Source organism: Electrona antarctica (assembly GCF_951216825.1).
Source record: "Electrona antarctica genome assembly, chromosome: 16".
Taxonomy (NCBI): domain Eukaryota; kingdom Metazoa; phylum Chordata; class Actinopteri; order Myctophiformes; family Myctophidae; genus Electrona; species Electrona antarctica.
In genome coordinates, this window is record NC_136797.1 from 29,271,909 (window position 1) to 29,416,087 (window position 144,179).

Here is a 144,179-nt window from a genome sequence, read left to right on the forward strand (position 1 = left end):
CTCTCTCTCTCCCTCTTTCGTGTCCGTCTTCAGTGTCTTCACTGTAACTATCAATAAAGGCACAAAAGCCAAAAAAAAATCTTTAAAAAAATAAATAATAATAATAATCAAAAGCTTTCATATAGCCTAATTGTAGTAGAATAAAAGTACAATATTTTCTTCTGAAATTTAGTAGGGTAGACGTAAAGGGTATTGAACATTGTAAATACTGAAGAAAGTTTAAAGAAAAATTGTAGGCTACTTACAGTACTTGAGTACATGTACTATAGTTACTTTCCATCACTATACTATTACTACTACTTTTTTCCCCCTGGTGACTATAGCAGACTAGGGGAAAAGGTACAGAACTATTGAATTTAAACCACCTTCACAATAATGCTTTGTCTCTGACACAGCCTACAGCACCAACACAAAACAGAGTGCTCTGTCCTGTCTACCCTGCTCTACGGTTCTGAATGTTGGAGAACGACGGAAAATGATCTGCACAAACTGTCAACCTTGAACCGTCCACACCAAAAGCCTACGGAAAATACAACGAATATTCTGGCCCAAAATCATCACCAAACCAACACCTTCTTGACCTGTGCAAACAGGAAAACATGGATGGATACCATCCTTATGACAAGACGGTGGAAATGGATTGGGCATGTAATCCGTATGAGAGAGCAGCACAACATCACCCAAACTGCCCTTCAAAGCAAAGCAAAGCAAAGTTACTATATTTACCCAGGGTAACTGGACTAAGCATCAGATACTTGTTTACAGCCAGGCCCTGCTCATAGAACATTTCATGGTAGTGGTTCAATGCCTTGCTCAAGGGCACTTCAGCGGTGGTAATTTTAACGTGCCGGTCCGGGGATACGAACTGGCGACCTTCCGGTATCAAGACCGCTCCGCAAACCGTTCGGCCACCGCTGCCACTAGACACCAGAGGGCAAGCATAAAAGAGGCCGACCCAAGAACAGTAGGACAGTGGAGGGAGAGTTGAAGACCCTCCATCACACCTGGGTGGGGATCTATAAAGACGCTTGCTGCCCTACATGCCAGCCGGCATAAAGGGCAGTAAGTAAGTCTGACACAGCCTAAGACTATATGATTCTAGCCTCTGCTACTGTAGCTCTGTGGTATGGGACAACACATTGAAAGAAGACAATTAACACTATCGTATACATAAATGGCAGTTGTAATTGTTGTCAGTGCCAGTGGTGGGGAAAAGTAGACCTATACTCACATGTTTTACTTAAGTAAAAGTATCAATTCTGCAATGTAGAAATACTCTGTCACAGGTAAAAGTCCGGAATTAAAAATGTACTTAAAAGCAGTAAAGCAACATTGGCATCAAAATGTATTTAAAGTACCAAAAGTAGAAGGTACACATTAATGCAGAATTCCCCATTTCACAAGTTTCCAAATGTATAAAAAAAAAAATCTTTCGAAAATAGCAGATTGGCTATTTTCAAATGGCCAACATACAGGGCTGAAGTGGTTAATGTTTTTTTAATTGTAGTGGAGTGGAGTACAACATTTGCCTCTGAAATGTAGTGGAGAAGAAGTTGGAAATACTCAGTAAAGTACAAGTACCTCAAAGTTGTACTTATAGTACTTTACACCACTGGATGTTGTGAACGACGGTAAGCCAATAGGACATCTGCATGAGAAATTGTAAACAGATATGCATGGTGCACAAACATCTAGCATGTCTAGGATGTATTTATGTTATAGGCCGCTATGGAGCACGTGCTGGCAACAAACATTAGCAAACTGGCAAAGTAGCACACAGCATTTGTTGTGTGTCAAACAACTATAAAACGAAATAAATTATAGTCCTACCTTATACGACTAATAGAAGCTTCCAGACGTTTTCTCTCCTGCATGTTCGGGGGAAGTTCAATTTTGTTCAGTCTTCCCTGTTTAATTGAAAGTTTGAAACTGACTTGCATCACTCCCTTTGTAAACAAAAGTGTTTAGGCCTACTCTAACATCACGTCACCAGGCTTTCCACCACCTCGGAGGAAAACACAGGTACTCCTACTCGTCTCAGAGTTGAGGAACGTTGGAGTTTGGAGAGCAGCCTCTACTCTACGTGTTTCAGGTAGGTGCTTGCACAGCGACAACGTTGTCGCACATTGGCCAAAAGACCCAACAAAACTGACCATTTCTTTGTTGGAAAAACATAACAAAACTGGCGATGATAAACAATAAGCTATACGGAAATGGATGGATATGCCTCTGTAGGTCTACTATTGTCGGCAGACTCGGCACATTTTATTTTGACAGTAATGGCCAGGACCAAAATAGTGACGCCACTTTATTCTACTAATAACATTTTTGTTTTGTTTTAATGCATAAATTATAAACAAATCTCCCCGCTTTTTCCTACCGCTCCTCTGGCGCCCTCTGGTGGCCGTCCTGGTGACCAGCAGTCTGCACTCTGCAGTCTGCAGCCCCCATCAGACAGCTTCGTGAAGCTGACGGTGACCACTCAGGTTGTGGGCGGGGTCTATGGTCTGGACCCAGGCTAGGTAATGCATGCTTTAAGTTTTGACATCCCCATCATGCAAATATGGAATAAACACTGAATGCAAATGATCTGCCAACGTAGCTGCAAGGATTACAGTCAGCCAGCCAGCCACTATGGTCAGCCAGTCAGTCAGCCAGCCAGCCAGCCAGCCAGTCAGTCAGTCAGCCACTATGGTCTCTCAGATGCACTTATATTAGCCAGGTGTTAATTATAACAGATACTAATACTGTAACACTAGAGAAAAACAAGCCCAAATTTGCGTATAATAATAAGCATACTTGGCAACACTGCTCTGGTTCCATTTGGACACTCTTCAGAGTTATAATTAAAAGAACTCTGAGGGTTTTACTCTGAGTCAGGGGTGGGCAACTTTGACGATGGAGAGGGCCACTATATTTCCACACTCACTCCAGAGGGCCACATTGCATATTACTGTTGTAGCAAAAACAGCTGATCTACAAGATCAAAACATGTCGCACTGTGACATGTTTTGAGCTTGTAGATCAGCTATTTTTGCTATATTATTTGAATTGAAATCCTGAATAATGTTTTTGCCATTTTGGAATCCTGAAAAGTATTTCATTTCATTTCAAATGCCTTTAATTATAGTTATGTTAACTTTATGAACTGAATACAAATTCATTGGACATAAACAAAGACAATAACATTTTAATACTAGTCATTAAGCTACTAAATCTAGACTGAAGTAATTAAAGTGGGTCATGTTTGCATGTTTGGAATTGTAACAGGTGAAATCAATAATGTATCAGTATTCCGATATTAACCTGCGGGCCGCATTAAGTGATGGTGGGGGCCGCATGTGGCCCCCAGGCCGCCAGTTGCCCATGTATGATGTTGGATAATCAGCCTCCGTGGAGCATCATCACTATGGTGACAGTATCTCCAGGGAGTTGGTTGTGGGTTTGTTAGAGCAGGGAGTTTTTTTTTCTCCTCAGTTCTCCTGCAACTGCCTCACTGCGACTTCAATGAACGAAGACGATAACTCACACGGTACTGCTTTTTTCCACTTTTTAAACTGTGTAATTGTATTTTTATGAAGAAAAAAATTGAATGTCCGCACACGATATACTGTATGTCTGCTCCCCGTCCTCTTTATTTCAACCTAACAATTTTGTTAGGTTGAAATAAAGAGGATAGGGAGCAGACATGTAGCCTATCGTGTGCGGACATTCCATTTTGTTCTTCATTTGATAATTGTTTGGGTCCAGCACCGTATTTAAAAACTGTGGGGATGTGCATACCTTATTCCTTTTTTACTATATGTTTTTAGCCACTTGAACCCAACATTAATCAAAAACTTTAGCTCTGCAAGCAAAGGATTGTGGGTTTTTGCTATTTTGGAGCTTTGATGTTATGGGAGAAAAGGAGTGGAACTAGTATAGAGCACTGAGTGTGTGTGTGTGTGTGTGTGTGTGTGTGTGTGTGTGTGTGTGTGTGTGTGTGTGTGTGTGTGTGTGTGTGTGTGTGTGTGTGTGTGTGTGTGTGTGTGTGTGTGTGTGTGTGTGTGTGTGTGTGTGTGTGTGTGTGTGTGTGTGTGTGTGTGTGTGTGTGTGTGTGTGTGTGTGTGTGTGTGTGTGATTTGCGCGCAGCACAGACGACGCGATGGCGCGCTGCAGATGCAACGGCCGGCTGCTGTGCATGTGCCTCCTGCCGTGCATGATGACCTTCCACCTGTTCATCTACGTCATGGTGTCCGTGTTCGTCACCGTCTCCTACACGCCTCCGCCGATAGTCGTCCACTACGTCGCCCCGGGGGCGTCGGCAAACACGAGCGCCTTGGCCTCGCACCCGCTCGGGCCCTTCTGGAACCTGCGCCTGGAAGAGGGCGCGCTGTGGAACCGCCTGCAGCACGCCTGGGACCGGCAGAACAACCCCATCCTGCGCAGAGGAGGGAAAATGAGTGGAGCGACGGGGGCGAGGAAAAACTGCACCTCGTTCGTGCGCCTGGCCGACACCCCGGACGACTTGCTGCGCGACTTACCCGAGCAGATGCGGGCGTTCATCTGGTCGATGCATCGGCGCGAGTACCCCCTGCTGATCGACCGGCCCGGGACGTGCGGCGCGAACAACGCCAGCGTCGGCCCGGACACCCCCCCCATGCTCCTGATGGCGATCAAATCCCAGGTGGGGAACTTTGAGAACCGGCAGGCCATTCGCGAGACGTGGGGGCGTAGCGGTCTGGTCAGAGGCGAGGCGGCGGGCGGGAAAGGCGGGCTGGTGCGCACCGTCTTTCTGCTCGGGAGGCAGGACGCCGCGACGGGCCCCCACCCCGACCTGGGGAGCCTGCTGGAGCTGGAGAGCCAGCAGCACGAGGACATCCTCCAGTGGGACTTCATGGACACCTTTTTCAACCTGACGCTGAAGGACCTGCTCGTGTGGCGCTGGGTGCAGACAAGCTGCCCCGGGGCTCTCTTCGTCTTCAAGGGCGACGACGACGTGTTCGTCCGGACGGGCGCCCTCCTGGACTACCTGCACGGGCGGTGGGAGGAGCATAGCGCCGTGAGGAACGGGTCCGACGACGACGTGCCGATGGAGCTGATTGTTGGCGACGTCATCAGCAACGCCAGGCCCAACCGTGAGCCCGCCGCCAAATACTACATCCCGGAGAGCTTCTACAAGGGGGTCTACCCGCCGTACGCCGGCGGGGGCGGCGTGGTGTACTCGGGCTCACTTGTCGCGCGTCTGAGAGAGGTTTCAGAGAGAGTGCAACTTTTCCCCATCGACGATGTCTACCTGGGCATGTGCCTTCACAGACTGGGCCTGTCCCCGGTCCATCACCAGGGCTTTTTGACATTTGACCTCCCGGAGTCCGAGAGAGACAAGTCGTGTGCTTATAGATCTGTGCTGCTGGTTCACAAACGCAGCCCCAAGGAGATGCTGACGTTGTGGAAGCAGCTGCAGACTCCACCTCCTCCGTGTTGAGGGGACTTGTTCCACAGCCAATTATTTTTAAATTGAAGTTGATGATCAAATAAACTATATTGTTGTTGTCACGTAGGAGTTTACAGTGCAGGTGAAAGACAGTTTTACATGTTTTTCTTTTAATACCAATTACCTGGTACAACTACATTCATGGTATTGTCTTTCAATATAAAGGTGCACATCAACTCATAAGCCACATTTGGCTCTGAAGACCTCACACTATAAATATAATGAATACATTCTGTGCAATACATACATATTTATATTTTGTGACTGAACATTACTTTGAGTTTCATCTTCAGAACTGAATGAAATGCAGCAGTTACAATTAGTTAAGAAAATGCAGTCATGACACATAAGTCATCATCATCATCAAGATCTACAGTACAGAGTACACAGTAAACTCCAAATGTTAATTTAACTGTGAAGAGCAATAGAGCATACAAATGGAGCCCAATTTGGTTACATTTGTACAGTCTTTTGAGTTAAATTAACACAAAGCATTTTACATTTAAGAAGGTATCGGCACTAACATTTGATTAAAAGCAAACCAGGCTGTTATTAACTGCAGAGATGCATTGTGACACTTTCTGCTAATTAATTTAATTATATTTAGCATAATAAATTGGATTGCAGTAATCCACTTTTAAAGCTTTTATTACCTGCTGTAAAATGAATTGCCCAGCTTGGGACATTAGTTTAGCTACAAATGGAAATGTCTCTTCTAGGCTACTTTTCTATTTCTATGCTGTGAATTTGTGAAATGTAATTATGTACAGTAAGCATAATAAACTAGTGATGAGATTCATGTGTTATTGAGGTGATCAAGTCAATACAAAATAGCCACTATTGAGCATTACTGTTTGATATGCATAAACCTTTTCTCCCCAGATAGAATTGATCTGACCTTTTATTAGTCATATAAAGTAGGTTAACCCCTACAGTGGTTCTCCAACCTTTTCAAATCAAAGACCCTTAAATTGATGTGTATCCTATTTGTCTGCGGTCCCATTTGAAAATGTTTTGTGGCAGGAACCCCCAGAAGAGAAGAATTATTCAAAAATGAAATCAAACATTTTCAATATTCTTTCAAAAATGTTTTAAAAAAAGAAAAAATACAACTTAGGCCTGACTCACACCTTCACAACAGATAGATGTATAGCTGATGTATGAGGGGGTGGGGGGGCAGTCGAAACACAGCCGAAAGCCGTACAACACAAATGTTGTGTCAAACCGTGTGACTTCCATTGAAAATGCATTGGGGCAAGATGTAAACAAACCCTTTCTTTACATCTAGCATGCATCAATGTTGTATGCTAGATCGAAAGGTGTGAGTCAGGCCTTAAGCTTGCACATCTGATTGTGATGCTATATTAACACATTGCTTGCAACCCAGAGAAGTAATTACTCATTAGCCCTCCTCCTTTTTCCCTTTATACCAAATCTCATTGCTGAAAATATCAGATGGATGCAATATAGGTTTTACTAAGGTGCATGACAGATGCAGTAATGCAGACACATGCAAAAACACACTCACTATCTCTCCCTCCCGTGAAGTTTGTTATACATTCCTGCTGAGCAACATTCTTAACAATTTCTCAAAATTAATTTGTTTGTGTTTGTTTGAACCCTAGGCCTACTGCTGGTTTTATATATCCTACCAGGACCTTTCATATACTGCTGGTTTTATCTCCTATAGTTTTATCTCCTATAGGAGATAAAATAATACCAGGTCCTACTGCTGTTTTTTATCTCCTACCAGGACCTTGGTATTGAAGTTATGGATTGCACCTTTCTTTCAAGACATTATGTCCTCGTTGTCATAGCCTATTGTGCGATAAAATAAATAATAAAACAAGCCTATTTTAGGCCTATCATGTTTAACAGAAAACTAAACCAACCACAGCTCATCCCTTAATAAAAAACACTTTGGCGACATGCTGCTGGATCTGAACAATATCAGGGTGAAAAACAACATGTTTACTTTAAACCTAAACATAGGCTATTTGTTTAATGATCATGTAAACGTAAAGGTATCAGCTAGGGCTCTGACTGTTGTCAAAGCCCTGGGGACTTTGGATGTGTGATATGATATGAAAATATGATATGAAAACTGTGCATGGGTCAACAATGGTCTTTAATTCAACTGAAAAATGTATCAGGTCTGTTGACCATTTATTTATTCAAAATAAAATAAAATGAATTTAAAATCATTTTGTATTGTAATTTTAATTTATATTACAGGCTTTGTTTTAGAGAGCAGAACGTTTAAAGTAGGTATCAAGTACTGAACAGATACAAATCTAGCTGGATACCAGGATACGAAACATTAGCATCATAAAGCCCCATCGAAACTTCAGTGTCTCTCTCTCTCTCACACACACACACACACACACACACACACACACACACAGCTGGGACAGATGAAACAGACTTGCGTGAGACACACCTTTCTTATTCTGAACAGGCAGGCATTTAGAAGGCGAGGCCCCGCCCCCTTCCAGGTTTCAGTCAGAACTTGTTTAACAACACAGCTGAAGGCAATATCTGTCACACTCCATCCAGAGTTCCAGACAGAGTGAGTGAACACTGCCTGGCTGACACACACGTCTCTACAGCAGACCCGGTCACAAACCCGAGCAAAAAGGGAAGAAAAACATGCCGAGACGCACTGCTCAGGAGTGGATCCGCCTCTCGGCGCGCACGCCGGGCATCTTCATCTTCGGGATGGTGATGGCTCCGTGCGGATGGATCCTGGACCTGACCGCCACGGTGGCCCCGAACTGGAGGACCCTCCACGACATACCCGGCGAGCCGGTCGACCTAGTCCTCCAGCAGGGCATCTATGACATCTGCAGGTCGTTCGACACCAACAGGGAGATCAAGTGCGGCCAGACGGACACCACATACTTCAACAACCAGATCATGGAGATCGCGCAGGGCATGATGATCGCGTCGCTGATCGTCACGCTGATCGGCCTGGCCGTGGCCATCCCCGGGATCCGCTGCTGGAAGACCACGCCGAATTGGACGGTGGCCGGCCTGGGTGGGCTGCTGATCTTCTGCTCCGGCGTGCTGACCCTCATCCCCATCGCCTGGTACACGCACGTCTTGAAGGAACTCGAGACCGACACCAACAGCGCCGCGACCATCAAGGTGGGCTTCTGCATCATCCTGGGCTACATCGGGGGCATCATGGAGCTCCTGGGCGGCTTCGTGATGTTCATCGGCATCTGCCGCTGCTGCGGCGGGAAGAACCGCGGCGAGAGGCCCCTGGACGAGGTCATGGCGGGAGGAGGCAGGACCCAGTTCAGTCACCAGAAGCCGCCGCCGCGCATGGACGTACCGCCGAGTCTGAGCCGCAGCAGGAGCAGCGCCAGCAGCGTGCCCTACTCCATGGACGATGATGTGTCCTTTCCCCGGGCCAAGAGCCCCGCGGTCCGGTCAGTGAACACCTCATCTCCGCCGCCGTACTCGTACGGCGGCGGAGCCGGAGACATCGATCTGTGAGACTGAACTATAGCCTACTTAATAATCACGTGAATTGGACCTGAGTAACTGAGTTGCAACTGTACGCTACTTGGACCGATTTTTCTTAACTAAAAATAGCAGATTTATCATCTGCAAGCTCACAACGGAAGGCAACTTGTGATCTTAGTTGTAGATCTGCTATTTTTCAGTTCCCCCCCACAATATGGATGCGTTGTTGGGTTTCAATTATGGCCCCCAGGGGGTGCAACAGTCAGGTAGCTGCTACATCATTCAGGGCATAGACTAAAGTATTTTGGTGAAATGATTTTGGGATAAGAAAGCGAACAATTAACCCATGTTAGTTAAACATGGTATTTAACATGTAGCCTACCATGCCTGGTATATGGATGTTAAATTGACGTCCAGTGGTGGAAAAAGTATGTTTATTTGTTTTATTTTTTACAGCAGTAGTAAGTGGAATACTGTTACAAGTATAGGCTAAAGTAGTCTTGTCGCCTGAGTGAAAAATGCAGAATGTCCAATTCCCATGAATTAGTCATTAATGGCATATGCATGCATTAATAACTTTATTGTTACAGTTGGCAATGGTGGGACTGGTTTTCATTAGGCCTACTTTATGTGCTGCTGGGTAGCTTAATCATCATAATGTATCCATTCAATGTATGTTTTGTATTAACAATCTTAATCTGAAAAGTAACTAAAGTTGTAAAATAATTAGGCTACACTGGAGTAAAAGAAAATAGTAGCCTTTAACCTCTATATAAAAATGGAGATAGTTGAGTAATAGTAGCCTACCTCCAACTTACACTTAAACAGTAGCTATATCTAATGTGTGACAATTGTCATTTTGCTATGGCATTGTGCATAATTTATACTCTATCAGGACACTGTCATAGGCTAATTCAGGTTGTACTGTTCTTTTAAACATGACAAATACTGTACTTCTTCTCTCCAATTACAATCTCCTGCCAATTACACTAATTATCCTGACAGATTAGCTGCTGTCTGCACCTTCTCTTTGGGTTAATTTAGTTTTAAGGCGTTTCGGTGGAATTTGACATTTAAATATGTTAAGTCGATCAGAAGTTGATCAAGTTGATCAAGTGTAATGCTTAATTGGGTCGTCCACTCACAGTTAACAGCCTTTGTATTGAGTTTGTGCTTGAAATGTACTGTAATTCTGCAAACTGTTAATAAATTCTTCAATCAATCAATCAATCAATCAATCATGTTTTGCAGAAATACTGAGCGGTGATTTGAAGGAAAGACTATTGTAAATAATTGTGGAGAATTATTTATAGGACAACTTTGTTTTTTTCAACCAAGGTTCATGTTTTAGGGTAAAGTAAAAGATCAGTGTTCTTATTTTAGCTATTTTGACAGGGGGGCAGGGCCATTCGAACAAGTGGCTAAATGTCAGTTTGTCACCTCCCCCTTCACATTCAATAGATCCTGTGATCTTTTGTGGCCAGATGTAATTTCCTGGGGTCTAGTAGGACTATAGTAAGTAATAATAAAGAAATCACAGTAAAAAGGTGTAAAAAACAAAACAAACATGAACCTTGGTTTAAAAAAAAGTTGTCATTTAACCTTTTAATTTAACCCTCAAACATGACATCTTTGAGGGTTCCTGTGTGTGGCCTTAAATCCTTTGTCTTTTTTTGGCAGTGTGCACTGGTTAACCGATAAACTGTTTTTGCATTTTATTTGTTTAGATGTTATCATTTTTACATTTTGTTTTTAATTTGTATGTTTTATGGGGATGCACTTTACACCCTGCGCCTGGAAGAGGGCGCGCTGTGGAACCGCCTGCAGCACGCCTGGGACCAGCAGAACAACCCCATCCTGCGCAGAGGAGGGAAAATGAGTGGAGCGACGGCGGCGAGGAAAAACTGCACCTCGTTCGTGCGCCTGGCCGACACCCCGGACGACTTGCTGCGCGACTTACCCTAGCAGATGCGGGCGTTCATCTGGTCGATGCATCGGCGCGAGTACCCCCTGCTGATCGACCGGCCCGGGACGTGCGGCGCGAACAACGCCAGCGTCGGCCCGGACACCCCCCCCATGCTCCTGATGGCGATCAAATCCCAGGTGGGGAACTTTGAGAACCGGCAGGCCATTCGCGAGACGTGGGGGCGTAGCGGTCTGGTCAGAGGCGAGGCGGCGGGCGGGAAAGGCGGGCTGGTGCGCATCGTCTTTCTGCTCGGGAGGCAGGACGCCGCGACGGGCCCCCACCCCGACCTGGGGAGCCTGCTGGAGCTGGAGAGCCAGCAGCACGAGGACATCCTCCAGTGGGACTTCATGGACACCTTTTTCAATCTGACGCTGAAGGACCTGCTCGTGTGGCACTGGGTGCAGACAAGCTGCCCCGGGGCTCTCTTCGTCTTCAAGGGCGACGACGACGTGTTCGTCCGGACGGGCGCCCTCCTGGACTACCTGCACTGGCGGTGGGAGGAGCATAGCGGCGTGAGGAACGGGTCCGACGACGACGCGCCGATGGAGCTGATTGTTGGCGACGTCATCAGCAACGCCAGGCCCAACCGTGAGCCCGCCGCCAAATACTACATCCCGGAGAGCTTCTACAAGGGGGTCTACCCGCCATACGCCGGCGGGGGCGGCGTGGTGTACTCGGGCTCACTTGTCGCGCGTCTGAGAGAGGTTTCAGAGAGAGTGCAACTTTTCCCCATCGACGATGTCTACCTGGGCATGTGCCTTCACAGACTGGGCCTGTCCCCGGTCCATCACCAGGGCTTTTTGACATTTGACCTCCCGGAGTCCGAGAGAGACAAGTCGTGTGCTTATAGATCTGTGCTGCTGGTTCACAAACGCAGCCCCAAGGAGATGCTGAGTGCTGACCTTGTGGAAGCAGCTGCAGACTCCACCTCCTCCGTGTTGAGGGGACTTGTTCCACAGCCAATTATTTTTAAATTGAAGTTGATGATCAAATAAACTATATTGTTGTTGTCACGTAGGAGTTTACAGTGCAGGTGAAAGACAGTTTTACATGTTTTTCTTTTAATACCAATTACCTGGTACAACTACATTCATGGTATTGTCTTTCAATATAAAGGTGCACATCAACTCATAAGCCACATTTGGCTCTGAAGACCTCACACTATAAATATAATGAATATATTCTGTGCAATACATACATATTTATATTTTGTGACTGAACATTACTTTGAGTTTCATCTTCAGAACTGAATGAAATGCATCAGTTACAATTAGTTAAGAAAATGCAGTCATGACACATAAGTCATCATCATCATCAAGATCTACAGTACAGAGTACACAGTAAACTCCAAATGTTAATTTAACTGTGAAGAGCAATAGAGCATACAAATGGAGCCCAATTTGGTTACATTTGTACAGTATTTTGAGTTAAATTAACACAAAGCATTTTACATTTAAGAAGGTATCGGCACTAACATTTGATTAAAAGCAAACCAGGCTGTTATTAACTGCAGAGATGCATTGTGACACTTTCTGCTAATTAATTTAATTATATTTAGCATAATAAATTGGATTGCAGTAATCCACTTTTAAAGCTTTTATTACCTGCTGTAAAATGAATTGCCCAGCTTGGGACATTAGTTTAGCTACAAATGGAAATGTCTCTTCTAGGCTACTTTTCTATTTCTATGCTGTGAATTTGTGAAATGTAATTATGTACAGTAAGCATAATAAACTAGTGATGAGATTCATGTGTTATTGAGGTGATCAAGTCAATAAAAGATAGCCACTATTGAGCATTACTGTTTGATATGCATAAAACTTTTCTCCCCAGATAGAATTGATCTGACCTTTTATTAGTCATATAAAGTAGGTTAACCCATTCTTTGTTAGGTTTTATTATAAAAATGATTGACTCATTCAATATTTGTATTGTAATTAGCAGCCTGTGAGAAGAGAAAGCTATGGTGGTTTTCACTTTCTGGCACTTGGTGATCAGCCTTGGGAAATAATGAAGTGATCATGTGCCCCAAAAGGTTGCCCACCGTGTGTTAATGTTAATCAAAGAACTCAAATAGACGTAATCTTAAACCGCAAGTAAATAAGGTTGTGTTTTATATAGCCTACATTTGAATGATAACTAAATGATAAGAGAAAATGAATGTAACTTCTGTCTCAACTGGTGTAAAACACCTGATGCCACCACTACTGATTCCACGGTTGCCACCATTGATGATGAAGATAGAAGTTTGTGCCTTTAACGAATGTAAACGTTATTTTTGATATGAACAATAAGGAAGTGTGTGTATTCATTGAAATCTGGATTACAGAATATTACATATAAAATGTGTATGGTCAGTCTAATAAAAAGATAAACATTAACCCATTCTGGGCGGGAACCCCTTTTGGTGTTAGCATTTATGTTGTGCTTTAGCTATTGAAAAATAGCAGATCTACAAGCTCATAGCGCGCCACCGAGTGGCGCGCTACGAGCTTGTAGGTCTGCTGTTTTTGAAAAATCGAAGAACGACTGACATAGAAGACATTTTTAGAATCTGATCTCAGGTCGAAATCGTGCACCAGTCACCTGTGGTGCAGCAGGAAATAATCACTGAAGGTATAAGGTCTACTCTAGACAGCAGTAAGGCTGTTAAGCCCCTAGGTGGAAGCATAGATCAGTCAACAGTGTATCCCTGTGATGACATCGATTAGTCTATTACTGCCACAGGGGGGGAAAAGATATTAGTCTGGCCATGGCAGGCTAGAGAATAATAGAGATAGATTGGCTAAAGAACAGCATTATTTGAATTATAGTGATTGTTGATTTCAATTATAACCATCCACTTGAGTTCCAACCTATACACAGACATTGTACAAACACACACACACTACACAATGAGAAGTGAAATGGTGTGATGATGACCTAACAGCTGATTATGACATTTTATGTATTTGTTTTAATCTGGTTTCAGTGCAATCCTCAGTGTTTAAGGACCACTTCACCACTTTTCAACCTATGTTCATATAATTGGTCTTCACTAATAATCATGATAAAATGCCACAATTTTTTTCTACTCCGTCTGTCATAGGAGGGCTGTGGGCAGTTCAGAAACCCGTCCACCAGTGACATCATCGATGGGGAATCCAAGCTAATAGAAACTGCAGGCTTTCTAGTCCTGAAAAGTTGCAATGCAAAAATAGAAGCCATCGTTCTCATACGATAATACAAATCTAAACATTTTTGTAAATTAAACTTGTTTAAAAAAAACTGCCTAACGATGATGTCACTGGTGGACAGGTTTCTAAACTGCCCACAGCCCTCCTATGAGACACAGACTGAGTAGAAAAGAATTGTGCCATTTTATCATGATTATTAGTGAGGACATATTATATGAAGATAGGTTGAAAAGTGCTGAAGTGGTCCTTTAATGTAACCCTGAGAGTGAATGAATCTATCTCAGGCTTATAACACTGCAGATTGGACAGTGTAAAGGTGTGTTAAGGACTGCTGTCTGGTTTGTCTACATTCCAGTTCTCTGCTCTGTGTGAACTCCCGCTCAATGACTATACTTCACAAACATCTAATTGTAACCAGTTAACCCCAGCATGTAGTATGTAACCCCAGCCCCAGGGCTATGTAGTGCTACAGTGGTTCTCCAACCTTTTCAAATCAAAGACCCTTAAATTGATGTGTATTCTATTTGTCTGCGGTCCCATTTGAAAATGTTTTGTGGCAGGAACCCCCAGAAGAGAAGAATTATTCAAAAATGAAATCAAACATTTTCAATATTCTTTCAAAAATGTTTTAAAAAAAGAAAAAATACAACTTAGGCCTGACTCACACCTTCACAACAGATTGATGTATAGCTGATGCATGAGACTTATTGACTGATGCAAGCTCACAATGCATTTCCAATAGGAGTCACATGGTTTGACACAACATTTGTGTTGTATGAGGGGGTGGGGGGCAGTCGAAACACAGCCGAAAGCCGTACATCACAAATGTTGTGTCAAACCATGTGACTTCCATTGAAAATGCATTGGGGCAAGATGTAAACAAACCCTTTCTTTACATCTAGCATGCATCAATGTTGTATGCTAGATCGAAAGGTGTGAGTCAGGCCTTAAGCTTGCACATCTGATTGTGATGCTATATTAACACATTGCTTGCAACCCAGAGAAGTAATTACTCATTAGCCCTCCTCCTTTTTCCCTTTAGACCAAATCTCATTGCTGAAAATATCAGATCCACAAGCATTTGCCCCAAGGATGCAATATAGGTTTTACTAAGGTGCATGACAGATGCAGTAATGCAGACACATGCAAAAACACACTCACTATCTCTCCCTCCCGTGAAGTTTGTTATACATTCCTGCTGAGCAACATTCTTAACAATTTCTCAAAATTAATTTGTTTGTGTTTGTTTGAACCCTAGGCCTACTGCTGGTTTTATATATCCTACCAGGACCTTTCATATACTGCTGGTTTTATCTCCTATAGTTTTATCTCCTATAGGAGATACGATAATACCAGGTCCTGGTATAATTATACCAGGACCTGTAGTAGGCCCTACTGCTGTTTTTTATCTCCTACCAGGACCTTGGTATTGAAGTTATGGATTGCACCTTTCTTTAAAGACAGTTCAAAACTTGAAGACATTATGTCCTCGTTGTCAGCCTATTGTGCGATAAAATAAATAATAAAACAAGCCTATTTTAGGCCTATCATGTTTAACAGAAAACTAAACCAACCACAGCTCATCCCTTAATAAAAAACACTTTGGCGACATGCTGCTGGATCTGAACAATATCAGGGTGAAAAACAGCAACATGTTTACTTTAAACCTAAACGTATCAGCTAGGGCTCTGACTGTTGTCAAAGCCCTGGGGACTTTGGATGTGTGATATGATATGAAAATATGATATGAAAACTGTGCATGGGTCAACAATGGCCTTTAATTCAACTGAAAAATGTATCAGGTCTGTTGACCATTTATTTATTCAAATCTAGCTATTTCCACCAGGATACGAAACATTAGCGTCATAAAGCCCCATCGAAACTTCAGTGTCTCTCTCTCACTCACTCACTCACTCACTCACACACACACACACACACACACACACACACACACACAGCTGGGACAGATGAAACAGAGTGTGAGACACACCTTTCTTGTTCTGAACAGACGCAGGCATTTAGAAGGCGAGGCCCCGCCCCCTTCCAGGTTTCAGTCAGAACTTGTTTAACAACACAGCTGAACTTAAGGCAATCTGTCAAACTCCATCTAGAGTTCCAGACAGAGTGAGTGAACACTGCCTGGCTGACACACACGTCTCTACAGCAGACCCGGTCACAAACCCGAGCAAAAAGGGAAGAAAAAAACATGCCGAGACGCACTGCTCAGGAGTGGATCCGCCTCTCGGCGCGCACGCCGGGCATCTTCATCTTCGGGATGGTGATGGCTCCGTGCGGATGGATCCTGGACCTGACCGCCACGGTGGCCCCGAACTGGAGGACCCTCCACGACATACCCGGCGAGCCGGTCGACCTAGTCCTCCAGCAGGGCATCTATGACATCTGCAGGTCGTTCGACACCAACAGGGAGATCAAGTGCGGCCAGACGGACACCACATACTTCAACAACCAGATCATGGAGATCGCGCAGGGCATGATGATCGCGTCGCTGATCGTCACGCTGATCGGCCTGGCCGTGGCCATCCCCGGGATCCGCTGCTGGAAGACCACGCCGAACTGGACGGTGGCCGGCCTGGGTGGGCTGCTGATCTTCTGCTCCGGCGTGCTGACCCTCATCCCCATCGCCTGGTACACGCACGTCTTGAAGGAACTCGAGACCGACACCAACAGCGCCGCGACCATCAAGGTGGGCTTCTGCATCATCCTGGGCTACATCGGGGGCATCATGGAGCTCCTGGGCGGCTTCGTGATGTTCATCGGCATCTGCCGCTGCTGCGGCGGGAAGAACCGCGGCGAGAGGCCCCTGGACGAGGTCATGGCGGGAGGAGGCAGGACCCAGTTCAGTCACCAGAAGCCGCCGCCGCGCATGGACGTACCGCCGAGTCTGAGCCGCAGCAGGAGCAGCGCCAGCAGCGTGCCCTACTCCAAAGACTCCATGGACGATGATGTGTCCTTTCCCCGGGCCAAGAGCCCCGCGGTCCGGTCAGTGAACACCTCGTACTCGTATGGCGGCGGAGACGTCGATCTGTGAGACTGAACTATATCCTACTTAATAATCACGTGAATTGGACCTGAGTAACTGAGTTGCAACGCTACTTGGACCGATTTTTCTTAACTAAAAATAGCAGATTTATCATCTGCAAGCTCACAACGGAAGGCAACTTGTGATCTTAGTTGTAGATCTGCTATTTTTCAGTTTCCACAATATGGATGCGTTGTTGGGTTTCAATTATGGCCCCCAGGGGGGGTGCAACAGTCAGGTAGCTGCTACATCATTCAGGCCATAGACTAAAGTATTTTGGTGAAATGATTTTGGGATAAGAAAGCGAACAATTAACCCATGTTAGTTAAACATGGTATTTAACATGTAGCCTACCATGCCTGGTATATGGATGTTAAATTGACGTCCAGTGGTTGAAAAAGTATGTTTATTTGTTTTATTTTTTACAGCAGTAGTAAGTGGAATACTGTTACAAGTATAGGCTAAAGTAGTCTTGTCGCCTGAGTGAAAAATGCAGAATGTCCAATTCCCATGAATTAGTCATTAATGGCATATGCATGCATTAATAACTTTATTGTTACAGTTGGCAATGGTGGGACTGGTTTTCATTAGGCCTACTTTATGTGCTGCTGGGTAGCTTAATCATCATAATGTATCCATTCAATGTATGTTTTGTATTAACAATCTTAATCTGAAAAGTAACTAAAGTTGTAAAATAATTAGGCTACACTGGAGTAAAAGAAAATAGTAGCCTTTTAACCTCTATATAAAAATGGAGATAGTTGAGTAATAGTAGCCTACCTCCAACTTACACTTAAACAGTAGCTATATCTAATGTGTGACAATTGTCATTTTGCTATGGCATTGTGCATAATTTATACTCTATCAGGACACTGTCATAGGCTAATTCAGGTTTTACTGTTCTTTTAAACATGACAAATACTGTACTTCTTCTCTCCAATTACAATCTCCTGCCAATTACACTAATTATCCTGACAGATTAGCTGCTGTCTGCACCTTCTCTTTGGGTTAATTTAGTTTTAAGGCGTTTCGGTGGAATTTGACATTTAAATATGTTAAGTCGATCAGAAGTTGATCAAGTTGATCATGTTTTGCAGAAATACTGAGCGGTGATTTGAAGGAAAGACTATTGTAAATAATTGTGGAGAATTTTGCATTTTTTGCATTTATAGGACAACTTTGTTTTTTTCAACCAAGGTTCATGCTTTAGGGTAAAGTAAAAGATCAGTGTTCTTATTTTAGCTATTTTGACAGGGGGGCAGGGCCATTCGAACAAGTGGCTAAATGTCAGTTTGTCACCTCCCCCTTCACATTCAATAGATCCTGTGATCTATCTAGGACTATAGTAAGTAATAATAAAGAAATCGCAGTAAAAAGGTGTAAAAAACAAAACAAAAAACATATTTAGCCACTTGTTCGAATGCCCCCTGCCCCCGAAAGAAAGCATCAAATGAAAAGAACAGTAACACTCATCTTTAACTTTCTCTAAAAGTTAAAGAAACCTAGAACATGAACCTTGGTTTAAAAAAAAGTTGTCATTTAACCTTTTAATTTAACCCTCAAACATGACATCTTTGAGGGTTCCTGTGTGTGGCCTTAAATCTTTTGTCTTTTTTTGGCAGTGTGCACTGGTTAACCGATAAACTGTTTTTGCATTTTATTTGTTTAGATGTTATCATTTTTACATTTTTTTTTAATTTGTATGTTTTATGGGGATGCACTTTACACCCATGGTGATCTTTTGGTGAGAAGAGCAGCATATTGTATGAAATGAAGTGTATGAAATTAAGTGCTGTTTATTAAATGTGAACTGTATTTATGATGAATGACCTTCTGACTGAGTTAATGTCTTGTCATGTGCAGTGTGCGTTAAAGCTTTATTTATGTGCTGGTGTTGCTTGCCAAAAAATAACTGATCTAACAGGCTATAAGTAATAACACATTGCATGACGACACATTGTTGGATAATTTAAATCAAATAAACTTAACAGATAGGCTATCACATTTAAGAGATAAACACTTCCGCACCAAATATGAGTGTAAAACTCATAGTTGGAAGTCCATGATGAGAGTAATTAAAAGAGTAGGTATTATAACTAACAACAACATTCATGGAAATACAAGTTTAGTTAGTGGTATGTTTGTTTAATGTTAAGGAATAAGAGATAAGAGTGTTGTTAATTTACAGTTAATTTAATTTGTGATTTTACTGTACAGGTTGCGCCGGTACCGAGGCTACTGTACAGGTGATATTGTACCAGGATTGTGGAGATTGATGGCATGAAGGACTGTCCAAGTCACTTTGTTGTGTGCCAGGGGGGTCAGTCTGTGGCTGAACATGTTCACCTCCAGTCTGTCCAGTTTAACTCAGAGCTATAGGCTTCCTCTCCATCTTAATCAGTTGGTTGACATCCCCTGTACTGTCGACAACATCCAGTAAGATCCACTTTTACACTTCGGTTTAAGTGTAACCTTTTATTTCAATGACAGAGATTAATTAAATTAACTTAGTGGTTAAATTCAAACAATGAATGATTTCAGCAGGGTTTAAAAAACAAAACAAAAAGGAAACAGTAGGTGCACAGGCAGTATCAGGCTGTAAACAAACGGGGTGCATATTTAAACATCAGGCATTACATTACAGTACATTTCCCAAAAGGAAATGCATATGTTTAATTCAGCCTGACCAGAAGCAGGAATATTGGGGGGTGGTATCAAAAGCAGGGGCATGGATCCCACCCCCCATCAAAATCCAACCCTGGAAGACAGTGTTGCGACAGTTCTAACAATAGAACGTACAGTAGTACAGGTTGACAGTGGCACTACTGCGTGCAAATATTTTTGCCCTCTCAGGAATACACACTATGTAGTCCAACCAGTTGGAGGGGTTGGTCTGTTTCGCTCCGCCTTGTTCAACAATTTCACCTTCTCTATTTGCTCAGGCTCATTGTCTCTAACAGAACGTTGTTGTTAAAGGAACCACTGTCCACCGCTGGTCCTCAATAACACCTTTAGTGCACAATAAAACCTGCTCTAGTCTGTATTCATTTAAAGAGTACAAATGACCCTATAAGGCAGCAGTAAAACATCAGGGCCCACTTGAAAATCTTGATAGCATTCACGCCCCACCCAACCATCTGACCACTTAACTGTTAAGTGGTCAGATGGGTCGGCCATTTTCCAAGCATGTATATTCAAATATTTTGTGTTCCACCTTGGATCAATGGAACTAAGTGTAGCAGATCGTGGCTCACAACCTCAGCCTGATGGTCCAAAAGTCTAAAACTTATCCCAAGCTATAGGGAATTTCCTTTGGCTTAGTGGTTAAAATGTTGGCTTTCCACATGGGAGACCCGGGTTTGAATCTTGGGTGTTACATATACTTACATATACAGCCTCCTGAGGAAATAAAGGCGCTGGTGGGCCTTTTTTTTGGCTTTTTCTGCCTTTATTGATAGGATGAAAGTAGTCTGAAAGGAAATGGGGAGAGAGATGGGGGGAAAGACACGCGGCAAAGGCCGTCGGGATCGGGAGTCATTCATTCATTCATTCAAACCTTTATTTATTCTCGAAAGACATTGAGGTCACCCTCATTTGCAGTGTCGTCGAGATACAACATCATACAACATTTCAAGGCAATAAACCAAAACAGAACAGAACAGCAACATTTCCTCATCGCGTGACGTAGCACGCATGTTTAAAAACAGTTGCAGACACTTGGGGGTAAGTCTGTGTAGCCCCCAGCCAAGACCCAGCCCGCAACAGCCCTGCCAATCGGGCTCAGCACTATTGGCATGACAGGTTGCGCGTTGATCTGGCGTGGGAAGCCCGGGTTCAATCCCCGTCTGCAATGAGTCGAACCCGCGGCACGCCGTCAGACTGGCTCAGCAGCCTTTTTTAAGATATTAGAGGTGTACTGTTAGTCATGTCCTCAGAAATGTGAAAATGACATCCTGTTTGTAAACAGGATGTACTTTTAGACCACCCCCCCCCAAAAAAAAAAAATCAATCAATCAATCAATCAATCAATCAATCATTTAACATGTATTCATTCAAATGTTTTCATCACCATTCTTTGTATCTCCACTGGCCCGAAGCTTCTTGACAGAAGTCTGGTCTCCCGCACACGAGAAGATCCGGATTGCAGTTTATATACGGTTTAGCCTGGTGCTTGTTGTATCAGTTACATTTCTTCTCATATATCAGACACGAGCCAGAGGTTAGCCCACATATGTTTGTTTACAGTATACTCGCTCTCTCTCTCTGCCTCCGTATAAACCATCTCCTCATTGAATTGTGGACATGCCGCACACACACACACACACACACACACACACACACACACACACACACACACACACACACACACACACACACACACACACACACACACACACACACACATACACACACACACACACACACAATTGTATCATTATTCCAAATTATAATCAAAGAAATTCCATTAATTTAAAACAAGCAGTGTTTTAAATTCTCATCGTGACGCATTGTGAGCTTGTAGATCTGCTATTTTCACTAGTTTGGGTCCTGTGGAGACATCAAACTTATCTTTTGGATCTCGAGATAAAAGTTTGGGAGCCATTGTCCTAGCTGGTGATGATCTATGGCTCATTTGACCAAATGGAAATAATGACCTTTATAAATACTTCGCCAAGTACAAAACAAGAACAATGTCAGTGTAACCACAAAATGGAACTGGAAACTGGACAAATAAAATGTAAAATAATCACATTTCTGTCATACATGAGAGTAATATCCATGTAAATGTCTCTGTATAGTGATCATGTCACGCATGTTGCAATAAATATGAGCTACAGGTATAATTGGCCTCCTTTTGTGGTGACGTAGGGCGTAGGCTACTGCAGTGCACAGACACACCTAGATTTAAAAAATAAAGAGCACGGGTAAGACAAGTTTGTAAAGTTAAATGAAATTATTTTTATGTTGTCTTGTGATTCTCCATAGTAACATTGACAGATGCAGAATATAAATACAATGTATGCAGTATGAAAAAGATACACGCCACTATAGCATAATTATACAAAATAACAACATAGCTGACAAACAGGCGTGTTCATCTGCATTCTCCCAATTGCCTCTACAACAGTACAACCGTACAGGAATGTCAAAATGAAGGTGAACCAGTTCTGAACGGGCCACAGTCACTCTGGTAAAAAGTAGGCCAGGCCTTCAAAATGGTCATGTTTTTGTGTCACCGGAATAGAAACCATTTCTGACATGCTAGCGGAAATCAGTTCAGAGCAGCACATATGGTCATGTGTATGTGTCACCGGAATAGAAACCATTTCTGACATGCTAGCGGAAACCAGTTCAGAGCAGCACATGCTATTCTGAAGCCCAGCTGTAGATGTAAATTATGGGTTAAGTGACCTGTAGCTAGCCAACATTATTTCTAAATAAAAAAGGCGATAACCTATTCCGTCCACCATGGCTTGCTAACTTGGATGGTGGGGCCTGCCAAGTGCCAACACATGAAGGCTCATTCATAGTCTGGAGTTTCGGTGGTGAGGTGACCACCGAACATGACGTCACGAGCCGCGGTGAAGAGCAAACCACCGCCACCGCCCCAGCCCTTCTCTCTGTTTTTACTCACCACCACTCAACGTTATTTCAGCTCCGGTGGTCACCTCACCACCGGAGCGGTGGTCACCTCACCACCGAAAATCCAGACTATGTATGAGCCTTTAGGCGCCGCAGGCACCCGCTAGCTTTTTTTTTTCTTTCTTTTTTTTTAAAGATATTTTTTTGCGGCTTACGCCTTTTATTGGTTTTTGAAGGGACAGACAGTAGGCTGACAGGAAACGGGAGAGAGATGGGGGAAGACATGCAGTAAAGGCCGTGTCGGGCTCGGGAGTCGAACCCGCGGCACACTGCGACTGGATTACCAGTCGGGTGCCCAGACGGTTACGCCACCGCCTGGGCCAAGCACCCGCTAGCTTAACGGCTCCCTTGGGCACACCTCAATCGCCTCAAGGCCTCGCTGTAGGCACACCTGTCCTTGCTGATTTGCATATGGTTGGCGTCAGAATAGCTTGCCGTACACGTGTTTGGAATGTGTGACTTAGTAATCAGTGCCGTGACAACATTTCCATGGTCAGACTGGCACTGAAGAACTTGGGGGTTAATATTGAAAACAAATCTGCCAGGGTTTTGGTGACAGTTTGACAGTTTCTGATTTTCTCTTAGATGTCTTTGTCAAGATGTCATCACTGTCTGTCTACAGTCATCATCATGACTCTTCACAGAGAGACGGAGGGAGAGCGCACACACGTGGACACAGATAAGAGTCAACCAATTATTATACAAAAATATGTTTACCGTCGCTCGCTCGCACGCACGCACGCACGCACGCACGCACGCACGCACGCACGCACGCACGCACGCACGCACACACACACACACACACACACACACACACACACACACACACACACACACACACACACACACACACACACACACTTTGTAAGGGAAACAAGTCCCCAGGATTTTTTTGTGTTAGCCTTTTAGCTTTAATGTCTGACTGCACCACATGCTGTTTACATTTCTGACTACGTGTCAATCAATCAATCAATCAATCAATCAATCAATCAATTAGATCAACCATTAGATCAAGGATTATTCTGTAATTCATCCACACAAGTGGTAATACTGTGGTATCTAGATAAAATGACGTAGTCAATACAGTAAATTCCTCTGTTAATCTATCCATTTGTAACTCAGAAAGTGTACACATTTTTACCTTACAAATGTAACTGCAGTAAATGGACACTGGGGATTTCGACAATTCTATTCTGTCACTCGTACTGTACATTCCATGTATGCCAATGCATTACAGCCGTTCTCCTTACAGACCTAAATTAACAGAGTTTGACTGCGGGAGGCTAATATATAGGTAACATTTATTACAGGCTATAATACAGCTTATCCACAGTCAGACAAGCAACAGTAATTCAGTCAATGGTGTGTCAAAGACTCCCAATTCAGAAAAAGGCTATAAACACAGTGTTAGCAAAGCTTGCCTGATAAACTGGAAGCCACAGGCATAAAACAAAACAAATCTGCAGTATGCTTTAGAAGTTGCAGGTAGACATTTCAATCTGTATGTCCGTTGTCTACCTCTCCTGACAGAGAGAGGTAATTGCAACAAAAAACAATAATGTGCATCATTATGGTGACAAATCTGGTGCACCATCTGCTTCAAATAACTTTCAAACCTTGTCCACTAGGTGTCCTACTTCAGTGGTTCTCAACCTGTGGGTCAGGACGTCCAGGGGGGTCCCCACAGGATATTTTAGGGGGTCCCCAGATGACGGTAAAGTGACAATATAAGGACCTTTTTAATACATACTAAAAATGAAAATTGAAAAAAGACCATCACTGCATCAAAAGTTGACAAAGTACACTATTAAAACTGGTCAAACATTGGCCAAACAAATAATGAGAGGCTAGAATTGTGAAAATAGCTGATCTACAAGCTCACAACACTCAGATCTGCAATTTTCACAATATTTATCAGTGGGAACCATAGACTGTACAGTGGGCACTGAGTCAAATGCCTCAGCTCCTACAATATCCTACCCGACAGGCCGACACCAGGGTGTATATTTCTCAATAAGTTGGAAGACGACCTCCTACAATGGCACATGTACAGAGTCATGACATAACTGTAACTCTGTTCAAATGGAACCAAATGGACCCATTACCAGTCTAATAAATCTAGGCCTACTGCTTTGAAAACCAATCCTATATCCTTAAAAAAAATACACAGTACCTCACGTATTAGGAGGGCAGTCTGGCAGTTACCAGAAAAAAGAACGGTCGTTTTCGATGAATCTAACTGGTTAAAATAGAGTTTGTATAGGAAGGGGGCGGGGCAGCTAAAATGAATATCAATACTGAATGGAGCAACTTAATAACTGTCTGGGGTGTTCACTGTTCACATAGGCCTAAGTAGATGATGAAATGAACAAAAGGTTTTTTGAAAGTGAAATATCACTCAAATGTGCATGCCCCCACAGCCTATATAGTACAACAAGGTCTCTACAGGCGCTTTCTTGACCCAGAAATGGCTTACAATCCGAGTAAATGTGTCTGCGTGCCCACCCAGCTGGGGGGCCCTCAAAGATAAATGGCCCAGGGGAATCTGTGAGTCTTATTCCGTCCCGGTCTCCAATCTGTCTATGCGAGACTATACTATACAAGTTGCTTCATTAACTATGATTTCAACTTTGTACACAGATATAGACTGTTACAATTTGTCGCTGTCAGGCAGAAACCTTGTATGTCCAAAACCATTACTTTTCAGAAAATGGATCCAATGTATAGTCATTCAGTCACAAGCTCTTGTTAATACTTCTTATTTGGTTAAATATTTATAAAATCCACAGACACACTTATTTCAACCAGGCGTGATGGTGTCTCTCTTTTGAGCACGTCATTATAGGCAAAAATTGTCAAATAGTTTAAAATGTATACAATAGTAGGCTACAGACGCGCAAGCTAACAGCACAACACTGTCATATAACATAGTATAAAATAGGGATTGAATGGTTAAAAGATGAAAAATAGCATTTATTTATAACACATAAAAAGATTAAACATATATCATACAAGGTTTCTTCCTGACAGTGACGCATTACTAGTTGATCCACAAAGCAAATGGGAATCTATTGCAAGGAGACTGCCGGTCTGTCTTGTCTGTCTGTCTGTCTGTCTGTCTGTCTGTCTGTCAAGTGTCAAGCACTCCGCAAATATATAGGTTTTGAAGAGGCTCAATGAATGAACACGATCATTATGAGTACGTAAGCTACCAGGACATTGCATAAACTATGGCAATTGATCATAATGACATGGCAGCCATGTTGCTGTCGCTCTGAGTCAGGGTGCAGTTGATGATGAATATGTCAACAATGTCTCTAGGATGTCACTGGTTGAGCTGGTCAGGGAGCCAATGAGCTGCAGTCTAGTGAATAGATGAGCATGGAACCAATCGGATAGCAGGTTGGATCTTCTTTAGCTCTATCAGATTACACAGATACTATATAAAGAAAAGTTCCTCTGATGAAATCCAATGTCTTTACAACACTTCATACTTGTTCCTGTTGATGAGGAAATTACCCTCAAAGGTCATTGGCATCCACAGACCTGCAGGAGAGGAGAGGGGGAGGAAGGAGAGGATCAGTATGATGAGTTCATAGTCTATCCTTCACAGCCTTATATTTTCTTTATTAATTCTGTCCAATTTGGACTAAGTTGAGTCTCTCTCTAGTATATTGAAAGACAATGTAGGAAAAAAAAACTCTTTAGACTGACCGATTCATAATGTTTCAGACAATGATATACAATCAGTGCACATGCTGCCTGCACTAGGTTTATATTCTAAAATGATTATGTATGAGTGGTTACAGTGGACGTGATAAAAGCACCATTCGGTTTCGTTCACACACAGGGGTCATCAATGTGTCCATACACAGACAAATGTGTCCGTGGGAAAGACGTGGCCTTGTCTGAGGCAAATAGATTTTTTTACATAACATTATAATGTTGTCATACTGAAGAAAACCTGAGACCGACACTCAGTAATTGGGTCTTATGATCAAAATATGTTATACGTATGTATGTCAGACACCGATTTGCTATGACACTATGTAGTATGGCACATCAGGAGTCCACCAGGACAGTGGTTTTATTTTCAAGGAACCCCATAACTCTGACTACAAATGGAACCAAATGGACCCTGGCCTGCAGGTCCATTTGTGGACCCTTCAGGCAGTGCAGGTCCATTTGTTGTACAGACCTGTAAGGTAATTTAAGACTATGGGCTATATCTTGCGCCACCCCTTAACCCTTATCCCTAAATTTATTTGCCATTTTTTACTATTTTAAAAAACCTTTTAAAATAGTTCAAATAGCTGATCTACAAGCTCACAACGTGTAGATGTAGATCGGCTAGTCGAACTAGATCGAACTAGATCGAATGTTACTCACAAAGTGTGGGTAACATGTTAAACTCTTTTCACTTTGTCAAAATCACTTGAGTTGAAAATGTCTCAGAGCTCAATGGAAGAGAAGGGAGACCACCACAGCACATATTGTATATTGTATTTATACCGGTACTTTAAATAACATTGTATTCATCATTCAATAACATTTTATTCATCATTCAACTGTTGTCAGTCATTGTCGTCTTTGTCAGTGTGTTTCAGTTTGACACTTGCCTTGACATGGATCCATGTTACAGGACCACAGTGTAGCCATGTCTCAATGCTGCAATTTCGCTCCTGTTAAGAAACAAACACACAAAATGTATTTCTTCTGTGTGAGTCAGTCAGCAGAATGGTTCAATGCTTATACAAGCAGGGAGCTCACCACTAAACAGTGTGCAGAAAGATAGTTCCCCTCCAGTGCATTTTAATTATTTGCATGTCACATGATCGCTGTGTATAGGCAAGTGGTTAAACGCCAGTGGTTAAATGCTAAATATCAGCCACTAGATGTCACACACCACTCCACCTCTGCTGCATACATAAGGTTCCCATTTCCCTGACTCACGCCTACTACTGAGAGGGAGCGGTGAGGGGCAGGTATCGGCAGTATGGGTGGAGGTGGGGGGTATAGGGGGTGGGGGTATCCCGGGTGCACTGTGGAGTTGTTTTTTGGAAAATTGGAGGTTGAGATGTACATCAAAATAAACTTAGTGTGCCAAAGTACCCAAAGCTTCCAATTGTCAAGCTTTAACAAAAATAGCAGATCTACAAGCTCATAATGCCCATATTGTAGATACAGTAACTTTTTTTTCGATTAGCCAAAGTATAGCACTTTTAATATACCTTTGAATCAAATCTGCAAAGTAACAAGTAACTAAAGTTGTCAAATGCTGTAGTGGAATAGAAATAACATAAATGGAAAGTAAAGTAAAAGTACCTCAAATTTGTAAGCACTGTACATTATTGTATAGTATTTGAGTAAATTATTTGCACCACTTTGACAGGCCAAGCATATAACCCCAGGTGCACTAATTGCTACAGTGCAGAGGGACATGGGGTTGATATTAATGGTCTTAACTGAAAATGTACATCACACAGCTTAGACATTAGATTAAATGAGATGGCAGACCCTTGTGAACATGATAAAAATAAATATATCTGTAGTGTATAAATTGTGGCCGCAGTGACTTTACAAACTCTCCCTTCTAGCAAACACCATTTGTGTGTATTGGAAAAAGCTGAAAAGACTGCATGTGCTTTGAAGTGGATATCTTCAAAAGTATAAAAGTGATCAAAAGGTAAACAGCAATGGAAGTCATAATATACTCAACCTTTGAAATTATAAATGGAGTCGGTAAGTTGAAGCATACTGAACATGACTGCAAACAAGTGAAAGAATAAAGGGATTCGACTTGAAATAGCAGACTTTATTTGGTGTTTAAAGTTAAATATTTCATGTTTTAAATTTGTTTTAGAAGTCAACATGAACAAGCATATGTGTCCACTCCACATTAAAGGGATATTTCACGAACTGTGAGTCATTTCATTGTCTACTCACTTTTGTGAGCACCCCGGACAGTTTCCAAGTTGCTTGAACCAGTACTTAGATTTCAAACTCCCTTTTAACTATAGTAGATTAATCAAAAACAACCGTCCTGTTCTGGTGACTCATACTCCCCTCCTAATACGTGAGGGGGCAGTTTTCTTTTTGTTTGAAGTATGAATGGATTTTATTTATAGACTAATCCACAGAGGGGTGCCATGGACGCGGCCATTACTGAGGTCAGTGATGTGTACCATTGGTGTTTTAACTAAGCATTATGTTATACTTTAGCTATTGAAAAATAGCAGATCTACAAGCTCTATGAACTTGTAGGTCTGCTTGTAGGTCTGCTACTTCTGTCCATGTTACCGACGATACTATTTAGCTCTGTTCTATTTTAGTGTTCTCAAGCTTTATAATTTCAAGGACCCCCGTAACTCTGAGTGTACAAATGGAAACGTAAGGGTCCATTTGGTTCCATTTGTACAATCTCAGAATCACACACCCGTACGGGGCCATTTGGAACCCACTCAAGGACAGACCCACTGGTGTAGCAGAGTGTTTCCAGTGAACCAACATGCACAATAGCAGCACCTTGACTCTGTTTGACCAGAATGGAACAGAACCTTAATTAGTATCATCGGTAACACCTGTGAAGGAAGTAGGGAAGGGGCCCGGAAGTAGGAGGAGTTATTCTGTGTGCATATAGCCCAACACTCAGGATCGTACAGTGTGAAATCAGTAACGGGCGTCTCTCACCTGCGTTTCTTCTTGTACTTCTGCCGTATCTTAGCGACGATGAAGGCCAGGAGCAGGGCTCCGATGATGAAGGCCACGACGCCCAGCGTCAGCGGTAAGCTGACGGCCTCGTTCACCGTGTCCTCGCAGTAGTGCCCTCTGTACCCCAGCACGCAGTCGCACACCATCTCACTGCCGCTCCCTAGGGCGCCCACGCACTTACCGCGCCCATTACACTGTGTCTCCCCACAAGTGGGCAAATCGTAGTCAATCCCTGGAGGGAGGGAGGTGTACATTGTAGGATGGATGGATGACAAGATGAGTGAAGATGAAGGATGGGTCAGAAGGATGAGAAGTGTATATCGATGCACTGGAGGATGGGTTGGATCTGGCCCTGAAAAAGTCATAAACCTCATATTACACACACAATCATGATCCCTGGCCTTCACTTGAGAATTGCAAAGATTACATGACACTTTTACCAAAATGTTTGGCAGTCAAGTCATCAACAGAAACAGTAGAAAAAGGAAAAACATTTCCATTTCAAGATTCATTCATTCACATTGTCACATGAATAAAAAATAATCCAATAACAACGGAAACGTGACTAGCCTGTTATTTATGACATACAGTATCTATGAGGTATGCTTCCAAATGTGGGCAAGGTATCATTCCAAGTCCAATCAGAGCCAGAATAGTACCTCTCAGTCCCGGCATAGTAGTTCCGGAGTGGTTCCAACGGATTGTGTGGCCCTGGTCTTTCCCTAGTGGGTCTGATCGAGGGTAGCTACTGGGACGTAAGTCGGGACTTGATCACCCCGGCTGGGTCACCCGAGTGAGGAGTATGATGTTTGCGAGACCCGAAACCCTGATGACCTTGGGATACATCACTGAGGATACGTCCCAGTTGCATCCATGCGATGTATTTTCGTGTGTGTGTGTGTGTGTGTGTGTGTGTGTGTGTGTGTGTGTGTGTGTGTTGTGGTGCTGATCTGTCCAGTAGTCAAGATTCGTTCCGGACACACAGAAGGAGCCTCTTATAGACGGCTAAACACCAGCAGAGCCAGGACAGTTCCTTTCCTGCACTCATGACCTTGTTGTGTTTGTGTGAGTTGTACCACACCAGAGCAACAGGCAGCGCTGCAACAGTGGAGCTCAAAACAAAGCATGGTAACACCTTACCAGTGTTGCTTAACACTTTCTACTTGAACCATATTATTCAGCACTCTGGAAAAAGAATATTTCTCTGGGCTCTGGCATACCGTACCAACAGGCAAGGCAAGACAGACAAGTGTGTCTGTCTTGCCTGGCAGCAAAAGTGCATTTTGAATGACATCAGTAATATTGAGGGAGCTGGCACACTGTCACAGGCAGGAAGCATTGCTCAATGACTGTGAAATGAGCATCAACAAGCTTTCAGTAATGTTACAACATGCTAGTGCACCCACCCACACTGCAGATGAAAATTGAGCTAGTCTTGGAAAAGGGTTTTCAAACTTCTCTGGGCGTCTGTTTGCTAAATAGTCCAGTAATAATGTAATTCGACCTCTAACTAATTGCAAAAAAACCAAACTCAACTGATTTTGCATCTTCAATATATCCTGAATAACAGAAAGAAAGTTGCCTGGAATTGTCTGAGGGGAAAGTGTTGAAAATGGCCTGTACAGTATGGCCACCATTGACATCCTATTATAAGGCAATATTTTCTAAATGTCCTTATGCTTTAAGTAGCATGTGACATATCAAACTAGGTTGTTGTCATGATGCTGAAGCCATTCCAAGCATTAGTTTTGCATAAAAACACTCATTGGGCTAAATTTGGCCATAGCAACTTGCCAAAATGTAATGAGGTCAGCACATTTGGGCAAGTTACTATGGCCAAATTTAGCCCAATGAGTGTTTTTATGCTAAACTAATGCTTGGAATGGATTCAGCATCATGAAAACCCCCTAGTTTGATATGTCACATGCTACTTAAAGCATAAGGACATTTAGAAAATATTACCTTATAATAGGATGTCAATGGTGGCCACACTGTACAAGCTATTTTCAACACTTTCCCCTCAGACAATTCCAGGCAACTTTTTTTCTGTTATTCAGGATATATTGAAGATGCAAAATCAGCTGAGTTCGGTTTTTTTGCAATTAGTTAGAGGTTGATCCTGTATTTTCAATAGATTTCCTGTACTAAAAGGTAGACCTACTTGAAACTGTTCAACAACCACAGTTCATGTCAGTGCTGGTTGATAACATAAGACTTTATATTCCCTGTCCGCCAAAAACATGCAACACCGTGGGACGGTATCCTATTTCCCTGTTCTGTGTTCTGCTTTCCAGATAAACTCAGCACTCTCCATTGTTCTACATTCAATGAAGAGTTCATTCAAAGTAAAAGGCTCATCAGGTAACTAGACGTACAAAAGAGACAGGGCTATGTGACAGGCTCAACTGTAGGACACACGACAGTCAAGGTTTTAGGTATATACAGTATATAACAAAAGCCAAATACCAGAGCTGTCATGACAGAGGGTGTCTCTCCCCAAATGTGTGTGTGGGGATGACTTATTTAAAACAATATCTCCACCAGGCTGGAACGGCTGTGGGTGGGAGATAGTTTTGTTCCTTGTGTGGAGGTGTGTCGTCGTCACACCCGCAGCTCTGAGTCCAGTTTAGGTTGACTCAGGCCTGGTGTGATTGCTTAAATCAGCCATCACCCCATCCCACATTCTCATGTTGGTCTGCTGATGTTGGGATTTGTTTTACCCACAGAAACCTGCAAATGTGCATGAGGCAAACATTAGCCGAAAATAAATACAAGCACACAACGTGTCATAATAACAGAACTCATTGTGAGCCTTGTATAGTTCCCTATTTTCGGGTTAGTTATTTGGTGTATAGCAGGGGTTCCCAACCTTTCTATTACCACGGACCAGCATAAAATGTTCGTGGACCAGCATGCCTGGGTGGTGGGAGGGGGTCGCGGTCGTGCATCATCGTACCGAAACACGAAAAACTGTTGACTGGCCTCAAGTAGCCTATACCTGCTGCTATATTATTATATCACAACATGATGTTATATCACTGTCATTGACCATCTCATTAATCCTGGTGACGCACGGTTATAGATTCAGGTTCGGGAAAACTTGGGATTCCCTTCTCGTGTACCAGTGGGACGTGTCCCGAGTACCAGCACAGGCACACGTACCAGTGGTTGGGTATCTCTGGTGTATAGCCGCGGTACCCAGGCTTTTATTTTCATTCGCTATGGCTCAGAAAATTATTTTATGTATTTATTTATATTTGGTGTAGAACAGTGGTTCTCAAAGGTTCCTTGAGGGGGTTCCAAATGGACACTTACAGGTCTGTAACTCAGAGTGTACACATGGAACCAAATGGACCCGTTAAGGTCCATAGGTCCTTGTAATTAAAAAGTTAGAGCTTAGAGGGTCCTGAAGTGGATTGTCGCGTCCACACAGAGCCATGGACTGGAGGCAGCGGGTGCCAGGAGCTGTCAAATCACAGTTTCCTGGTCAATAAGCACATCTATATACGCCATTTTGGAAATAACTCTTCCGACTTCATTTACAGGTGCGATGAATCATGATAATAATTAGGCTCTGTTCCATTCTGTCAGGGTCAGGGTGTCAGGGTGCTGATATTGTGCATGTTGGCTCACTGGAAACACTCTGCTACACCAGTGGGTCTCAAAGTGTCCTTGAGTGGGTTCAGAAAGGCCCCGTATGGGTTGTTTAACTCCGAGTGTACAAAATGGAACCAAATTGACCATTTGTATACACTCTCAAGCCAAATTCCAATACTCGAAATCTCAGCCACTCGCTCACTCGCACATTGCAGAATGGGTACAGTCCAAGGAGGGTACAGGTCGATACAAAAACTGCTGAGAGGATAAAACCAGAAAAAGTACTAAGACTTGTTTACATCAGGGTCCTCCGTTTTCAATTCATCAAAATATTTTAAGACATACAAATATACACATCTATGCAAAAAAGGGGGGGGGGGGACTTTTACTTTTTTAGCTTCAGAGTTATGGTTGTCCTTGACATTAAAAAGTTTGAGAACCACTGTACACTAAATGGAACATTAATTAGTATCATCGGTAACACCTGTGAAGTTACTCGGAAGAGGCCCGGAAGTAGGAAGAGTTATTTGCTACTGGGAATAGTAGGCCTTACTGTCCTGTCCAATGTAGCCACTGTTGACCATCTCAGAGTAATCTAGTAAGAGAGTGGCGACACGCTTTGATCTCTCCGCAAAGCAGGGTGCTATAGTTCCAAAAATTGGAACTATCCCATTGAGATAGAATGAACACTTCCGCATTTTATTGTTCCAATTGGAGTCAACGCTATAGTGTCGCCACTCTCTTACTAGATTACTCTGGACCATCTGGGGCGCAGACGAGCCTCGAGACCCAAACCCGGACCTGAGAGTTTGAGATCTAGGAGATCACAAGCTTGGTGGTTATTTTCATCATATTAGCCTGATTCGCTGCGTTCCCGCGGATCTGAAATATCACTGCGCGGTGATCAGAATCAGCCATTGTTTCACACAGAGGAACCACAATACAGAAAACGCCCTTATTGGCAAAGCACTCCATTAGCCACACCTGCAGCTAGTGTACATCTGAATTTAGTGTGTACAAATGTAATGTGTACACACTCAGGAGTTATCCCATCCAGTCTTTCTCTCTCTGATATCTCCCTCTCAGCTTTATACTGTTTGTCTCTCCTACACCAAGGGTTTTCAACTGATTATGAACCAGGGACCACCACCCTGACTGAGAATCAACCTGGGGACCACCACCCTGACTGATAATCAACCTGGGGACCACCACCCTGACTGAGAATTAACCTGGGGACCACCACCCTGACTGAGAATTAACCTGGGGACCATTGTTGTGTTGGGAGGGGGGATATGGTCGTGGTGTGGGGGAAAGAAATTAACCTTCCATATTAAGCTCATGTTGCTGTTCATTGTAACTTACTCTATGAGTAAGCAGACACTTGCAATTGATTATGGGCACATTTCCTTATAATGGTGACTCAACCAGGCAAACCGGTACGGTTTCCCTTGAGATTCTATAACTCACTTTTCTGTGGAAGTTCTTGACATCCAATAAATCTTCACTTTCCTACATTACTAAATGCATGGTCAGGGACCACATGCAACACCTTCACGGACCACCAGTGGTCCACGGACCACCTGTTGAAAACCCATGTCCTACACGGTCTCTATTGCAGCTTTTCCTACTGTCTCTCTCCTACACTGTCTCCCTCTCACCTGTTCTGACATTCCATATGTTGATCCTTCCCCATCCATCCTTCCTCTTCGATGTCTACCTTTTGACTGATACATGTCCATTCAAACTCTAGATGGGCCTGCCCCAAAGTTATTAGTGCAGCCGGCGAAAACTAGAGTTCTCAACAGACCCGGAAATTAAGGCCCGGCCCTCATCAAACCCTGTACACTCAAGAGAATGTCCCCGCTACCACCCTTAGATCTCCATATATGGAGCTGACCTGTTCTGACATTCCATATGTTGATCTGACCTCATCAAACCCTGCACACTCAAGACAATAGACATGCTCCTTATATGGCCAGTACAGAATTCATTCCATGTTGATCTGACCCCCCCATGCCAAAGCGCCAGCGCTCGCCCAGCAGTCTGCCGTTAACGAGGCGGATGCGTGCACGCGAGCTCGTAATTTTGACTTAATTTCTCCGTTCATTGTCAATGGCAAATCTTGAGACGTGTGGGGACAAAAGCTGTTTATAGGAGGGGCTAGAGCCCCTCAAAAACGTATATTAAATGATATTACATTATATTATATAAATTAGAGTGGTGCCTGTTGGGCACTGGCACCGTCCCTTTTATGCCCATAGATAGATGGAATAGCATTGAATCAATGCTATTGATTACGTCTTTGACTCTTTGTGTTGGTTAAACAAATATTGAACCAATGAAAAGTATTAAAAATGCTTCTGACAAAACCAGCTAACTCCCTCAAACTGTCTCAGCTAACTGCACCCCCTCTCATGCAAGTATCTGACAATATAAAGTCACTAAACCAACTTTGATGAGGCAGTATTGCTTTGTTTATACCTATACATACAGGTGCTTTACCAGGCGCAGCAATAGAGCATGCCTGCTATGTTGATTGTAGTGCAATTAAACAACCAAAAGAACAAATGTTTAAAGGGAAGGAAACCACTTCATGGATATACAGTAGCTGCCAAGCTAACATCCAGCAGGGTCATTCTTACAGAATGTGTTCCCTCTCAGGGTCCTATTGTGGTTAGGGTTGCGGTTAGATTTATATCTATGCTCCCTATGCAGCCAGTTTGATCTAAACGACAGTGATACAGAGCTTAATGATGCAGCAATGATCTTTCATGCACGACTATATGTATGGTAAATGTAGTTGTTTATCTTTTTTTTTCATATTGTGTGGAATACTGGGGAGAGCTACGTTTTTTCATTTCTCACAAGACAAAACAAAGATACCAGATCTATTTGACTCATTGTGACTTGGGATGAGCAAGATGGTACAAGTCAACGGTTTCACAACTGAAATCCAAACATACTATAGGAATGACACAATATCGACTCGCTCTCGCTACAGTAAATGTCTATATGCCTTCATCATATAATAAACGCTAAAACCAGAGAGACTAAACAAATCTGAGACTATGAACACTGACTGTGAGAGGCTAAAATACCAAACAGACGATAAAATAAGGCGGCACTGAAATACAGGTTAAAAGTGCCACAACCACTGCCTGTTAAAACAGCACCTCATTGTTGAGAAGGGACCATTGTCCTTGTGGATCAACACACCATGAGTCTACATTCTAACTTGTGTACTCAAAGAGTAACTAGAAATCCCTCAAACATGAACAGTTGATACACAGTTACACACAACACAGCTTAACAATAACCAAATATGTATTGAAGTATACCAGGTTAAGATTGCTACACCAACAGCCGCAGCTTCAGAAGAGTATACTACAAATTTAACCAAATGGACCTGTACATGTGTTTGCATGCTCTCGGAGTTACAAATGGTTAAACACAGCTTACTGTGTGTGAACTCTTAAGAAGCCACATGCGCCTCAGACTAGCTGATAACAATACAAAAAAAAGTTATGATGGCTGTGAAAGGCAAGTCAAAGTCTGTCAGGTTGTTCAGGTTCCGCCAAAATAATAAAAACCCAATAGATTAGGGCTAAACAAAGACTTAGGGGCAGGACAACACACACACACACACAGTATACACAGCTGTAGCGATATACTGTAGAACATACCAGTAGCCTACTGTATCTTATCACGAAACGCAACTACTCACCAGGACGAGGAATGCAGATATTCTATAATGGTTGCTTTGAAATGGAGTACCGATCTTGTCAGTTTTACTGCCTGTCTGTATGAGTGGGAATATATATAACTTCTCTTTTCAGTGAAGGAATTCAGAACAAAAGCTAGGAAGAGGAAGGAACCGGAGCCCTTGTAAATACCTGCCCATACACCCAGACACCCCACCCTCCTCCCTTGGCTGTACCCTTACCTGAGCTCTGAGTCACACACACAGCCTACAAACAAACGCTCACACAACTCTTGCAAGTGTGATGCAATGGCCCCACACACACACACACACACACACACACACACACACACTCCTGAATCACGCCGGCTCAGTCACATAGTCACACAATGCTAGGATAAAATATACTATAGGTCTTTTTAACACTGAATTAACCACTAAAACCCATATACAGCACCAGATTACTTGCGGTCGCTTGTGGCTTTATACATGGTCCACCCCCCCTGACTAAACCAAATCTCTTCGCCACAAATTGGTCCATCCACAAGCTTGCAGAACATCAATTTTCACTTTGCCATAAGACATATGTAGGGCTTGAGTGGTTCAAGTAATGAAGTAAATCACATTTCTTGTTTACAATATAATAGAATAGACGCCACCTCTTCCTGCCTCCAGGTAAATGCTGATACATTTCTGTGGATAGGTGTGGTGTGTCCCTTCAGACAAGTAGGGGGGGATGGTCAGATTGAAAACAACTGAGAGGAGGTGAGAAAAACAAGTTGCAACAGGAATAGTCCCGAGGGATCTGAGTCTGGACCAGGCAGAGGCATGCTCACCACAAACATACCATTATAAGACCGCTACCAGTCAGCCAACTGTCCTCTTAATGGGCCAAGGGAAGGAGAGAGAGAAGGGAGATTATGATAGTGCAGGAAAGACAGACAGGACAGTTGAGGGACAGTGTAGGAAAGAGGCAGTAGGAAAGCTGAGAAGGAGACAGTGTAGGGGAGACAGACAGTAGGAAGGTTTACATGGACAGTGTAGCTGAAACACAGTAGGAAAGCTGAGGTAGACAGACGGTCTACAGTAGGAAAGCTTGTGCGAGACAGTGTAGGAGACAGTAGAATTGAGATGAAAAGTTAGCACTGTAATATTCTAACAGCCCTTGCATGACAGAGGCCCTCACAGATGCCATGTTTTACCCATCGTATTATTCATATTGTGGTTCCAGTGTGACGTGATGTCATGGAAGTTAGAACAGTATGTTTGTTGTCAGTGACACACATTCAACAAGGACTTGTGGAAGTACTGAAACATCGTTATTTGACACCAACAACACTGACTTCCTGTGGAACAGATAAAAATGTCGAACACCTGCCATAGTTTCAGCTGACACTGCTGGTGGACATTATTCAGGTGAAAACCGTGGTTTGTACCTGCTTTTTTCCACCTAAGAAATACAGAATTCGACCAGTGCCTTCCACCCCTAACCTTCACATCATTGCTGGGACTAGGTCAGATCATATAAACCTGATACTAGCTGCACTACACTGGCTGCCAGTAACCTTTAGTTAACTTTTAAAGCTCTAAACGGCATTGCACATCAAACCCCCACATCACCTCAGGTAGCCTGATTTAGAACCATTACTAGGTTCATAAGACTAAGCTGCTGGCCAGTGCCTTTGCAGCCAGGGATCCCAGACTCTGGAACAGATAGTTTTGTAACACAGGTTTTATCTAAAAAAACAAACAAAAAACAAAACAATTAGTATAGAGGCCGTATACTGGTCCTCTCCTTCCCCCCCCTCTGCACCAGATCTTGTAGATCGGCTGTTTTTACAGAATGTTCGCCTATTACGCCCAGTATAACAACGCTAGGGTTCATGTGGTTAAAGGGGAAAACCACTCACCAAAATGTAACTGTCATTAAAGGACCACTTCACCACTTTTCAACATCTCTTCATATAATTGGTCCTCACTAATGTTTTCCTACTCAGTCTGTGTCTCATAGGAGGGCTTTGGGCAGTTCGGACACCCGTCCACCAGTGACATCATCATTAGGCAGATTTTTTTTTAAACAAGATTTGTTTTAAAATATATTTAGATTTGCATTATCGTGAGAACGATGGCTTCAACTTTTGCATTGCAACTTTTCAGGAAAATAAAGCCTGCCGTTTCTATTAGCTTGGATTCACCATCGAAAAAATGGTGGTATTTTATCATGAACATTAGTTAGGACCAATTATAGGAAGAGAAGTTGAAAAGTGGTGAAGTGGTCCTTTAATATACCTTAAAGTTGTGTGGAAATAATAAGGTCTTGTGATCAGAGACATCACAAAGAGCTACTTTTTGGCTTGCAAAGTACATCTTCGTGATGTCACTGATCACAAGACCTCAAGTTCTAGACCTCCAGTTCTAGGTTAAATAGAAGGGGGGGAGGGGGGGGACTTTATTATTTCCACACAACTCTGGTATATGAATGACATAGTTAATGTTGAAAAGGAGTGGTATTCCCCTTTAATGATACATTATATGAACAGGGTAATGGTGAAAACCAGTTAGTCTTAGCAGTAGTTAACATCTTCATTTACAGTTATTGTAATTGATAAATTACGGTTAATAAAGCAATAGAAGGGGCAGAGTCCAGTTTGTGGTTCCTCCAATAGCATTTATTTCAAACGACTGTTTGACATCACCATTTTAAAATTCATGGAAAGATGCAAGTGATATAAATTACTTAGGTATAGAAAACTGCAAAGGTTTTTAGTAGAATCTTGATTACACAGATCAAAAGACAATAGTCACAAAGTAAAATCCTCTGTTCGTTGAACTCCCGAAGAGTGCCCATATTTGTGCATATATGGAGTTGAATAACTTAGGATTGTACTGCCAAGACAGTGTCATATGATTAGACAATGGATTTCATGACTGCCAAGACAGTGTCATATGATTAGACAATGAATTTCATGACTGCCAAGACAGTGTCATATGATTAGACAATGAATTTCATGACTGCCAAGACAGTGTCATATTGGACATTGAATTTCATCTGTTTGGGATGTGCTGCAGAGTCACATTGGAGGCTCTCTGATCTGTGCCCGAACATCAAATGCATCAACTGGACTGTCTGGATCCTGGAAGAGAAGACATTTATATTCATTATAAATCTGCTGCATTCTGTATTTAATGAGGATTTGTTGCATTTTAAAACTAGGTTTTTACCTAATAATGTTTTGTATTAACCCATTTTGGACTGAGGCCGATTCTAAAAATGCTTTGAAAACCTGACCTAAGTTTTCTGAAAAACTTCAAATATTTATATACCAGCATCAAATATTTTTAATTTTTGAATACTGTACAGAACCCCAAGAGGGGTTCCCGTCCAGAATGGGTTAATTGCGTGCTTTAAAAGATTAACAGATTAACATCTGTGGAGAAAAGGATAATTCAAACTATTTTCTTTTATTGTTCTATGACGAACTAGTCTTTTATTAAAGCCATTTTACACTGAAGAGGGTTCTTTTACTTTACTGCATGTCTTAAGTTTGTATCTTTCACTATTTTAATGATTGTACACAACATTTACTACAGTTATGTTCAGATAAAGAGTAAAATCCTCAGTGTTAATTTGCAACTGCAGTGGTGGAAAGTAACAAAGTACATTACTTAAGTACTGTACTTAACCTTATAACTCAAAATGTTACTTTTTCCAAAGATTTGTATACGTTTGAAAACTTGAAATGGGACATTCTGCATAATGAGTACATTCTACTGTTGGTTCTTTAAGTAAAAGTATTGGTATCAAAATGTATTAAAGGGCCACCTCACCCCTTTTGCAACTAGATGTTATTTTAATGATGTTTAGGACACAAGAAACACTTTTCGGGGGTGTGTAATGTGTGTTTTTAGATATTTTCGTATTTTCAAAGTGCCTGTGATGTCAGGCACTGGTGTCACTTCCTTCCTGAACTAAATGTTGTCTCAGTAAGACTCTCTCCTCTCCACAAGGAGGCAAAGGCACCAAAGCATTATGGTCATTGTAGGAAACCAGTCAAACAGACATTCTTCTGGCCACAGGGTGCAAATTTCAAATTGTGCTACCATTAACTACCACAAATACTATTAACATTGAGTGACTGCAGTTTCTTCCAGCAGTGAAATGTCCCTTTAAGTACTTTTTCCACCAATGTGAAATTGTGAGTGTACAAGGGATCATCTGGTTTCATTTGTGAGTTAAATGATCAGTTGATTTGATAGTTCTTTATTCATAATGTGTACTGTACAATTAGTACCTCCATGTCGGGGTCGTAGAGGTCGGCGGGTATCGCTGGACCCATGTCAGTCATCAATGTTTCCTTCTCAATGGATGGGTTTCTTTTCGCAGCCCTCCTACAGAGAGCATAAGCACCACAGAGAAGAATTTAATGGAACAAGTTTCACAGGAATCTCTACTGCCCCTCTCTCCTACACAGGGAACGTGATAAGGTGAATTTATCCTCATACCTCTTCTTGTAATAGGCAACGACGACAGCCAAGCTGATTACGAGAAACATCAGGCACAGGATCAGAGGGGCGTGGCTAGTGCTCACTTGCTGGCCACAGTTCACTCCTTCATAGCCGTGGTCACAGTGGCATCGAGTCTCTTTGCCCTCCAGGACACAGCTGCCATGACCGCTGCACAGCTCGACGTCGCATGACGAAGCGTCGTGCACAAGCTGAGATTTGGAGTCTGTCTCGACGCCGGAAGGAGAGGACGACGACTTCAGATCAGGACTGGAAGAGTTTGTCAACGTCATCGAGATCTTGCTGGGACCTGCGGAGGTTTAGATCAGCTGTTATCAAACATTTACATAGCAAGGACCCCGCAAATTGATTGCATTTCGCTGAAGACCACCATTTGAAAATACTTTCTACCAGAGTTAAAAATGTTAAAGATTTTCAAGATCTAGATTGTTTCAAAAATAGCCCATCCATGTTTGAGAACCACAGTAAAGAGAAAACAAAAACAAAATGAATTTTGTATTTAAATGATGATTGTCAATGCCCTTCTTGGCCTAGTGGTCCAGGCACCTAGGCTGCTAATCCGTGGGTTCGATTCCCGATGACCTTTGCTGCGCGTCTCTCTCCCACCATTTCCTGTCAGCTGTACTGTACACTTTCAAAGAAAGCCATTTCTATTGCAGATTCTGTCCACCTTGCAACTGAACATCAAAGTCATACGATTTGTCACACGTTACCGCAGTGAAATTTGTTCTCCGCATTTGACCCATCTCTTGGAGCGGTGAGCCGCAGCCAAGGAGCGGTGAGCTGCAGCCGTGCCGCGCTCGGGAATAATTTGATTAGTAGATTTGACCCCCCAATCCAACTCTTTGATGCCGAGTGCCAAGCAGGGAGGCATTGGGTCCCATTTTTACAGTCTTTGGTATGACCCAAGGACTGTCTAAAGAGGACGAGACGCGAAGACCGTACGGGCGCCGCCATGTTGCTCTATGGAAGGAAAGAAACATGCGCAGTTGAGACCAGGAAGTTGTACATGCACTAATTGTACAACTTCCTGGTCTCAACTGTGCATGTTTCTTTCCTTCCATGGAGCAACAAGGCTTCGCCCATACGGTCTTCGCGTCTCGTCCTCTTTAGACAGTCTTTGGTATGACCTGGCCGGGGATCGAACCCCGACCTCCCAGTTTCAGGGCGGACACTCTAACCACAAGGCCACTCTGGCATAGAGCTTTCATTTAATGCTCTTCAGGATTCACAGATCTAAAGCTTGTACTGAATGTGCAGGCTTTGAGGTGCTAAATTCATGATATTTGATAGGGCCAGTGAAATCATTTACAATAAGTCACACATTACTTCAAATGGATCCAATATCGAAAGGGTTACCACATCTGGCTTGATGACAAATTTACATGTAAATGCCATATAGACAATCTTGCCTGTAAACCAAGACAAAATGGGACTCACTGCATCCGGTACGATAGTGGGTTGGCCTTAGTTGGTCAGCAGGTGAAATATACATGGTCGGACGTAATTAACAGATACCTTTGGCACCGCTTTATTTTGTGGGCAGTTGATGGAATACTACCACTGTACATTACATCTCTGCTGGAATGGAACCATGGATCATATAGGGGACACACGCTAAAGGTCCCAAGTAAAGACTGAACTGGGGAAAAACAGACTTGTTTTAGTGTCCCAACCACTTGGACGGACCTACAGCTTCTGCTTAAAGGGATCGTGACATTAAAAAAAAGTTTGTAATTTCCCTTATTCTTTTCTGCACTTTTAACATTCAGTAGATTTTCTGTGGTTTTCTGGCTCAAACAAGTGCTCTGATTTGCCTGTGGACTGTGATGCAAGAATCCACAAATCCCATATATGACGTAACAATTTGCCAGCAGATGTCACTGTTGAGGGATCATTGCCTGTTTTCATTGCAGCTCAAAAGGCACACACAGAAAATCCACTGAATGTTCAAGTACAGGTTGTGTGGGTGGAATTGAAGTCATAAAACCTAAAACAAAAACAAAGAATTAAAATTAAAATAAATGTTTTGTTTCATATTATCATCGATGTGAAAATGTAATTGCATTTGGATTGCAATGCATCGTGGCAGCACTGAACACGAGGGCAATTCCCCTCAAGAATAAATAGAGGTTTGAATGACAAATGACGACTCACAGTCCACCTCGTCAGACATGTCTGCACAGTCCACGTGTCCGTCACAGAACCTGTAGTAGGGGAAACATTTGCTCCCGTCCCAACACGACTTGCTGGCCGACGACGTGCACGGAAACAGGGGCACACACGCCTTGTCGCCCACGGGGCGGTGGTCCTCGTCACATCTGCAGGTGCGACCTCCGGGATGGGCCAGACACAGATGCTGACAACCCCCGTTGTTATCCGAGCAGCTGTTGGACCCTGGATAAAAATACAAATAAATCACACTTGTGAAGTGAGGCAGCCACACACGATTGCAGATTCACTGCCGCTATATACGTATATACGAGACATGAATGCAGTGTGGCATTATTGTATAAAACGAAACCAGTCACAACATGTATATCGGCCACATGACTTCTCAAGTCATTTAGTGCCCTAAACAAACTAGTCCATAGACTTGGCTGCCATATGAAATTAATAAGTAGAAGTAATAATTAATGTGAATTATTAAGTAATTTCAAAAGACTTGCATTAAAAAAAAAGGAAAAAATAAAACTTTAAGCATTTGCTTCTCTCCATCCCTTAATAAAAATGGTTGCGATTTGCTATTGTGTTGATGTACCGGTTGTATCCTGTATTGAGTGAGTGAGAGAGAGAGAGAGAGAGGGGGGCGGGGGGGCAGAACCCATTCAGCTCACAAACAGACTGGGGTCGTTCAAAGCCTGCCAACATTGGCCTCTTACAAGGTATCATGTGACCTGGGCCTTTATTCAACTTGAATACAATCCGAGAGGGCCTTTTCAGTCCACTCAATGCCGACTACACATTATTAATAATAACAGGCCTTTCCAAAGTTTCTCTCTTCCCACTACAACCCCTGCTGCTGGATCCAATTATAGCAGGACATTGATACATAGTTTAATTGGTTAAAACTGACTGATTGGAATATAAATTATAGCTATACAAGTGTCATATCGATATGCATGCCAAATATCCCGATCGCAATATGATACACGATAAGACTCAAGTGTAGCAACAGTGCTCACCTTCATAGGTCTCAACAAACATGGCAAGCTTTGAAACCGTTACAGAAAATCAGCAACAGACAAACAAATCAGCAACAGAAACATTAAAGCTATTCATACAGAAGACTTTATAAGCTGCTTGCTGCACAAAGACTTTACACACTTTGAATACAAGACAAGCAAGCAGGTAGGGACATCATGTCAAATTGCCTACCCTTTTGTCTACATATATTGGTCAGCCCCAAAAGTAACCTGAGGGCTACACATCCCCATAAGGTGCCCGCAATATTGCTACAGTACATTCAGATTTGGTCGGTGAGAGGTAATTGCAACTCTAAAGCAGGGGTTCTCAACACATGGGTCGCGACCCCTCGGGGGGTCGCCAAATTATTTTAGGGGGTCCCCAAATTATTTTCAAAAAAAAAAAAGGGTTATTGTAGCAGTCAATTTATATTGGGGGTCGGGAGGGGGCGGGGCGGGGGTCCCGAGACATTGCCAAAGCATTTCCGGGGGTCCCCGGCCAAAAACGTTGAGAACCCCTGCTCTAAAGGTCTCCACACACAGAGCGCGAATTCGGATTTTTAAGTGGCGTTTCTCCATCGGTTTTCCCGATGAAAAACCCGCCCGGTGTGCAACCACCTTTAAGGCCAGACCGCACCAATGCAACTAGTCGCAACTCCTTGCAACAAAACAGTTTTAAGGTCATCTCCTTGCAACTGGCGACTCATTGGTGTGGAGTGGGCTTTAACACCCAGTAGCTCAAAACAGGCTCTCCCGCATCGGAAACAATCGCTAAAGATTAACGCTTCATTATGTACAAACACATGAAGACTCCTGGAAAGGGACGAACCTGACTGGGTGGTCCGGCTGTAAGACTTCATGGTCACAAAGCTGGTCGCCACCTCGAACCACAACTCTCTGTGCTGGGTGTTATTACTGTACCATATCCTGGATGTACCTGGGAGGGGTGGACAAGAGAATGTCATTACTGTACTGTATCCTGATGTAACTGGGAAGGGAAGGGGTGGACAGATTTGCCCAGTGTTTCCTAAACAGTGGGTCAGGAGGACCAGGGGTCAGCAATGTGTCCATACAACCCATTATAATGTTCTTATTTTGATCATAAGATTCAATTACTGAATGTCAGTCTCCAGATTTTCTTCAGAATATCCATTACACAGTTTTCTATGACATGTATGGCACATTAGGAGCCCACGAGGACAGTGGTTCTCACTTCTCAGAAGTTCTCTCGTGTTTTCAAGGACCTCTGTGGCCCCTTTTCCACTAAAATAACTTTGGTTCTAGAACTGGTTCCATTGAGCAGACCTAGAGATGTGGTGTTGAAGGAAGGAACAGACCTAGTATAGAGCCCAGGGGGACACCTGATCAACTAAGTATAGGGTTTAAGTGGTTATGGTCAAGCATTATATTATAGCTTCCAACTCTGTAGTGCCATCTAGTGGCCCAAACGGTACTTAGTGGTTCCTTCACTCACCATAGAGTGAAATGTTGAGGTTGAGTGAAATGTGACCACAGAATGTGCCAACAATTACAAGTTATAATAAAACAACAACACAATTTAAAGGAAACCGGTAAAAACGTTTACAGAATGATGATAATTTAGCAACAAGGTAAATATCATATCCAAAATGCAACATACAATGTGCAGATTTGACCTCCCAAAAAAGTAAAATAAGTGTTCTCCGTTGTGAACAAAAGGGTGTTTACAGTTTGACCATTGGTCAATGCTCCGATAGGCAGAGCGAAGAAAATCAAATTTTGTGTCCTCAAGTATATAAATACAGTGCGTGTATTCACCTTTTTCTCTAGTGATCCACAGTAGTATGTTGTCCGTTTGTGTGAAAGAGACCAGATTTGGCCCAGTTTTATACCGACGGTATCCTGAGCCATCCAGTCCAATGGAGTTGATGCTACCATCGCCTACAACACAGTTACAGGAAAATCCCTCACAAATACTGTAAATTAAGAAAAAAACACTAAAATCCTAAATTATTCATATTGTTAACAATATTTCATTTGCATGTTTTTAAGTTATTGAATTGTATTCTATGTTAGAGGTACAACATCTGTATTGACTATTGACGCATAAGGGTTCCATAGAGCCATAACCATAAGATCATTTTGTAGTCATTTTCAGTTCAGGACAAACTAGACATAAAAAAAAAAACATGGCAGGCTGACCTTACAGTAAACGGATAGTAATAGTCCCATCGCACTACACTAGTCCTCCATGACCTCCACTGACTCCCACTCAAGCCCAGAATAGATTTCAAAACTTACTAGTAATCACCACCTACAAAGTTATCCTTATCTTGCTGCCATTTTGTAAAGTATCTGCTTTTCTGGGTACCTAGAAAAGCGCTATATAAAATTATATTATACTCTTTTTATTTTAAAGCAAAATGACAGACACGAGAGGGTTAATATTGGCTCCAACAATGTGCATTGACAATACTGTCGACTACATTCTATGCCACCCATGGCTCTGGGCAAACCTACGGAAATCCAACAGACGCATTATTCATTTCAATGGTTGCAACTGTGTCGCTTACTAGCCCGTCATGTTTTTTTGTCCTGTACGGGAAAACAAAAGCTGAGCTGTAAAGTAGAACATGGACCCAGTTCTGTGTCTCACCTATGTCAGCCCAGAAGACCTCGGTTCCCTCACTTGAAAAGACAACAGAGGTGGGTGTGTTGGATTTGTCCCACAGCAGCTGCCAGCCGCGTCCGTTCATGAAGGCACACTCTACCTGGGAGCGAGTGGTATTGTCCACCTGCCTGATCACAGAGTAACACAGGCGTCCTGCAGGGGGGTGCAGTGCAATGGACGTGGTACCCTTGAGGAAGAAAAGACAAGGACGCAATTCATTGACTTGGCATTCATTTTAATGACTAAAATGCCATTTTACCAATCTGTAAGTATGGTAGAATATGTACACTTTCTATGCCTCTACTGAGGAATGTAGACCAAAACTAGTCCCAAAGTTTAGGCTACTCATCTTTAAAATGATCAGTGATAATCCAAATGACTGTATAGATGAACTTGCAATAGCCCCAGCCCAGCACTGCCTTACATTATAACCTTCATACTGCCACAAAATGCTAAGTTAACCTAACAAGTAAAATGTCATACCTTCAGTCAGCAATCAAACAAATGTTTGATCAAACCATGAGACTCCCATTGGAATTACATTGTGGCAGCCATTAATCACAGACGGAGCACAGAACATTTGTTTGATACGTGTGTAGGAGGCCTGTGCCACATCGTTGCTCAATCAATGACTGATGATCAAGCATGTGCCATACAGTCTTTAATTACATATAACAAACATAGCAAGCATTTCTCACCTTCTTTCCTCTGTGGACATTTCTGTGTGACCGACTGATTTTACTAATTGCATTTATAATAGTTCAACAAAATGAGATGCCGGCAGCCTAATAGCCGCCCATCGCTCCTCCCTGCCGCAGCTCAGCCAAGTAGGAAATTTGGCTTATTTTTTTCTACAAAACGTAAAGCGTTGTCGTAAAGCAAAGTATGAAAAATAATTAGAAACATGCGCTGCACACAGCATAATCATTAAAAAAATAAAACAAAGATATGTAACATGGACATTAGGGATGTCCCCATCACGCTTTTGCTCCCGATCCAGATAATTTGATTTTGAGTATCTGCCGATACCAATTTTTCCTGATCAGATATTTATATTTTATAGAAGACTTATGCTATATTACAATATCCAAGACAGACAATATCTAGTCTCATGATATGGATACAAAATTGATAGGGATGTCCTGATTTTTTTGCTCCATTTGAAAATGATTTCCGATCACGTAATCGGGACAAGGCTAATGGACATTGAATGTTTCTGGCAACAACGTTGCTGTGGGAAGAGGCTAATAGTATGGCTCAGCAGATAGAGGGCCTTACCTGTAGTGACCCCTGCAGGAGAGGGATGGTATAAGCAAAGTGAGAAGAGGTCACATGGAGGAGAGGCAGCATGGAGCTGCTCCAGTAGATGTTAGAGGTCACCCAATCAACTGCCATAGCTGTGATGATGTCATCCTACAAAGACATTATTCCGCATTTTAGCATACCTTGAATGCATTTTATTTACTAGACTGTAAGGCTGTACCTTAGCCCTTTTTTTAGGACTCGAACTTCGGCAGGAATTTTCGAGCGAACATCCGGACCATTTGTTTCTAATTAATTAAAAAAAATAACCTTTGATATATCCGTCTCGCAGCGCGTCTCCCCTGCTCTTTATCAATCTCTCTCGTCTCTCCCAACACACACACACACACACACGCACACACACGCACACACACACACACACACACCGTCAAGTGGCTCCGCGAAAGAAAACAGCTGATCTGCAAGCTCATGTGAGCTTGCTGGCAGGCAGCTAAAACAGCGTATATTGCTCCTTATTTGTCCCACCTGAAGCGCAGTGCTTAACAATGATCAGAGTTCCCTGCTTTTTGTGATGTGATGCTAGAGAGCATATGCTAATATATCATGGCTAAGAACGGTTCCCCCTGTCAGCGATCATGCTGGTGTGTGTGTGTGTGTGTGTGTGTGTGTGAGAGAGAGACACGTCAGACATTCCATTCAATGGAACTCTTTTGTTCTAGGTGCTGCCACACTATGAAAAGAGCTGCGCGCGTTCTCGGCTGCTTGCAGCTTAAAGCTTGAGTTTTTAGACAGCTGGTGGATGGAAATTAAGCTCCACCTCCGCCGAAGACTTGCGCGACGGCCAGATTCCCGGAAACGCTCTCCTCCGCTCAAGTCTTCGGCGGAGGTGGAGCTTCTTTTCCATCCACCAGCTGTCTAAAAACTCAGAATTTAAGCTGCGCGCAGCTTGAGAAGTGCGCAGCTTAAGAAAGTTTTGCGCTCAGGTGTGGAGACGGTGTCTCACATAACAAGGTGCGAAAGGTCAATCAACTCAGCTGCAGGCCAATCACCAAATTAAGAGATGCACGGGAGATGGGACAGCAGAACTAGGAGATATTTCTTTAAAAAATCATAACTTCTGACAGGAATGCACTAGAAACTTACTTTTTTTTTTACATGCTCATATCGCATTCTCGCCGAGATATATTTTCGAGTTAATAAAAAAAGGACAAATTATAATATTTTTTATTTAATAAAAAAAATAAAATAAAAAAAACGAATGGTTCAAGCCCATTAATTAAGATTCGAGTGCCAACCCTAACGAGCGAACATTCGAACCTTGAATGTTTGGGGACAGCCTTACTAGACTGTAGGGGAGACGGATAGCAGGAAAGCCGAGAGGCAGACTGTGCAGGAGAGAAGGTAGGAGACACACACCTGAGGGAGACGTGTAGGGGAGACAGACATTATGACAGGGACAGCCGAGAGGGAGACAGTGTAGGAGAGCCAGACAGTTAGACAGTGACAGCTGAGAGGGAGACGGTGTAGGAGAGACAGCCGAGAGAGAGAGAGATGGTGTGAACTGATTATTCTTTACCCTGAGTCTAAGGATTCGTCCCACGGGGGTCAGTCCCTGTCTCGATTTGGTGTTGCCAAGTCTCAGCTGGGTGACGAGGCCCGAGGAGGCCACGTAGACAGCCATGCCGTCCACCACCGCATCCAGTCCCGTCGACACGGACATGCCAGGCAGGCCCAGCACACGACCACTGCTGGGGAGAGTCTTAAGGTTGGAACCTTCGTGGAGGGATCGTAGGTAAACCTGTATAGAGACGGACAGAGTGTGAATTAATGGAATCTCACGACTGAAACAGTTAGCGCCTTTTCCTAAACAATTAAGACAATACGTAATGTTTAGTAATATTGTTCCTGCCGTTACATACTGCCCATCAGATGGAGAAATCACTCACTCACACCCCCCCATTACCTGTGTGACTGTATCTGAAGACAACAGCAGCAGGAAGGTGGCATCCAAGGAGAGAGCGCAGCTGACTTTGTCCTTGTTGAGAGACAGTCCGGGTGGGCATCGGCACACTGCCGTGGGTCCCTCAGGGGCTAGATTTGGAGCCCCTGGTCTGGGCAGGGCCTTGTTTGAGGGAGACAAGACGCACAGGTGGGAACACCTGCTGCGACGGCAGGGGTTGGCGGCGTGTGGCTGGGACAGGGGGTGGATGAGCTAGACGGGGAGGAGAGACAGGGTCACATAAGGCAGGGGTTGGAGGCGTGTGGCTGGGACAGGGGGTGGATGAGCTAGACGGGGAGGAGAGACAGGGTCACATAAGGCAGGGGTTGGAGGCGTGTGGCTGGGACAGGGGGTGGATGAGCTAGACGGGGAGGAGAGACAGGGTCACATAAGGCAGCGTTTCCAGAAATGGGCAGTGAGCCCATTTGTGGGTCACGTCACGGACTGGGCATTTGTTATGGGTCACGACTCAAGTAAAAATCCCTTTATTTACATAGAGATGTTCATTGCTTTATAGCTTGAATTTATATAGCGCCTTTTATAGCTTGAATTTATAATGAACATATTGCAAATTAAAACTCTTGTAACAAGAGTACAACAGACAAAATAGGTTTTATATTTTTTTGTAGATACAAGTCATGTAGAACGTTTAAATGTGGTAACACAAACGGATTCTTCGGTCTCCAAGTTGTTGGTTGTAAACGTTCCATGTTGTCTCAATGCAGGGAAGAGGACTCACCCGGAGTGCAAACGGCTGGCTGGGCCTTTTCAACAGAACCTTCTGGTTCTTTCCTGTGTTCTTGTCGGCTGAGCGGATCGTCCTCCTCCTGGTGTCGGACCAAAATACCCTGTTGTTGAAGACTTCCACCGCAAACGGACTCGCCATTTCTGTCAGCTGGAGGATCTGCACCACAAAGACAGTGGTATTAACATTTTAGTCTAGTTTTTATTTGTCGTCAATATATTTAGTCTTAGTCATCATAGCTTAGTTTTCATTTCGTTTGTCGGTGAAAAAGGACAGTCGAAAAATGTACACCATAGTTTTAGTCGACAAAATAAACACTGTTCCTACCTTGACACCATGCCCATCCAAAGAAGTGGATCCGATGCAGCGCAGCTTCTCGTCTGCCCAGTAGACGCGGTTATCCAAGAAGTCAAAGGTCAGACTGACCGGCCAGCTCAGGCCCTTGTTCACTATGACTTGCCGCCGTGTGCCGTCCATCCCTGCCCGGCCGATCTGAGGGGCACTGCCAATCTCCGACCACAGCATCAAACTAAGAGGGAGGAAAGACTTAGTATATTTTGAATACCAGACTTTCATTTGTAACAGTATTTCTCCATTGCGGTATTTTTTACTTCAGTACAAAATGTGAGTACTAAATGTGAGCAAGACTAGTATGGTATTTTTTTTTTTTACTGTGTACTGTAGGTGCTCATCTTACCCATGGTTGGGTATGAGCAACAGAGAACTGGGCTGCTCCAGTTCCTCATCCAGGATCACGGTATAGTTATGAGGTTTGGCCAACGAGTCGGACAAACTCACTGCCAGGATCTGAGCCACCAGACCGTCTATCCAGTACAGGTTCCTGCCCACCCAGTCCAGCGCTATGACATCTGGCTTCACTCCTGGAGACAGAGACACACAAACCGGGATTAAGTTGGTGACTTTTAAGTACATCCCAGTAGTTCACGAGCCAGTGTCAAGACTGAGCAGGACAAATCCGTTTAACCGACAAAGCCACCTCATTCACACTACCCGAGGCGTATACTACAGATGCCTTATAAAATTAGTAGCTCTCAAACGTATTTGTGCCAAGGACTATTCTTTCCTGGTTACAACACTAATAGATTGCATTTTTATAGCGCTTTTTCAAGTTCTCAAAGCACTTTACAATTCATCCATAGGGAGGTGAAGCGGCGAACAGTCAACACCAGCGCCCTCACTTCCCACATTCACACACCAATGGTGGCAAGCTACCATGCAAGGCACCGACCGTTAACCGCTCAGTGTCTTGTCCAAGGACACTTCGACATGTAGACAGGAGGCGCCGGGATTCGAACCGCCGACCCATGGATCATTGAATGACCTGCTCTACCCTTCTGAGCCAGTCGCCAACATCGTCGTTCCTTCGATGTTGGCGTCGTTACCTTTAAAGAGCGTCCCAATTCTGCTGGTGTCGTTGAGGTTGGCCCACCGGATGCTCTCGTAGGAGCTCAGCCAGTAGACCCTCTGCTCCGACCAGTCGTAGTCCAGGGAGAAGACGGGCCGGTTGGCCAAGGACAGGAGACGCACGGCGGAGCTGTGGACCCCAATCAGGAGCAGCTGGGACTGGACGGAGGCCAGGAGCAACGGTTCATCTAGGCACACAGGAAAACACTGTTCAACAAAATGCAATGGTACATCTAGGCATACAGGAAAACCCAGAGTGTTCAATAAAATACAACCGGTCATCTCTAGGCACACAGGAAGACCGAGAGTTCAATAAGATTCTTTCCGAATTGCAGCTTTAAGTGAACAAAACTTTTAAGTTCAACCAATATGTAGGTTACATCTGCACTGTGGTTGGAGGTCTCCTTTCTCTTCCAGAGACATTTAGATATTGGTGTTGTATTTTTGGCTGAAGCTCATGAGCCCAATATCTAGCTAGCAAGTCAGGCTTTTTAATTTTAATAAAGTACCCTGATTTTACATCTGCCCTCTTTTTTACCTTTGTAGTGCTCGGATCTTTCTTGTTCTATAGTCCAGTTGATCCTTGAAGCACCAACCGTACCTTTTTAACTTTTATACCTCCACTGACTTCTCTTTTCGCCCAATACCAGATTAGATTGAATTAATCCTACTTAGAACAAATATAAGATTTGTTGTTCCATTAAAACTCTTAATTTAATAATTGTTGGTTAATCATTGTTGGTTAAACAATCCCATACTAAAATCGTATGGGAATGACGACACAAGCGTCGACTCAAATTGTAATAATGGAAGGCGGAAATACTCATTCTACCTCAATGCAATATTTCCGATGTTTGGAAGTACAAGAGTCAACATCCCGCCTAGCGGCGAGATCAAAGCGTTGCGTGAAGAGACACTACGGCTCTGGATCAACCTATAGTAGCAAGAGACTTTATACTCCATTCAGGATTTCTCAGCATAAAATGAAAGACCAGAGAGTTCATCCTAACCTCGACTCTTGCAGCTTCTGTTGTCTGGCTCCAGCAGAAAGCCGTGGTAGCAGTGACAGACGTAGGACCCTCGCGTGTTGGAGCAGAAATGTTGACACACTGCAGGTTTCACCTCATTACACTCGTCAATGTCAATACAGGAAATACCGTCTGAGTTCAGTTTAAACCCTGCGGCACAGCTACACCTCTGCAAAACAGACAAAAGAAGAGTGTATAAACTTACAAGCCAGGGCAAGCAATGAGTTAAAGGGACAGGACACGCAAAGTCACTTTCTTAGATTTTAGTTTGTTTCATATCAGGGGCTTGGTTTCCCCTCCGAGTAGAGTGTCGAGACCTCTCCTCTGAGCAGAGCGGTGACATATACATACAAACATGTATACATACACATGTTAGGGCCACTAACTTAGTAGCACCGAAAAGGTATAGGGTCAGGGTGTCCTGAACCGTTAAGCAACTTTGTTAGTTTTAGGAGGCGTTTTGAAGAATCGGCCTCAGGTCTAAATGGGTTAAAATTGCACCTTGGTAAATGGTAAATGGTGCATTTATATAGCGCCTTTATCCAAGGCGCTTTACATAGATTGTGCATTACATTCACCCATTCACACACACATTCATACACCGATGGCGGCGGAAACCATGCAAGGTACCAACCAGCACATCAGGAGCAATTAGGGGTTCAGTGTCTTGCTCAAGGACACTTCGACACTAACTCTGGGGGAGCCCGGGTTCGAACTGGCGACCTTGCGGTTACCATCCGGAAGCTCTACCCCTGAGCCACCGCCGCCCCATTGGATTTAAACCCAGATCTCCTATGCACATTTTACAACTGAGCCAATAGATCCCGGCGTCTTGCTTGCTCATCTGAGAAATTGAATTTTGACCTTGCTGGTCAAACCCTAACCCACCGACGGCCCGTCTCACCCAATCGCAAGCCGCGGTGCTCCTTCCAGCCCCTCCCACCCGGGGAGGAAAAACTAGGTCACGTCAGTGACACTTACCGGTCCCTGAGGTGTGCTCATACATTGGTGGCCACATTGGGGCGCTGTGGAGCTGGAACAGTTAGACTGGGCACAACCAACTCCCTCATCTGAGCTGTCTGGACAGTTGGTGATGCCATTACACACCAGGGAAGATTTGAGACACTCTCCACTGCTGCACTGGAAGTGGTGGGGCGGACAAGATGGTCGCCTGCCTGAAATGACAAAAGATTACGTGACCAGTCTGTGTAGTACACTAAAAGCCTGTGTTCGTTTAACTCAGACAATCTTCTAACAAAATATAATATAATGAAATCTACCGTACTGTATGTGAAAAAGGTTAACTGAAACAAAATTATGAAATTGTATTGTGTTCACAAATCTACTAAAACGAAAATGAGAATGTCCTCAGTTTGTCTTTGACAATTTATTCATGTCACATAACTACCTTTTTTCACTGATGAAAACTAAATGAAAACTAAGCTATGATGACTAAAACTAAATATATTGACAATTTTGTCAAATGTTAGAGGGACTAGTGGACAAGAGATCCAGTATAAGTAAAAGACAAGTTATTTTACACTTTGTAGATCTGCTATTAATTCAGCATGGAACAAACTCAACGTATTGCAGCATCAAGGCCCGCCAAAATACATTTTAGTCGACTAAATCAACTGTAGATTTAGGCTACTAAAATCTTATGATATTTAGTCGACTAAAACTAGACTAACACTAAAACATTCCATTTGACTAAAACTAAATAGAAACTATTTCAAAAGACTGATAAACTAAAAACACTGGCGGCAGGCTCACATTTGTCCTCGTCGATGCCGTTGTGACAGTCCATCTGTCCGTCACACCTCCAGGACAGAGGGATGCACTGTTGGCTGGTGCCACACTTCCACTGGAACTCTTTACATGTCACTGGAACCGCCACGCAGTCCTGGACTCAGAATAGACAGACGAGAAAATGGGCCTGACGTCGAAATGTAAAAAAAATGTCTTCTAAATCCTGACAATTTTCTAAAAGATTTGAGGCACATTTTAACGATTTTTCAAAAATAGCAGACCTACAAGCTCGTAGCGCGCCACTCGGTGGCGCGCTATGAGCTTGTAGATCTGCTATTTTTCAATAGCTAAATTATAACATAATGTTTAACACCAAAAGGGGTTCCCGCCCAAAATGGGTTAATTGGTATAATCCTGTATGGTTTGTAATAACCATCTACAGTACATCTAGAAAGTAACTTCTAACTAAAGTTTTCCAAATAGATGCAGCGAAGTAAAAAGTACAATTGTACTTTGGAGATGTAGTGGAGTCGACGTATAAAGTACTGATAAATGTAAATTAACAGATCTACAAGCTCACAATATTAAAGTTAAATCTGACTTGCCTAAACCTGCAGTGCAGATCACATCCCTAGTATCAACATTATATCCATATGATATTAGACTGGATATGGTCTGTGATATTGTACTATTGTGATATGGCATAAACGTGTTCTATAAAATATAAATATCGGATCGGGAAAAATCGGTATCGGCAAATGTTCAAAATCGGGAGCAAAAAAAAAACAAAAACTGGTGACCTGCTGAAATATAGTGTCCGAACGTAAATCATTGCTCATTAGCAGAGTTCAATCTAGCTGTATTTAGGCCAAAAATGTAAAGACCTCCATGTAAGCCGTGTGAAGTCCACAAGACATTTCTGCAGGTCACCAATTTCACCGCCATGCTGGAATCAGTGAGTGGCCAAGATTTGGGATATTGGAATTTGGCTATAGACTCTTCTCTTCCCCCAAACCTTCCTCTCCTCTTTAGCCAACCTTCCCCCTCACCTTCTCATCTGCGCCATCATGGCAGTCGGTCTCTCCGTCGCAGAACCAGTCCTTCATTATGCACTGGTGGCTGTGAGGGCATCGGAGGTCGGGGCATCGGGGCGGTCTGGAACAGCCCACCTCGTCGCTCTTGTCGCGGCAGTCGGCGTAGCCGTCGCACCGCAGGGCCTCGGAGACGCACTGACCACTGGAACACCGGAACTGACTGATCCCGCAGGGATGAAGGGCTGGTGGCAACACAAGGTTGTGAATGTTAATGACCCTTCTATTAATCCAATCCACTTAGTTCTAAAGCCGATTTAAAAAAACAGTGTTGAACCAAAGTGCTGTTGAAAACCACTGCATTACTCAAGGCCCATTATTTGTTGGACATGTGAGCCATGGACCACCATTTGATGAGATCTGTAAATCAGATGTTACTGAAAACTTTCAGAAAAACTAATTTAGGTAGTCACATTTAGGGTGAGGTCACATCAATTTTTTATTCTGCCTATATGCAACGGAGTGGTTTGTTACCATTTGCGGATTTCCACCATTGAAAATCATTGGCGGAATCTGCCGCATAGGCAGAATAAATAAAGAAATTGGTGTGACTTTGAGAAAGATCTACTCTTTTATTACTGTCACCTCAAAACGGAATAACACAAATTGGTATAATTTAACACTTTAAATATCCAAGAGCCGTAATTAACCAATACCAAAGTTCCAGGTTGCAGCTTTAAAAACAGGTGTTCTTGTGAGTACCTACCACACTTGTTCTCATCCGAGCCGTCGGCGCAGTCTTTCTCGCCGTCGCACAGGAAGTTCTCCGGCAGGCAGCGCGTGCCGTTGTCACAGAGATGGTGACACCCATCAGCGAGAACCCTGCACCCCGATTCGTCAGAGAGGTCCTGACAGTGGGCTGTTCCGTCGCACACTTGCGCTTTGGGTATGCACTTCCGTCCATGGGCACACTGGAACTCAGCTGGGGAGGAGGTGGGACGGTCTTTAGTTTCCACATGAAAAACCTTTAGAAAATGACTGTTTTGTCGGTACACTCGGCAGCCATATGGAATGCTATGCGGCTATATGAATACTGACAACATGTACTGTAGTGACGTCATCTTTAAAATCAATATCTGCTGATGTGTAAAACTATCCATGTCACTGGTCATTTTAAGACTTTAACCTCGCAAATACGTGAAAACATCACTTAACTACTTAACAAACTTGGTACGAAACAGTGACCAAGGTTCTGTATGAGCAAAGCTTATTTTTTATCTTCAAAATTAAGCGGAAATTAAAGTATAAAACTCGGTAAGGTTCAGCACCAAATGAATGTAACATCGTAAGACCTCCATCATGTTAGTGTATATAAAGAATACTAAATCCCCATCTCAGTCGACACGTAGTTAAGTTCAACCTTCAAAGTAACTATAGGTTACGAAGGTAACCCTGGTTAATTAAATAAACAAGCGAGGAAGCTCGCTATGAAGATTGCGTCTTCTGACGTGATCACAGAAGCATTCTAATACACTCACAGGCAATCCATTGGCTGGGTCTGGGACTAAGGTGCACCTTGACCACCCCCCCAGGTAAAGGTGATAAAGGTGCCAATAAACCAATTAGTCCCCACTTCAAACATGTGGAACCTTCTCATGAGGCATTGCCTACAAGAAGGGCGTTTTGGCGAGCTTCCTCGCTTGTTTATTTAATTAACCAGGGTTACCTTCGTAACCTATAGTTAATTTAAACTAAACTGCACGAGGAAGCTCGCTATGAAGACCCGATACACTCCCTTCTTGCCACCACAAAGTCTAGACTCACGGGTCCCGACCTCTGCCTGTAGGGTGACGGGAGCGAAAAACCACCCGGCTCAAAAAGCCGGCGGAAAAAAGGAAGGAACCTCGGACCCAGGGCCACTCCACTCAGAGGCCCGACAGATCCAAACCTTACTTTGAAGCCACGCTGAGGACAGCATGCGCCACTGGCGCAGCCGTCACATCCAATCTGTAAAACTTGGCAAACGTCGAGGAGGATGCCCAGCTCGCAGCCGTACACACCTCCTGGATAGACACTCCCCTGGAGAGAGCCCAGGACGTCGCCATACCCCTCGTGGAGTGCGCCTTCACCCTTATGGGAGGCTGCAAACCCCTGGCCGAGTAAGATCGTTCTATGGCTTCCACTATCCATTGTGAGATCCTCACCTTGGATACTGCCTTCCCCAAGGTCTTGGGGGCCCAGGACACAAACAACTGAGTTGTCTTCCTGTGTGCCGCCGTCCTGTCCATGTAAGTTCGTAAAACCCGTACAGGGCACAGAGTATGCCTCCTCTCATCCTCTGCCGAGGAAAAAGGAGGAGGACAGAATTCCACCAGGTCCACCGGTATACAGGTGGTCAACTGGTTCTTAGGCACAAAAGCCGGGTTGGTCGTAATGACCACCCTCGTCCTGTCCACGGAAAAACGTGTGCGCTCCTCGCTCACTGAAAAAGCGTGAATGTCACCAACCCGTTTAGCAGTCACCAACGCCAGCAGTAGCGCCGTTTTCAACGACAAAAACTGCAGCCCCACTGACGCCAATGGCTCGAATGGCGGTCGAGACAAGGAGTCCAAAACCAGCGCGAGGTCCCACGAAGGAACCATAGACTTCGGTACCTGGAGGAGGCGCATCGCACCAGCCATACACCGACGCACTAGAGGGTGCACCCAGACAGTGCCATTCCCGAATCCAACATGGCAGGCTGAAATAGCCGCCAGGTAGACCTTCAGGGAGTTGTAAGACAGGCCCCTGTCCATCAGACTCTGAAGGAAAGACAGAATCACTTTCACAGATGCCTGAAAAGGCACCGCCTGCGTCTGTAGACACCATTTCTCAAACGCACGCCACCTCCCGTCGTAGGCCTCCCTGGTAGACCGAGCTCTCGCACTCTGTATAGTGTCGATGACACTCTGCGGCAGGCCTTCCGCGTCAAGGTTCATCCTCTCACGGGCCAAGCCCATAGATCCAGGTCTTCCGGCCGTGGATGGAAGATTTCCCCCTTCGCTTGCGTCAGCAGATCCCTGCGCAGCGGGAGCTGCCACGGATGGTCGTAGAGGAGAGGTGATATCTCCGACCTCCAAGAGCCCCACCCTGGAGCTATCAGTATTACCGCTAGGCCCTGGGTTCTCACTCTCTCCAGGACTGGAGATATCAGGGAAATGGGAGGGAACGCGTACAGCAGACTTCCGGGCCAGACGTGCGCTAGCGCGTCTAGGCCCAGAGACTCCTGTCCCGCTATGGAGAAGAACTCCGGGCATTTCGCGTTCTCCCCCGAGGCGAACAGGTCCACTTGTGGTCGGCCGAACCTGTCCCAGAGCTGAGCTGCCACCGCGTCGTGTAGGGACCAGTCCGCATAGTGGCACCTCCCTCTGGACAGAAGATCCGCTCCCCTGTTCAGTATCCCCGGGACGTGGGAGGCTCTGATTGACCTCAAATGTGTGTCGCACCACAGAGTCAGGTCTTGTGCTAGTGCATGCAGCAGGCGGGATCGCAGTCCCCCTTGCTTGTTGACGTAGCACATGGTCGTCGTATTGTCCGTCCTGACCAGGACGTGACAATCCTTGATGAGGGGTTCGAAGTGTCGTACGGCTAACCATACTGCCATCAGCTCTAGATAGTTGATGTGGGCGGTCCTCAGTTCGTCGCCCCACACTCCCCTGGCAGTTCTGCCCTCGTGGGTGGCGCCCCACCCAGTCATACTGGCATCCGTAGTGATGATCTTCCTCGACACGACCAGACCCATGGACACTCCTTCGGAAAGAAATGACCTGTCTCTCCATGGATGCAGCGCCGATATACACTCCGTTTGGACTGTAACCAGGCGATGACGGCGATCGTTGGGCACCCTGAGTGAGAGCATCCACCTCTGAAAAGGTCTCATGTACAGTCTGCCTAACCGTAACACGGTTATAGCAGAAGCCATGAGTCCCGCCATTTTCTGGCACGTACGAAAAGGGACCCTGCGTCCCACCTGGAACGAGCTCGCGCACTTCAGAACGGAAGTCATTCTGTCCTGTGACAGCCGAGCCGTGAGGGAGACAGAGTTCAGTGTTAAACCTATGAAGTCTGTTGACCTCGCTGGTATGAGCACGCTCTTTTCGTAGTTCAGACTGAAACCCAGAGACTGCAGGTGACTCACTACCCAGCTGGTGTGGAGTCGTGCCTCGCTTTCCGACTGCGCAAGCAGGAGCCAGTCGTCGATATAGCTCGCTATGCGAACTCCCCGTTGTCTCAAAGGGGCTATGGCCGCTTGAGTACACTTCACAAACACTCGGGGGCTCAAGGACATCCCGAAAGGGAGAACTAGGTATTCGTAAACCCGTCCTCCGAACCCGAACCGCAGGAACTTCCTGTGCGGCGGGTAAATCGGGACATGAAAATAGGCGTCCTTGAGGTCCACTGACGTGAACCAATCCCCTTTGCGTATCATGCGTAACAGTGCCGCATTTGTCAGCATCTTGAAACGAAAATCCTTCAGATATCGGTTGAGGGCTCGGAGGTCCAGAATAGGACGCATCCCCCCCCCCTTTTTCTTTACCAGAAAATACCGACTGTAGAAACCGTTTAGGCTCTGATCTGGAGGTACTTCCTGAATGGCATTCTTGGCCAGCAGGGAAATTATTTCGTTTCGCAAAATGACGGCTGCCTGTCCGCTTGCCTGAGAGAATATTATCTTCTCGAATGTGGGTGGTTCTGCGGAGAACTGCAGCTTGTAGCCTTTTCTCACGGTGTCCACCACCCAGGTGTGTGCGCCGCACTCTATCCATTTTGAAACGCACCGCGTCAGAGGATTTATTGTCAGCCCTACTCTTTTTTGAGTTAGAGTGGGTGCCTCCCGCGGCAGGCATTGTGTTACCTTGGTTAACACTGGCACCATGTTCAGCCGTGGTAAAACGGCGCCCCCTAGCGACGGGGCCATCAAACTGGCATGGCGCTTGTGCCTTTTTGCAGCGCTCTGATGCGCTGTCAAAATATCTGCGTTTCGTCCCACTGCCGCGGGTCGTTTCATTGACCTGCGTGGCAGTGGGCTCATACCCCGTGTGTTCTGGCAAGGATTCAAACATTTTGTTCCACACAACATTTTTATTTGAATCAGGGAGGGGGACAGGGGAGGTACAGTATGCAACGACATCTTTTTCGCAAAAATCGGTGCAACAACGCTCACTCTGTCCGGTGCTCTCTGCGCTAGTGGCGTAAAGCCCGAGGCTACTACGCCGCCAGCGTAAGCTCTTCCCAGAACGTGGGGGCGGAGGGAGACGGATTCCATCAACGTCTCCCCGAGGCTCGGCGCAATGTCACTTACGCTGCTGCTTGTTGTTGTTGTGCGTGTGGCGTTGACGCTTCCGTCCCGCCGCCGCGGAAGGAGGCTGACCGTGAGGCCCGGTGTCCTTCTTGCGATCCTGCTGTGACTGCTGTCGGTGTTGCCACTGGCCTCCCGAAGCAGAGGGGGCTCTGGCAGCCGCTGGAGCCTTGAAAGGAGGCCTGGAGCCGCGCTCCCTCTCGTTGTCCCTCCGGTTCATAGAGCGGCCATACGAGGATCTATTTCTTTTGTTACCTGGCGGAGGCTTTTTCTCCGTCGGCATGAAAGCCTGCGCCGCCTGCTTCTTTTTCTCTCTATCTTCGTGCCTGGCCGTGAGATCGGCCACCGTGCCAGAGAAAAGATTATCTTGCAGGATGGGTTGGTCCAGGAGAGAGGCTCTCTCTTTGGTTTCGGAGTGGTTTAGCCATCTAGCCCGTTCTAGTACCACTAGAGTAGCCATTGCTTTTCCCGTCATCTCCGTGTTGTACCTTGTCAGCGCGAGCGCCTCTTTATGGAGCCTCCGTAGCTCGTAGAGCTGCTCCAGATTCAATGCCTCTCCCGATGTTTTGAAGATGTGGGAGACAGAGCCCTGGAGTAGTGTGATGGCGTTGATGGCTTTCACGGAGCCCGTAAGCGTCGCGTATGCCTTCTTCACCATTGTGGACATGTCGTTTTCCTGTGTGAGAGCGAATTTCGGCTCTTTTGGCGGGGCGACTTCGGGGACATGTAGGAGATGAGAAGCCAGGAATCTGTCCATCTCGGGCAGAGATTCCAGACCCACTTTCTTCATGGCGACACAATCAAGCTCTTTCTTATGTGTGGGTAGGAAGGAGTGGGTGTATGGGTGCTCCCAGGATTCACCGAGCGCCCCCGTGAAACCCTTAGCCAAGGGTAGGATCTGTTTGGCTCGGGGAGCGTCCGGATCCTTACCGAAATCATCCCAGGCCGTGTCCGTCGCAGCCGCCGCCGGAGTAGCTTCAGCTGGCCACGTTAGACCGCTGCGTTCAGTAGCCCTCTTGAAGACATCAATCAGCTCTGACTTGTCCATCTCGAGGACGACTCGGGACCGAGCAGGGGCTCGGTTCTGAACATCGGTCTGGGGTGCCGTGTCAGGCACCGCCGTGCTCTGTGGCTCGGTTACATCCGGAGCTGTTGTAGCCAGAGCCTCAGCCGTCTGAGGCTGCATTCCTGCGATGAGAGTGGCTCTGAGGCGTCCCTCAGACTCCGATTCTGACTCACTCTCAGAAGAGCCCTCAGAGTAGGAAGAAGAGGAGCTACCGCTGGAGCTCTGGCTCTGATCTCCCTCCGAGGATTGTTCTTCATCGCCGGCGTGTTGCTCGACGGGGGAAGGACGATCTGTGCGCCTCTTACGTTGGCGAGGCGGGGAGTGCGGGATTTCGGCAGCCGCTGGAGCCGTAACCTCGTCAGCCAGAGCTTTCCTAGCTGCTTGTTTGGCTTTCTTAACCGCCCGCTTCGCGCGGGAAGTAGACGGTAGGTCGGCATAATCACCCTCAGAGTAACGAGCGGGGTCCAATGCGTCCCGTCTCTCCTCCGCCAATTGATCGGCCACCTCTCGGTCGTCTGCCGGTTCTGGTTGTCGGATGGCTCCGTCGAAGAACTGCTTAGCACGCACTAGCCTGCGGGTTATGATGCGTGCGTCGACGCCGTCACACAGGGAGCAGGCACCCGGGTTATGAACGGCGTCGAAAGCGTGCTGCAGGCCCAAACAACGGACACAGTCCTCGTGTTTGTCCTCGCCGGCCATCCAGTTGGAGCATGTCTCACAGTGCTTCTGCAGCACCGCGGGCTTATCGTTAGCCTTGCGACGTCGGTTTCTGCTCTTCCCCGACATCACTGCTTTGGCGTTCTGCAGGCCGTTAGCAGGAGTAGTACAAGGGGAGGGTAGCTTAGCGGGATGCTAACAATAGCTAACACCGGGCGTCCTTTTGCAGGAACCACGCTAAGTTGTTATTAGCTTAGCTTCAGCAGGCTTGTGGCTAGTCAGGGCCGTGTGCTGGCCGTCCAACTAGTAGCCAGCGTAGCTGTAGCTAGTAGCTAGCCTAGCTGTCACTGGAATATAGTGTAGCTGTAGCTGCTAGATTTATAATCAGGGCCGTTTGCTGGCCGTCCGATTAACAATAGAATTTTATAGTGCAAGGAAATTCTTAACCCCAAAGTCATGAACTCACCAGTGGTGCAGTTTGTGGAACCAGAATTCGCTCCTGTCCTAGTAAACTCAAACACACTGAAATCAAGACTTTGTAGCAATGCATGTGATCTTCATGAGAAGTTACACAGAAGTGGGGACTAATTGGTTTATTGGCACCTTTATCACCTTTACCTGGGGGGGTGGTCAAGGTGCACCTTAGTCCCAGACCCAGCCAATGGATTGCCTGTGAGTGTATTAGAATGCTTCTGTGATCACGTCAGAAGACGCAATCTTCATAGCGAGCTTCCTCGTGCAGTTTAGTTTAAATTAACTATTGTTATGAAGGTAAGGACAACACCAATAGCATCCAAATGACTATCTCAAGAGGTCATGTGGTACATTTGTCACTTTCACTTGTTTTAGTCTATACAATTCAGATAAGTTAAAGAGTACTCATCACTGAAACTAATGTACATTACGACATTAAAAAGAAAAAAATCTTAATCATGAATTAAATTAACCTGTTTGGCACCGAGTAGCACAATCCTCTTCATCGGATCCGTCTTTGCAGTCCGTCTCTCCGTCACACACGTGGCTGTACAGAACACAGTCCGTGCCATCTTTACATGGCCAGGTGCCTACACGACACTTCAACGGACCTGGAGCTGCATTGGCTGAGGGAGCGGAGTCTGCCAAAGTCACAGAAGAAAATGTGCCATTAACACACCCAAAGTTCTCAGGGATGAAAGACAGAAACACTATCCAGTTACAAGAAACGGGGTGGAACGAGCATCTCAGTTGAACTGCACCACCCTAACCTAACTGGGTCGGCCCGAGGCTCGGCCCGACCCTAAAAATTACCATAATGTTAAGCCCGAAGCCCGACAAAAGCCCGACAGAAAAAAAAAGAGAAAGAAAAGCAGCGCGACGCGTTGTGAGCTTGTAGATCGGCGTTGCGGCGCAGCGGCGCCGTGTTTCAGTGTGAAAGTGAGAACGGAGATCAACGGATTTATCGAAATAAAGGATGTATTTAACTCACGTTAGAATATTCTATTAATGTTCCATAACTTCCATTTCCAATCATTCTAATGGATTCCATACAGTGGTGGTGGTGACTGACTGGTGAGTAGGCTAAACACGAATAGCAGCTGCACAGCTCCCTCCCTTAGTTTCCTCTGAAGTGAAGTTGCTTTACGTGTAGCTATATATCACCATGGATCGTTTGGTGACGTTGATTAATAATTAGGTTTTATTTATCGCAGCCAGCTGGGTTAACGAGACTCAGTGCAACATGACGAAAACCTGACGCTTCTTCAGCTGTGATAATCCGATTGATTTTATAAAATATTTAAGCATATGGCAACTTGGCAAGTTAACTGGTGGTTAGTAGCTCGTTTGGTGCGCAAACCAGAGGGAAACCAGCGGTAGCAAGGCAAGCAAGCAAGTCTCACACCGTTCACTGTTCTCTCTACTGTACTGCCTGCGCGCAGTGCAGGACTGCGGGGCAGGCTGCAATTGCTGCTCTGGCCTCGTACACACATGCCGGACGGACATGATCTGTTCTGTCTGTGTTCATGGACGCCTCAGGCTCAATGCTTTTCCAATGGAAGTCACGTGGTTTGACATGTGTGTAAGAGGCCTCCGAGTCTGAAATGCCGAGATGCCAGTGCGATGCGACCCCCGTCTCCAGTCCTCCTCCTGTCACAAGTGAATCGCCTAGCGCAGCCCTCTTCATAATAAATATACAGTACATGTACACAATCTACACAAATAACAGAATTGCTATTTTTATTATAATAACACTCCGAATAAATCACAGAGCCCGAGGCTCGGCCCGACTAATTAGCATAATGTTTTGGGCCCGGCCCGGGCCAGGCCTGGTCGGGCCTGGTCGGGTTCGGGCAGAGTTTGAGAACTTTACCGCCAGTTGCCCGTGTGTGACTTACAGTAAGAGGCAGCAGCCTTGGATGAACAGTCCTTCTCGTCGGATCCGTCTGAACAGTGGGAGCGGCCGTCACACTTCTGGGACGGCGGGACACACTTCCTCTTGTCTTTGCACAGGAAGTCATCTGAGATGGAGGAAGGCAGAACACACTGGATTTATACTTTTGTCGTACGCCGGCATCGCGTGGCAAACATAGCAGCTCTACAAGCTCACGACGCAGCAGAATAGCATTCGGTGAGCTACACACTGTACCATGGAATATCAAATTAAACGTTGCAAGTTAATAAAGACGCAGGTTAGATGGCCAAGTACTTTATGTAGACATAACACTATAGTGTATACACATGACTATGTTTTATGTATTACCATGTTTTGTTCCTTCTTACTGTAAATTGCTCTGGATTAAGTCATGTGGACAAGCACCAAAATATCATTGTGGACAAGAGCTAAGATCGAAAATCTAAGATGTTCATGTCTTAAAGTTTCATTCCGTTTCAAACCCGCACTGCAATACACAGTCGCTCGCATTGCATTATGATTTTCAAGTGAAAGATTCTAGAGCGCAGTGGCAATTGCAATGGATCTTGTGTAGCTTGAAGCATATATCCGTATACTTGAGTGGAGTTTCAGACTTTACACATGGCATAGCCCCTGCATGGACTGACCTTTGATTTTACACAGATCTGGACAATTTAGAAACCTTGTCTGCACTCAACCGATTTCTCAATAGGGTAATAACATTACATTTTAATACGTACGTACAATATAAAACAGTGTGTTTAAGCTCTAGCTAGGACTTACTGGAGTTTCTACACCTCTTCAAACAGCCTTGTTCGTCAGTTCCTTTGGGACAGTCTCTCTGTCCGTCACACAGCTGGCTCTGAGAGATGCACACAGGAGAAAGTGGACACCGCACTGAAGGAGCCACACATGGCGGCATAGAAGGGCTTACTGGCTGGACAGAAGGGGTTGTAGCCTCTTGTGGTTGGTTAGAAGGGACTCCAGCCTCTTGTGGTTGGTTAGAAGGGGGTCCAGCATCTTCAAATTGATGATCTCGATCACGAAACTTGATTGGCTCCGATACTGTGGAGTAGGAGAAAGATTTATGGACTGCAATACATAAAGACATTTGTTTTGTTTAGGGATCATAGCGTGTAGATTATGATAACTTACACAGTATCATCAATACAGTACAAATGTCATCATGCAAATTAATTTAGAACGGTTAGTACTAAAGGGGAATACCACTCATTTCCACACAAGGTATATTGACGATTGTTAATGAAAAGTTCTAGGCTAAATAAGTTTAGCCTAGAACGTGGGGTCATATGATCACATGACCCCAAGTTGTAGACCTCCAGTTTGAGGCTAAACAGAAGGGGGGGGACTTTATTATTTCCACACAACTGAATGTTGACACAACTGAAGACATACTGGTAGGTCATTTTTCAAGACAGTTCAATGTTGAAAATGAGTAGTATTGAAAATGAGTAGCATTAGGTTTACTGCTCAAGACGTCCCCACCCGTAGAAGGCCCCAGACATTTGGGGATGTCTTGGGATCTTTTTGAGCGGTGCCTAACCGCTTCATTACATAGCATGTGTGTATGTCTGTCTGTCCCTGTGTCCGAGCACGGAAAGCTGTAACACAGTAACTCTAGTGACTTCGACCCGTTTGACGCGGAAGGCTCGCCGCAACCGGGCGTGTTCCTGGGGGTCTGGATGTTGCGGGGACCCCCACATGGTACAGGTGCACGGCTCACTTCACACAGGTGTGATTTTTTAATGGTATAAAACTGGATCGCTGTAATCCATTTTTTGACAGGGCCCTTGCTAGGCAACGCCTTGTTCGCGCAGCCGCTCACTTCCTCGTTTACGGCCCAACAAAACAGTCTATTCCCTCTAAATCTACGGCACTCTCCATGGTTTTGATCAGAACGGCAATGTTCTCGCCTCACAACTTTAATCAAGCATCTCGTTTGGAATATTAACGCTTCTAGAGAGAGATCAGATGTGACAGCGCAAGGTAGTAATGGAAATGTATACCTGGCGCTTTTCAAAGTAAAATCTGTCTCATCTGCTGGGCACTCTAGCGCCTTTATATTTGAAAAATTCCGGCACACTAAAGGTGTTAAATATGAGGCATAATTATTATTACCAAGTTAAATGTGCAGTTACATGAAAAAAAGTGCACATCCTCTGACCAATCAGACTTGAGTGTTCTCCATGGTCATGCTACGGTATGACTGGACACTTCAAAGACTCACCGCAGCCCTTCTCGTCGGTGCCGTCGCGACAGTCTCGCTCTCCGTCGCACAGGTGACTTGCGGGGAGGCAGCGGGTGTTGTTATCACAGCGCAGCTGGCAGAACTTGCTCGGTCTCCAGCAGTCCAGCTCGTCCTCGCTGTCCAGGCACTGAATCGACCCGTCGCATACCTGGGACAACGGGATGCACTTCTTCCCATGCGAGCACTGGAACTCACCTAAAATGGTTAGAACGGAGGGGTCATCAACGGGTCCGCACACGGACAAAATGACTTGTCCTTGTCCGTGGCAAATTTTAGATTCTGTTTTACACATCATACGGTACATATTTTGATCATTTGACCCAATTACTGAATGTCAGTCTCCAGGTTTTCTTCACAATATTTATGACACGTGTACGACAACTGACACCTTAGGAGTGCACTAGTAGGCTACTAGTGGTGCTCAAATGTTTTATTTGCAAGGACCCCCTCTAAACTGTACAAATGGAACCAAATGGAGGGCCTTTTAACTGTGACAACTTACAAGTTAAGTTATTTTGTGCATTGCAATTATTAGTTCTTGCAATTCGTCGCTGTTGTGAGGGAAACTCCCCTTTCAACTGTCGTTTACAAAAATATTGAACCAAGTAAAAGTATTTAAAAGCACTCGGACAAAACCTCTCAACTCCATTGGATTTTACAGCTATAATTAAATTGTAAATCAAATAACCTTGTTTGCAGGAGTCGGGACAGTCCTCTTCATCTGATCCGTCCTGACAGTCGGTCTCGCCGTCACACACGTGGCTGTACAGAACACATTCCCGTCCATTTCCACATAGCCTGGAGCCTTTACGACACCTCAGAACATCTGACTGGGCGGGAGCAGCCGATATGCGAGTAGAGGGACAGTCCAGCTCGTCTGAACCGTCTTGACAGTGAGATCGGCCGTCGCACACCAGACGCTTGGACACACAGCTTCTACGGTCTTTGCAGCGGAAGTCCGCTATAGAGGACAAGTTTGGAAACTTTACTACCCACACATTGGAAGTTTAAAATGTGCTTCACCATGGTAAATAAAAAAATAACCTAGTTAACTCAAAGTGAATCCAATACTGTACTAGTTGGCACAAGTAGGTGGTGTCCTAACAGACACCAGTGTCTGGTCCGGGGACCATCAGTGTTCCTTGAGGGATCCAGGTGGTCCCCAGCTAAATGATGGAAAGTTGGTAACCAAACGGACCCTTATAGATCTTTAACTCGAGTGTAAAATGGACTCTTACAGGTCAATTTGGTTTAATTTTACGCTCAAGAGTTAACCCATTAAGACCCGGAACGCATCTGTGTCACCTTAGCTTTTAACCACTTTAACCCTCATTTAAAACTTTAGCTATTGAAAAATAGCAGATCTACAAGCTTATAAACAAAATAATATTATTTAGTATTGACTGAGTCTGCAAGGCTAAATCTCAAATGGTGGTCGTGGCTTAAATTAAATTCTCCCTTCTTTTTTGAGGGGTGCTAGCCCCTCCTATATAAAGCTTTTGTCTCAACACGTCTCAATATTTGCCATTGAAAGGAGAAATTAGGTCAAATGTCCACCAAATATGACATAAAATTAACCAACCAATCACATAAATTCAATTGTTCATGAGATGATGTATAGTGATAAGAGCGCCCCTCACTTCACACAGGGGTGATTTTTTTAAACACACACTACCATACAGATGAATGAAGTTCCAGATTATAGTTTAAGGGGCCATGTCCACAGAAAGCATGTTTTGAGCTACCAGTGCCTTTCTGCCAGGCAATGCTAAAGACACGCTGGAGAGAGAAGCACTGGAGTCTGGACATGACGACAACTTACATCTGTTGGGACATTTTGAGACGCAGTTCTTCTCGTCAGCTCCATCCGGACAATCCTTCTTCTTGTCACACAGTTGGGTAGAGGAGATGCACAACGATGATCCCGGACACAGGAATGAAGGATAGATGCAGCTTGGCTTGGTGGTGGTAGTAGTAGTGAGAGGTTTGGTAGCAACTTCATCTGGCAGGCGGGATTGACTGGACGATGATCTGTCATCTAGTGCAGGACTGCCCTTAGCGGCGGTCACTGGAGAGTCTGAAACAGAGCAGTTACCAGTTGGAATGTTCAAATCATTTCATTAAAATAGACCAAAGAACTGAGATTTCTTCATTAATTGTTTTGTTTGGAGGAGCCGTCCAGGAGGTTTGTGTCCGTCAGGGCTAATCGCACACTGTCAGTAGGCAACAGAAGTAACTTGCTGCCATTGGTTTTCACATCACGTTCCTACTCTCACCTATGGTCATAAAGTGTGGGTCATGACCAAAGAATAAGGTTGTGGAAATAGAGTTTGCATCTCCATTAGAGCTAGGGTGAAAAGTTCAGTCACCCCAGAGAGATTCGGTGTAGAGCTGCTCCTTTGCTTACCCGAGTGTCAAATCAACAAATCAAATGATTCCCGAGCACCGCTTGGCTGCGGCTCACTGCTCCAAGAGATGGGCAAATGCGGAGAACACATTTCACTGCGGTAACATGTTCAACAAATCGTACATACTTTGACTTTTGGCCACTGTCTGGGAATGCCTCGGGATCCCCAGGAGGAAGAGGCTAATGGATGGGTGGATGGATGGTTCCCCCCAGAGCATGGACATTGGGGCTCCAATGGGTTAAAGCAGGGGTTCTCAACATTTTTGGCCGGGGACCCCCGGAAATGCTTTGGCAATGTCTCGGGACCCCCGCCCCGCCCCCTCCCGACCCCCAATATAAATTGACTGCTACAATTTAGCTATTGAAAAATAGCAGATCTACAAGCTCATAGCGCGCCACCGAGTGGCGCGCTACGAGCTTGTAGGTCTGCTATTTTTGAAAAATATATATATATATATATATTTTTTTTTTTTGAAAATAATTTGGGGACCCCCTAAAATAATTTGGCGACCCCCCCCGAGGGGTCGCGACCCACGGGTTGAGAACCCCTGGGTTAAAGTGACGTTTCAAGCAGCACAAGTCACAGATACAATTGCACAAAGATTTCCGTTTGAACAACAGTACTTTAAAGACAGCTCACCACAATCCTGTTCATCTGATCCATCCTGGCAGTCAGTCTCGCCGTCACACTCGTGGCTGTACAGAACACATTGCCGTCCATCTCTGCATGGTCTGGAGCCTACACGACACTTCAGAACATCCGACTGGGACGGAGCAGCTGGCCGAGACGGAGCGGCAGATATAGAGGGACAGTCACGCTCGTCCGATCCATCGTGACAGTGAGATCGACCGTCACACACCAGACGGCTGGAAACACAGCTTCTACGGTCGTTGCAGCGGAAGTCGTCTACAGAGGACGGACACATTGAATTGGACAATGAACATGTAACATTGCTGCCCATATGAATTTTGTTTCACCTTGTTATATTGAAACAAAAGAATATGTGTTAACTCATAGTTAAATGCGCTGTAACATATAATTGTGATATTCCTTGCTATAGAGCGTTTGTTCAGCAAAAGCGGTCTCCCCAGCTCTATATTTAAGAGAGGACACAGGATAAGTGAAATCACAAGTGACCAATGATAACAAATTCGACTACCATACAGATTGGTTCAAATAAAATTGTATCCATTTAAATCATTCTCGGCTGCAAAAATATTTAAGGCTTCCCCTTCATTACGACTTACATCTATTAGGACACCTTGAGACACAGTTCTTCTCGTCTGCGCCATCAGGACAATCCTTCTTCTTGTCACACAGTTGGGTAGAGGAGATGCACGACGATGACCCCGGACACAGGAAAGAAGGATAGACGCAGCTTGGCTTGGCGGTGGTGAGAGGCTGGGTAGGAACTGTATCTGGCAGGTGGGATTGACTGGATGAGCGGACGTTTAGTGATGCTCCAGTCACTGAAGAGTCTAGTCTATTTCAGTGAAATGATTTAACATTCCTAACGGTTGACTTACTGTTTCTAAAGAACTGAGATTTATTGTATTTCATGCTCTGTAGGAGGTGATGCATTTAGAAATGTGTCTGTCTGTGTTCAGTGGTTTGGGATATTGGTCCCGGACCGTTTACACAAACTGTGTCAAACGTCTTACGCACTACCAGTATGCAACTTAGTCCTTGCATTCGTTTTATTTTTTGCTGTATATTTAACAATAGAAATGAGAGCTTGTCCAAATATTGAGCCATGTGTGGACAGCAATCGTGTTATATACACTTTAAGCAATGAATCTGGTTTGTCCAATGTGATTGTGTCCATGTCAATAACACAGATGACGACACTTCACAAACATGACGTATGAGATCCACACGATTAAACAACACTATTGTGGTGTAGCAATAAAGTAGAACATGGTATAATTAACAAGCTTAAAGTGTCTAACCAGCAGATACAGGTCACACATCCAAGACAATAAAGGTAAATATTCCATTTGAACAACAGTACTGTTAAGACCGCTCACCACAATCCTGTTCATCTGATCCATCCTGGCAGTCAGTCTCGCCGTCACACTCGTGGCTGTACAGAACACATTGCCGTCCATCTCTGCATGGTCTGGAGCCTACACGACACTTCAGAACATCTGACTGGGACGGAGCAGCTGGCCGAGACGGAGCGGCAGATATAGAGGGACAGTCACGCTCGTCCGATCCATCGTGACAGTGAGATCGACCGTCACACACCAGACGCCTGGAAACACAGCTTCTACGGTCGTTGCAGCGGAAGTAGTCTACACGGACACATTGAATTGAACAACGAACATGTAACATTTTACCGCCCACACACAGAAATATGAATTGTTTCACCTGGTTATATTGAAAAAAATGTTTTTTGATAACTTTGTTAAATGTGCTGTAAATGATAATTGTGATATTATTAGTCATAATTATAGAGCGTTTGTTCAGCAACAGGGATCTCCCCAACTCTTTAACAACGATAACAAATTGGAACTGAAAACATAACTTAAAAAAGAAAATAAATGTGACCAGGGGTCATATTGTGGTGGACATTTGTCCAAAACAAATTGCCACGGACATACAAAATGAGTAGACAATAAGATCTATAATACCAGTATATATATATATATATATATATATATATATATATATATATATATACATACACATACATACATACATACATACATACATACATACAGGTCAGTAACACTGACCTCTATTAGGACACTTCCAGACACAGTTCTTCTCGTCGGCTCCATCAGGACAATCCTTCTTCTTGTCACACAGTTGGGTAGAGGAGATGCACAACGATGACCCCAGACACAGGAAAGAAGGATAGACGCAGCTTGGCTTGGCGGTGGTGAGAGGCTGGGTAGGAACTGTATCTGGCAGGTGGGATTGACTGGATGAGCGGACGTTTAGTGGCGACCCAGTCACTGAAGAGTCTAGAAACAGTAGGTCAACCATTAGGAATGTTAAATCAAAAACATTTAATTACAATAGACTAACGAACTGAGATTAATTGTATTTCATGCTCTGTAGTAGGCGATGCATTTAGAAATGTGTCCATCTGTGAAACTGTCTGGGCTAATCTCGCAAACGACTGAACTGAACAGTGTCAAATGTCTTACACATGCTGCCAGTATGCAACTTTGTCCTTTGACTCCTTTAATTTTACTTTAACAATGGAAATGGGGGCTTGCCTAAATATTGAGACATGTGCGGACAGGTTGTTGAAAACTAGCACTCATGCTAGATACACTAAAAGCACTCATGCTAGATACACTAAAAGCACTCATGCTAGATACACTAAAAGCACTCATGCTAGATACACTAAAAGCACTCATCCTAGATACACTAAAAGCACTCATGCTAGATACACTAAAAGCACTCATGCTAGATACACTAAAAGCACTCATGCTAGATACACTAAAAGCAATGCATCTGGTTCGTCCAATGTGATTGTGTTGTCCATGTCAAATAAACAGAACACAGATGACCGACATCATTAACTGGCGACATGACGTATGAGATCCACACCATTAAATAACTATTGCTGTGTAGCAATAAAGTAGAACATAGTGGTGGGAGAAAACTATTTATTAGATTAAATGTGAATGCCATCATGAACGATTATTCATCGATTCACAAATGTAAAAAATAGATTAGATATGTTTTTACATATCATTACCGGAGCGAAAGGGCAGTTAACTAACCTGCGACTGTGGTGCCGTACCGGACAGTTTGCGGTGAGTCACAGCGCTCGCACATGCTTACAACCAAAATAAACTCATGAGACACAAACGCAGAGAGAAGAGATGGCAGAAAAATAACCGGATTCGACCGGCTCCTTTGGGATTCAAAGCCAGGGTATGGCAGCATTATGGGTTCTATGAGGTTGAGGGGAAAAGGGAACTGGATAAAAGACACTGAATGAAAGTTGTTTAAAGTCAAAAAGAAATAGTGGGAACATGACAAACATGGCTGGAACATATTGCCCGCTGGCATCCAGAGTTGGAAGAAAAGACAGAAAATCCAATTGTTGGTGCAAACCAAACAACCATCCTGAACACACCGACAAAGCTGCCCATGCATTCGGAAAAGCTGATGTACTTTTAAGACCGCTCACCACAATCCTGTTCATCTGATCCATCCTGGCAGTCAGTCTCGCCGTCACACTCGTGGCTGTACAGAACACATTGCCGTCCATCTCTGCATGGTCTGGAGCCTACACGACACTTCAGAACATCTGACTGGGACGGAGCAGCTGGCCGAGACGGAGCGGCAGATATAGAGGGACAGTCACGCTCGTCCGATCCATCGTGACAGTGAGATCGACCGTCACACACCAGACGCCTGGAAACACAGCTTCTACGGTCGTTGCAGCGGAAGTCGTCTACAGAGGACGGACACATTGAATTGGACAACGAACATGTTAACATTCCTGCCCAGTGCCCACACAGAAATATGAGTTCTGCTTCACCTTGTTATATTGAAACAAAAGAATATTGAAATTGAAAATAGGGAAAAAAAGAAAAACAGACAACCATACAAATTGGTTCAAATAAATGTGTATACATTATAAGTTGTATTAAATAGAAATTTCACGAAATACCTTTCGTTTACGTTTATGGGTAGAGGAAACCTACTCATAAACGAAAGGTATTTCATTCAATTTATTAAATTTATACAACCGTGGTTACTAAAGTAACCTTTAACGTTGTATTAAATAGAAATTTCACGAAATACCTTTCGTTTATGGATAGGTTTCCTCTATCCATAATCGTAAACGAAAGGTATTTCGTTCAATTTATTTATACAACCGTGGTTACTAAAGTAACCTTTAACGTTCTGGACTGCAACTGCAGCTAGAAAATATTTGAGGCGTCGCCTTCATTACAACTTACATCTATTAGGACACCTTGAGACACAGTTCTTCTCGTCGGCGCCATCGGGACAATCCTTCTTCTTGTCACACAGTTGGGTAGAGGAGATGCACGACGATGACCCCGGACACAGGAAAGAAGGATAGACGCAGCTTGGCTTGGTGGTGGTGAGAGGCTGGGTAGCAACTGTATCTGGCAGGTGGGATTGACTGGATGAGCGGACGTTTAGTGATGCTCCAGTCACTGAAGAGTCTAGAAACAGTAGATCACCCATTAGGAATGTTAATCAAATCATTCCATTGAAATAGACTAAAGAACTGAGATTTATTGTATTTCATGCTCGGTAGGAGGCGATGGATTTAGAAATGTGTCCATCTGTGAAACTGTCCGGGGCCAATCTCGCAAACCACTGAACCAAACTGTGTCAAATGTCTTACAGGCGCTGCCAGTATGCCACTTAGTCCCTGCATTAGTTTTATATTTAACTTTAACAAAGGAAATGGGAGCTTGCCCAAATATTGACGTATGGACAAACCGGATGCATTCTTAAAGTGTATATAGCACGAGTGCTCATTTGCAACACCTGTCTACTGTGATTTGATGTCCATGTCAAATAAATATAACACAGATAATTGATAACATAATTAACTGGCGACATGACGTACGAGATCCACACCATTAAATAACACTATTGCTGTGTAACAATAACGTATAACTGGAACATAGTATTATTCACAAGCTTAATGTGTCTAAACATACAGATCCAAGACCATTCAGAGAACAACTAAGCTCACTAACTAATTTCACCAACAGTACTGTTAAGACAGCTCACCACAATCCTGTTCATCTGATCCATCCAGGCAGTCAGTCTCGCCGTCACACTCATGGCTGTAAAGAACACATTGCCGTCCATCTCTGCATGGTCTGGAGCCTACACGACACTTCAGAACATTTGACTGGGACGGAGCAGCTGGCCGAGACGGAGCGGCAGATATAGCGGGACAGTCACGCTCGTCCGATCCATCGTGACAGTGAGATCGACCGTCACACACCAGACGACTGGAAACACAGCTTCTACGGTCGTTGCAGCGGAAGTCGTCTACAGAGGACGGAAACATTTGGACTTGACTTTTGGATCTGGTGGTGCATTTAACAATTATACACCACTTTCCGTAAAGAGTCTCATCTCATAGCAAAATCGGTTCTAGTGATGATAAATACCATGGTCTTGTTTCACATTGTGTGAATGATCTCAAGCAAGTATTTTGGAAGGAAATTAATTGACAAATGCTCAAATGTTTTCTGGTGGACACGGCCCCCCATTAGTCAGAATGTACCATACGGACAAGAATTATTCTCAAACATGAGAATGAAGGTGTTTCAAACGTGAATATCCAAATGGTTTCAGGTCATCTGCGTAAATTATAATGCAAATATAAGTGAAGTAATGTTGAAGACAGGGATGTTTATGCTGGCAAAATGTTAATGCTACTCTAAATAAATAATGCTATTAATTATATTGGGCTTACCCCTTGATGGACATATTTTCACACAGTTCTGCTCATCAAAGCCATCAGGACAGTCTTTATGACCGTTACAAAGCTGAGCTGAGGAGATGCACAGGTGTACAGCTGAGCGAGGACAGAGAACCGATGGACTGGGGCAAGCTGGCGCCATGGGAGGATGGACATCTTGAACAGGAACTTTTGGAATGACCGTGTTCTTTCCTGGAAGGGAAATCATAATCTGATTCATCAATTTCAGCTAAACAGTATTGTTACAAAATACGCCTCTTGCTCTTTATAACTTCTTAACATTAGCAGATTAAGGCCCCTGGAGATAAAAGAGAGGACTAACTTCATTCACATTTAATGTCAATTTTTGAGGTACACAAAATGTGTGTGTACCACATTTGTGATGATTTGATTGGCTGACCACGGAATGTGTACCACATTTGTGATGATTTGATTGGCTGAGCACGGAATGTGATGATGTATGATGATAAGAGCGCCCCTCACCTCACAAAGTTCACACAAGTGTGATTTTTTTTAAAGATCATCCATGCTCCCAATAATGATAAATAATAAAAACAAATACAATTAAAATCTTAATTTTGGTGGAAACCTCAGCCCCTGACCTGGTTTGATGTCCTTCAAGGCGACCTTGACCTCCAACACTTCATCCACAGCCTTCACGTCGCTGACACGTCTCCTGTCCCTCCGGTCCCACAGGGTGATGTCATCGACGTCATCAGAGAGGGACAACAGGAAGGGCTCTGCAGCAGCCACGACTGATCCCAATATGTTCAACCCTCCGCCAGTGAGGTGGGTCCTTCCATTCAGGAGACTCATGGTTGACAGTCCTGCACAGTCATCAGTATTCCATTTCAATAATTAAAATGGGGAACGTTTTGATTTACAGATTTTTTTGGGGGCCTCAGCGTAATTTAATTATCTGTGTATAAACGGGTAAATTAATGCTCAGGATTTGTGAGCTGTGGTGTGAGTGTTCATGTAATCTGGATCACATTACTGACTGAAGTTAAGATTTGCAAGGGAAGACCCTTCAATTAGCTAGAGTACAAAGTTCATAAAACTTCCAAGAAAACCAGATAATCCAGAGATAGCAAATGGGAGGTCAGCGTAATGCATATGAAATTGATGGCGTAATAATACAATGTTTGATAATTAAGGTCGTAATATACTTTGAGCCACATTCTATGCATGTACTGAGACATTAATACATAAGTTTAATACTGACAAAGAAAAAAATATTCTGTATTACTAACCAACACTTCCTGTATGCCAGAGAAGGCTGTTTGCCCGCAGGTCAAAGGCCATCCTGACATGGACGTCTCCTCCCAGCTTGAGGACCTCCGTGGTGGAACCTCCCGACAGGCTCATGCTGAGAACGCGGTCCGCCTCCAGCCAGAGGAGCCTGGCCCTCAGCCAGTCCACGTACATGTCCCGGACTTCGCCGGACGTACGGTACAGCACCTTGGGGTGACCATGTACGGGCACGGTGACGCCGATCGACTTTTGATCACATGACATCCAGTACAGGGCGCCACTCTCCTGGTCCACTCGTAGCCGGCAGACTGAGCAGCAGGGTAGAGACAAGAAGAATACAGATGTTGAGCAGCAGGGTAGAGACCAGAACAATACAGATGTTGAGCAGCAGGGTAGAGACCAGAACAATACAGATGTTGAGCAGCAGGGTAGAGACAACAATACAGATGTTGAGCAGCAGGGTAGAGACAACAATACAGATGTTGAGCAGCAGGGTAGAGACAACAATACAGATGTTGAGCAGCAGGGTAGAGACAACAATACAGATGTTGAGCAGCAGGGTAGAGACAACACAGATGTTGAGCAGCAGGGTAGAGACAATACAGATGTTGAGCAGCAGGGTAGAGACAACAATACAGATGTTGAGCAGCAGGGTAGAGACAACAATACAGATGTTGAGCAGCAGGGTAGAGACAACAATACAGATGTTGAGCAGCAGGGTAGATACCAGAACAATACAGATGTTGAAGCCATTAAGACCTGCCTTCTAAATCAGTGGTGCAAAACCTTTTCGCAATTCAAAATAATTCAACGTTTTTCAAACACTTTCAAGATTTTTCTAACATGTTCAAAAATAGCAGATGTACAAACTTGTATGTCAGATATTTTTGAATAGCCAACGCTAAAATTACAGCTTTCCCGGTTTTAATGGTAGGGGTGATTAAGTCGGGTGGTCTGGTCTCTGCACACTAGTCTTGAATCAACTTGTTTTTGTTTGGCACCATAATCAAATGGAACTGAAATGGATTGGAAGCTACAATCCCCATCTATGCCATCTCCTGTTGGAGAGAGGTAATTGCAACTGTAATCCCCAGGATTCAAAGCCGCATCTGCCCTTTCGGAAACCAAACCCAACGCTTATGCAAGAGGGAATCCCACTGTTTGCCAGAGGAGATACTGGGCTATCAGGTATCAGTATGAGTGCTACTAACGACTAGGTGCCCTGCCTATTCTCAATAAAATACAGTAAGGAGACAACCTCTAGTACCCACTGCAGGGGTTGAGGTTCCATTAACTGCTAGTTATTTGCATCAATATACTCTACCATACAAATTTAAAATAATTATGTTCTGGACTGCAGCTTAAAAAACCCACAGAAAGCCATGGCAGCCACAAACACAGAAAATGAGCCTGAAGCAAGATCCACAACAGACAGGATTAATTACCAGGGGTAATGGTCGGGACGACCTCAGCCTTATTCTGGGTGTAGGCCAATGGCGTGCGTTTGATCTCTCCAGTCTCGTTGACCCAGTAGATCCAGTCTCTGTAGAAGTCCACGTCAAAGGACACGATGACATCTTTGGGGGAGAACACCAGGGTTTGGACCACCTTGCTGCCTTTGAACTCCAACTGGTGAATGGCCTTCAGGGTCCCATATAGAAACCTTGGATCTGTATGGTTGGGGGGGGGGGGGGGGGGGGGGGGGGGGGATAGATTTTAATTTCGATCACTTTGGTACTTTTATGGTAGTGCTTCCCAAACAGTGGTTCAGGATCTTTATGGTTCACAAGTACATTTTTAATGCATTATTTCGGAAGGTTACAAGCAACAAATTCAGAAAGGTTTCTTCTTCAACAGAACTTCACACATAAACAGAAATGTGAGCGGACAGTGCAGTTGCAGCAGCCAGCAGGCACAGACATGAAGGCACGGAAGGTCCTACGACAAATTTACTTTACTTCTTCAAATAGGCTTTACTTCTTCAAAAATGGGTTTTATCAAAAATAAAACCCATATTGGTTCAAAACGAACATAAGATAATTCCGTATCATACAGGACAGGTTGGTAACCCCTTGTCCTGCAGTCCAGGAATGAATACCAACAAAGTCGCCCTTTTACCAACTTGTGCCGGGCGTACAGCCGGCGGAACTGCTCAGCCAGGTATTCCTAAAGTAACCCAAGTAAATTATGCTTAAACAGTTAAACCTAACCTATTCCTAAACTTAAACCCAGGAAAACTATGCCCAACACTAAACTTATTTCTAACCTTATTCTCAGTAAAACAAATAATACCAGAACCACCGCATGGAAAAAACGAGTGTGAGATGGATTATGGGCGACAGGTATCCGTTACCCCAGGAATAACAAAAAGTATTAGCAAAGACAAACATACAACTTGTGGTTTTAAATCAAAGACACGGTTCAGAACCACAACTGCTAAATTATGTTAATGTTAAGGTCAAAATGAAAAAATAACAAAAAGATGAATCGTATCGTATACATCGATACAGCAGGAAATGCTGTGTGACGCGGCTTTAAAAAAAACAACAACCTAGGACTCGATCGTGAGGTTGTTGGCAATACCCAGCCCAAATTTGGAATAAACGTATAATTGATATATCAATATATTGCGTTGTGGCCTCTGTATCGTTATAAATATCTAGCGTGAGGTTGCAGGCAATACCCACCACTATTGATTATAACAGTACAGTATACGTGCAGTGGCAATAGTGGGGGTGAAACGGTAATTTAAAACTTACAATCACATGACCTGTCGGGCATCAGTACTTGATCGTTGGGACATGCACAAATGAAGCCAGCATTGTTCTCTTTGGTCAGAAGACAGAGCTGGCATGGAGACTTCTCACATGCATTAGGCGCTAGTTCATAAAACAAAAATTACAGATTAGAATAAAGGTAAAGTTACACAGAGAGCCATAGACATAAGTAGTCAATAGAATATAATTCTAGATACCTCATTTCAAAAGAAAAAGGTTTAGCCACAAGAACCCAAACATCCCTATACTGGGCATGTCAAATATAGGCCGACATTCAGCAAAAATGCCGATCAGCGGCATCTGATATTTTTGCCAAAAATATTTGTGTAGAGGGGAAAGTGTCAACTCTATGATGATAGAGTACCTTTAGGCTGCTGTAGCTCATGGTAAACGGTCAGCACACTTGACCGGACGTTCTCGAGATAGATCTTGTGGTCTGGCTGGTTCTGGGGTGCAGCCCACACCCCGATTAGATCGATCCAGTAAAACCAGTCTCCAAAGACAGCCAGGGCGCGAGGATGTTTGCTACTTAGCTTTCCTGTGAAGGAGTAACGACCAGTCCCATCCACTTTCACTGTCTCCAAAGACTGCAGGGAATGATATAAACTCCTCAAAGTAAAGCTTGGAAATGTGTCGTTTGTTCGATCACATCCGTTAATACTCGATATACCAAGGACCTAGTCAGAGCTGCTGGCCCATTAAGAAACCGTTTTTAAAAAAAACACACTAATGTGCCAATCAAACGCAGCTATGGGAAACTGACCACAGAAAAGGAAAGCAAGTACGCCACCTTCTGGACACCCAGGAGTACTTTAAGCACAGAGCCTGTACTATGTGTAAAATAATTACCCTTTACACACTCCGAGTTACACAGACAGTCAGGATTGTACCGTTTGCAATAATCTACAATATTTCCTCTAATAGACTCACCATCTTGAGGACACTGAGCCAGTAAAGCCTGCGGGCTGCTACGTCTATAGTAAGGCTGCGAGGATCCTGAGCTGTGAGGACTGCCAGAGTGCTGGCCTCTGATCCATCCATCCAAGACCTCTGGAGTGTTGTGGCATTCCCAGGGCCTGCGTTGATCCAGAACATGGAGCTAGGGAAAAGGAGTTGAGACAATGGATTTACACCCCATTTTAAAGGAGAATTCCATGCTAGAAGGCTTTTACTTTTATTTGTAGTTGTATTTTTTTTGTAATGTAAATAGTATCACTACTTATATGTACGATATGACTTCAAATGTATCCTTTGCCACGGAAGCTTATTGCCTATAGAGACACATATTTCAGGCCCCCAAATGAGACAGCGGCCCCACATATGGTCTGTTAGTACGGTGTACTGCAGGCCAGCCCATAGAAATTCAACTAAATTATTTAAAATAATATGAAATGAACTGAAGACTATATTGATTCGAATAAAAATATGTTTCCAAATGTATGAATGGTCTTTGTCAACATATATTGTTGTTTTCTCAATAGAGGATGTATTTCACATTAATTAATTAATTTACCACTTGAATGAGTTACCCATAATGTTAACAGAACAGAGGGGAGACGGCAGACAGAGAACCTGATATTTTGAACATTTATGTCATGGGCGCGCGATAGATAGATATCCATCTATCTATCTATATGCTCTAGTACCTACTGCGGAGCTCTGACAGTGTGTTTTATCGTTTAACTTGTATAATTACCTTGGCTGAATAGTTGGGAAAATAACCCAGCTAAATGGAGTGACATTTTCAACTACCTAGTGAATTCTCCAGATGAGTATTAATAGTCTTGCAAGATGCTGTTTGGATATAATTTTCCACAAATACAAAGCATATAAAAACAAACAACAAATCTGGATCTGAAAACGCCAAGGGATGCGACCGTGACGTGATATACCATGCAATCACTTTCACTTGAGTACAATGCTAGCACTTTTGACACACTGATGGGAGTATATTATAGTACATTGTGGGTTGTATATTGAGATGGCAGGTATGTGACATTGAAAAGGACAAATCAAACATATGGGACACTTTATTAGAACACAAAAAAAATCGATACAGCCTCAGTAATGGACCAGTGAAATTATGGTATTTTATGATGCCTCTCATAGGGATTGCATTGACAGCTGCAGTACACCATTCTAACGGAACAGAAGTGGGGCCGCTGTCTCATTTGGGGGGCGTGAAATTTGTAGTACATGTGTCTCCATGTTCACATTTATGTGAATATTGTACTTAACCTACCTCTCTACTGGGAGGAGAACAATCTCGCGTGGGCGGATGTCTTTACTCAGCACGGTAGTGAAGTCGCTCCCATTAGATGATCCCATATAGATGGTGTTCGTTTTCTCATTGGTCCAATAGAGGTGTCCGTTCAGCCAGTCACAAGCTAGGCTTTTAATCCCAGGCTCTCCTGTTGGTTGAGAAAAATATAGTTTCAAGCTCTATTCTAAGTATTCTGCAGGGGAAGCAAAAGTATGCCGCAGCGTCAACTCACTCAGGGTCTGATTACGCACACCTTCCTGTGTGTATTTTGTCTTATATTGAAGTGGTTGGCTCACTGACAGAAAACCGCATTCGAAATGCCAGTCATCTCAACCACACGTTTCTTCCCTATTGGTTTTAAACCTGGTCAAAGTTTGCGGTCAAATAATTGATGTTGTCTCACCCGTGAAGACCTTTACAATCCCTCGTCCATTAGACTTGAGAATTGCTCCCTTGTGGTCTACCCAGTAGTACCAGCCTCGGGCCAGGTCGTAGGTCAGACACACAGGGTTGGCAGCAGCCATGACGGTGAGGGGCATAAGCCGTTGGGACTTTGGGTTTAAAAGAATGATGGACCCTTTCCGTTCCGTTAGCAGCATCACAGGATTACCTGGCAACACAGATATGGTGTATACAAATATTTACACACTGGACTTTTGTCAAATACATTTTTATTTATTTATTGTCAAATACGTTTTTTATTAAGAACAGGATATAAAATGTTGTGTGAAGAAATACCATGTAGCATTTTATGTAGCTTCAAACACTAAAAACACTTAAAAAGAGGAAGGGTCATTGATTTTCTTTGTTAACAAGGTTTTCCTATGCGGTGTTGCAGTCGGCTACAATTCCAGCACCTGGGGCCAGACAGGTGGTTCGATTCAGAGCCAAGCCTGGTTTACGTACCTGTAGCTAGACACGTGGTTCCATTCAGTTTGAAGCCTGGTTTGCGTACCTGTAGCTAGACACGTGGTTCCATTCAGTTTGAAGCCTGGTTCGCAGTCACAGTAGAAAGAGCCCACAGTGTTGGTACAGTAGTGGCTGCAGACAGGAAACGGCTGGGCACATTCATCCACATCTGAACCGAAGGAACATACCAAAACACTCTATTACCGATCTGCACAGTCTATGCAATCCACAGTTCGGTGCAGTGCGCCTTTAATCACTACACTGTCAAATCTGAGGGTTCATTTAATGGAAAACATAGCCAATTTTAAACTATACGCTGTTTTTTTTTTACCTACAATGGTACACTAAGTCCATAAAAATGTGGTGGCCATGTCCCCGCTGCACTGACCTGTACAGACCGCTCCATTGACGGCCAGCTTATAGCCAGGTGGACAGGCGCACAGAGCGCCCCACGGCTCATCCACGCACACATGGCTACAACCACCGTTATTCACGGAGCACATGCCACCTACAGGAAGGAAGGGGAAATACTATTTATTCAACAGTTTCTTTTACACTGTACAAATCCTAGTATCTGCAATACATAACTGTTAACCGAGACACCTGGTCTCTTCCGCATGACAGACGATATTTATACTGCTCAGTCGAGGTAATACCTTGACCAGGTATTGCACTTCAGGCAGTGCTACCAGGGTCTAAAGGCCTCAATGGAAGAGTAAAAGAGACCACCTCGAAATCACTGTATGCGACATTTGTATTGTGTAAACGTACTCTAGCATACGGATTGGTTAAACATAGCGTTCATGCAGCTTGCAACAGACGTCAGAGTTATGAATGGAGATGCATTTGCCATGCACTTAATTTACACAAGAGAATACTTCAAGATACAGTACGTAAGCAGAGTAAAAAAACAGCCTCACCACAGGTGGTCGGTTCATCACTGGCATCAGAACAGTGAGCTTTGCCATCACATCTCTCCTGAGCAGAGACGCACGTTCCTTCTGGACAGCGAAGACCACCCTCTACACAACGCCCTGATCATTACATCAAAAACAACAACCAATCAAACAAGAAGTCTACCGGCACATTTTCTGCCTTTTGGGGGATTTAATAAGATCAAAAATTAAACCCAGGAGAAAGTAGAAGTGTCTACATTGGGGATCAATCTTGTGTTGCAACTTGGTAGCCATTAAATGTTCAAGGATAGTTCACAGCAACATTTACCTTAAGTGCAGGGTCTGCTATTCCGTTTTGTTTTTCCTACTTGCCCTGCATGGCAAGCTTTTGGCCATGTTGCCGTGCAGCATGCATATTTCACACAGAATACTAACATCCATTGCCAATAGATTGCATGTAAAACAATAGGCCAGCATTCAAAAACCTGCATTATCTACTTATTATTATTATTATTATGATCATTAAATCAACCATAAAATGGACACATTTGCAGATCTGTAACTCCATGTGTACAAAATGTCACCATATGGATAATAAGGGGCTTGGGCTAGAAACGGCCATAGCCACTTGTGTGATAAACCATCCCATTTGTGATGATGGCTATGGCCGTTTTTAGCCCAAGGAGCAAAACAAATGCTTGCAATGGATTCAGAATCATGAATACCCCCTAGTTTGAGACACTTCACATGCTACTTAAAGCTTGTTAATGTTCCACCACTGGGGTTTCTTAGGACGTTAGGATGTGGTTTCCAAAATATTTATGAAACAAAAAAAGTTTAAAGAGTTTGTTGCAATTTGTTTGAGGTTAACCCCTATACTAATAAGGACACGTACGGGTTCCTTTAGTGACATTTGTACACTCTCAGAATGAACTGAACACTCAGGAGTGTGGGGGAGATCCATCATCGTACCACAGTCTTGTTCATCGGAGCCGCCTTTGTCGAGACAGTCGTTCTTTCCGTCACAGCGGAGCTCCTTGGAGATGCACAGTCCGTTGAGACAGGTCCAGTCAGAGTCCAAGCAGCTGACGGTGAGGGTGCAGTTGACTTCGTCAGAACCACTGAAGCAGTGGTGATGTCCGTCACACAGCTCAGACCGGTTCACACAACCTGGAGAGCCCACGCAGGCCATCTGGCCGCGGCCGCACTTCGCCAGGGTGCCTGCCAACATACCAGATGAGGTACCAACTCTGACATTAGGTCTTCGTGATCACCTGGCATGTTATTTAGGCAGATGCTAGGTTCATCGTTTACTTTACTTAGTATCCTTGGTTCAATGTACAGATCTTTATTTTGAAAATATATTGTTTAGAGAACTTGACTGATGCTAAGTTCTTGGTTTACCTATAACCCTAATTTACTGAGGCACTACACTGTCCCTCTGCATTTGTCAAGTGACAGTCACTCTAAGAGCACCTGCTAAATGCCAAATTGAAACAGTTTACACAAATTAAGATCAAAAGAGATTATAGCAATGTGGCAAATTAATTACAGTATATCAGTAATACAGGCCTACAAGCATCAATAAGAGTCGAGAATATAATTAAAAGAAAAATAAAGACTGAATGGTACATTTCTAACTCAAATCTTTGCTTCTGGGGGTCATTGGAACAAAACATTTTCAGATGGGGGTCGGTGGCCAAATGCATTTAATTTGGGGGGGGGACCTTGTCCTCGACATGAAAAAGTTTGAGAACCATTAACATAGAAACAAGTTATTTATTTTTTAGAAAACCATTATGATTTAGAAGACGTTAAGTAGAATCAGCCTCAGGTCTTAATGGGTTAAGGAAGATTTGATGGAAATGTTTGGTGTAAAAAGTAAAGCCGGGTGGTACCGTCACAGTCCAGCTCATCAGAGCCGTCCGGACAGTCGCCGTCCTTGTCACAGTGCCAGGCATGAGGGATACAGTTCCCATCGTCACACTGCCACTGTCCTTTAGGACAGCGGTGCACATCCTGGCCTGGAAGAGTAACAAACAAGAGCAAATCAATAAAGATACAATGGACGTTTGCCATGTAAATGCAGCTTTGGTCGTCATTGCACGGCAAATCTGACACTTCAGGGTCACAAGTTATAGTGTGACTGAAGGCAAAACTAGGAATCGATTATCATCACTTCTGCATTCTGCTCTCAGACTGAAACAGACCAAAGCGATGTATTAAAATAGCAGATCTACAAGCTCACAACGCGTTCCTATGAGACGCGTTGTAAGCTTGTAGATCTTCTATTTTAGGTACGCCGAGTTGTGTTTACAAACTGCGAGCTAGATTCCTTTAGACATTTCAGTTGATTTACGTATAACGTTCCTGTCATTTTTACGTCCCGAATGAGAGAACATCTCGGACATCGAGGCTTCGTCAAAGACGTTCAACATTAACCATCATTCAAGATTTAAATATTACTTTTGTGACAAAGTTGCTCCGTTGCAGACGGCACATAAACACAGCGGCTGCCATGCTGCTGGTGTCACCTGACCTGAATACTGCGCGCTGATTGGCTCTGAAGAACCAATATATCGGGGTAGTGTTCAAGAGCTTCTTATAATATATCGATGTTCAAGAGCACCGTTTGAACCTAGTTTGAACTTGTAAGTGTTGTTTTGCTGCTGTAAAACATGAGCTCATAAACAAGGATGGTGATGCGCTTGACATGGCTGTGACTGTGGTGGAAGCCATAACTCTATGGGTGGAAGAGGGAGAAATACTTAACTCAGTATTTTAGAAATATTCTGTTATACATAAAAGTCCTGCAATTCACAACACAAAGCACCAAAAAGTAGTAAAAGGTATCCAAAAATCTATATCCATAGCCCATTATATTGATTGATGAATCAATGTGGATGTTGTGGTTAATGAGGTAACTGCTGGTATATTGGAGGCGTTTATTTTAATGGTGCACAGATTGTGACTCGTGAGAGGTACTTCGCCTAAAAAGCCTCTTGAGGTAGGGAATTTGTGGATTTAAAACCAAATAAATGTCGTTTAATTACCTGTCAAACATTTCGGATGAAGGAGAATAGCCAAACAAACCAAGTGCAGCAGCGTCATGGCGCGCGCACTGCAGGAAATGTGCACAAAAGGCCACAGCTGTGTCATGGGGCTTTTTATCAATCAGTCAAATTGGCGTTCTGCCTTAATTTGAGTTGTATTTATAGCTGATAGATAGGAAAGGACCATGACGCACACATTGCACACAACAATCACGACATTGACATGAATAACCCTTTTTAACCCTCTAACTAAACACAATTATATTTTTGAAATTTCCATATTGATGTCTGAGGTTGATGGGTCTTTCAGTACCTTCATGATGCATTGCTCAGTGACATCGGTTTTTTTCTAGTGTGCGGGTGAATTTTACCCGTGTTATAGTGTGATCTATACATATGTTATTCTTTAATGAAAAGTCATGATGAAATATAAGTTGCCATGTATTTTGAGAGAGAGAGAGAGAGAGAGAGAGAGAGAGAGAGAGAGAACGCCCCCTCGGGGGCTGATAATCAGTTTGACTGACTGCGTAAAGTAAAGACGCACGCGCTTCACTTCAGCGCACTGAGCGCAGTCCGTACAGCAGACCAGACATGACCACATACAGTGCCGTAATGGGGTCGCTTCTCCCTCTCATCATGACAGGTATGTAGGCCTATCTGTAAAACCATCAGCACTGTGTAGCGCTCGAGTTACATGGATACATTATATAGATTTTCATTTGACTTTTTTCATTTTTTTCCCCACGCTCGATCTGTCAGTCTCCATGTGCTGCTTGACTGTGGAGTGTGGACAGTCGATTTACATTACAGGTTTTGTTTTTGTTGGTAGTGGTACAGTTTGGTTAATTAAATGTAGCAGTAGCCTAGATACACTTTAATATCCTCAGTGTATATTTAACTGTCACAGTGTGTGTACACATAACTACACACATTTTGTTAGTTATCGGAGTTACAAATGAACACTGAGGATTTTACTGCATGTGACTGACAATCTTGGCTACATGTTTCTAGGAAACAGAAACTTTTGAGAGATAAGGAAATAACGGTTGTACAACAATAAGCCTGTACTCCTCAGTGTACTATACTAATGAGAGTTATGTAACCAAATGTTACATATAGGCTACACTCATAATTTAAATTAACAACTGACTGAGGATTACTGTTATGTGTAGTGTGTACAGTGCTTTTACTTATTTTAAATTTAGCCTAGTTTTTAAGTACAATTTAAGGTAGTTTTACTTTATACCAATTTCCAATATTTTTACTTCTACACCACTTCTCAGAGGCAAATATTGTACTTTTACTCAAATAGGCGTACATGTATTTGAGAACATTAGTTTTTGAGCACCTCCTATATACAGGTTTAATGTTTGTTTTTAGTTCAATGTTTGTTTTAAAAACGCCATTGACAATGAAGGGAAAATTTACGTCATATTGTCCCCCATTACGTCATATTGTCTCTTTATTGTTAATGGCATTTAATGTTTGTGTTGGCACCGTTTGTTTTACATCACCTCAGACTTTAATATATAACACCCCTCACTTCACACAAGTGTGATTTTTAGTTACTTTATAGATTTTGATTATTATCACAAAACAATAACCACTTAAGCCCATATACATTTCGGCCATTTGAAAATATAGCCAACCTACAAGCTCAATTTGCGACGCATTGTGAGCTTGTAGATATGCTATTTTCAAAAGAACTGTACATGGGAGGCAAGGCTTCCTCTTGGAAGAGTGGTAGAAATATGCATGGGAGGCAAGGGTTCCTCTTGGAAGAGTGGTAGAAATATGCATGGGAGACAAGGGTTCGAATTCCGGGTATAGGACAAGAAACTCATGGATTGAGGCTTTGAAAATCAACAGTAGAAACTAATACAGTATAGGTCTACTTTGCAAAGTTTCCCCATAACTTAATATTTAAAGAGATGTATAGCCTATAAACTAAACCCTTTTGGCAGAGATGTTATATTATTTATTTATCTGGTGGATCACTCCATACTTATGGAAAGTCATTGTGCTACTTTACAGGAGAAGACTCTGCCACAAAAAATAGTAAAAAAAATCAATTTCAAATTGTAGGTACTTTTTCAGCCCATATATCTTCCGACAGTGGCATATAAACCACTTGAACCCTATATTGACCGGGGTAGACGTCCCCTCCTTTTTCTACTCATCCGAAGAATTGCCCCAGAACAGAGATGCTAGGGTCCATTTGGTTAACTAATGTCCCTGCACATTCTCAGTGGTTCTCTATACACAGAGACAGAGCTGTCAGTGACAGATATTGTAACTAGTGATGGGAGATTAATCGGCAAACACATCGGTATTGGCCGATATTGGCCTTAAACCAATATATCGGTAATCAGTATCGGTAATAATATATTGGTTTTAGCAGATATATACTATTTGAAAAGTAAAAGTACTCATTATGCAGAATGTCCCATTACAAGTTTTCAAATGTAAAACATTTCAAATGGCCAAAATGTATAGGCTGAAGTGGTTGATGTATGCTTTGTAATAATAATCAAAATCTACAAAGTAACTAGTAACTCAGGTTTTCAAATAAATGTAGTGGAGTAAAAGCACAATATTTGCCTCTGAAATGTAGTGGAGTAGAAGTAAAAGTAGACATACTGGAAATTGGAAAGACTCAAGTAAAGTACAAATACCTAACAATTGTACTTAAGTACAGCACTTAGTTATTTTCCACCACTGGTTATATTGTATTATTATTGTATTATTATCATACAGATTGGTTAACATGTTTTGTTCCTTAAAATAATCTTCCTGACTAACATTTTTAAATGAGGTTTAATATCATGGCTTGTTCAAATACAAGTCCAGTGCGCATATACTGTAGTCAGAGTTTAGACTTGAATAAGTGGCCTATGTTGCATCAAGCTATAGCAACAACCCACATTCTTCACCTACTTTCATAACAGCGAATGTGTTGTAATAGTGTCATTATGTTACCTATGGCTTAGTGGCACCCTGGTAATAAATCATATCATTGATTTCAGTCCTGTTTGACGTGCATGGTTTGGTTGTCACATCATGATAAGCTTTGAGCACACTTTTAAACAGGATGTAGAACTGTCACTACCCTCCGTCTCTATATTACTATCTACCAAAATCATGTGGTTTTCGACAACCCAGAAGCGGAGTATTCACACACAGTAACACCCTCAGTTTATCCATGCAACTCAAATACTACAGCCTCATTCTCAGTGGTAAAGGATGAAATTAACAGATTAAACATTTTGCGGTGAATTTAATGTTGATTAAAGTAATTTAATGCAATCAAATATGACTTTTCTGTTTGGATGTATGGGCTGTCAAGGCCAGAAAGTAGTTTTTTGCCACTATAGGCATTTCCGCAGAACTTCCTGGTATGATGCAAGGACTGTCTAAAGAGGACGAGACGCGAAGACCGTATGGGCGACACCATGTTGCTTATGGTGCTCCATGGAAGGAAAGAAACATGCGCAATGGGCTATATGCAGCCAACACTTCCGTGTTCAGCTTCCTTGGTCTCAACTGCGCATGTTTCTTTCCTTCCATGGAGCACCATAAGCAACATGGCGTCGCCCGTACGGTCTTCGCGTCTCGTCCTCTTTAGACAGTCCTTAGTATGATGATGATGTCACACACATACCCTCTATAGATACAACTGAAATGCAACTTAGTAACACAGCAAATATCACCCAATAGAAAACATATCTGGAATGAAGCCATTAGTTCAACACAATGCAACAGAGTGCAAGACAACACAACAGCCAGTCAATGGGGAGAAATAGCCTCCACCAAAGTGATGGGAGTGTAGTTAGTTGTTGCAGGGTTCCATTTGTAAACAAGACATTCACGTAACCACTCAAGCCCTCTTCATATGATAAATGATAAGTGAAAATAACGATGCACAAGCTCACAGCGCGTCATATGTATCAAACTTATTGAGCTCTGATAAGTTATTATACATATTTACATGTTGACTCTGGAACACCACGCACACACACACACGCACGCATGCACGTATGCACGCACGCACGTCGCACGCACGCACGCACGCACGCACGCACGCACGCACGCACGCACGCACACAGCAACACCGCCACCAGGCATACGCACAAGACACACGCCGAGGAGGGCAACAAAATGCGCCAAGCTGATCCTCATAATAATAATTTTCTCCTCGGCTCCGTGCATGCGTCCTCATTGAGTTGCATGCGTGATGTGTATCTGCTCAGAGCTGGGGGCGGGGGCAGCACAAACATATCATTGTATTAAAATAATCTACCATACACAGATTGGTCTAAAGTATTACATTATGAGAAAATAACTGCAAACAAGTGCCTTTATTTAGTTTGAGGTAGTATATTGTAAAGTGTTGATGCCATCTGGGGATGATGTTAATAGTTAGGTAATGAAAGTCTGGGAGTCGACAGTTATGCTGATTAGTGAGATGGAGATGCAGGGGAGGGTCTTTCTTGACTCTGTATCTTATCTTGGGGGTCCAGGAGATGTGTCTGCTGTTGGATGATGGAGAGGGCCCCCACTCCAACCCCTTACTGCTCCTGATGAGCGGGTTGGGGCCTTGCATTTCCTTTGCTGGCTGTGTGTAAATATGTCTGCGTGTGTGAATTTTAAGTGCTTTGGCGATAGGTGCTGTATAGAAAATAAATGCACCATTTATTAATTTACCATTTTCATTTGCAGTGTTGCTTCTGGGTTGTGAGGTTGCAGCCAAGGATCCCACAGACCCAACTGCAACGACAGAGCCAACTGCAACGACAGAGCCAACTGCAACGACAGTGCCAACTGCAACGACAGTGCCAACTGCAACGACAGTGCCAACTGCAACGACAGAGCCAACTGCAACGACAGTGCCAACTGCAACGACAGTGTCAACTGCAACGACAGAACCAACTGCAACGACAGAGCCAAATGCAACGACAGTGTCAACTGCAACGACAGTGTCAAATGCAACAACAGAGTCAACTGCAACGACAGTACCAACTGCAACGACAGAGTCAACTGCAACGACAGTGTCAACCGCAACGACAGAACCAACTGCAACGACAGTGTCAAATGCAACAACAGTGTCAACTGCAACGACAGAGTCAACTGCAACGACAGAGCCAACTGCAACGACAGTGCCAACTGCAACGACAGTGTCAACTGCAACGACAGAGTCAACTGCAACGACAGAGTCAACTGCAACGACAGTGTCAACTGCAACGACAGTGTCAAATGCAACAACAGAGTCAAATGCAACAACAGTGTCAACTGCAACGGCAGTGTCAACTGCAACGACAGTGTCAACTGCAACGACAGAGTCAAATTCAACCGTGACGACAGTTCCAGATTCAACTGTGACGACAGTTCAGACCACTGCTGACAACCCGGTGACAACCACATTAGAGCCTAAACCGCCAACGCTGAGTCCGACTACAACAACCACCAGTGCCAGTGTTGCCACCAGCGTCACAACCAGCACAGAAAGTACAACTAAATCAATACAAGAGCACCAGCATAAGCCTCTAAGTTCAGGTAAGCTCTATAATAAGAATGTGTTTTACAGTATTACTGGAAGAATATACTGTGGAAAAAGAAATAGAGCTTGTAAAGGAAGACAATCATTAGATGAACTGAGTCTAAAAGTTCCCTATAAGGATCAGTCTGGACTTCAGCCCATAGACGACGAGTACCAGAAGTCACAATAGGACCAGAGCAATCAGGGACAGCGTTCTTTCCCTGATCTGTATTACAGTGGAAAGCATTGAGCACCTTGATTGTTCCATGTAGTTGGTGGTGAAATACAGGCTGCGAAGATTGCAAAACAACAATGGTGGCCTCCAAAGCAAGAAGTTGTAACATTAATGAACGATGAAAGAATAAATACAGATGGGCAGTTATTGCAGAAATAGACACAATCACAACATATTAAGTTACTTAAAAATATATCCCACGATTTTTGTAATCGATTGCTGATTGGCTGAAGGAGTTTGTTCTCCCACCCACGGCCCACTATAGACACATTCAGAGACGGGTCCCCTGGTCACAGCCAACGTATTTCCTGTAGGCGGAGACAAGATATCTGCGGTGTACACAGTCAGCTCTTCTACTACATTGAATGGAAAAGTAACTGATGTTAGTCTGCTCAAACGTTACTCTTTTACCTGCTTTTTACTAACACTAACTTTACAAAGATGCCCAGAACATCAGGATGAACCTGTGTAGTTTATGGCTGCTCCAACCGTAGTGGCAAAATTCAACTTTGGAGAGAAATGGAATGTCAAATACGGGCGCCCGCCCGAATATCAAACCTGTAGTTAATCCCGATGTTCTGGGCATCTTTGTAAAGTTATTGTTAGTTAAAGCAGGTAAAAGAGTAACGATTGAGCAGACTAACATCTGTCACTTTCCCATTCAATGTAATAGAAGAGCTGGCTGTAGTGTGTACCTCGCAGATATCTTGTCTCCGCCTACAGGAAATATGTTGGCTGCGACCAGGGGACCCGTCTCTGAATGGGTCTATACTCGCAGCCTATGGCCCAATGTCCGGATTGGCGTGGGAAAAAGGAGAGAGTAGGAAATCTAAGACAGACAGTAGGAGAGACAGACAGTGGGAAAGCTGAGGGGAAGGCAGCTTATAGGAGAGATAGTCTGTAGGAAAGCTAAGAGGGAGGGAGACAGTATATAAGACAGACAGTTGGAATGCTGAGAAAGAGACTGTGTAAGAGAGACAGACACGGACGCTGAGAGGGAGGCAGTGTACGTGAGACAGACAGACAGTCCTAAAGTCCCTGATGTGTACAGGGGTTTTGGCTGTAGATGACAAAAATACTAACAGCAATGATAAAGAACAGGGTATTTGCTCTTCTTTCCTGTCACCATTTCTTCTGAGCTGTTATCTAGACTGTTACGCTTGTCAACTTCCCTCCTTTAGCAATCAGCTGTGCTGTATTTCCTCATTCTGAAGGACATTGACAGTAAGTTGTTAGATAGACGTGGTTCGGAACCACAATGTTATATATTTACCCTAAGGTCAACAGTCAATATACAGTAATCAGTATGACTCACACACACGCACGAACACACGCACGCACGCACGCACGCACGCACGCACGCACGCACGCACGCACGCACGCACGCACGCACACACACACACACACACACACACACACACACACACACACACACACACACACACACTGAGATTTACCTCTGACAGTGGGAGGTTTGATGAATGTGTTTCAGATATGTTTTGACCAACCAGTGTTGTTCAGTGCAGATAGTTTACTTAAACCCTTTTATTTGTAGTTGAACGTGGTCCCCCAGTGGTATATGATATCCAGTGTCCTTGCCCCCTTAATGTTTTCCATCTCTACACCAAATCTCTTTGCAGCATTGCCACGCGTTGTTACCTTTTAGCTATTTTTGAAGAATGTCCGCCTATTTTTGCAGATGCTTGTTCGCCTTTTATGTCATGCACAGAAGAAGGATGCTATGGTTCATATGGTTAAGAATGGCTACAGACTTCAGTTCCTGGAACATTAACCAGGGCTCTGGAAGTTTTGTAACTTTTAGCCACACTTGCGGCGAATGGCGAAAACTGCTGATCTATAAGCTCAGCTCATAACGTGTCACAATCTTTTCATTTCTTTTTACGTTAGACCATTGTTTGACACTTTGTCTATAATCTGATGACAGGTTGAAAGTGGTTAAAGTAATGTCATGTGTGATGAAGCTCTATGGATCACATACAGTAGGCTACAGTACAACTGTGTTTGTTGGGAAAAGGCAACTGACCTAAACTCAGATCTTGAATGTTGGACTTTGAAGTCCAGCAGTCAGTGAGGTGTTATCAGCCTTCCTCTCCTGATAAGGATGATCCAGACCCAGATGACTTAGAAGGAGAAAATCAGTAACTGAGGTCATAAAAAATACTGTACAATTATTTACATGATATCATATTTGTTCTTTATTGTAAGTTTGTAGAGCGGTTTTGTTTTAATCACTTTTCTTCTTTTTGTACTAGTTGTTACATAAAACTAAAACATAATACTAATGTAACTCTAATTATGATAATACAATTTAAGCTTCTAGGTGTGTCAGTCTGTCTGAATGTGTTGTTGCATGTATACTACAGACTACACAAGTTAACCCAAGCATATTAGCATCTTAGCGTTCATTTTGTACTGTACATAGCTATTAAAGAAAGAAGGGTATCATAGGCAAATTTGTTTAGTGTGTCATGACCAGAATGAAGTCAGAGCTGTTTTAATAGCCGCTCTTCACACCAGCAGCATCGACGCTATAGTTCACACCTCTAAATATTGATTCATTTCACATCTACAGCGGCTAGTTTTAAACTTTGTTTTCAAAATGTGCTACTTCCCATTCAATCTGTTTCTTTACCTCGATAGCAAAGAGACACACGGTGACAGGCTGATACACGCCAAATGTATTGTGTTAGTGGACTAGTGTTAATGTTGCTGGTGTGAATTGTGTGTTAAGAGTAGACCACATACATTCCCTGAAGAAGGCAACTTGTTGCCGAAACGTTGGAAAAATAAAGATTTTGATGGCATCGTGACTACGAGCTGTGCGGCCTCTCTCCTTTTTCAGTCATAGTTATCTCCTGCGGTCAGCACCTCCCCACTACTGGTGTGCGCTCCTACCTTCCTGTTTGTAAGAGTAGACCACATGAAACTAATTAGATTTTCTATTATTTTCTTTTTTATTGATGCTACTCATAGGTACCTGTACAGAATAATAGTTTCAGAAAACGCAGTCCTTCACCTTGACATGGTCTCTTACTAACAGTACATTGTACAACATGTACTGTATTCAAGACCAGTGTCTGTCCTGTCTTGGCATCAGTGACTCACTAACAGCCTCCTAAAGTCTGAGGTTATGTCCGTTGTCTGTCTGTCTGTCTGTCTGTGTGTGTGTGTGTGTGTGTGTGTGTGTGTGTGTGTGTGTGTGTGTGTGTGTGTGTGTGTGTGTGTGTGTGTGTGTGTGTGTGTGTGTGTGTGTGTGCGTGCGTGCGTGCGTGCGTGCGTGCGTGCGTGCGTGCGTGCGTGCGTGCGTGCGTGCGTGCGTGCGTGCGTGCGTGCGTGCGTGCGTGCGTGCGTGCGTGCGTGCGTGCGTGCGTGCGTGCGTGTTTGTTCGTCGGTGGTGTCTGTCCGGAGCTAATATTGCAAACTATTACGCCTATTGGCGAGCCATCAGGACATTTGGATGGTCCATTTGGTTCCATTGTACAATGTGCATAGTACACTCTTCGAAGTTAAATGAACACTGCAGACTAACTTAAGTGTGTATTTTTTTACGGTTATTAACTTATTATGATTTCTCCCTCTCCGTCTCTCCTTCTCTTTCTCTCTGTTTCTCTCACATCTATTTCCAGGCAGTGTTGCAGCTATCGTGTGTGTTGTCATCATCGCAGTGATCCTCATGTTCGGCGGGGTTTACTACTATAAGATCAGGTGAGTACTGTGTGGGTATGGTTGTGCGTGCGTGCGTGCGTGCGTGCGTGCGTGCGTGCGTGCGTGCGACCGTGCGACCGTGCGTGCGACCGTACGTGTATGCGTATGTGTGTTTATAGCATAAAAACAAACAGGTAACATGTCTCTCTCTCTCTGACTACCACAGACGCGCAACCTACGGCCGTCTATTAGACGATACAGTCTATGGAGCATTCAACAACCCCATGTACGATCCTTGACATTAAATTACACTTGCACTTTCAACGCTCTGGCCTTCAATGTTCTACATGGACCCCAAAACTCGAGTCAAGCCCTCAATCTGCTGAAGAAGCGATTATTATCCTGAAACCTTGAAGAAGACAACGCCTAGTGACTGCATGGAACAAATGAAAAATAGTCTGCTTCAGCCGTCTCAACGGCGTTCAAGTTACGTCACCCGTTTGCCATCTTGGGAGTATGAACGCATCGGACAACGTACCAGTAACAGAGTATTACCCTGAGTCCTTGAAGAGGAAAACGCACTCTACACATTGATCTACACAGGGAATTCCAAGCTCACATTAATCGTGGTCACGAGAAGAGTTTATCTGTTAGATCCAGAAAGGTGTGCAAAGCTCCACCAGGAGGCAGTCTCTAATAATGATAGCTGTGTACAGTTATGTGTAAATGATGTGTTTTTGTTAAAGCAATTGTTAACTAGCTCTAATCATTGCTATAGAGTGTTTGTTCAGTAACAGAGGTCTCCTCATTTCTCAAGCTCTTGATTCACAAGTGACAGAAGAAGTGATGATTTTCAACCCACCTGAAAATGTATTTTCTGTTAACTAAATAGCTGGAGAGACGTGGAGACCCCTGTTACTGAGCAAACATTATTTCCTCCCCGATCTCACACACAATTGCCCCCTTCTGTGATGCACACGGAACTGCCTCTCACATGAACGGACCGCATTAAATACTGTAAACTCCCAAAACCCCTACTAAACCAGATGGCACTGTGGTGTTGCCGTTAAGCCTTTCAATCCCGATCCCCTTGCCTCAGGTTCGAATCCTTCTCATCGTTTATTTTAAGGTTAGGTTTAGGCATACAGTAGTTGTATGCCTTTTTTATGCCACTTGGCCCACTTGGTAAGAAAAGACTAAAGCAGTAGTTAGCCAAAAAAACTGTTACCATGACTGAGGCACGCCGTCTCTGGCAGGCTTGAGCAACGAGAGGCACCGCCGAGCGAGTTGCCGTGCTGAACTTTGCGAAGGCCGCTAGAGCCTAGAGCCGACTCAGCACCGTTTGAGTTATGTACCGATAAGCACATCGGTACATAACTCCCCCCATAGGCAATGTCAGCGCCAAGCAATATTTCCCACCATGGAGGAAAGCCGCAGGCAGTGCTGTCCTGCTGTTCCACTCAAAATGGACACCACTGCTATGCCCTATATAGCAATAATTACTATCAGAATATAGAGCTTTAACTTTTCTTTTTTTTATCAGACATTTTTTGCTTTAAACACTTCCTCTCTCTCATACAATACTTACACATTCATTGTCTACCTCTCCATCTTTCTCACTGTATTGGTACTCTAATCTCCATAAAAGGGGCTAAAGACTGAGTTAGTTAAGACAGCATTGACTGAGTTGAATGTGTGCAGACCAATATCTTTACACACCAGGAGCATGATGAACAAACAATCCCAAAATGCATTGGCAAATGTTTCACATCAAACTCTTAGTTGATGTGTCATTCATACAGGTTGACGCTTTTATTTGTGGTTAAAAGAAAAATAAATTATTGGCATGTAATTTTCAAACAACACCACAAACAAATCGGACAACTTCATCGACTAAAAAGCAAAAACAAAACAAAAAAGCTCTCCCAGTGTGTAAGGACCCTAACTCTTTTGGGGTTTTGGGGTATATTGTCGTCACATTAATTCACATGAATGTTTTGGTGTTAATCTTGAATTCTTGTATGTCTGTTATTGTCTAGTTCCGGTACATCCCATAAGCCTGAGGGGCAGCTGTGTTGTAATTGGCTAGTTAAGAGGGGCTCCATTTTCGTCACCGCTAAACCCCTTATCCCTAAACTTCTTCTTTTTTAACTATTTTGCAAAACATTTTTGAATAGTTCAACTAGCCGATCTACATTGACATGTTGTGAGCTTGTAGACTGGCCATTTTAACTATTCAAAAATGTTTTGCAAAATAGTAAAAAAAAAGGCAAAGAATTTTAGGGATAAGGGGTTTAGCGGTGACGAAAATGGAGCCCGAGGTGTCTCGTGTCTGTGTGAATGCATGATCTCCTGGTAGAGATTAAATGTTCCTTTTTTTTTAATGATTATTAATGATGTTTACGTTACCGCTAGCTTGTGTACAGGGCTGTGTGTGAGTTTTTTCTTTGGTTTCATAATTGATTCTGTTGTAAATTAATACATTGTGTGACATTCGTGTGAATTTTTCATTGTGTGATTTGAAGAGATCTATAGGAGATGGCTTAAGGGTTCTTATTTTCGTGTTTTTTTGTGGTGTTGCCGTTAAGCCTTTCAATCCCGATCCCCTTGCCTCAGGTTCGAATCCTTCTCATCGTTTATTTTAAGGTTAGGTTTAGGCATACAGTAGTTGTATGCCTTTTTTATGCCACTTGGCCCACTTGGTAAGAAAAGACTAAAACAGTAGTTAGCCAAAAAACAGTTACAATGACTGAGGCACGCCGTCTCTGGCAGGCTTGAGCAACGAGAGGCACCGCCGAGCGAGTTGCCGTGCTGAACTTTGCGAAGGCCGCTAGAGCCTAGAGCCGACTCAGCACCGTTCGAGTTATGTACCGATAAGCACATCGGTACATAACTCCCCCCATAGGCAATGTCAGCGCCAAGCAATATTTCCCACCATGGAGGAAAGCCGCAGGCAGTGCTGTCCTGCTGTTCCACTCAAAATGGACACCACTGCTATGCCCTATATAGCAATAATTACTATCAGAATATAGAGCTTTAACTTTTCTTTTTTTTTATCAGAAATTTTTTGCTTTAAACACTTCCTCTCTCTCATACAATACTTACACATTCATTGTCTACCTCTCCGTCTTTCTCACTGTATTGGTACTCTAATCTCCATAAAAGGGGCTAAAGACTGAGTTAGTTAAGACAGCGTTGACTGAGTTGAATGTGTGCAGACCAATATCTTTACACACCAGGAGCATGATGAACAAACAATCCCAAAATGCATTGGCAAATGTTTCACATCAAACTCTTAGTTGATGTGTCATTCATACAGGTTGACGCTTTTATTTGTGGTTAAAAGAAAAATAAATTATTGGCATGTAATTTTCAAACAACACCACAAACAAATCGGACAACTTAATCGACTAAAAAGCAAAAACAAAACAAAAAAGCTCTCCCAGTGTGTAAGGACCCTAACTCGTTGGGGGTTTTGGGGTATATTGTCGTCACATTAATTCACATGAATGTTTTGGTGTTAATCTTGAATTCTTGTATGTCTGTTATTGTCTAGTTCCGGTACGTCCCATAAGCCTGAGGGGCAGCTGTGTTGTAATTGGCTAGTTAATAGCAGCATGCTAATCCTCGTACCCATAAGAGGGGCTCCATTTTCGTCACCGCTAAACCCCTTATCCCTAATCTTCTTTGCCTTTTTTAACTATTTTGCAAAACATTTTTGAATAGTTCAACTAGCCGATCTACATTGACATGTTGTGAGCTTGTAGACTGGCCATTTTAACTATTCAAAAATGTTTTGCAAAATAGTAAAAAAGGCAAAGAATTTTAGGGATAAGGGGTTTAGCGGTGACGAAAATGGAGTCTCGTGTCTGTGTGAATGCATGATCTCCTGGTAGAGATTAAATGTTTATTTTTTTTTAATGATTATTAAGGATGTTTACGTTACCGCTAGCTTGTGTACAGGGCTGTGTGTGAGTTTTTTCTTTGGTTTCATAATTGATTCTGTTAATACATTAATACATTGTGTGACATTCGTGTGAATTTTTCATTGTGTGATTTGAAGAGATCTATAGGAGATGGCTTAAGGGTTCTTATTTTCGTGTTTTTTTCCCCCTTTTACCCAGATTATTCAAAACTGAATCTCTAGTTTTATAAAGTCATCGTGAATCTTTATTTAGATAACGGTCCTCTTTTTCAATGGTGTTCCTGTAACGGCCAGACCGCACCAATGCAACTCCTTTGCAAGGAGCTGCATTGGTGCTGTCTCTGACCTTTAGAGCATCCACTTTCCAGCTTCTTCTGAAGTTCATCACTTCAACTCGGCATACCTTGTTGACCATTTTCTACCAAGGAGGAGTTACTCACTTAGGTTACTTGCATTTTGAGGTCAGCCATTCTTTTAGTTTAGTTTTCAGTTTGTGTACAGGCTGGGAGTGGAGATCTTTCTCACCTCACCTCACCTCACCTTACATCCCGTAACCCCAGAGGGTCGTTGGGGCACCACAGACGATCTGTTGACAGCTCTCTGGAGATCTTTAGTGGGTTTTGGTTTTGGCAGTTCATTCAGGTAGAATTTTAACATGCTGGGAAACCATGGATTCAAACCCAATCAAAGTCCAAACTGCAACTGCGATAAAGTTTTGAGTTTTTATTTATTTATTATCGTGTTGTGAAACATTTGTTGGTGCAATAAACAATATCGTGCATCTCTGTGATGTAAAGGAAGTGAGGTGCAACCGTCAGGTTGGTGACCTCAATGTGGTGAGGTATTTCCACTGGCGTCAGCCCACACACTGAACACAAAAAGCACTCAAAAAGCACTCGCATATATTACTGCTCTCTCTCTCTCTCTCTCTCTCTCTCTCTCTCTCTCTCTCTCTCTCTCTCATTCTCTCAGAGTTCAATTCAAGAATCAAGATGACCTTTATTATTATTAGAGAACATTGTGTTTTATTTATTTATAAGGCCCTGCATGCGTGGCAAGCTTCGGTTGTATTTATCATCACTTTTAATTACAAACCCCACAAGATATCTAACGCGCTCACAGTGCGAGCGTGTGTGTGTGTGTGTGTGTGTGTTTGTGTGAGTGTGTGTTTGTGTGTGTGTGTGTTTGTGTGTGTGTGTGTGTGTGTGTGTGTGTGACTGTGTGTTTGTGTGTGTTTGTGTGTGTGTGTGTGTTTGTGTGTGTGTGTGTGTGTGTGTGTGTGTGTGTGTGTGTGTGTGTGTGTGTGTGTGTGTTAACCACATGGGCCTATAGACCATATTCGCATTGGCAGCCATGTCATAGAGTATATATATAATAGAGACTGAACTGGCGCGAAGCTCCGCCCCCCCAGCTATTCATGTCAGTGGAAGTTGCTCAGTGGCGTTTTGAAGCACCCGGAAGACTGCCGGAAGTCCCTCCCCGGACCTCAACTTTGAGGTCCTGAGTGACGTAGGGCAACCGAGCGCTCAACGTTAAAGCCCAGCTGCACGGGGTTTCCCGGTCATGAATCCACGGGTCCGCCTGTAGTCCCTCCTCCTACCACTAGGACCCAGAGCTTCAACGTTGGAAAGTCTGCCTGCCCCCTTGAGCCATGTTGGCATTTTGCATTGAACAAGAAAGGCATTTAATTAACGTAATGACAAGGCCGCCATGTGAATATGGTCTACATCAGTGGTTCCCAAAGTGGGGTCCCGGGGACCCCCAGTGGTCCTTGAGGGAGTTCCAGGGGGTCCCCAGCTAAGTGATAGTTAGGAACCAAATGGACCCTTATGGGTGTGTAACTCTTTGAGTGTACAAATTTGTACACTCTCAGAGTTAAATTGACATTGATTTTACAATATACATTGGGGGTCCCATGATAGAAATGCCATTAAATGGGGGTCCGTAGCCTAATGCATGTCACACTGGCGGTCCTTGAAATGATCTGCTAGAATCCTTAGCTAGAGCCATACAAATCTTCTCTTATGGAGGGGTCCCTGGCATATCTCTAATTAGTGTCAATTTGGGGGTCCTTGACACGAAAAAGTTTGGGAACCACTGGTCTAGATATAGTGTCCCTAGACTGGGTTGAGAAATTCGAACATAATTAATTGTAATCATCATCATCATCATCACAGAAGTCAATCAAAGAACAAGGGGTCATTTTTTAGTGCACTGCAGACTCTATAGCGGGATCAATGTCACAACACAATGACTACTACTCGGCCTATAAACCTATATGACCCTATAATTCCAACACACTTTGCTAGTGCGGGAGGACTCGGTTTAAGCAAATATCAGTGGGATTGGTATTTAAGGTATATGAGGGACAGTGCCCTCATAAACCTGACTTCTCCAAAGTAAGTGATGACAACCACAGACACAGCACCAGAGAGTGACCATGATCTGGTACGTCCCACATTTAGACGTGCATGGCAACATTGTCATTCTACTCTGACACCATAATGTGGAACGCCCTGACACACGCACGCGCACACACAGTCACACACATACACTGCACACACGCACGCACACACACACACACACACACACACGTGGGGGTGGGGGAGGTGGGGGGGTCGAGAGAGAAAGAGACTTTGGAGCACAACTTTGTCCAGCAGGTTCTTAAAAGTGAAAAGTATATAAAAATACTATCTCCAGTTTAAAACACTTAAACGGTAGATTTACAAAAAAACAGGTATTTAGTACGTTCTTTTTATCACTCAAATCTCTTCGCCAAAATTCGCCCATCAATGAGCTCAGGACATGTAGCATTAGCAACGCAAAGTGTCATGAGCTTCTACTCCCCATATGTTGTCCTTGCTTACTGAGTGTCAGTGTTGGAAAGGTTACTCAAAAGTGGTAATACGCCGTAGGTCAACTAATACTATCTATTATCAGTCTAAACAGCTGTGGAATATCCAATAAATCAATTGTATAGGCAGGGTCAAAACAGTGCAGGAATACACACAATGATTGGTGTGATATCTGACAGACAGAGCTTACTGATATAAACAGATAATCTGTCATTTATTCAAATGGTCTGAGTAATAGATAATAGTGTTCAGTTCTTGAAATTAAGCCTTGTTGTGTTTTGATTTTGTCTTTTTTGTGCATCGTTAAAAAAAAAAATTTTAATGTCATGGTCAGTCCTTCAGCTTTATAATTCAGCTGTATAATTCAAAATTGGTCTAGTGTAAAAGTAACAAAGTACACAAGGCCTACACTGCATTCTACCATCAGTCAGTTTACAATGACACAACTCATGATCCAATCACTGGCTTTGATTGGCTTTGTTTCCATGTTGAGACATGCAAATGTTTTAGATTTCTATCAAGCATGCCAGACGTGCACGCACGCACGCACGCACGCACACACATAAACACACACAGCTCCCAGCTGCAGTATTTATAAGCAGGTATACATCAAACCTGTCTGACACTGTGTGACTGACAACTACATCACATCTGATCCTTTACAATTAGGCTAGGACATAGGATTCATCTCATCAGGACTGACAGGTAAGGACCGTAGACTCCATCACATTGGATTGAATTTAGCTGAATTCCACTGAATTGGCAGGATTTCTTTTTCTAAAAGTTGGCCACACGCATTTGTTATGGCAATCTGTGGGACACATGCTCAGGAAGACATAATAATGAGGCAACACAAGGATTCATAGTTTGGAAGTATTAGGATTTTACTCGAGTAAGGAGTCAGGAACTTACATGACCAATTCAATGCAACGGAAGACCCCAGTCTGACTCTCTGAGTAAACATAAGGCCACAGCCTTTAAGTTTATAGTCTCCACTCCCACAAGAGACATCCCCCAACATAGCCCAAAGGAATTTGGGCCAGTAACAAAGTAACCAACCAGCACCACAGGGGTGTCACAGATAAGATAACATCAGAGTGCAATAAAGGGGTATTATTATATGTTTGCAGTCTAAATTTCTATGACATTACCCCACTTTTAAACATTTAAAAACCCCTAAACACCACTTATCAGTACATCGCAGATGTAGGCAAAAAACCTGGAACCCAATGGGTTAGACAAACAGGGAAAATTCCTACATGGCCCTCATCATAGAGCGACCGCACACAAGGCCTACGATACACAGTGGTACAATAGTTTCAAACAAAACAAACAAAACAAGGCAAAGTCAAATTAAACATACAGCAAAACGTTGTAGCCCTCAGACCAAAAAACATCTCAGCACCAGAAAATGTCCGTTCAGAACCGTCCACCTGCAGGTGCCATGTGGTCAACACCGCACAGAGCAATCCAAACCGGAAGTAGCTCTTTCACAGAGCTCAAAGCACAAAGCTCAAGCACAATGTGCATCACATCCACAAGCTCCAGACATGTCGTGAGCTTGCAGATCGGCCATTTGACAGAACAGCTGCACACGTCAAAGCCTCCCAAAAGACCAGAAATTGTCACCGCACAGGTGATGCAACATCATTCAGAAACGGCTCCCGAGCACATGATCGCAGGATTCAAAGTCCAGAGTGCCAACAGCACTTGATCCCCCATAGGGACATCAGCGTGGACACGTCCCGGACAGCAGACTAACCACTCATTTCTGAAAAAGAAAGAAAACCAATGCGAGTAATATGTCATTAACCACACCTAACCGGAGCCGGGCATTCATTCGAGATGGCCCCTGACCTTATATAAATCACGGGTCCTGCTCCGTGGGCATGCCTGCATATAAGCCCTCAGCTTGCAGGAGCAGTCACAGCAAACCCCTGGTCTATTTCGTCAATTATTTTATGGGTAGGTTAAGTCGGGTCTTGAACCTAACCTGCATTAATCAACCGTACTTATCTTCTGTCCACAACAATCAGCTGGCACATCATTACCTTGTGTTATCTCAACATGGATAGGCATAATAAGCTTTGGCTTGATCATGTAACACAACTGTCTTTTAAACACGGAAATGTAAGTACCAAAATTAACTATTCATTCATAAACCAGTCTATACATACTATCATTCATTCAACCCGACTCCGCATCTAAGTGGACCTTAGTTAGTTGACTTAGTTGACAACTTCTCATCAATACATATTCCATATCATCCCCAAACGATACTTAGCCATGTCATCAGATCCATTTCATCATTCGTCATGTTATTCCAACACGACTCTTCTCATTATTATGGAGCTGAAAGAAAAACTACAACACCATTGAAAAGCCCTACTCTACCTGGATCACATTTCCTTCGCTATGTCATATCCAGCTCAGATACAGTCACATTACTACTAATTTGAATGTTGATGGTGGACTCAATACTACGTAGCTACAGCAGCAATAAACATGTATTCTCGAATTTCATTTACTGCTAGTCCACCACTTCTCAATGCTCTTTCTGACTCAACCAGGCAGCTATGCTCAGCTCTAACGTACAACTCTAACTCTCAGTAAGCATATGTGTGTTTGTGCAACTATCGCATAACTGCAACAGAACCCAAGATATTCGGCGCACATGCACACATGCACAATTTCAATTTCCGTCAGGGATTAGTCAATTTCGTTAGTAACACCATTAATTTCGTTAGTAACATCATGCCACAAAACATGAGAGAAATCAATCTCATGTCACATCAATCTGGATCGCCTCCACATGAACCTAAGAAAACTTGGATCAGAATATTCATACAGGAAACATAACAATTTTAGTACACTCTTACATACTTTTGTTTGTTTCAAGGCGTCCCTCGAAAACAAACCCTTCTTTATCACACGTATATGAATAATGTTTACAGTGAAACACATACCTTGTCCTATTTTAAATACACCATATACTTCTATTTCTCATATGATACTCCACCTTGGGGTGTCCAAAAAATAGATCACAATATGACCTATTTTTGTCAATGGGTTCTTCTCTTCCTGCCCAAATCCTTATTCAGCTCATACCTGCTCTTACTACTGTAGCCCTATTTATTAATGTATCACCCTACTGATATGTTCGCACTATTGGTAAGATGCGAAAATACTTTCCGCTGTACTTTACCTGTACTGTACTCTGACAATACATTGAATCTCATCTCATCTCATCTGTGACACACATTCAATTTATCAATTTAAATTCACCGGTCTTGAAGACAAGAGTATAGCACAATATAGCGTCAACCAAACTGTCATGCATCATTACAAATACTACTCAAATCAATTGTTATTTAACAAAACTATGCCTGCAATATACTGAACTTGCATCCTAATTAATTCTCTAACCAATATAATGTAGAGATTGACTGATTTTACCCCATTTCAACCTCTAAGATTTTACCTTGATCATGACCTTCAGGACATTCTTTAAGAATTATTCTATCTCAACTGTCCTTCTGACTCATTGTGAGCTTGTAGATAAATGTATAGGGCTGAAGTGGTTACTCTAAGTTTTGTAATAAGAATCAAAATCTAGAAAGCAACTAGTTGTATTAGCCTAATTCATAATTGTAGTGGAGTAAAGTACAATATTTGTCTCTGAGATGCGGGAGTGGAAGTAAAAGTACAGAAAATTTGTTCCGAAATTTGTTTCGAAATCCATGTCGTACGCCGCATCTCAAGTAGATAAAGAGTGCTGGGTTGCGCCCCGAAAATTGCTGATCTACAAGCTCACAATGCGTCGCAGTGTGACACGTTGTGAGCTTGTAGATCTGATATTTTCGCTACTTTTACGAGATTTCAGCCCATGCCTCTCTAACACTCTCTGCACGTCCCTGCCTCAATCTCTGTCTCTGTCTCTCTCTATTCAGTGAACACAATGGGCAACAGGCCACCGGCACTGGCACCGGCACCGGCACTGGCACCGGGACTGGCACCGGCACTGGCACCGGGACCGGCGATCCCTGCAGATCTAACAGTGATCCGTTCAACGGATTTGGGCCCGGTCTGGACGTCCATCGGTTTGGGTGGATTTGGTCAAGTCTACAAGGCCAGACTGCAGCATCATGGATGGGATGTGGCCATTAAGTTGCTATGTAAAGCTGGGTGAGTGGAAAAGTTACTGAGTGCTGATGATGTATCTTAATAATATTCATATTAAATATAAAAAATCACACTCGTGTGATGTGAGTGGTGCTGCGTTTGTTCTTCTTGCACGCACGCACAAACACAATTTGTTTTGTTAAAAGCCTAATTTGGATATTAATAAATGAAATGTAGCTAATTTGCGCTGAACTTTTACCTCATTGCCAATCATACTTTCATGAAGATATTTGGATATATTAAACATGTTTGAGTATAGGAGAGATTCCTGGCATGCAAAAACGAGTTTGTTTGAGCTATGTTCTTTGGATGATGGGCATACATTAGGCATCAACAATTCAAAATATCTTTAAGACAACAGAAATGCCATTATTGTCAAGGCAAAGTGTTGATTGAAATCCAGGGCATACTGGAACGCCACTATCCAATAGATTATGGACCAGATTGAGCTTTATTTATTACTGTGGGGAAATCCGTGTTTTGGATTAACATCCTATTTGCTGTCCTATGGTGGGATGGGGAATGGAGTAATGGACACAGCTAGATGTAATCCATACTCCTCATCAGATGTTAATACATATTAGGCTAGGTAAGGTAGTGTGTGGCGCTCATGAAGTATTATAAATCAATAGTTTGGCATTGGAGATGCCTGAGACATAAGTAGTCTATTTTAACAAATAACTGTGGCCAAATTCACCTGTCACTGTCATCAAGTCAAAGGGAGAGAAGGTGATTGCCCCACCTCTTCATCAATGTATTTCAATTCCAACGTGTACATGTAGATTTAATATGTTTGAGAAATCTTAATTGTTTGTTGTCACTGTTGTCATTGTGAATGAATGCATGGGACTCGAATGGAAACAAGACCGCAAGGTCTTTCTTCGGTGCTGTCCTTTTGGAGAAATGCTGTGCTTGACAGCCTTGACTGTTTGCATCTTAATACAATTATCTATCAATCAATCAATCAATCAATCAATCCATCAATCAATCAATCAATCAATCTCGCTGAGGGACCTATAATTATTATTCAGTTATTTTTTTATATATATTTGAGGGAAGCCCATAACTCTGAGATTGTAAAAATGGGACCAAATTGACCGTCATGTACCATGTCCCATCCCATGTGTACATTCTCAGATTCAGACCCGCCAGTGCATGTGGTCAATGTCAATGGCTGATAATGTGGAAGAGTTTACTGAGATAGGGAGAGAGAGAGAGAGAGAGAGAGAGAGAGAGAGAGAGAGAGAGGTCTCATCATGCAAAATCATGTGTCATCTTAGAGAATTGGAGGATGAGGATTTGGTTCATGAGGCTGAGCTGATGCGACGTGCAGAGAACCCCTATGTCATGAGGGTCCAGAGCTTCTTCAAGGGCTGTAGACCCGGGTCAGCCATCATTGAGTTGGGCATGGTCATGTTGCTGATGGAGAATGGATCCCTCTCCGCCTTGCAGGTCAGGTTTTTTTCCTCTTTACCGATTCAACGATTTATATAATAATGTAATAATAATCTTGAAATGCACATCTCTGTATGTACGCACATATGTATCCTGAGGACTGTTCGCCCAACTGACCAAATTTGCCACGTGCATCGCAGACGACCAGAGAGGGTTGAGAGCGCGGCATCGTGTTGGTTGGATAAGTGGTTGTCCAGAAATGCCAGAAAAGGCTTTGGCCGTGGCCGAAATAATTGGTTGCCATGGCAACTCCAGCCTAAACTTGATTTGACAAATTCCCTACATCTGTCAAAATACCCACACCCCTGCCATGTGATTAGTTCCTGATTCCTGATTTGATTAGGCCACTCAGTTCGCACTCTTCAGACATACTCCACACATTCTCCGCAGACGTTTACCACTGCACAAGGACTTTACCATATATGGGCACAAAAGTGACACAGACAGACAGGGCGGTTACAGCGGGTACCCTGATAATGGGTATAGCGGGTATTACATAACAGGGCGAGGCATGCATTCCCTATTTGCATTGTTGGCAGCTGTTGCAACCTGCATCAGTCTAACGGTTCTTGAGATACGTGAACTATGGACGCACGTACAAGATTCCGTGCAAAACCGTGCGGTTTAAAATTGGTTTAGAGCTCTGTTGAAGGATTATAGCTTTAAACGAGCCTTTATTTGTATTTGAGTCTGTGATTGTGAATTCAGTTCTGTTTTACCCCAACCGACCGTCACCAGGAGAAGCTAGACTGCCTGCCACCCTGGCCCCTGGTATTTCAAATGGCTCACCAAGTGGCTCTGGGCATGAACTACCTGCACCATCTCAAACCTGCTCTCATACACAAGGACCTGAAAGATGCAAACATACTGCTGGACGCAGCACTAAATGTAAAGGTGAGTCCCAGGCATTTTTGGGGTGATTAACAACACCCAGGCTCATGCATGAAACAATTAAGGACCTGAACCCTCAAAACATACTGCTGGACACAGGCCTAAATGTCAAGGCGAGACCCCAGGCGTTTTTGGGGTGATTAACACCAATGATGGATCAAGCATGTCCTTCCTCTGGCACTGTTCAAACTTCTCTGTTCTTTTTCTTCTTTTTTTAAATGCAGATCTTTACAGTACACATTACACAATAATCTTTGTTTAGTCAACGTCATCACTGATTGCTTGTGTTTGGTGATGACACGGACACGCAGTTTAGTGCAAGGGAGAGGGGCTGACTGTCCCCAAGTACAAATAGGGATTTTGATTCCAATGACAAGCCTGTGGACTATTTCCTCCTCTCAAAATTAGATGAAATAGGCATGATCGGCGCGTAATAAATTAATCCAGCCTCCCGCTAATGAAAACAGTGATCGCAGCGCTAGCAGGCCTCGTTGGGCTTCCGCCAAGCCAGGGGCTCGATTAGTTCCACCTCCACCAAAACAACAAAGAATGACGCATTACTTTAACTGGGTTACATCTTCATAATTGTACTTGAATATTGACATGAAATAATAATCCTGTTTTGTTTTTCTTTAGTGCGATCGTGACAAAATAGGCTGCAGCTTGTTCCATAATTTGACGAACAGCAGTGGTTCCCTATATGGAGACACAAAGATTCTTGTGTCTCCATAGGGAAGTTAAGGGAACCACTGCTGGTGATCAAATTATTGGCTTAGGAATGCGACAAAAATCGACAACAAAAAAAATCCATTAATTCAAGTCTCCATGGGGTCAGTAATCGATAGGGGAAAAAAAGTCCCCCCCCCCTCTCTCTCTCTTTCTCTTATTTTCTCAACGTTCTCCTCTCTTATTCCTATAGATCACTGACTTTGGCCTCGCCAGGTTTGACAACGTTAGGACAGACAAAAGACTCAGCGGGGTAGGCACAGAGAGATACGCACCTCCAGAGGCCTTTGGACGCATGTCAGCCACGTGTGCCTATGACGTCTACAGGTATTCATCATTCCCTGTTTATTGATTGATTGATTAATGCACGGCAGGAGTCCTTATAGCAGCATACTGTATATAGGGATAAAGGTTAACTTAGGGGATATCGCACTTGTGGCTTGGGGGGGACAAGATCTTAGAAAAATCTGTCTGTTTTACTCCCAATGCTTCGATACCTTCTGCCAGAAGGCAACAGAGTGAACTGTCCCTGGTATGGGTGGGTCATGGGGTCAGTCCTGATGTTGTTTGCCCTCCTAGACAGACAGCGGTTGTGGGCAATGTCCTTGATGGAAGGCAGTGATGACCCAATGATTTTCTCCGCTGTCCTCACTACCCTCTGCACTATTTTCCAGTCTGCTTCATAGTTCATTGCAGCTTCCAGACAAGACAGAGATGCAGCCCAGGCGGTGGCGTAACCGTCTGGGCACCCGACTGGTAATCCAGTCGCAGTGTGCCGCGGGTTCGACTCCCGAGCCCGACACGGCCTTTACTGCATGTCTTCCCCCATCTCTCTCCCGTTTCCTGTTAGCCTACTGTCTGTCCCTTCAAAAAACAATAAAAGGCGTAAGCCGCAAAAAAATATCTTAAAAAAAAAAAAAAAAGACAGAGATGCAGTTTATCAGGATGCTCTCTATAGTGCCCCTGTAGAAAGTAGTGAGGCTGGGAGGGGGGAGTTGGGCTCTTTTCATCCGGCACAGAAAAAACAACCGTTTCTGGGCTCTCTTCACAAGAGAGGACGTGTTTGAGGGGGTTCATGCGTTTGGTCCGACATACCATTGGTCCGAAGACAACCTACCTCAAACCCTCACCCTAACCCTAACCCCCCACGGGGCAGCACACCTAAACCTAACCCCAACCCTCTCCCGACCCTTAACGCACCTCGGACCAATGCTCCTTCGAACCAATGATATGTCGAACCAAAGTACGCCTCCCGTTTGGGGACCATGACAGACTGTCCGTGATCTGTACCCCCAAATTATTTGCCTTGCCCTATGCTATTAGCCAGTGTGGCCGCACGTGCGCCGCCATGTCAGGCAGGTTCTTTTTACAATGTTCTTATTTGGCAAACTATAAATGCTATCTGTTCCATGTGTGATATGTGGATATGTACACTAATTGCTAAATCAACGTCTCTTTTTATTTTAGTTACGGGATACTGCTGTGGATCATTTTAAGTGAGTATAATTCTCTGTCTCGTCTACTTTATTTTTTTCTTGCTGTCGTCTTCATTTTCTGTTTTTTTCCCATTCTTTGTTTCCGTTGTCTCGACTACAGAGTTTCTATTATTGGACTTAATTTACTCATTGCATGCCGATGACGAGATTTCTCGTCATTATCACTGAGGTCCACATTGCCAATGTGCTACAGTACGTTCTTGGCCCCTTAATTAGAAACACATTAGCTGACAAGTACCCATTCTCCTATGTATCACAATGCTTACAATTACAATCTTCCCCTCCACTCTCTCAGATACTGGCCAGAGAATATTTGAGTTTAAATGTTATGTCAACGAAGAAAGGCCGCCCCTAGGGTATATTAAGGGATTACTGAATGCGAATGAAAATAAAAGCCTGGGTACCGAGGCTAACGGATTGCAGGCCGAAGGGCTGGAGAAGCTGGTAGAACTCATGAAGTGGTGCTGGAGCCAACAGAAGGAAGACCGACCCAGTTTTAAAGGTGAGGAGACCACCCTGCAATAAACATCACTTCGAAAGTCAGAATAGTTTTAAATCTAACACCCGTATCGATCAGTGTTGGGCAAGTTACTTTTAAAAAGTAACTAGTTTCAGTTATAGTTACCGGTACTATAGTTAAAAAGTAACTAGTTACTTGTTACTAAATTATAAAAACAACTACAGTAGTAACTAGTTAGTTTACTTTACTTTACTTTACTTTACTTTACTTTACTTTACTTTACTTTACTTTACTTTACTTTACTTTACTTTCATAATAATAATAATAATAATAAAAATAAAGGTTTTAGTGTTGTTCTGTGGCAGAGTAAAGGAAAAGACAAGAAAAGACAACTATCATTGTAGCAATTATCATTATGAAATATAGTGGAACAATTATATATCACAATTTAACAGATATCCTGGCTTAATATATCCTGGATCAGCGATTAACCGGTTTCATGAAAACTGGTTAATCTTGCCAGATTAATTTAGCCAGTTAACCTGGATATGTTGAGGCTTGATTCGGTTTCATGAAAGCAATGCCACAGTAGTTACCATGGAAACTAATGCTGTGGACTTGGCCTGCTCCGGACCAGGCTAACAGCCAGTTTTAACCTAATCCTGATGTCTTTACTGTTCATTAAGCAGTCAATCTGATCACAAACCAATGATTTTTGTCCACACTTATTCAATTATTATGGGTTTATGTTGCCTTCTTTTTATCGGTCTGCATTAAAACATCATATTGATTTCATTATGAAGATTAAGTTAAGAGTAGTGGTTAAATGTAGACTAGATTTTTGGGGTGATTAAAGATGGAGTGCCACCATTTTTTTTCCACCCTAAAACATGATCATCATGTATTATTACAATATAAGAGGGAAGAACTTTTTTCCAAAAAGTGTACAGTATTTGTTAAAATCATGCTTTTATGTGGACACGCCCACCAGTTCATTAAGTATGCCTGGTTTGCCTGGTGGGTGGTGATGGGTGGTGATCCACCTGAACTGAAACGGCACCCACAGCTATAGTTGTATGATAAAGGGGGAGGGGTTAGGGGAGGGGTTGATAGTGTGGTGTCACTATATTACTGTTTACTTCATTGGCCCGTTTGACTGTCAAGGGTTCAGGAAGAAACCCTAAATACAAAGTTAATACACCATTGCACATAAAAACAACTCCAGGGTGTCTAATGAAGTACTGTCACCTCATAGACACATGCAAAACTGGAAAAATAAAAAAATTGTGGCACTCCATCTTTAATCATTCAGTCTATCCACTATTGAGAGTATTTTCTCTCTTTTAAATCTGTGCTCCACCGAATCGGTCCCCAAATTCTGCCCCTCACTTTACGTTTTATGTACATATTGTTTTACTATATAAAAATTAGATGTGCCCCCTCGCCATTTTCAAATGCCCCCTCAGTCATTTCATCCTGGAGCCGAGCCTGAACCAGGCTGTACAGACCAGGATTTAACAAGCCTGGTTTTGTCTTAAATCCAGGATTAGTTAATCCAAGTTTCGTGAAATAGGCCCCAGGAGGGACTGATAGACAAATGAATATTGTATTATTATTTTTTAAATCCACGAGCGCAGCCCCCCTGTACTGGTCAAATACAATCTCAATCCTCTGTTAATTTAACTCAGAGTGTACAAATGGAACCAAATGCACTAACATGCATGCATATCTGTACATTGGCAAATAGGCCTGCTGTACAGTACACAGTATACTTCTGCATTATACATAGGCCTATTATGTTGGGTTGTCTTTTATTAATGCACTTAATCACTTCTCATCCAGGGCTAACCTCCTTTAGACATAGCCTATTGTTAGTATGTCAATGCATTGTTATTTGGTGTCTCAGGATTTATCACTGTTGCTCTTTATGTAAGGCAAAAAACAATTTAAAACATGTATATGAACACACAGCAAACATTTATTCCTCTACCTGTGTTCACATGTAATACTGACAGGTGGTGTCAAGGTGGCCATAGTGTACCCATGTGTACACGTTTCAGAGGTTGCTCGAAAGTACCACCTCAGGGGGTTTGAGTGTTTGCTCAGACCGATGAAATATTTGAGAGAACATTGCATGAGGTGCAAAAAAGAAAACAGTATCAAGTGTAGCCATGCGTCTAGGAACCGACTGCAATTTGTCTGAGCAACTGAATCAGCGTTGTGTCTGTGTTGTTCCCAGAATGCACTGCTGTGACAGAACCCCTGTATGAGATGCACAAGCCTGGGATTCCTCAAGCCGTCTGCCAAGTGCAAATGGAACTGGTAAAGAATACATGATGCATCCTAAACTCATTCACTCACTTTAAAACAATGATCTTAGCCTTTTCTATGAGAAACTTAAGACTAAAGCGTGCCCCCCCAAAGTATTGCAATATCGTCTGTCTGTCTGTCTGTCTGTCTGTCTGTCTGTCTGTCTGTCTGTCTGTCTGTCTGTCTGTCTGTCTGTCTGTCTGTCTGTCTGTCTGTCTGTCTGTCTGTCTGCTTTTTTCATTGGTTTCATTCTCTCATCTCATCCCTCTTTCCAAGACATAATGTTGTTCAATAGAGCTCATACTGTACAATACCATACCGTATTGTTGATGTGAAATAACATGATTGTGTTGGACAGAAGCGTCCAGTCGTTCCACCAGTCCCTGCAGGGAGCACAAACAGAGAGGACTTTTTAAAACGTGAGTCCATGGTGATCAGTACACTGCTTTCACACATACCACTCGTACTGTGACATTGTTTGGATACCAAGTAAACCAAGAAGATAAAAGTGTGTGTGTGGACGATTTTTTAATAATCTGCAAAATTGATTACAGTAGTCTGATTGACCCACTCACTCACTCACTCACTCACTCACTCACTCACTCACTCACTCACTCACTCACTTGCAGCTCTGGGGAATGTTCGCTTCAACAAGCCCCGAGTCTACGCCACTTTTACGGACTAAACGTTTCAAACACACGCGGTGAGAATCAAGGGGCTGGCTTCCTCGTCCACACAGGTCCAACGTTGAACGTCTCTCTCTCACTCTGACTGTCTGTCTGTCTCCACACTCGCACACCGGCGCAATCAACAGGGATTTTTACAATAGGTGGTTCCCAGGGGTGAGTGACAGGTGTCATGAACAGACAGCTCGGGGACCATTTTGGGCCGTCAGAACACACACACACACACACACACACACACACACACACACACACACACACACACACACACACACACACACACACACACACACACACACACACACACACACACCATTGTCACTTTTCTGTTTTTTATATTGCTTCATTCTTTGGCCCCTGTTATGGCTGCTTATATTTATTAATAATATTTGAAAATGCCTATAATGACATGGCCAATACAGGAACAACAGGTTGAAAGTGTTTAATTCTGTTATATGTTGTCATGTGTGTTCTTACAGATTCCCGTTCACTGACAATGGACCCTTCCACAGTGAACAACGCGCTCTCCCTGTCAGAGGGCAACAGGAAGGTGACTTTTTCCGAACAAGACCAACATCATTATGATAGTCTAGACAGATTTACCCATTACACTCAGGTGTTGAGTAGCAACAGACTGCCTAAACGTTGCTACTTTGAAGTAAAATGGAGGGACCGTTTTGTTTCCATGGCAGTCAGTTATCGAGACATCAGCAGAAATGAGAGGCGGACATCAGGCTTTGGACGCAATGACAAGTCCTGGATGTTATATCGCTCTCGTAATAAATTCTGGCTAAGACACAAGGGCATTAATACTGACGTGTTCACGACTGAGGTGGCCTCCAGGGTGAGCGGTGATGATGATGATGGGGGGGTATTCGGGGTGTATGTTGGTCACACAGAAGGCACTGTGTCATTCTACAGTGTTTCCAACAACATAATGAGCCTCCTCCATACAGTTCAAACTGACGTCACAAAACCTCTGTACGCAGGGATCTTTATCCCTGATTCTGGCACAGCAGAGGTGTGTGACATCATGGTAAACCATGTTTAATCATTGAAACCCTATCCTTAGCCCCGGTATTGTTGCAATGTGTTGTGAGATCTACTATTTTCACCCGATGTTCATGTTGATTTACTGATATAGAGGGTATGTGTGTGACATCATCGTACCTGGAAGTTATGCGGGAACGCCCACTGAGTGGCACAAAAGTACTTTCTGGCCTTGACAGCCCATTCATGCAAACAGAAAAGTCCTGTCTGATTGCATTAAACAATGTTAAACTCACCAACATTGCAGCTGTACGAAAAGCTTGAATTATACTCTTTCTATCTGCAAAGTTTTTGTTTCATAAAAATCCACCATAGAAACGTTATGACTTATGAGCTACTTTCTGCTAAGAAATGCCCTGCATTTGATTATTTTTCTAAGTGTCAGAGTTTGGAAGTGCTTGTTTTCAATAACACAACATTTTGCTGCCCCCTGCATTATGTGACATTTAGAAACAGGTGGTACGCAGGACGGTTGAGTGCTTTCCAACGAGCGAGCGCTTCCAAACTCCAACACTCCATGCTGCTCAATGTTTTGCCACTCAGTCTAGATGAGGGGGGCGTGTCCTGATGGGAAAATCATGCATGTGCATACTCTCACCAACCTTAATCCGGTCGCCTGTAAAACAAGGGCCCCCTCAGTGACCATCGACTCCCAGCCTCTGCGTAAAAGGTCATCCCGCCCTTAAACGGGACAAACCAAGCGCAATCAGTAATTGGTATCAATTCAATAAATGCAATTCAATAAATATTGCAGGCGCCAAACATATACAATAAACATGCAAAACAACAAGAACAAACACCCCTCCTTCTCTACAGTGCTTGGCACCTTCCAATCTAGAGAGGAGTGCCAGCACTGATGAGGTGAGGTGACCAACATGATTCAACTTCACACATGAAGTGACAATAAGAAAAAATGTAAAACCTGTGTGTGATACTTTAAAATGTCAGATGTACATACACATGTGACATGTCCTTGATTGTGCGTGTAAAACTCCCTAGTTTGACATGTCACATGCTACTTAAAGCATAATGAAATTTAGAAAATGTTGCCTTATCCTAGGTTGTTAATGTTACCCCAACTTTCTGTCACAAAGTTCCCCGAGGTCGCCTAGCTAAATCATTAGAGCATGCATTAGAGCAGGCTACATTAGAGCAGGCTACATCTGTGCAAAATCTGGCACTTTTAGACAAATTTACACGAAATATCCCTGAGGACCTGGACTAAGGGAGCTCCACAAATCACGTTCAACCCAGATTTGGCACGAACAAAGGTTTAAATTTGTTCTCCTGCTATGCCACAAACATATGGAATGCAGTCATACAATCCAGGGCTACTCTCTTTCAACATACTGCAAATTCAGTGACTGACATTATACACACAGGCATTTAGCATTTCTAATATACACAGCACCACTTATGATCTACATACAGTACATCACTTATGATACACACAAAATATGATAGATAACACCACATACAGTATGATCTACATACACTTGATCATACGACTCTAGTCACCAGTCACCACGGAATGATTCAAATGTTCATTTGTAGAAGTGTGATTAATAATGAGAAGAAATTATTCATTGGTGTGTACAGAATAAAAGTCCTCAGTGTGTGATTTATCGACTTCTAACTCCCAGACAGGAACCAAATGGCCTATAGGTCTGTGTTAACACAAATGTGTGTTAAATTAACACTCATATTTCACTGTGTATGTACATGTCACGGTTTGCAGAATGACTTAGCCCAAACACAGAGCCACAAGCAGAGTAGTTTAAAATAACTGATTTATTAAAGCAAAGTTAAGCTTACATCAAATTGTAGCATTAGCAAGCATTCATTTCAAGTTCAATGAAAATACAAAATGACAAACCCGAAACGTTCAGAGGTGGTTTCAAATCTGATTCAAATCTGATTTCAGGAGATCTGTCTCAGTCTGAACGCAGTAACCTGATCGGATTCCTGCGACTTTTTGTGTTTAGACTTATTTAAACAAATTGGATTCCAATCTGGATGTGGCACAGATCTGATTTGGCTGCCAGTCTGAATACACACAGATCTGTGACAGATCCGATCTGGTCTTACAAATGCAGTGTGAACGGTCGGGGTGAAAGATCAGAATTGAGAAATAATTCAGATTTGAATCGGATTTGACTGCATGTGACTGCAGTCTAAATTGGGCCTCAAGATCCTGGAAAGTGGGAGAGGGAGAGATACAAAAAGAGAAATAGAGAGCCAGATTGTACAGAGATGTAGCCTAATTCCTCTCTGTCAGCACTATATATAGTATATAGTATACTATAGTATTTTGTATAGTAAAACATAGGAGTATACACTTTTGTCAATCCCACCACCTGATGACTCTGCTGACTCTTTAATAGGCCTATGCATAATCTATAGTTGCATGGCAATGTCGCACACCGGAAATACCAGATCTACAAGATGCGACGTGTTGTTGTCAGACGGCCTATATTTTCAGTACTTTGGAGTGAGCAAGTACATCGTGTACTGCTGGGCCTGGGTTTGTTGAGGGCTGCTCATTCCACGGCTTGGAGTGGTGGAATACGTCATGTACATGTAAGGGTTGTTGGCAGGTTGTTGGGTGCTGGGCATGACCATGGGGCAGTAGCAGTAGGTCATCTGCTGCTGGCTGCTGAGGCCCTGCTGCTGGTTGCTCAGGCCCTGTGGCTGATTGTTGAGAGGATAGAGGTAGTACTCGGAGGCCGTTCCATCAGTGAAGGCAAGAGGATCCCCAAGGGGAGGAGATTCGTTCTGAGAGAGAGGGAGAGAGAGAGAGAGAGAGAGAGAGAGAGAGAAAAATCATATGCTTTAAAGGTGCATTGATAGACAACATTCAGCAGCACCACTCAAAGGTTCCTCATTTCCCTGACTCATGTCCGAAAGGCAGCAAAAAAGGGTAACAGCTGCATGTCTCCAATACATTTTCTTTAGGCCCGGGAAAAACTTAAAAAGTACCTTTCCCAACAAATAAGGCAAAGCGTCCGTCAGCTTACAGTGGTAAAGAAAACCAATAAGGCAAAAGTACTGAAAATGATTGGAATGATGTGGATGTATTATTTTTCTATGTATTATTGGAATGATGTGGATGTATTCTTTTTCTATGTATTATCCATCTACACACATGTTAAAATACCTTTGAGAGCTTACTATAAGCATTACTATAATATCTAGAAGAGTCGAGTAAATCGGGGTCCCCCAGTGCTCTATACTAGGTCCGCTAGTATTTCTTCCACGCCAAATATTTTAGCTCAAAATCAAAATAGACGATCTATAAGCTCACAGCGTGTCGACGCATTGTGAGCTGCTATTGTCACCAAACAATCACCCTATATAGAGGGTACGCGCATGCATAAAGTGAGTGGCAAATCGAGTGGCAAATTGAGTTTAATGTTGTTTAGCGTCGTTTAATGCAATCAGATAGGACTTTTCTGTTTGGATGTAAAACTACTTTCTGTCAAAGCCAGAAAGTCGTTTTTTTGCCACTCATATAAAATGATGTCATGCGCATACCCTCTATAAGGACACTTACAGGTAGGTTCAAGAGGTTAACATATATTTATAAAATATAAAATGCAATATTTATATGAAAACCAGTAAAATGGGCAGACTCTTACCTCCTCCACTGGCTCCGGGTTGGCTTCCTCTTCCACCTGCTGGCTCTAAACACCAATAAACATGTTGAGTTGAATCATCTAACCTTAAACAGCACAATGCACCATTCATCATGCATCCCTGTTCCATCATCTCAGGACCTCACCGGGTGAGAACAATTCAACGTTCAGTAGACAGGAATTCTACACTTTGAGTGCATGAATACAATACTATTTGAACAAATCCGTAACAAAGGATGTTAGTACAATATAATATATCTGTTGGTGTTTACAACCTGTCCACCGCCCTATGCTCTGCATGACCTGTGTGGTCTATATGTTGCCAAAACATTTGTTTACTAAAATATGATATTGTCTTATGTAAGTAACACGGATTTAAAGGTTGCTAAAGGTGCTTAAAGGTTGTCGCAAATCACAGTATAGCAGCCACAATCATAGGTTATAGTTAGCTGCTATGTATGCAGCGAAATGTGTAATGTGCAAGCAAAATTACCAGAAATGCCATAAAGCCTGAGGAGGGCGCCATTTCATTGCTTTTGCTGCCTATAATGTGCAATGATCCTGCTGCAGCAAGTCAACCTTAATGAAAAGCAGGGGTCATCGCCATGCTGGCTTGTGGTGGAAATTTTTGTCAAAATTAAATCGTTGCCACTGAAATACAAAACGAGTGGACAATACTATTACCAGAAACCCATAAAGAGCTAGCCCTGAATGACCATATAACAGGTCTGTAACTCTGAGTGTGTTCAAATCGAAATGGTTCCATTTGTACACTCTCAGAGCGAAGGTGGTCCTTGCAAATAAATCTTTTGAGAACCACTAGTACGAGTTGGACTCCACTCCAATATGTCATAGTGTAGTAAATCAGTGTCATACATATTGTGAAGAAAACCTGCAGACATGACATTCAATAATGGGTGTGATGATCAAAATAAGAACATTATGACGTGTAAAAAAGAAAATGTAAAAATATAGACATATTGATGACCCCTGATGGAAAGCACTGTAATTTGACCACATTGTCTTCTATAAGACCTCTGTAAGCATGTGACTGATACTTACAGGAGCACACATTGAGCCGCCAAACAGGCCCAAAAGCAGCAACACAACCAGTGATTTCATGTCTCAGCTTTGATCTGTATTCCTATATACAAGCCAGGCACACAAACACACAGATAAACAGAGATAAATGACTGTCATCAAATCATGTCAACTGCACATGGTGCTCTAATCTAATTACAGTCAATGAGCATGGAGGCCTGCATTGGAGGGGTTCTGTTTCTTGCTCTAGTTAACGGACGGTGTGTGCAGTATGATACAAGCCCAGATGCAACCACATGCTATTATTACAACACATACAACTATTCAAAAACTATACAAAACTATATAGCAATACAAAAATGTAGGGGGGACAAAGTTGAAAAGTAGAACCTTTTAAAGAGTTTAATATTTAAATTTCCCAATGTAGTGGAACATTCATACCCTATTTTCAGTCTGACCAGAAACAGGGATAAGAAACATTGAATATAATTTAAAAAAAGAGAGATAGTAGAGAGATGTTATCTTACCTTGTGTATCTGAACTCAGTCAGTCCTCTGCCAGGCTGCTGTTGGTGGAGTCATTTAAAAACCCACCAGAGATTGGCTGTCAGACCGTTTGGACCAATGAGATCAGTCCGGTACCCCAGAAGGAATTTAACCACCAACCAACCCAACATGAAGTGATGACAGCTAATGAAGAGCATGCACTCGAAAACAACCAGGGAAACACAAGTGGTGGTTGTCAGTAGCTTGAGGCGCACATTATGTACAAAAAAAAACATGATTGTGAAATGGGCCATTCTACATAATGAGTATATGTTTGGTAGTGTAACTAATTATAGATGCATAGTACGTTAGTACTTTTACTTTAAACAACATTTTGAATAGAGCACTTTTACTATTTAACATAGATTTCCATGTTGTGGTATTGCTACTTTACTTTACCCATGAAAACAGAAAAAGAAAAACCAGAGTGGTTCTGCGACCACTGCAGATGTAGTTCCCCAGACAAGACCTGGCCACAACAACTCTTCTTTTTTTTTATCACAATTTTTATCCCACGATTTCGTAACCCATTCTTCACCCGGTGCCAACTGCCTAAGGGCCCGTTACCGTACAGACAGGGAGGCATCAGATCGCTAATTATTTTATAGGCCTACACAAGTCTCTTTTTGAAATCGGCTGCCATAATATCTTTGTGGTTTTCACACAAATTATGGATTGCAGACAAGGTATCACACACACTGTAAGAGTTCACCAAGATGCGATCCAGAGTCCAGACCCGGTACATAGGCTGCATTTGTTTTTATTCCAATTCATTTTGAGTCTCACATACGTGCAGTATGTAGATTCCGATGCTGTTTTTATAGACTATAGGCCCTCATTTATCAATCGAGTGTAAATTCTGCCCCAAATTCGAGTGTAGGATTCGTAGTACACCCACGTCGGGTCGGCATTTACAAAGTGATCGCAGACAGCTGTTCCTTCCTAATTTCATTCCTAGCAGTGATAAATGTGACGGCTGAAATCTATCTGGCACGCCCTATGAAATCAAGCTTCGCCCTCGTTTTTGCGACATGAACAACTGCAATACGACCTTGGAAACCATGGTTACATGACGAAAAAAGTCAATAAAAAAGTCACCCCCCTCTCATACACACACAGACGCACGCACACGCAACTTGCAAGTCCAACTGGTTTGTTGTAGCCTATCTTAAATAAATAAAGAACGAACACCTGTATGAATTAAATAAAGCTGTAGCTGTAAAGTATCCTGTCTGTTTCTCCTCTCGCCTCGCTTGCCTTGCTGCCCACGCACACACGCACATACGGGCCGTGGCCCAGTCAGTTTAGAGCTGGCCCAACTTTGAGCCTTGTGCATGCAAATTTCTGGTTAGTAAACCACAGCATGCAAGCCGCCTTTGTTTTAAAATGGTTCCCCAAACCGTTCACAGTTCACACTTCACTATCGGCCGGGGATGCGCCCCCCCCCCCCCCCCCCCCATGCTAATTTGCCCAGTCAATCATTTGATCCGCGCTACGCGCCTGCCGTGTGTTGTTAGTTGTAGCCTATATTAAATTATTAAAGTATTTATTCATTTAATATAGCCTACAACAATATATTAGTGAACGAAAATCTGAACCTGCATGTGAACAATGAATTAAATAACAAATAGGCGCGCACACACACGCTGCTGTTTTCCTCCTGTCCTGTCCTGTCTGTCTCTATCACTGTGGTCCGTTCATGACACCGCGACCATGCACGTTTATGACAATCTATTTAGATTACCTCGCTAGTCGCAGTAGTCGGTGCAGTGGCTGGGCTGTCAACTGACAATTATATAAATGTGCAGCCTAAACCAGCCTCATGTGGCAGTGGCACACTGGCACTGGTGGGCTGGCAGCCTGGCTGGGTGGTTTAGCCTATACCTAACTCCGATGCGGTCAGCGGTCCCCAATTTTGCGCTGGCACGCCGGCACGGCACATTTGGCATTCGAGCGACACGTCGGGTTTATCCTTAAAACGACAAGATGTAACTCGAGAAAGACATGGCTGTAGATTGCACTATAGCCGTTGGTTGGTAGACTTGACTATAGCAGCATGCACTCTCGATCCAGTTAACTATTCCAGGAGGGGGGGGGGGCACCGGCATGCGCTCATGCAAAACACTGTTTAAATGGCTTAAGCATCTAAACTCCTACACAACATTGTTTTAATTGCGCGATTTTAACTGCTTGTAAAGTTGGTAATCTCCTACCAATTTCATATGACACAGACACATCGTTGATGTATTCCTTTCCTTTTTTTTTTTTACATTTAGCCCATATACATACCTATATAGTTTTATATAAACATTTTAGGAGTGAATACATATGTTTCGATGCCTGTGACAGCCTCTCAGCTGGTCAAACAATGCTGCTCCGCTGTTCTACGACAAAAAACAGGTGAGGACAAAGCGTACGACAGCTCCCGACCAGACGTGAGTTTTGTCTTGGCACAAGATCATTTTCAATCTTTGGCGCAAATCGTAAATGCCGAAAATTGCGGTAATTTCGGCGTACACCCATATTTTGGCGTACGCACGGTTGATAAATGAGGGCCTATGTCAGTGAGCACAGCTGTCATATGTAACCCTGTTCATATTGTATGATGTCCTGCAGTCAGCGATAGAGCCAAATATCAAACTTGCTATTCAGAATCTAAAAGATCAGCCCTCCTATGAGACACAGAAAAAGTTAATTTAAACATTAGTGAGGACCAATTATCTGAAGATACGTTGAAAAGTGGTGAAGTGGTCCTTTAAAATCATAAACTTGGGCAGAAACAGACTGACCACCAGTTCGACATAATGACACAAGTTCACATTTAATCACTTTCTATATGTTGGCTTCGGTCTACTGTACATGTCTAGACATTCAATTATTCTGGAGTTGCTTCATTGTGTGGTCACAAAAACAACAACATTTCAGTTCATAACTATAGCCTACAACTTACAGCTTGACAAATGTAAATGTTTCGTATTCTACGGTTATATGATTAGGATAGACAATGTTTTTAAAGTGTGTTGATGTTGAAATGACATTGGGCAATATACTGTACCAATTATGCAGTGGTGTAAAGTAACTAAGAACATTTACTTAAGTACTGTAATTAAGTACAATTTTGAGGCATTTGTACTTACTAATTCCAATTTCCAATACTTTTTACTTCTAATCCACTACATTTCAGATCTAAATATTGTACTTTTACTCCACAACATTTATTTAATTTATAGATTATTATTATTACAAAAGTAACAAAACATACAGTAACCACTTCAGCCCTATATATATTTTATAGCAGATCTACAAGCTCACAAGCTCTACACGCTCACAAGCTCTACAGATCTACAAGCTCACAATGTAGATCTGCTATTTTCAAAAGATGTTTTATACATTCGAAAACTTGAAATGAGAGTATTGATACTTTCACTCAAGTAAAACATTTGTGTACTTTTTCCACCACTGCAATTCTGTATCTACATCAAAGCTTTAACCTACAGTATGTGAGCATGACGACTGAACATGGTGAAATGCAGTGGTAATGTGCTATTAACCTGTGGTTGGGAAATAAGGTGAGAACTCAATAAATACATTCCATTTCGTAATGGTTTGGCAGCAACAGTGGGAAGATACACAGACCATTGATTAGACTATATTAAAAGCATAATTGCTAAACTATATATCAGTCCATCTCAGTTTCCCTACTGATTCAAAATTCAAGGTTTAGTTATCACTGAAGTGTGGGTCATGATGAATAAGATCGCGGATACAAGCGGCCAAAATGAGTTTTCGCAGAAGGTTGCTGGCCCCATACCCGGCTAGCTGGCACCACCCTTATAGAGATAGGGTGAGAGAGAAGTTTGGTAATACCCAATACCCAAACCAGAACAAGGAGTTAAGCTGTGCTGGAAAGGACGGTACGGATGCCCCCCGAGCATCTCCCTATAGGGAGATCCTCGCTGCACGTCCCACTAGGAGGAGATCCCCTGGCGGACCAAGGACAAAATCGGGTGATTATCTCCACACCGCCACTGGCCTTTGGAACGCCTCAGGACTCGGGGGAATAAGTGGCTAATGTTGCTCGGGAAATGGAAGTCTGACGCTCTCTGCTGAAGCTGCCCCCGTGACCCGACTCCGGATAAGCGGTTGAATGGATGGATGGATGGATGGATTGACTCAACTCAACTCAACTCAACTCAACGAACAAACAAGCATAAGAGAATTGCTTGCGGGCCAAGAAACAAGTCAGGAAATGAAGAAAACCATATATTTTTTAAAACAAAGCAATACTGCCTCATCAAGTTGGTATTGTGACTTATATATTGTCAATTACTTGCATGAGACGAGGAGAGGTGGTGGAGTTAGCTGTTTTAGATGACAGTTTGAGGGTCCAATGGAGTTAAGCTTTTTACTGTCCATTGGTTCAATATTATTTTATTTAACCAACGTAAAGGGTGTTCAATAGCACTGATTTATGAAAAAAAAAACTAAAACCTCAAAAATGGAGTTCGGTGGTTTCCTCCCGACAGCAACAATATTGTTGTTGTTGTTTTATTTCCTCTTATTATGTTGCATAAAATTTAAAGTTTAGTATGATTTCTGTGACACTGTTTTCAGTGTAACTGCTGCTCAACCACTATGCCACTCATGGGGACAAATACAGTTCTACCAACCTACGTAATCAGCTGATTGTGCGTGATTTTGACAAACAGTTTTGATTTTGCTCTAGTTTGATTGGTTGAGTCAGTGCTTCTGAACGACTTATAATTCTAAAACGAATGCTTCAGATCATTTTCACAATCGCCCTACCCACTGAAACTACATTTCATATTTGAGAGTGATTGATTGATAGAATGAATACTTTATTAATAGTTTGCAAAAAAGTTTGTTTCCATGGGGTCCTGTGTATTCAATTCATTGAAACATTTAATGACAAACAAAAATGTGTTTTAGTGATGCAGACAACTGTCAACATTTTAAACGGTTTCAAGTTGTTTTTGAGTCGGTGTTACTTTTGAACAAGAACGTTTTTCATTTAGTAATTTGCATTGTAATGCTTTTACTTTATTGGAAACCATTTCTAAAGAATAATTGGCTAAATGTTATTATACTGTTGTATTGTAATGGACTTTGTAAACCATTTTTCAATGATACCAATCATGGCCACAGTGTGTCACCAAAGTATCACAACTAACATTTTCAGTGGCAAATATTAACATCATAATAATAAAAACTCAATTATTATGAGTTTGCATACTTTAAAAGATGCCAATTAAATATATATTTATTTTTCTAAAGCCTTCCTGTGTGTGTGTGTGTGTGTGTGTGTGTGTGTGTGTGTGTGTGTGTGTGTGTGTGTGTGTGTGTGTGTGTGTGTGTGTGTGTGTGTGTGTGTGTGTGTGTGTGTGTGTGTGTGTGTGTGTGTGTGTGACACAGCTTGGCTATAAGGCCTATATATCATATGTGAATTTCAGACTTCATGTGACCAGCCTGTCTGACATTGGTTCACAACCTTTTCAAGCCGTGGCCCCCAAAATAATCATATTTGAAGTGGGGACCCCCACCATTACAAGCACTTGAGTTGATCGAGTCATTCAATTTATCGGTTCCACAGATACGTTTTGTGAAAATAGCAGATCTACAAGCTCAATTTTTCTTTTACCATTAACCATTGTGTGGTTATTGACAAACTGAAACTTGAAAGTAGTGGTGGACGGGCAGTGGTGTTTAAGTAACTAAATACATTTACTCAAGTACTGTACTTATGCACAATTTTGAGGTATTTGTACTTCACTTCCGATTTCCAATACTTTTACTTCGACTCCACTACATCTCAGAGCCAAAATTTGTAATTTTACTCCACTACAATTATTTGAAAACTTGAGTTACTTTAATTTTGATTAGAAAACATACATAACCACTTCAGCCCTATACAGTATACTGTACATTTTGGCCATTTGAAAATAGCAGATCTAAAAGCTAGCTCACAATACATCGTATCGTGACACATTGTGAGCTTGTACTGTAGATCGGCTATTTTCAAAAGATTTTGGTAACACATTTTGAACTTGTGAAATGTGACATTCTGCAATACAGACATTCTGCAATTAAGTACATTTCGATGCCGATACTTTTGTACTTTTACTTGAGAACATTGTGAATACGGGACTTCTACTTGTAACTTGTATCTGCATTGCAGTATTTATACTTTAACTTAAGTAAAACATTTGAGTCGAAACACAGCCGAAAGCCATACAACAGCTTGTAGTCCAAAATGTTGTATCAAACCATGTGACTTCCATTGGAAATGCATTGGGGCGGCCATGACACTTACATCTAACATGCATCAATGTTGTATGCTAGATCGAAAGGTGTGAGTGAGGCCTCAGGTCTCACTCAGACCTTTAAAACATTGATGCATGCTTGTTGTATGAATGTTGTGAGTGTCATGGCCGCCCCAATGCATTTCCAATGGAAGTCACATGGTTTGTAGTCCACATTTTGGACTACAAGCTGTTGTATGGCTTCCCGCTGTGTTTCGACTGCGCCCCTCCCCCTCATACAACACAAATGTTGTGTCAAACCATGTGACTCCCATTGGAAATGCATTGGGGCAAGCTGTGTCACACAACAAGCATACAGCAATCTGTTGCGACCGTGTGAGTGAGGCCTTAGAGTATATACTCTAAGTACAGTTCAGTCGACATGCACATGCACAACTTCCTTGAAAAACATGGAAGCGGCTGCGGGGGTGTTTCTCCATTGATACTAAAAAAATCACACCCGTGTGAACTGAGTGGTGTAAGGTTTTATATAGCATGATCAGCTGTGGTCTGACGTAATGTCTGACGTTAAAGATCTTTGGCTAGGTAGACTCGTCTTCCGATGTGATGATTTGTGACCATGAAGTTGATTCAGCTGGAGTTTTTGTCCGATGTGAGGTATTATATAAGGTAAGGTATTATATAGCCTGATCAGCTCTGATCTGACGTAATGAAATCACACCTGGATGTGATTTCACAACTGGCTTTTTTTGTGCAGAGAAAATGAGCATGGTTGCTACGGTCATCCAGTTCACCCGGGTGTGATTTAATTACGTCAGAAATTATTTTGAACATAGCAACCATGCTCATTTTTTTCTGCACACAAAAGCCAGTTGTAGGAGTGGTTTACACCACTCAAAAAGCTATACGCAAAATAGAAATAAAGATATTATATTGATGATGTAATTCTTGCCCAAATATGGAGGGGCGGTGGCCTGCATGCGCACATCGGTGTAGTCAGGCATGCACGGCAACCGGTTGTGTTGTGAGTGAGGTCAGATCAGAACTCTGCTCAGTATTATAAATATTAAAAAAAAAAAAATTCAATTCCACTTCATTCCACAGAGACCAGGAGTTTTAGCTGACTCTATGCAGTGTTGTGAGAGAAGGAGATAGAAAACATAAATGGAGTCAAAGAGAGGATAACTAAATGTATTGTCCATAAGGAGACAGAAGAGAGGATAATAGGGAGACAGAGTGAGGACAAATTGTCCATTCCCCAACAGAACCTACAACGCCATCACAGTCCATGTATAGATGATGAACCACCACTCCAGGAAGGAGTCTCAATCTTCCCAGGCTAAGGTCCACCGTTCTGGTTGTACATACAAATCGAGCCACGACGACCTCTACTGCCAAATGCCCAGAAAGGGACCGATCCCCTCAGAATCCTGTCAGCGAATCACCAGCATTGTAACCAGCCAGGAACAAGGAGACGCAGAGGAACCAAGGTTCTACAGTCATCAACGGTTTACCGAGACTTTGACTCCACCAGGAGAAGTGAAGACACGTCAGATAACCTATAGGCCTACAGGAATGAAAACTCACGTATGTAAACATTGTGATAAGCGTTTCAGTCAAATAGGTCACCTGAAGACACACCAGCGTATCCACACGGGAGAAAAACCTTTCTGTTGTAAACATTGTGATAAGCGTTTCAGTCAAATAGGTGACCTGAAGAAACACCAGCGTATCCACACGGGAGAAAAACCCTTCTGTTGTAAACAGTGTGACAAGAGTTTTAGTCAGTCATCGAACCTCAGGATACACCAGCGTATCCACACAGGAGAAACACCGTTTCACTGTAAACATTGTGATAAGAGTTTCAGTCAGATAGGTCACCTGAAGACACACCAGCGTATCCACACGGGAGAAAAACCTTTCTGTTGTAAACATTGTGATAAGCGTTTCAGTCAAATAGGTGACCTGAAGAAACACCAGCGTATCCACACGGGAGAAAAACCCTTCTGTTGTAAACAGTGTGACAAGAGTTTTAGTCAGTCATCGAACCTCAGGATACACCAGCGTATCCACACAGGAGAAACACCGTTTCACTGTAAACATTGTGATAAGAGTTTCAGTCAGATAGGTCACCTGAAGACACACCAGCGTATCCACACGGGAGAAAAACCTTTCTGTTGTAAACATTGTGATAAGCGTTTCAGTCAAATAGGTGACCTGAAGAAACACCATCGCATCCACACAGGAGAGAGGCCTTTCGTCTGTAAACAGTGTGACAATTAAGCGTTTCAATCAGTTGGGGAGCCTCAAGAGACACCAGCGTGTCCACACAGAAGCAAAACCTTTCAACTGTAAAGAGTAATAAGAGAAAGACCCTTCTGTTGTAAACAGTGTGACACGCGTTTTACTGTGTTTTTTGCTATACCTAATTAACAGTGGATTGATTCTTCAGCCAGCATTTTTCATATGTTTAATTTGTCATTTTAATGCCAATAGAAAAATCTGCGATATACACACTATATCTCATTCTGACGGGGCAAGACTATAGTATTGGGACAATCAGTCCTGATGGTGGCGGTAACGTCACCATTGTGCCGATTCTGACCAAAAGGAGCGAGTGAACGATGACCACATCCGGTTAGGATCAAAATATCCGGCAGTAGCTTTGCTAGTGTGCCACAATGAAAGATGTCCGGAATGCTAAGCTATCATCGTATTTTTCATAACTAAGTCAAATTAAGCTCTAATCAAGCCCAAAACATCGCATTTTACGCAGCGATGCATGCGCGATCACGCGCGTGCGCGATCGACCGTGCACGCGTGGATTTTCGGCCGGTTTTAGGAAGATTACATCGGCCGTTAGCCAAATTAGCTAAAAAATGCTAAATTTTGCGACAATAAGCTCCCGATTATTGGGAATCAATCGATTACGTCAATTACGTCAGTGGCCATAAGGGATTTATTGATTTCATTACGTCAATTACGTCAATGGCCATAAACCAGTTTTAAGCAGCCTCAAGACACCAGCGTGATTTATGCAAGTCTGCGGTGACAGTCTGTCAGTGAAGGTCAAAGTTGTGTCGATGTGTCGCTTGATGATTGATCAATGATCAATTTGACACAAGGGGGAGGGGTTACGATATTAACGCTTCTGATGACTTTTAAAGTCACGATGCTCACATTAGCTATACAGTGATTTTGCTTCCTGATTTTTTTGGGGGAAGTGAAAGTGAAGGTTTTCATAAAATACCCATGCGTCCGGGCGGCGATAAACAGACTAGCGCCGGAATCTGGTGTCTGAGAGGCTGAATCTCATCAAATGGCGGTCCGTGGCTCAAACACAGACTAATAATGATGTGCCTTGATATGAAAAGGGCTGAAAACTGATAACTTGTGTTTGTCTTTTATTTTTTATTTTTGTTTTGTTTTGAGCGGTGCCTAACTGCTCCAATGGCTGGCCGCGTGTGTCTGTCTGTCTGTTTAGAGTATGAACAGCTGCAATACCGCTGGCAGCCATACAGAGGTGTTTTTGAGCAGCCTGCACTGCTCAAAATAAAATAAAAAATCACACCCGTGTGAACTGAGTGGTGTAAGGTTTTATATAGCATGATCAGTTGTGGTCTGACGTAATGTCTGACGTAATGAAATCACACCCGCGTGAACTGAGTGACCACTTTCCTAGATCTAGGCTATTGAGTTCAGCATTGAGCATCTCTGTTTCTCTGGTGGTTAGTTGAAAAAAAAATATGTTAAGTAAAAAAAAGCTATCATTTTTGATAAATGTATATAAAAAAAATATAAAAAAATATATATATAAAAAAAATATATATCAGTTATTATAATCACATTTATTTATGTAAAGAATCAATTAACTTGCATTGTTTTTTATCGATTTTATTTATTTCTAATGCTGAGATACTTACATTTTTCTTTGTGTTATTTGTGTTTATTTTAATACTAATTCTAAACGAAACAATCTCTGATTTTAATTCATCTAAATGTTCAATAAACTTATTCCTATTATTAATATTCAATTCAATTCAATAATCTTCGGACTCACCCAACATTTTGGCAATAATATCATGTTGACAAGTTATCCATAGCTCTTCATTCTTCATTACTATATCTTGTGTTTTTAAAATTATCTTTAATCCTGATTTACAGGTCACAGATTTGGCATTGCATCCAAAACAAAAGTACTCTTTATTCTTCAATGCAATGACAGTATCATCACAACTTTTACATTTACCCATTGACGAATCTTCCAACTTAAAATCAGTAATCCTTCCAAAATAACTAATTAATATAACTGTTTCTAAATTATGTTCACTGTTCATATTAAAAGAAAGATCTTTTAACTCTATTGGTTTCTCACTTAATATTTCTTCCTTACCTTCTTTTTCAAACCATAATCTTAATTCAACAACTTCTGGTATATCAAGGTCTCTGTATAATATAGTATCTGTATTTCCACTCAACTGTTTCTCTCTAAACATGGTTACGCTGGTTCTTTTTAAAATTAAAATAGGAAAAGGAGACATAATATCCATGTCAATTGAATCTCCCCAAGCTGTATATATAATCTTTGTATTTGATGAATCCATTAGTAGTAATTCTCTTTTTTTACGTTCTCCATAACGTGTATTGCAAATTTCGACTTCTGAGAAATGAATGCAAACTCCCACTACATCTATAACATCCCTTACATTTAAAAATTCTATATCAGCAATCTTGGTGAAAGTAAAATCTGGTAGCTGAATATCTAAATTATCAGTAAATGGAATAATTGCTGTATTTGATGTCAGTGTAATTTCATATTCATCACTACCCTTATAAAATGTATGGTTTACACTTTTAAATTGTCCGTCAGAGATTAAATAGCTCTTGTCTTCTTCAATCAAATTAAAAAACTTTTTGCATTGTTGATCAAATGCTAATATCTTAATTCTTCCACTGTTGTCTGCAACTTGAAAATGGAAGTATATTCCATTTTTATATTTACGTTCTTGACTTTTACTAAGCACTTGTACCAAAATTGTCCAATTATTATGTTTTGAAAATGAACTTAAATTCAATATATTAGTTATCTCCTTACTGTTCTTTTTACTTATTTTATTAGAAGATACATCTGTAGATAATTCCATTGTTTTAAGTATGTCTAGACTTTGACTATCTTATCTGTGACTATTTAGTCTGTTCAGGTACGTCTGTCAACAATATCGTCTTTCACTGTCAGGTATCTTATCTCTGAATATCTAGTCTGGTCAGGAAGGTCTGTCTTGGTCCGTCTTGACACCGTCTTTAAAGATCTTCAACACCTTCTTAAAGATTTTTGGTTCCTGTGATGTAATATCCTCTATCCTGGCTTCAATAATCTTCAAGACTCTAAAACTCTATTAAAGATTTTTGGTTCCTTGGCAGCAAATTCTCCAAGACTCAAGACCAAATGATCTCTCTGCAGGTATCTTATCTCTGAATATCTAGTCTGGTCTGGAAGGTCTGTCTTGGTCTGTCTTGGCACCGTCTTTAAAGATCTTCAACACCCTCTTAAAGATTTTTGGTTCCTGTGATGTAATATCCTCTATCCTGGCTTCAATAATCTTCAAGACTCTAAAACTCTATTAAAGATTTTTGGTTCCTTGGCTACAAATTCTTCAAGACTTAAGACCAACTGATGTCTTTGCAGGTGTCTTATCTCTGAATATCTAGTCTGGTCAGGAAGGTCTGTCTTGGTCTGTCTTGGCACCGTCTTTAAAGATCTTCAACACCCTCTTAAAGATTTTTGGTTCCTGTGATGTAATATCCTCTATCCTGGCTTCAATAATCTTCAAGACTCTAAAACTCTATTAAAGATTTTTGGTTCCTTGGCTACAAATTCTTCAAGACTTAAGACCAACTGATGTCTTTGCAGGTGTCTTATCTCTGAATATCTAGTCTTGTCAGGAAGGTCTGTCTTGGCATCTATTTTGGCAAAGAGCAGCTCACTATGCGTTTATATAGTCTTACAAAATTTCTTACAAACAATATTAACATCTGGTGAAGAATAATGATAGATATTGCTTATAAGTTATTTTGAGATCACTCTGACGTGATGTCTGTGACGTCAATGAGGTCACACACTAACCATAGTAACCATGCTCTTCAGTATGTGTAACCAGTTACAGGTACATGCATATTCAGACAGTATGATGTAAGATGGAGACGGCTTCAGCGGAACGGCGTAACTGAGGCGCCAACCCATACTGATCCCGGGTGCCGTGTACATTCCGGTACATAATTTCTATGCCATACCTTGAGTATTCGTGGTTGTCTTTAGTGTTATCAACAAAGCGTCATGGTCTTTGGCTGTGTAGTATGGACTGTACAAAGAGGGATGTGCAGTGACTTCTTTGTTATTGCGGAAATAGGCGTGGTCTATGTGTCCTCCATCATAATGGGTTGCTTCTTGTATGATTTGAGTGAAGCCTATTTTCTGAAGTGATTGTGAAACATGATTGTTGCAGTTTTCAGCAAAGCATATGTTGAAGTCACCGCATATCAGGGTTGTCTTCTCTGAGTTGATTAACTGTATCAAATCTTGAACCAAGGCGTTATTACCTTTGCTTTTGTAGACACTGATTATGTCTATGTCTGCAGAACTCATCATTGTGATTTGCATATTGTCATGGTTAAAATCTTTATGATGTTTAACTTTTTCTGGTTTGTAGTAAGTTGCTAATCCCTTGCCAGGTCCGATATTGTTTAGATGAAGTGAAAAGCCATTAATCTGCAAATATCGGTCATGGCTGTTGTTGTTTATGAGCCATGTTTCACTTAAACATGTAGAGCCCTATTAAGCAAGACGAAAAACCCATGCGGTAATACAGATTTCGCCCTCGCTCTGCGCCTTTTCGTATTATGGAAGCCGTGGTGAGCGCTCACTCATATGGAATACCACGTTCCTGCATAATTTAGCATTGGGGGAGTGTCCATATGTTAATTATTTTCGCTTTGCGCTAATTTGCTATTAAGCCCCTTGACCTAAAAACACTCAGCGCATACCGATTCCGCCTGGGTCTGACCACGTCTTAAAAGCAAAAAGCACTGTTTGATTTGACACTTGAGCGGCTCTGGAGTGCTGCTGGAGTGTTGCCATGTCTGTTTATTATAAGCGGCTTCTTTTTCTGCAAAGATGCTTGTAAATATTGGTAGTTGTGGTTGCTTTTCTTGTTTCTAAAGTGCTTATTTGGGCTTTTCTCCTAATGTTGTTTAAACCAGTGATCCTCACACAGCGACATTCCCATGTCAAGGACCCCCAGATTAATGCATTTGCCCAACTAAGCCAGTGACCCCCATGACAGATTTGTGTTTTTAAATGTTTCAATAACATTTTTCAAAAATATTCCACAATTGTCATTTTTTTCAAAGATTACTTTTGAAAATAGCAGATCTACCAGCTCACAATGCATCACATTCATTCATTAAAACAATGAACTCTGACTGCAGGGGGATATATATTTATAATGATCATTCTAACAATGTGCAAGAAAATATGTAAAAAGAAGGAAGACTTTATATTTGTGGACAATCAAAATATGCTGGAAATTTTAATGTGGTGTCATTAAAAGGAATCTTGATATGGCAGACTCACTATCTAGAAAATAAAAACATGGCACTTCATTTAAAATAGGTTGTAGACCCCTGTTATATGCGATTCTTTTGGGAGTATGTTTATAGACCTATTTACTTGTTTCTATGACACATGGCAACAGCGAGTTTTCTGGCTTTCTCGTTGAGATTATAAAGGGTCATATATCGCTCATTTCTCAACCTTTTTTAGAAATTAAAACATCTCCATACTCATTGGGAGGTTTGCTTTCATACGCTGTATCACACCCGACTCAATTCTTCTTCAATAATATGCTACGAGCGAAGACCATAACATTGGGGCCGCAGCAATACGCATGAAATAAAATAAAATAAACGTTATTTTACTGGTGTTTTTCAATAGAAACAAATAAAGAGCGTGTGTGCAACAGTCAGTGCATATACGTGCATGCACTATAGGCTATATTTCCTCCTTGTCGGGATGGTGAGCTGAGCTCTTCACAGCCCGTTTGTCTTTCATATTATTCTTATAATATTTGATATTATAAACACTCATGGTTCTCTCATTTCTCAACCGTTTTTTAAAATGTAAAAATCCCCATATTCCTTAGGAATCTTGCTTTCATTCGCTGTATGGTACATGGTTCTATTTTTATCGAATTAAACAATATCAAACGAACTTGTATGTTCGGGGGTTAGACGATTCTGGGAACATTACGCATGGATTGCCAATTTGCCAGCCAATGCTGCGTATCTACTCGCAGTTCCATTCCGATCTGAAAGGTATAGGTAGGTGCCATTTCAAAGTCTTAGTGATTCATTTATGAATCAAATCAACTAGAATAAAGATTTTTACAGCTGTTTTTCATGCTTAGAACAGAAACAAATTAAGTGACGATGTGCGTATATCTCCCTCCCTTAGCATATGGATGCGCCGCTGTAATGACTTTCCAATGAAAACTGCAAGTTACTTAACAAAATAGAGACATAGGCCTACAAGCTATGCACATCATGGCTGTGACAGCTTGTGGATCTGTTCTTTGGAGGCATAAAGGTGACAGCATGCAGTGCAATATGAATAATTAACCCAAATGTGACAAAGTCATGTCATGTCTATGGTGCCAGTCTGCAGAAATGTAATACCACTTGCCGAAAAGGGCGCATCATCAGCTGGTGTCGTAAAGAGAATAGTACGGACATGTTCATTGGGTAAGCCTCAAAACTCCCTTAAACACTCCCATGACTAATTCAAGGCCGTTTTGCTCACACCACGGGGTGTCGAAAGCGCTTCTTACCTGGCCCATAATTGTAATATGACATTGCACCCGCCCCCACGTCTTAAAAACTGTAAAATTATATGTAATTAGATTCCACTTGCTTAATAGGGCCCTTAAGCTCTATCCTTGTGTTGTCGCGTTTCTTATCACTCAATGGATAGTACTGATTACCGAAGTTGAACCCAAACGTTGTGTGTAGTGTTTGACCTCTGATTTTAGAGGCTGCTGTTCCAGTTGGGGCAGTGACCAACACATGTGGGTATTCTGGGTTGTCACCAGTCTTATGTAGAATCTGATGAAGCCATTGTTTCAGGATATTGATGACAGTAGATTTTCCACAACCTGCCCCGCCATTTACCATCAGCATTGGAGATTTTGGTAGAGGATTTTTCTCTTTTAATGCCTTAACAAGATCTCTTGCATATTTTATGCCCTTTTCCACAACCTTCCTCTGATGATAGTCAAGGTTTCTTGTCTTTGTCCAAAGGATGTCTATAGCGTCTATTTCAATAGGTCGAAATGCTTTTTCCGATTGATTACATTCTTGTGGTAGTGCATGATTATCAGGATCAAGGTGATGAAAATCTGGATGAGGTAGAGGACCTAGCAGATTACAGTCAAGAATGTCTTGCTCCCCTTCTGGATTTAACATGGCCTCCACCTCTGTATTTCGTGCAGACTCTTGTACTGCCAGCCTTGCTTCTTCCATGCTGTTTAGGTGTTCCATGACATGTGTCTTAACCATTATTATCTCTTGCTGTAGCTTTGTGTATTCTGCATTTTTGTCATTTTCATCTAAAATACTATCAATTCTTCGAAATATCTTGTCAATGTCTTCCTCTTGTCTGTATGGTCTATATAGGAGCAGTTCTGAAAACCAGTATGAGTGTGTATCTGTGATTTTCTTGAACTTGTGAAGTCTCATTACAGCAGGTTTGCTCCTCTTCCTCATGTATGGTGGTTCATCTGGATGTATGTGTGTTAATGGGAAAATTGGTGGAAGGGGTTTATCAGATATTCCTTCCCGGGAAGTGATGAAGAAATGTAGCTTATCTTTAGGATTGGCAGATGATGGAGAAATTCGTTGTGGATGCTCTTCGTCTGCTGCGTATTTCCAAGCAGTACTGTACATTTTGGCAAATTGGGCCAAGCAAATATCTTCCATATCTACTGCCCTTCTTTCATATTTGGACACAATGTCATGTTTCTCTACATATTCCCCTTCCTTTCCTGGAATATTAACCTTTGGAATGTGAGTGTACTGTGGATCATCGTCAACTCTAATGAGAAACTTGTACCTCTCTTCTCTGCGATTTGTGGGAACAAAGATTGAAATTATATTGGAGTCTCTAAAATGGAAGTCTGGGAATAACTTATAGACTGCTTCTGCTTCTCCCATTTGTCGATGTAAAATGAAGGTATTCATGAGTGTTAACATCTTTTCTTTTAGAGTACTTGATTGTGTTTCTTTTAAGGCATCAAGGAGAAACTTCATTGTTCCAGTGTCATCCTTTGTGTAATATTCAGAGATGTAGGTTATCACAGCATGGTAGTCCAATGTAATTTGCAGATCAGTGTTACCATTCCAGGCTTCAGTCCACTCAGGATTGTAATTATTGACAAAGATTTCATCTATGTCCCTTGCCATAATGAGAGAGTAGCCTCCTGTACTGGTCTTCAAAGCTTCGAGATAGGAATCAAAGTTGGTATCATTCAGACCGGCCATTTTGAGGACTTCCTTAATCCTCTTCTCTCGTTTTGTTTCATATTCCTGTTTGTCATGTGGATTGATGGTGGGAAATTGCATAAAGATTTTGGACACAATCTCGTCATCAAGCAATACTTCCTTCACTGCTTCAAGTAAGTCTTTGCGTTTCTTTCTGTTTATTGTATCTGCTTTGAATGCATCACCTATCATTTTACAGGGTGAAGCTATCACTGTGGTCCATACAGGGAATTTCGGGAAAGAGAATCTGCAGGTGGTGTTATATTTTCTGCAGGCTTTTGTGTGTCTGTGGCAATTTACTGCTTTTACAATTTTAGATACTTTTTCTCCGACAACAGCAGGACTGAGGGTGACGGAAGTAAACGTGTTAGCAAAGTTGATGACGGCTCTTTCCTCATATTCGTGTAAGTCATCGAGGGTTTGAAATTTCTTGAAAGCCGACTTGAGGCCAAAGAATTTGAAAGTGTTGAGAAGATCTTCTGAGGTCAAAGTGGTTAAGTGAAGTTTATTAAGAATATGAATCAAAGTTTGTGTCTTATCTTCTTCTACACTGTCCTTCTTAACAATGACAGTGTGAAGAAGTTCTTTGATTATTATATGCATGTCCACAGTTTCATTCTTCGTAAACACATCTTCAATGTCACGAATATGTATTCCATTATGGATTTTCATTTCCATTTTCTCCATATCCACCCAGATAACTCCATGATTATGACCTGCTCCCCTGCCTTGGAACTCCAGCTTGGTTGAGTAGTATTCCACGGACATTGGATTATGAGGATTTAGCATAATCTCTCTAATGAAGGCCTGCACTCTATGCTTGTAGTTTCTTGTGGCAGTGACAACATTGTTTCGAAGAATCTCATGGATTGACTGTCCTTCTTCTGTTTGTAGATACTCATACAAAGGAAGAGAAGACTGACCTCCATTGAAATGGACAATAGTTATTTCTTCTTCCTCTTCTTCTCCATCACTCTCTTTGATTTTCTTTTGCAGTATATATTCAATCCTCAAACCCCTTTCTCTTAGAATAGGAGTGATATTTTCTTCCCAGCGCATATCTGCACAACTCAAAGTGAAGAAGAATTGGAATGGACCAAGATTATCCAATCTGGCCATCATTTCATATTTGCCTTTCTTGTGGTAACTAGGAGTGTTGGAGATACTGTCAAACACTGAGAAAGCATTCTCAAGGTTATACATAGTTTCTCCCGATGTTGAGATGGACTTCTTTCCTCTCATGAAGGAAATATTTATGTTTCTCTGAAGCTGTTTCTTTTCAATATAAGAAAGAGCTGCAAAAAGGTAGCTGGGATCATCTCTGAATCTTGAATCCATATTTCTCAGTCTTTGAATAAAGTAATATTGATCAGTGAGTTTAACTTCTCTTGGATAATGTAAGTTGAATTTTCCATCAGGATACTTCATTGGAAAAGCCATGGAATCCCAGTCTTTACTATATAGGATATTTTCTGGAATTTTTCCTTCACCAGGCGCAAATACAAGCACATTTGAATCTCTCTGCTGGTTTTCATCGTGAAATGCCTCTGGACATCTTGCCGTTACACAGACTGAATGGTCATAATCAATTTGAAACTTTCTGATCGGGTCATTCTCTCTGTATTCTGCTTCTTCTTTCTCTTCATCATTTTGTATTTCATTTGTCTCTACCGAGTCTGCTGTATCAACATTCTGCCCATTGGTGTCCCTACTGTTTTGCGATACGTGTTGTTGAATGATGGATATGTCATCAATATCATCGGAGATAATTATATCATTAACCTCATCAAGACTTTCATCCATAATTGCATTTTCATTTATGTAGAGAAGGTGTGATCCTAGAAGGTCCCTCTGTTCACATTTCTTTCGGAAGATGGAAGGATCTGAGTAGAATTGATAATGAGGGTTTGCACTGTCCTTCAAAAACTGCATTGCTTCGAACAGTTGTACAGGATTTATAGTTGTGTGATGAACATAATTCTCGTACGTCTTCTTGCGCTTCAGCTTGACATCAATGATAATTATACCAGCGTCAGATGGAGTCCTGGGAAGAGTTTGCAAAGTGTTCATCACATCATCGTCTCCTATGGGGATGTTAATAAGTCTGTCTTTCACAGCTGGCATCAACGAAACTGGAAGTCTGAATATTTTCTGAAACAAGATCTTCTTGGAAATAAGATTATTTGACAATTCTGACAGTTGGAGATGGCTCGGTACAAAGATAACCTTCAGACCATTAGCAGCTGACATGGGTGGCATTTCTCCTTTATGAAGATATTTCTTACAAGTGTGACAGAGATACCAGTTTGCGTTAAGATCAATGTAGACACTGAATTTAGGATTCTTCAATTTCTTTTCAAAAATGTCTTCAAATAAATTGACAATTTTGTCATTGCATGTTCTTTCAATAGAACTACTGATATTGTCATCAATGATGGTAACTCCATTTTCAAACATCATTTGTTCACAACAACAGCACGGGAAGACTGGACCATATTTGACATACCTTCTGAAATTTTCTAGCCTGTCTTGTCGTGTTTGCCCTTTCTGCATCCTGGCTTGTTTCCTGTGTGTTGCAATGTTTTCTTTTTGTTGAGGTGTTCTTTTAGTCCTTCCAAGTGTCATCCTTTCTTTGTTTTTCTTTCTAACCTCTTTCTGTGTAATTTTTTTCTTCTTTGGTCTTTCTTTTTCTACTCTTCTTATTGAATTTCGTAATCGCTGAATTTGACGTTTTTCTTCGTCACCTCTGTCTGTAGTTTTAATTTGGAGCAGAGTGGTTTTCATGTGTGTTACAATGTTTTTGTTTTCAAGTTCTTTGTGTTGAGGTGTTCTTTTAGCTCTTCCAAGTATTTTCCTTTTAGTCCTTCCGAGTGTCATCCTTTCTCTGTTTTTCTTTCTAACCTCTTTCAGTGTAATTTTTTTCTTCTTTGGTCTTTCTTTTTCTACTCTTCTTATTGAATTTCGTAATCGCTGAATTTGACGTTTTTCTTAGTTCTGTAGTCTGTAGTTTTAATTTGTAGCAGAGTGGCTTTTTTTTAATATCAATTTTATGTTGTTTCATTTTATGTGAATGGAAAGTATCGTCTTCTGATGTTCTTTTCCTTGAAAATGATCTGTGACCATGCAGTTGATTCAACTGGGGTCTTTGTCAGCCTAATCAGCTATGAACTGTGGTCTGGTCAGGAGGGTCTGGCTGGGGTCTGGTCAGGAGGGTCTGTCTTGGCAAAGAGCAGCCGTCTTGTCTATTGGGCTCCCACCGTCTTTAAAGATCGGGTCTGGTCAGGAGGGTCTGTCTCGGCAAAAAGCAGCCGTCTCGTCTATTGGCCTTGTCTGATTCTGATAGGGTCGTCTTCGGGTCTGGTCAGGAGGGTCTGTCCCGGCAAAGAGCAGCCGTCTCGTCTACTGGGCTTCCCACCGTCTTTAAAGATCGGGTCTGGTCAGGAGGGTCTGTCTCGGCAATATCTTTGGCTAGGTAGACTCGTCTTCTGATGTGATGATTTGTGACCATGAAGTTGATTCACCTGGAGTTTTTGTCCGATGTGAGGTATTATATAAGGTAAGGTATTATATACCCTGATCAGCTCTGATCTGACGTAATGAAGTCACACCTGGATGTGATTTCACAACTGGCTTTTTTTGTGCAGAGAAAATGACCACGGTTGCTACGGTCATCCAGTTCACCCGGGTGTGATTTAATTACGTCAGAAACTATTTTGAACATAGCAACCATGGTCATTTTTTTATGCACACAAAAGCCAGTTGTAGGAGTGGTTTACACCACTCAATAGGAGTGGTTTACACCACTCAAAAAAAGAACATATAGGCCTACATATGTTTTCCTCCACTCAATGCATTCTGATATATTTTCATCTAGGTGAGTGAAGAACCAATTAATGTGAGAGAACAAACACAGGTCCAACAGCGGTGAGTGTTGCCTACCTCGGCGTGGGCAATGGGTTCTATGCACACACGCCATTTTGGAAAGAACTTGGGACACCTACTTCCTTCACAGATGTTACCGATACTAATGAAGGCTCTGTTCCATTCTGGTCAAACAGAGTCAGGGTGCTGCTATTGTGCATGTTGGCTCACTTGAAACACTCAATCTGCTATATACACCATCTGGTCTCAAAGGGGGTACGGGTGTGTAACTCAAAGTGTACAAATTTGGAACAAAAATTGGAAATTTGTACACTCTCAGAGTTATGAGGGTCCTTGAAATTAAAAAGTTTGAGAACCACTGCACACTAAATGGAACAGAGCCTTAATTAGTATCATCGTTAACACCTCTGAAGGAAGTATAGGGAAGCGGCCCGGGAAGTAGGAAGAGTTATTTTGTAAACATTTTGAAAATTGGATTGGATTGGATTGTGTGCATAGAGCCCATTCAGTTGAAGTAATCCTCTGTGTGAAGTGGTGGGTCTGGGAGAACAACATGACACATAGGCAGTATCATGCATGTGTCAGCGACAAGCTCACATGCACAGTTTATTACACACAGGGAGGGAATATACTGT

General features: G+C 42.9%; 4 protein-coding genes and 1 long non-coding RNA gene across 15 annotated transcripts; 3 read left to right on the forward strand and 2 right to left on the reverse strand.

Moving 5' to 3' along the window:
• Positions 1-1,511: 1,511 nt before the first annotated feature.
• On the forward strand, positions 1,512-6,268 carry LOC306940085 (N-acetyllactosaminide beta-1,3-N-acetylglucosaminyltransferase 2). 4 transcript variants are annotated; one of them, XM_079525053.1, is made up of 5 exons: positions 1,512-1,631; positions 1,962-2,092; positions 2,424-2,522; positions 3,478-3,532; positions 4,137-6,268. In XM_079525053.1, the coding sequence occupies exons 4-5, from the start codon at positions 3,508-3,510 to the stop codon at positions 5,462-5,464; spliced, it is 1,353 nt and encodes a 450-aa protein (XP_079381179.1). In that variant the 5' UTR covers positions 1,512-1,631; positions 1,962-2,092; positions 2,424-2,522; positions 3,478-3,507; the 3' UTR covers positions 5,465-6,268. The 4 variants fall into 4 exon arrangements, with proteins under 4 accessions (XP_079381179.1, XP_079381181.1, XP_079381180.1 ...); XM_079525055.1 differs by lacking the exon at positions 1,512-1,631 and having other exon boundaries at positions 1,680-2,092; positions 4,132-6,268; XM_079525054.1 differs by lacking the exon at positions 1,512-1,631 and having other exon boundaries at positions 1,681-2,092; positions 2,421-2,522.
• Positions 6,269-7,791: 1,523 nt separating this feature from the next.
• LOC306940086 (claudin-23-like) lies at positions 7,792-18,952 on the forward strand. 3 transcript variants are annotated; one of them, XM_079525056.1, is made up of 2 exons: positions 7,792-8,907; positions 10,746-11,138. In XM_079525056.1, exons 1-2 carry the CDS (start codon positions 8,123-8,125, stop codon positions 11,059-11,061), a joined length of 1,101 nt encoding a protein of 366 aa, XP_079381182.1. In that variant the 5' UTR covers positions 7,792-8,122; the 3' UTR covers positions 11,062-11,138. The 3 variants fall into 3 exon arrangements, 1 of the variants encoding a protein (XP_079381182.1); XR_013791971.1 differs by lacking the exon at positions 10,746-11,138 and adding an exon at positions 18,504-18,952 and having other exon boundaries at positions 7,798-10,491; XR_013791972.1 differs by lacking the exon at positions 10,746-11,138 and adding an exon at positions 18,504-18,952 and having other exon boundaries at positions 7,798-10,483.
• On the forward strand, positions 16,132-18,952 carry LOC306940087 (claudin-23-like). The gene has a single exon (XM_079525057.1). The coding sequence runs from the start codon at positions 16,293-16,295 to the stop codon at positions 17,133-17,135; it is 843 nt and encodes a 280-aa protein (XP_079381183.1). The 5' UTR covers positions 16,132-16,292; the 3' UTR covers positions 17,136-18,952.
• An 8,435-nt stretch (positions 18,953-27,387) lies between these two features.
• LOC306939245 lies at positions 27,388-36,982 on the reverse strand. Its single transcript, XR_013791861.1, has 3 exons — positions 36,802-36,982; positions 29,460-29,832; positions 27,388-27,451 (listed from the first exon to the last, which is right to left on the reverse strand). It is a non-coding gene; the product is annotated as an uncharacterized lncRNA (long non-coding RNA).
• Positions 36,983-39,419: 2,437 nt separating this feature from the next.
• Positions 39,420-88,212, reverse strand: LOC306939840 (uncharacterized protein). Of its 6 annotated transcripts, none has more exons than XM_079524584.1 (47): positions 88,101-88,212; positions 86,946-87,071; positions 86,020-86,268; positions 85,072-85,185; positions 84,540-84,659; positions 84,198-84,320; positions 83,646-83,852; positions 83,222-83,390; positions 81,910-82,078; positions 81,344-81,566; positions 80,962-81,081; positions 79,648-79,872; positions 78,202-78,510; positions 77,551-77,775; positions 76,943-77,140; positions 76,246-76,512; positions 75,435-75,665; positions 74,657-74,923; positions 73,242-73,472; positions 72,531-72,797; positions 71,751-71,915; positions 71,143-71,409; positions 69,918-70,172; positions 68,784-69,056; positions 68,075-68,290; positions 66,610-66,891; positions 65,810-65,932; positions 64,385-64,552; positions 57,143-57,358; positions 56,395-56,621; positions 55,370-55,499; positions 54,578-54,771; positions 53,579-53,765; positions 52,547-52,756; positions 51,841-52,024; positions 51,471-51,672; positions 51,138-51,302; positions 50,363-50,611; positions 49,976-50,197; positions 48,415-48,549; positions 47,122-47,323; positions 46,284-46,406; positions 45,316-45,423; positions 43,459-43,698; positions 41,281-41,590; positions 41,070-41,166; positions 39,420-39,911 (listed from the first exon to the last, which is right to left on the reverse strand). In XM_079524584.1, the coding sequence occupies exons 1-47, from the start codon at positions 88,204-88,206 to the stop codon at positions 39,849-39,851; spliced, it is 9,159 nt and encodes a 3,052-aa protein (XP_079380710.1). In that variant the 5' UTR covers positions 88,207-88,212; the 3' UTR covers positions 39,420-39,848. The 6 variants fall into 6 exon arrangements, with proteins under 6 accessions (XP_079380710.1, XP_079380709.1, XP_079380708.1 ...); XM_079524583.1 differs by having other exon boundaries at positions 71,751-71,921; XM_079524582.1 differs by having other exon boundaries at positions 71,751-71,981.
• Between the last annotated feature and the right edge of the window lie 55,967 nt (positions 88,213-144,179).

Excerpts from the sequence above, each read along its gene's own strand:
- LOC306940087 (XM_079525057.1), top strand. The coding sequence starts at position 16,293 with ATGCCGAGACGCACTGCTCAGGAGTGGATCCGCCTCTCGGCGCGCACG.
- LOC306940085 (XM_079525053.1), top strand. The coding sequence starts at position 3,508 with ATGAACGAAGACGATAACTCACACG. Across the intron at positions 3,533-4,136 it reads CGAAGACGATAACTCACACG|ACGACGCGATGGCGCGCTGC; the intron begins GTACTGCTTTTT and ends CGCGCAGCACAG.
- LOC306939840 (XM_079524582.1), bottom strand. The coding sequence starts at position 88,206 with ATGACACAGCTGTGGCCTTTTGTGCACATTTCCTGCAGTGCGCGCGCC. Across the intron at positions 76,513-76,942 it reads GAAAATATGTCCATCAAGGG|ACGACTTCCGCTGCAACGAC; the intron begins GTAAGCCCAATA and ends CGTCCTCTGTAG. Across the intron at positions 41,591-43,458 it reads CATGTCTGACGAGGTGGACT|GTCCCAGCAAGATCTCGATG; the intron begins GTGAGTCGTCAT and ends AAACCTCCGCAG.
- LOC306940086 (XM_079525056.1), top strand. The coding sequence starts at position 8,123 with ATGCCGAGACGCACTGCTCAGGAGTGGATCCGCCTCTCGGCGCGCACG. Across the intron at positions 8,908-10,745 it reads GCCAAGAGCCCCGCGGTCCG|AGGGCGCGCTGTGGAACCGC; the intron begins GTCAGTGAACAC and ends TGCGCCTGGAAG.